The sequence below is a fragment of the Anastrepha ludens genome, chromosome 2 (assembly GCF_028408465.1).
Source record: "Anastrepha ludens isolate Willacy chromosome 2, idAnaLude1.1, whole genome shotgun sequence".
NCBI lineage: Eukaryota > Metazoa > Arthropoda > Insecta > Diptera > Tephritidae > Anastrepha > Anastrepha ludens.
Genome location: NC_071498.1, coordinates 70884651 through 71028829, shown reverse-complemented (window position 1 = coordinate 71028829; position 144179 = coordinate 70884651). Strand labels below are relative to the sequence as shown.

The window sequence follows — 144179 nt, the reverse complement described above, 5'->3', positions numbered from 1 at the left end:
GGAAACCCTATGTTCGCTTGGTGTACAGAATTGGAGAAGGCGCGCGCGGAGCAGAGGCGCCTGGAGAGAGCTACTGAGGTCGGCCGTAACTCGGTAACGGGTTGTTATGGCCACCTAAGTAAGTTGTCTTCCAATGCGTTAATTGAAGCAGGCTTGTCTGAATAGTCATGAGCTTTAACATAGCCCCACAAAATATAATCTAAAGGTGTTATATCGCACGATCTGGGTGGCCGATTGACAGGTCCCGAACGTGAAATAAAATGTTCACCGAACTCGCCTCTCAACAAGTCCATTGTTACACGTGCTGTGTGGCATGTGGCACCGTCTTGCTGAAACCACATGTCATGCAAGTCAAGCTCTTGCATTTTGAGCAAAAAAATGTTGGATATCATTTCACGGTAGCACTCACCATTCACAGTTGCGTTACGATTCGCAGCATCTTTGAAGAAGTACGATCCAATGATACCTCCAGCCCATAAACCGCACCAAACTGTGACCTTTTCTGGGTACTGGTAGCTCTTGCAATTCTTTTGACTGATCTTCACTCCAAAATCGACAATTGTGCTTATTTACGTACCCACTGGTCCAAAAATGAGCTTCGATAAAAAAGTGGATATTCGGCCAACCTTCCAAGAGCCCATTCACCAAAAATTCTGAGTTGCGGTAGTTCGTTTGGCTTCAATTCTTGCACCAGCTGTATTTTGAAAGGCTTCACACCTAAATCCTTTCGCAAAATGTTCCACGTTGTTGAGTAACAGAGGCCCAATTGCCTTTCTTAACAGAACACGCATTTTTATAATAAAATTGAATGATTTGCAAGCGTTGTTCGTTTGTAAGACGATTCATGGTTAAATTATAGACCAAACTGAAGATGTTTGACAGTGAAACAAAACACGAAACGTGCTTCAGCTCTTTAAACCAACTATTTAAAAAGATAATAGCCTAAAAAATCACCCTTTATTACTAGGTTCTAGCTACATTGCGATTTCTGGCCACTGAATGTTATCAACGACCCGTAGGTGAGCAATGGGAAATATCCGTCAGTCGGTCATCTGTTGGTCAAGTGACCCAATTGGTGCGACTGGCTGCAAACGAAACTTTCGAATGAGTTGCTCGGTACAAAAGTATTAATTAATGCTCACTTTCAAATAAATAGTTATTTTATTTTATCATACATTATTATTTTATTTTACTCAACTTGCGCAAATACAATTGAAGAAAAAACCATAAATTTATTTTAACAGCTTGGGCTAGTAAACATAGGATATTTATTATCTTTTGTTATCCGTCTTTGCGTTACTCACTCGTTTTGATATCTAATTTGCCAAGGATGCCACTTTCTGCCAGGGTGAATAAATAGAGGAGGACAAGTGTTTAGTATTAGTTTGTGAACAGCGCAATCGTTAGTACAATCGGTAAATATTCTTGACAAAAATAAATTTTAAAGCTAGTGAGTTAAACTGCAGATCAGAGATGCGCGAACAAGCTTAGAACAAAGTAGAGAATTGTGCAAAATCTGCTTAGTACAAGATTCTCTAAAATCTTTCGCATAACTCTTTAAAAATGCTAAAGAAGTAGAAGTTTTTGCGCTTACCGTTTTTATTTCAGTTTATTTTATTTAATTTTATTTTATTTCTCTTACATTTTTTATTTCCTTATTATTTTTTTTTTCACTTTATTTTATTTCATTTTTATAGCGCCTTATTTTCTTTGTATATTATTTTTTTATTTAATTTTTTGTTAACTTTTATTTATTAATTTATTTTATTTCAATGTTTGTAATTGCTTTACATATTTTTTGCCGATTAATGTTGGTTTATTAAAGATATCTACTCTGTTATTCACATAACTTTCCCATCCAAAACGTGTCTCTTCTCAAAGGCATTTACTTCCCCATACTTGTAATAAGCACAAAGGTCTGAGATTTCCTCACTAGCTTAAACAGATAAATACATTTTAATTTAATTTTAATCAATTTCAACTAATTGTTATATGTGTTTGTATAATGTGTTTACCTGACTTTTATTTTAAATGCCTATCAGCATTCATTTCTTCCGCAATGTTTTTCCTATAAACAAATTTATATTCATGCTTCAAGTCTGAACCTGCCGGAATTTTCTTTGCTGCCTTTACAATCAATTTTTATGCAAATTTTTCACAGTCAGGATTTGCTATCCCTTACAAATGTAACAACAATCATTACAATTAAATTGCAACTACATATTTACTGAGCATAACGAAAATCTATAACTGGAAATGTGATAAAATGCAAATAGTAAACATCGTAGTATAGTGGCCAATAACTGTAGTATTTAAGTTGTAAATTTATGCTTAGATTTTGCATCTTCATTTTAACATTGAATTATTACTAATTCAATTGCTTACTAAACTTACTTATGATTATGTGCATGTGTTAGTAAATACATTTTTGTGTTTTTTAGGAAATACTTTTTGGTGCAAAATCTCATAGTTGCGGACTTTTTTTCATTGTCTTATTAAAATACTTATGGTTTAAATAAATATTAAGGATAATTTTAGTTGACCATTGAAATATATTAACTAACAATTTTTGGTATGTACATAATTTTTTCTATGTTATCATTACAAATTGAAATTATATATCTCTATAAAGCAGTGGTAACATTAACTATTCTAAGAAATCTTTATACTAAATGCAAGTACATACATATATTTTCGAGCCTCCTTGACTCCACATCTGCAAATACTATGGATTATGTTAAAAAAGCCTGTTGAAAGAAAAATTTTAGATGGAGACCGTCAATTTCCACTGCTAAAACATTTTTTTCTTACCGAGAATTTCGTGACACCACTGCCTTAATACTCATATCAACTTCAATTTCATAAATTGCCAACTCACCTCAAAAGCTTTTCCATTCGAAGTTAACGATTTGATTTGCTTGAAGTCATGTTGAAAATGATTGTCCCGTACAAAGCCAAAACAGAAATTTTACAGATGTTAAGACACATTTAGTAGAAGGTAAAAAAGTAGCTTTAATTTTATTATACTCGTAAGTACAGAACTTCTTTAAGGGGGGAAGCTGGTCTAGAGCGCAAAAAATGGGCATATTTTATGAATTTATTTTGACTCAACAAAGGAATCAATCGAAAATCTGTGAAATAGGTTTAATAATATAGCTTTCATGGTACAAATACAAAATTTTTCGTCTGAATTAATTTCAAAATGGCCGCTGTCCAGCAGTTCTCCTAAGGCGCCTTTTTTTCTAGTGGGTCCATTGCCGAAGACGTAAACTCCTTAATTTTTGTCCTGGATCAAAAAATAAAATTTTTTTAGTTTCTATATAACAACAGAAAGAGACGTACGTAGGATTTTTTCGATATTTTGTTTTTTCGCGAAATGGTGCACGTTTGAACAAAAAGTTACAATTTTCACTATAAAGAACGACATAAAATTGTTGATTAAAAAAAAAACTATGTAATATAAATAAAAAATCCTACGTACGTCTCCGGAGAAAGGTATTTCGAATGTATTGTCAAAATTTCGTAAGAATCGGTAAAGATTTGTTCGAGTTATGTCTTCGGTCAGTTTAAAAAAAGTGATTTCGAGAAAAACGCGTTTAAAGTTGTAAGTAGCGTTCGGGGCATACCTGCAAGGCACTGCCGTCGAATGAAAAATTTGGGCATTTAGACATTTTTGCTGGCATCCCTCATTTGGTATATTATTTCTAAGACCCTAAAGCGCCTTTTAAGACAAAAAAAAATTTTTCGATTTTTTCAAAATTCTAGACCAGCTTCCCCCCTTAAGGGGTTACATGGGTTTCGTCGGGTAAAAAAAGCCTATTTTCAATATTTTGTTTCTATGTAAAAAATTTTTTATTTAATTCAAACTTTCTTCTGTCTTATAGATACATATTTAAAGAATAATTTCTGAAACTTACAAAAAAAAAAAAAATTGAAACTCCTCCATTGGGACGTCATTTCCGGTGACCCCTCGAAAAAAGGTGCGTCCGCGTTGTCAGCATAACTCCTGACAGGATCATTAAAAATGAAAAAACAAAAATAAGTGTTTTAGTTAAGACCATAAACTCGTGCTTGGACGAAGGAAAGAAAAACAAAATAAAAATTGGAATTTTGGCAGACATTTTTCCAAAAAAATTTAAATTTTGGTCAAATTTGCTTGATATTTTGTTTTTTTTTTAAATAGTTATAATTGAAAAAAAAAAACAAAATCCTTCGTTCAAGCACGAGTAAGTTGTATCTCGAACACCTGTGTAAAATTTCATCAAAATCGGTTGAGTAGTTTTCGAGAACACTTGACAACCGACTTTGAAAACACGGTTCCGAGAAAAACGCGTTTAAAGTTTTGAGTAACAATAAAAGTGGCTTGGAGCGCACACATTCCGAAGGCTGTATCTCCGAAACTATTATTCAAAATTTAGGATAATATTCTTGAGATGTTGTAGAAATGAATAAGCCAACAAAAAAATCGAGTTTTTGAACCCACGAAACCCATGTAACCCCTTAAGGATCCGCTCCTACTCAAATGAAGCCTTAGATATTCTCTTTCTTACTTTCTTCGTTTAAAAATTAGGTTAATTTGGGGTATATTCCAGAATATTATTAAAATCTCTGTTTCTAATAAATAATGATTAACACAGGAACCTCTTACAGATTAAGGATTTAATAGTGCTGTTCAATCGACGGCAGCAAACTTTCTTTGAGTGACCTTCGGTACACTAGCGTCAGCTACCAACACCTTAATGGAATAAGAGGCATCGAACGCTCCGTCAGTAGTGGAACGATAACTCAAACGTTCGAAGTGGAGTTTAGTATGGATTATCCTTGATACCAATGCAACCCGTAAGGTTCGATTTAGACTCGTCTAAAAAAATTACTCTTTTGAAATCAGTTATACAGTCCCTCACACCTTACTTGATACATATACGATTTGTTGTAAAGTGTTCTATATTTGACAACATTTTGAGTATGCAGATATTTTATGTATTTTGTTGTATTTCATTTCTCAACATAAAATACAAAAAAGTGTCCATATATACAGAGAATTCACGCCGCAGCTTAAATGATACAGGTAAAAGTACCGCTATTTCCGGAGCAGATCTTCAAACAAATGAAATTGTATTTTTAGTCTGCGAAGGTTTGTAGAGTGGGTTTGAAATAAAGCAATATTAAATTTTATGTACCCTTGTTTTTTTTAACCATTTGACCGCGTACTTCGCGAAAAAAGTGAGTTAGTTTTAGAGCATTTCAAAAAAAGGAATGTCGTTTCGTAAAATAGCTGGAATTGTACACTTAAGATCGTCAACAGTTGCAACACATTATTGAACGCTTTACGCATGAAAATCGTGTGATAAATACAACTTTCTCGGAGAAAGAGTGTCAGTGGATTTTTCTTCAATTGGTTAGTGCGTCAAACGCAACGAGCGCTCTAAAGTTAGCTGAAATGGCCAAAAAGGATTTAGGTAAGAATGGCATCCAGAAACTGTTCGAAGAGTACTGATAGAAGCAAATTTAAATGGCAGATGAGCCCGTAATAAACCTTTCGCAGAAGTAAAAGATTTGAGCTTGCGCGTGACCATCTAAATAAGACCGCAACATTTTGGAGGACCCTACTTTTTGCAGACGCGATAAAAATAAACTTATTTCGACCAGATGGTTTGGGCATGCATGTCTTCAAATAGAGCTGGGAATTTGACCTTTATCGAAAAAACAACGAGTAAATATGTTTACTTAAGACTTCTGCAAGGAAATTTTGTTCAAAGCGCTAGAGCATTACAAGTTGAAGATGACTTTCGCTTTTATTAAGATAACTACCATAAGCACAGTCCCAAATAATATAAGTACAAACATGGTTAATACGAGGGGTGCCTTTAATATTTCGGGATTAGAAAACAAAAACAAATTTTAATCATCGAAAATCACTTTATTGTTTTTTTAAATATTCTCCATGAAGATCTATACACTTTTGCATGCGTTTGAACCAATTGTGGAAGCACTTTTGCCACTCTGAATGAGGTACCTCCAAAACATGCATTCTGAATGCCGCAACCGCTTCTTCAGGTGTCGAAAAACGTTAACCTCTCAGTTTGTTGTTTACGTACGGGAATAAAAAGAAGTCATTCGGTGCCAAGTCAGGACTATACGGCGTATGACCCATTAATTCGATGTTTTGGGTGCTCAAAAATGCAGTTGTTTGAGCCGATGTGTGAGAGCTCGCATTGTCCTGGTGAAGAGTGATCCGTCTTTGGCGATTGGTTTTCCTAATTTCTTGGAAGACAACTGGCAAACAAATGGTTGTGTACCACTCAGAATTTACTGTTTTGCGTTGTTCTAGTGGTACGGTTGCAACATGTCCTGTTTTTCCGAAAAAACAGGCGACCACTTGGAAGTTCTTTGTGCGCGAACAACTTTTGTTGGATTTGGCTCACCTTGAAACACCCATACAGTCGACTGCTGTTTACTTTCGGGCTCATACGCGTAAATCCATGATTCATCACCTGTCACGATGTCATAGACGTGTTTCGAAGCCCCGCGATCGTATTTTTTGAGCATTTCCTTCGACCAATCGACACGAGCCTTTTTTTGAGCGATTGACAAATTTTGTGGGATCCAACGCGAACAAATTTTTTTGATAGTCAAATATTTATGCAATATTGAATGTATGCTGGTCCCACTAATGCCTAAGATTGTCTCAATCTCACGATAGGTCACATGACGATCTTGCAATATCAGTTCGCGCACAGCATCAATCGTTTTCGGAACAACAACTGATTTTGGACGACCTTCACGAAATTCGTCTTGGAGTGAACTACGACCACGATTGAATTCACCATACCATCGATAAACACTGGTCCTTGATGGAGCTTCATCGCCAAAAAATGAATTGAGTTCATCCATGCAATGTTGCTGAGTTAATCCACGTCGAAAGTTGTAAAAAATAATCGCACGAAAATGTTCACGATTTAATTCCATTTTTGGACCGAGATGAATCTTTTAAGTGACTGTAAACAACACAAATAGCGCTGGTATTTTAAAACGTTCTGAGTACGTAAAAGCCAAAAAATGTCAAACTTTGCGATACAGCTGTCAGTTGCCAGATTGCAACACCAGGGTTGCCAAATCCCGACATATAAAAGGCACCCCTCGTATATATATAAATGTTCCCACAGTGTTGGAACTCCCGCGCCATCGCCGGGACGTAATCCACAATAAATCTGATCTTAAAAAGGCGATACTTGAAGAGTGGAATCAAATAGGTCCCGAATGCACAAAACAGTTGGTTGACTTCATGTCTCGTAATTGACAACAAAGTACTAAATAGCTTAAAATTTTAAAAATTAGAAATAAATAGTTGCTCTTTTTTGACTGCATCATTTAAGCTGTGGCGTGATTTCTTTGTACTTTATGTTGAGAAATGAAATAAAACCAAATAAAAAAAATATCTTCATACTCTGTTTTTCCATTTTCGCCAAATGTTTACTTTTTTATAAAGTCCCTTACGGGTCGTATTTGTTTCGAATAAGATGTGAGTGACTGTATTTGCCTCTAGAAATTCGTTTGAATTCGACAAAAGATCGGGATGATTTAAGAACAGGTAATATACAATATTTCCCATGTCCCAGTTAACATAATTTTTGGGACCACCCAGTCGAACCTAACCTAATTTATCCTCGCTGCTTTATAAGCAAAGGCAAGAAATCCCCTTATGGTTCTTGTGATGCCTGCCACACTGCGGTGTAAAGGAGTGCAAATTTGGGTTTGGGAGAGAGACATCATCGCAGAGCATTGCCGTTTCTACTGGGGGCAGTGTCATTGTGGCATTTTTCTTACGTAGCGATACAGGTGTTTAACTGAGTGCAAAACTACAACCAGGCAATCAAAAAACTGTGGAGTGCTAAAAAATCCCAGAGCAAAAACAAAAAAAAAGAGGTGCAGCAGATAAATTTCACTTTAAGAAAAAGAAAATTTTCTTTGTAAGGTAGCATTTGCCATGGAGCCTAGTGCAAAAGAAGCCAATGTACTTTCAAACATTTTCAGCCACAAAAAAACGTATATGTGTTGGTTTGTGTGCCACGCGGCGTGTTTTAGTCCGGAGCCACATCTTTTTCAGCAAAACGTATACATTTTTCCAGCACCAACGTCGCCGATGACAATTTTTAGCTACAACTGCTGTTATCGTCAGCGGCATTATTGGTGTTGTTGTTGTTAATTTTTTCTTTATTGCCGTTGACTGGTTATTGCTTCGCTGTTGTTAATTTTTTCAACGACTTTTGGATACTTTTTTGGGGAAACTTTAGGCGCGTGGCGGCGACATTGTACACCCGCCCCGCATAATTCCCGCAGGGAAGCACCAACAACATGGGTATGCAGACGAGTGTCATTACGTATTTACATATGTACTTTGTATGTATGCATATACGGGCCATATGACGTGTTGAGTCGGAAAGGTTTGCAATATTGTTGTTGCTATGTTATCTGTGTGTCGCCAGTAGGCAGGGTAATGGCTGCTGCCATTAATACTTTTTTCATCTTTTTGTCATTTTTGAAGGTTTGTGGACAGGCGAGGGCATTTCGCATGACTCCGTAATGTTGTTATTGTTATCGAAGTTTTAATTTCGTTAACTGATGTTGTTGGTATTTATATTTATTTTTTCACTGTAGTAGCTATTCTCAGGTGTCGCTTGGTGCTAACCGTTATATCCGTTGTACGACCCGCTAGCATCATTAATATTTCATAGGTCACGCATATAATTTTACAAGTTAAAGGCGTACAAAATAGCTTGCAGGGCAGGTTGGAATGTACCTCCTACTGTTCTTTTGACTCTATTCGTCGGACGTATATCTACAAAACAATTCTTTTCGAGGTTTGCATACCCGTGATCTCCCTTACATATGTGTGGCCGAGAATGGCGAAGCTTCTACGCTGACCCTTTTGAATAATATTAAAAAATATTGTTGCCTACAGAAGCCACTGAATGCTTTGCTCAAAATAGTTTTAAAGGTAAAGTATGTCGACACACAATAAAGGGCAGTGTAAAACTGTTGGAAATCATTTCAGTAATCAGATCGAAACCAGCGGGGGCTTTGAATGTGATCTGTAACGTGCCACCGGTAGATATGTTGATACACCTGGAAGTATATGTTGATACAAGGAACTGCTTCTCGGAGCGTTCTGAAGTTACGCGAAATAGGGCTCTGTAAAGAGCCGCCTTACGGTACAGGGATACTCTGTACTCTCTAAACTGCTCTGTAATCAGATTATATTTGTAATACGAAGCTCTTCGTCGAGAACTTTACTTCACATAAAAGAAATGAAGAAATATACTTATACAGGTTGGGCCATATAGCGTTTGCTTTTTGAACCACCTATTTTTTTTGAGAATTGTCCCACAAATGACATGTCAAATGTGTTCATAATTTACTTAAAGGTTTGACATTTACGAAATGGGACGCTATACGCTTGAACAAAATTGAGAAATATTGAAAACCTATTTCCAAAGTGGTGAGCTTTCTTCTTCTTTTCTGATTTTCACATCGGTGGCTACGTCAATAAGCAAAATTGTCGGATTTGGAGCTCAGAAAATCCACACGTTACTATAGAGAAGCAAATGCATCCACAACGAGTCACTGTTTGGTGCGGTTTTTGGTCTGCCGGCATCATCGGGCCATTTTTTTTCGAAAAGCGAGGAACCGCGGTTACAGTAAATGGCGATCGTTAACGTGACATGCTCAATGAGTTGTTTCCAAAAATTGAAGAGGATGACATGCACGACATTTGGTTTCAACAGGACAGTGCAACTTGTCACACTGCCAAAGTGACACTCGAACTTTTGGCTATCATTTTTGAAAACCGAATAATCAGCCGAAATTCCGATATCAATTGGCCACCTCGGAGCTGTGATTTAAGCCCGTTGGACTATTTTTGTGGGGAGCCGTTAAGAACAAATGCTATGCGAACCATCCAGAGACGATTGATGCTTTAAAACACGAAATCGAAGTTGCCATTCATGAAATTGGAGCCCAAACAATCGAAAATGTGCTTAAAAATTGGGTTGATCGAATGGCCTACTGTAAAGCCAGTCGTGGTGGTCATCTGAACGATACTATTTTTCCTTCATAAATGACAATATTCAATCTTCAAAATAAAAAATAAAAATTTTTTAAATATTGATTAGTTTTTTTTTTTTTTATAGCCGATTCAAAAAGAAAATTTTACATGGCCCACCCTATATGTGAAATAGACGGGCGCTACGAGGTTGACTCCTAGGTAGGTATAGTGAATAACCGGACGAATACGGAGAATAAATGGGACACAGCAGAAGGATTGCGTTCGCCATACATTGAACATTCCCAGCGAAAGACGTTGACCACACGAGCGGAAGACAGATATTCATATACTATATCGCACCCTAAATACGAAAGGGTCACACTCAAAATTTTCCACACTCGAGCTTGACTTGTTTACAGTAACACAGAAAACAAACTATGTGACATATCACGCTGAAATTTGCCATGTAAGCTTATAACAGTCCTACCAAAAAACCAAAAATTTATTTTTGCCATATGTCATCCGCGGACCGTTTTATTGATAACGTCTCGTTCATATTTGAGCAGAAGGAACATTTTCAGTTGTGACCCTTTTGTATTTAGGGTGCGATATATTGTAAGAAGTGTGTGAATAAACATATTGAATTAAAATCTGTGTTTCACCACATATATACTCCAGGGAATGCTTCGATCCATCAACCCTCACAGATGGTTTTGAAATGAACGCTGGCATTGGTGCAGGAACTTACTAAGCTGATTATGCATATTGAAATATCAGAGCAGCTATTGGGTCGGGCAAGTGTTTTTCGGTCTGAACTGTTTGTTATCAACTAGTCTTGTAAAACAGTCATAGACGAAGTTGCCTAATAGACGTAATATTGCCTTCATTTCGATGTTGAGACTCCGAAATAGAAGTAAAGAAATTGTCGAAGAGCTAGTCTGGAACGGCTCCACACTGACTATAGCAGGACTGAAATTGTTTGTTATTTCGAAAAAAAAGTTCGTTTACGGAGATTGCACTTGATTAGTATTGTGTGTAACTAGAATTATGTACCTGAGAAAACATAATTTTTACACTCAGACAGCACTAATTATTTGGAGTACATAAGATTTGCTTAGATTTTCAAACATCTGGGGTTGGTTTTTATTTTCTAGTGGTAGTCATAAGCCAGCACCACATCAACTAACCGCCTACCATAGCCGTTGAAATATTGGGTAGTCGAAAAACTCTTTTCGTATTTCTAATCAAACTTCAACTCATTTTTTTATATTTATAAAAAACTTTATTAAACCAAATATGTACCATTTTGGTTGGCCACCTTTTGCCATTTGTCTTCTAGAGACATTATTCCATCAATGTAAAACTTTTGTGGTTTCTCGGCGAAAAATTGCAACAAGTAATTTTCACAGGCTTCTCTTGAAGCCAACTTTACTCCATTAAGGGAGTTCTGCATTTACAGAAACAAATGGAAGTCCGATGGTGCAAGGTCAGGGCTATATGGTGGATGCATCAAAACTTCCCAGCCAAGCTCTCCCAGTTTTTACCGAGTCATCAAAGATGTGTGTGGCCTAGCGTTGTCCTGATGGAAGACGACGCCCTTTTTGCTGATCAGTTCTGGCCGTTTTTTTTCCGATTGTTTGCTTCAATCTCATCAGTTGTTGACAGTAAAGTGTAGAATCAATCGTTCGAGCAGGCTGCATCAGCTCAACAGTGGATGATTCCTTTCCAATCCCACCAAACACACAGCATAACCTTTCGCGGCATCAATCCTGGCTTTACGACCATTTGTTGAGCTTCACCACCCTTGCACCATCATTTTTTTCGCACATTATTGTCTTTTTCGTCTCCTGTTACCATTCGATTCAGAAATGGTTCGATTTCATTTCGTTTCAGCAAAGAATCGCAGATGTTAATTCGGTCCATTACATTTTTCACAGACAATTCATGTGGTACCCAAACATCGAGCTTCTTTTTGTAACCAGCCTTTTTTAAATGGTTCAAAACCGTTTGATGATGAATGTTTAGTGCCTTGGCGATGTCATGGCAGCTTATGTGATGGTCCTGGTCAATCTTTTCCATAATTTCATCGACTTTTTCAACGATAGGTCGACCGGAGCGAGGTGCATCTTTCACATCGAAATTTCCAGAACGAAAGCGAGCGAACCCTTGTTGTGCTAAACGAACTGATACAGCATCGCCTCCGTAAACTTCACAAATTTCAATGGTGGCTTGCGTGGCATTCTTCCCTTTTTTATAAAAATATTTGAAAATATAGCGAATTTCTTCATTATTTTCACCCATTTTTGAACAGCTATAACTTTTTTTCAACTTCTCCGAATTTAATTTTGTTTTTGGTTAAATGAAGCCTAAAATGTCACCTTTCTAACACCATATGATATGACACAATGTGATTGGTAGCAGTGATAGTAGATAGACGGCTCCAATGACATCTATTGACAAAATACGAAAATACTTTTTCGACTACCCAATGTTAGAGTGAGATGGCTGATCTTGGGTTCTCGATAGATTCGAATTGCCACAAAAATGAGTAGCAATAGCAAAAACAATCAAATAAAAAAATTCAATAATATTGGGTTAGGACGGAAGAAATCTGACAAGAACAACGCAATGTGCGGTCCTTGAGAGAACTCTTTCTAAGTAACCTCACATACGAATAGTTACTTTTAGTAAATCATATTTTGCTTTTGTTGGAATAAGTGTAGTGCCTGAAAATAAAAACCATTGAATTTACTACCTTATCGATATGTGAAGTGTGTGATGCATACATTTTTGGCAGAAAATTAAATTTTAAGAACTGTAAAGCAATAAAGAGCGCTGCACAAATGCGGCTATGTAGAAAGTCTGTAGGTATGTACATATGTGCCCCTGCTCCGCTGATAATTCACCATATGCGAGCTGCTACTTTAGTACCGCGAAGCGTAACTTATTGCCCTTTTCCAGTGATCCATCATGCACCGTTTAACGCCATAAATTTTAAAATTGTTAATAAAGAAAAGGATGGATGCAAGTATGGGATTATATGCTGCATGCTTTCATATATACATACGCACATATTTACATATACATATTCATACAGGTGACTTGCGCGTGCAACATACACACATGCATACATAACTTAGTCGAAAAGCTCGAGGCTGTGGAGCAAATGCAAACGGCAGCCGTGCTGCTGCTGAAGCCAGTGACAGCCGACAGTCGGCAGCCGACGCACGCTCACTTTCCACTTCGAAAACTGCTATAGCAGCAATAGCAGCAGAACAACAGCATTAACAAGCACTGCTTGAAGGCTACAAAAAAGCACCTGTAAACCTGCTTTAAAACAACAGCAGCAACAACAGCAAGAAAGGGTTAAACAATATAAGCAAGCCTCGAACGCATAAGTAAAAGTAGTAGGTGGAGAAGAAGAAGGAGGAGGAGGACGAGCAGAAGAAAAAAAAAATTGCAATGAGGCGCTCGGGCAAACATGTGGGGCAAAGAGAAGACATAAACACAAGAAACAGATGTCCTGCTGCTCCAAATCGAAAGCGCAACATACATCATCCAGCAAATGATGGTAACACGCAGGCCCCCCTACTAAAAAAAAACACGAAAGAGACCTCAAAAATTCCAAACTGCATTCGAAGCTGAAACCAAAGGCATGGAGTCGCAAACGCAGCCCTACAAACCGTATACCAGCAGCAGTCTGAGGGCAAAGAGAGGAAATTCGCTAGTAGTGGCAGCCAAAAGCACTGACGGCAGACGGCAATATAGTTGATGAGGCTTCATTTGCGGGACGAAAACTTGAGGGAAACAAAGTATTCGAGCCGAGAATCACCGAAAAAGAAAAATAAATAATTCAAACAGGTATGGATGTAGCATTAAGCACCAAAACGCCCAAAAACGTGGCCGCCAAATAAAGGAGCAACACATTGGTTTGAACTGGTCAAAAGTGCTATGGAGTATGGAAACAGAACCGATTGCTATAAAGGCAAACAAAAAAGTTGGTCGGCTGCGTGATACCTTTTTTTGTTTGCTGACACCTCCTCTTTTTCTTCGTCCTTCTTCTATACTCAGTTGTGGTCCCTTGTCGCTCATTCGCGCGTACATGACCCCAATTTCTTTTATCAACAATTCGTGCAACAACCTGCCCCAAACCCTACAGCGCACATACTCATTCCGCTTAACGCATCTGGCTCCTCACTGTTCCAGCGCTCGCATGTGTGGCGGTATCTACAAGGCAGTGCACGTAGCTGAAGTTAGCTTAGCCGTACTCCAAAACACTCTTGACCAGTTCAAAGCAATGTGTTGCTGCTTTTTTGTAAGTGTATGTATGTGCATGTGTGGCGTTACATTTTTTTCGCGTCAAGTGAATATTTCTTGCAGAATTATTGAGTTAAATTAGCGCGTAATTATTTGCTGATGTAATGAAAAGATTAGTAACATTGTGATCGCGATTTTCCTTGGTATAGAAACCGCTGTGCTTATAGCTTGGGGTATGCTGTGTGTACCTAAAGTCACTGACATCGAGAAAGGAGTCTTTGAAGAAAATATAATAATCTAAATATCAGTTCATTTGACAATTAACTAGCCACAAACAATCAGAGCGACGTACCTACGACAATCGATTCTACGTAACCGCAACGACTTTGATTTATACCCGGTCAGGACTGTGACTTCAGCAGCATTCCCCGTATATGTATGGGGGATGTTTATGCTGCTACAACAACAACAATCAGCAAAGCGAATGACTTCTTTTTCAATTATGAAGAAGATACTTGAACTTCTATCAATTTGTAACTGGAACATTTCTACCTTCAGGGAGTTAGCTGTTCTCACTACCCGAGGTGCGGGTGAAAACGCCGTTCATTATTCGTTCGACTCAAAAATTAATTAATGGCCTTTTACAATACTGAGCAAATAACCAAAAAGTTTCGACTTTGTTTCTAAGCATCCCGAACAAGAATTCTGACATTGGCCCTGCTGATTCCATAATTATAGAGTCTGAATTACTCTGCTCACTTTTCTAGGGATTTTTCTTAGAACACCTGCTAAAAATTCCTTCAAATAATCGCAGTGGAAGCTCTTTCGAGGATTCTGCTCATATAAAAATATGAAGAGCAGTTCATCGGAGGAGGGGCTTCATCGCCATGGCTAAATAAGTTGTAACAAATCCACCAAACCAGAAATAGCGCAATTTTGTCAGTTTATTTAGACGCAGTGTGGTGGTTGTTTGCAGGGTTTTCTGTTTCCAAACTACAAAGGCCTGGGTAATAATCGAGTTGACCATGGAAAATAAAAAATTAAAATATTGGCGCGTACACTTCTGTTAGGTGTTTGGCCGACCATTTGTTGATAAAATATGCCATTAATTCTGACTTCAGACTCCACATCCGACCTAGTCTTCGTCAAGCCCACATTTTCCATGTGGCTCTACTTAGAGACTTATTATATTTTGCGTCATTTGAGCATTCAAGTATTGAACCATAACAGTAAACGAATCAAAGATTGGCTTACATCTCCGAATAGTGCAAGAACAGCTTTTGCGTATAACATATATGTGCAATATATGTATTGTCAGAAAAGTTTGTGACTTACAAAGAGTCGAACATAGTCATATAGTATAAAAAGGAGCTCATATACTTCAAGATACCTTAGCAGGAGGTATAGACTATCACGCTAGTGGTAACCGTCCTCACAAAATCGTTGAATATACACTCAATCCAGCTAAAAGTAAACCATTCCACTTGGACTCTTTAATCAAGAGATGTAGGTATATTGATCTAAAAGATTACTTTAGGTGACTTCTTCAGTATTACCGAAGGCTCTCTCGATGTTAAAGGAGGCAGTTGGCGTAATATTCCATTATGGGTAGAAAAAGGTATTTTCTAATAGGGATCACCCCTCGGGAAGTAGTGGTAAGCCTCTGAGAGTACTTCTGCCAAGGAAGACGGCAAAAAACGGTACCTACCACTTGTGGAACAACATCAAGACACACCCTACAAGTAGGAGGAGGATATACGCGCCAATTACATATGCATATATATATGATGGTGTGTCAATACACCCTTGAAAAATGAACTGAGCAATGTCTTATTTGAGCTGTATGAGCGTTACGGCGACATAGACATAGCGCAGTGAATAAAGATCCAGTGGCTTCGTTGGCTTCGTCATATCGTCCGAATGGATACATACGATCCGGCTCTGAAAGTATTCGATGTGTTACCAGTTGGTGGCAGCAGAGGAAGAGGACGGTATAGCCTGTGTGAGATATGACTCACTGGGCACTTCTAGCCTTAGGTTGGCTCTGTTTTGAAAACTTCTTCTTTACAAACAAAACGTATTGTCCGAATTGTCAATGCTTATTGATTCACCCTATATGTATATGTTGCATAAACGATCACTATATCTGAATAGTCGATATGTGAAATGCTCGTGGGAAAGGTTCTGTGAAAGATGCATGGTATTTTACACGTTAGCGACTGAGTAGACTTATAAGCAAATTTAAGAGTTGAATCTGTTTATCTGGGCAAGAGTAAGATTGAAATGTTTTCTTTCGTTTTTGATCTTAAAAAACTTGCTTATACCTGCACACCCCATAATTTCACTTATCATCATTCATACAAGTACTCGGTTTTCAAGTGCTCCTAAAAATCATTCATACCCAATTTCTCCTTTGAAGAGACTGCAGGTGTTTGACAAGGAATTTTCCCACGAAAACACTTCACTAACTGCGCATTTATTTCATATGTGGTTTGCAGAACAACTGTTCGGGGAGAAAATCCTTTTTCCCACAGACACAGCAAATCAGACATAAACATACATGCAAGAACACCCTCGCAACACATAACTGGATTACTGGCAACAAAAAACTATCGTAGAAAAGAGGAGACATACAAAGGAACAGGATGCCAATGTGTCGATTTCAAATCAGCTGAAGGATATAAATATTCAAGGATATTCGTTGTATCCTTGTGGGCGCACACATACGCAATACGAATCATAGTAAATCATAGAAGCGCAGAGTAGTAAAGTGTTTCTCTATATTGGAAAAACAACTGCACTGACGTGATTAAATCAGACTTCGTGCGACGCATTGAATTTGACGTTCCTCATGCAAAGTGCGAAGAGAAATTTTAGAAAGCTGGCAGCTGTATTGTTGCAAAATTTGGCAGGATAACGAGGCAAGACCTCGAAGTTCAGTATCAAAAAGAAATGAAGAAAATATCAATTAAAATGAAGAAGAACACAAATGTTATTTCTGCCATTCTAAAGAATTGTTGTTATTTTTACTTAGCGAATCTTTCTCTGGTCACAATTCCCACAGCCATTCGATTACCTGATTTCGCGCAACATATGTTGAGAAGCACTTGCAACGTTATCTTGCCGCAATAAAGGACAAAGGTACACTTTTTGATCCGTAGCTTTAGAGCCGGTTTGGTTTTTGGTTGTTTTATATGTTTCTCCGCTTTTCTTAGCTCAGCAATTAGAAAAGATCAACAGTTGTTTTATCACGTAAGGCTCTGATTGTATGTATATTTCAACAATCTTTATTTATTACGCGACGGAAATAAAAAACTATTTACTATATTTTTTTTCTCTCTCAACATTTAGCACCTTTGCTAAAGCACTTCACTTGACTTAGGGTTGCCCTTAATCGCTGTCGATCTTTGATCCCTAAAAACTGTGTTTGTTATTAGCGCGTCTTTTATATTCGTGTTTTTGTGTTTGCCAAATCTCTCCTCTTCTTTTTTTATAAAAGTACTTTTTTACTGATATTTGTTTCGAGGTTCAGTTGATTTGGTTTTAAATGCTGATGACATACATATACTTATATATTAGCACATACACATACAAATATAACTACATAAGTACTTATATATGTATGTAATATTAGGGTGCCTCACCAAAATAAGTAGGTGTTTTCACTGTAATTGTAAAACTTATTACATTCTTAGCCTTTCATCAAAATATTTCGCAGAAGTTTTAAGACTTATGAATACGTCTACATAATCAATAAGAAGTCTATACGAAATCCATAACAGAAAATTTAACAAAATCGGTATAGTTGCTCTCGAGTTTTATTTATAGAGTCAGTTTGGCAGCAATTATTTATAGGATGAGGTGGAATCATTCCAGCAGCTTCTCATCAGCTGTCCTGCTCTCACGGGGCTAAGTTTTAGAAATCTTGATCTCTCTTTTTGCTACATCTGCGGATATAGCAGATTTAGATATTACCCACCTGTGAAACCCTTTGGACCGTAAGCAAGAGAAGGTAGGTAGGTAAAATGGTTAAAATACCAGACTGGCACTCCCCAAGTAACACGCAAGCGCTGTTTTGATACCATTATGAGACCTCCAACGGGCAGATATCTACAGCCATCCAGAGCGTAAGAGAGAAGGTTGATGGGATTTAAGTTAAAGCTCTGTCCCAGGCTGTCGAAAAAAGTAGCATCCAGTGGCCTCAATCGTCTGGCTACCAACCTCGGCCATTTACAGAGAAACTCCTCAATAGTATTTTTCTCTGAAAGAGTACAGAAACGTGTCTGACTACATGATAAACCCAGCTTTTTTGGGTGAATGCCGATCGTCCAATGACCGGTAAGGACAGCTACAAATTTGGAAATTGTGTGGCGTGAAGTCCCCAGGACTATGTCCTAAGTCCACTGTACTGAACTCATAGGATTTTAGAAATAGCACTCGAAGAAATGAATCTCCACCGGGTCTGTGCTTTTCTGAGAAGTAAGTTGTGCAATTCCACCTTAACACCTAACAGTCAGGGGGATGCCGCTGACCGGGTGGGAGATCTCTCAGACCAATTCAGTCGGCCTCTTCTTGGCAAGCTCATCAGCAATTTCATTTCCCTCTATGTTCTTATGTCCTGGAACCCAAATCAGAGAAATGTTACCTGCACATCTATGAGATTTGAACCAAGAGAAAGTTTATCAAAAATTGTGGTGATATTGATGTTAAATCCAGAGATCACTAGAATCTTTCGGTATGTTTTATTATTTCAGTGACAATTGGTCGAACTCTAATAACGAATTGGGTCATTGTCCAGTAAAATATTTTTCAAAGTGATATAGCGAAAAAGCATGAGACGAGCCACGAGACGATGACCACCAACAATTCACAAACATCAGTTTAATATACCAATCTTGGCTGTTTCTTTGACAAGTGAGTTGTATAGGGTGGGCCATGTAAAATTTGTTTTTAAATCGACTATAAAAAAAATAATCAATATTTTTTCAGACTTTTTTTTTATTTTGAAGATTGAATATTGTCATTTATGAATGAAAAATAATATCGTTTAAATGAATGCCACGCCTGGCGATACAGTAGGCCATTCGATCAACCCAATTTTTAGGCAAATTTTCGATTGTTTGGGCTCCAATTTCATGAATGGCAACTTCGATCTCGTGTTTTAAAGCATCAATCGTCTCTGGATGGTTCGCATAGCATTTTTCCTTAACGGCTCCCGACAAAAAATAGTCCAACGGGTTTAAATCACAGCTCCGAGGTGGCCAATTGATATCGGAATTTCGGCTGATTACTCGGTTTTCAAAAACGGTAGCCAAAAGTTCGAGAGTAACATTGGCAGTGTGACAAGTTGCACCGTTCTGTTGAAACCAAATGTCGTGCATGTCATCCTCTTCCATTTTTGGAACCAAAAACTTGTTGAGCATGTCACGGTAACGCTCGCCATTTACTGTAACCGCGGAAGAAGAATACTCACCGCTTTGGAAATAGGTTTTCAATATTTCCCAAGTTTGTTCAAGTGAATAGCGTCCCATTTCGTAAATGTCAAACCTTTAAGTAAATTATGAACACATTTGACATGTCATTTGTGCTACCATTCTCAAAAAAATAGGTGGTTCAAAAAGGAAACGCTATATGACCCACCCTATACTTGGTCGAATTACAGTGGACAAGCTTCTAAGTGACTATGAGGGTGAATTGCTCCCAATTTTGTTTGGTCGAATTAAAGCACTTTCTAGTTTGTACCTAATGCAAGAAAATGTGGGCGTCGTTTGCAGGATGAGCGATTCCATCCGAACTTTGCGTGAACAAGACCAAGAAAGAGTAGGTGAGGTTACTGTTTGGAGTATGAACATTGGAGCTGTTATGTTCTAAACTTGACTTCGTTGTTCTGTATTTTTTGCACTCTCACGTATTTTTGACCTCAATACTTCTTGATTTCAATAAGTCTATAATTTTTATGAATTATAAAACTGGAGACGATAAAATCAGCATCAACAACATTATCACAGTTGGTCCAAATGTGCCTCCTTCCTAGAAGCAACTAAACAAACCTCACCTAAACGCAGGAATCTATAACTTCTGCCACAAGCCACAATTTATATCACTCATACGCATTTTGGAAATTTAATTCGCTACTTTTCAGCAGCATTCTTCTAATTCATTTACTTCTCTTATATTCATTCAATCCACTTCGGTAAATAAGCGAAAAGAAATATTTTCTAGAACTTTTTTTGTAACCATCTCGGATTCGTTGGCGATGAAAGGGAAGTGTACACCTTTAAAAGCGTGGGAATTTCTTCGAAATCTTCCCTTGACATCAATTCAATTTCGTGGAAGAAGTGTTTACGAATTCAGTTGGTCACAGCTTCCGTTTTGGAAGCAGTTCCGCCGCGGAAAAGCAGAGTATAACAGAGTTAAATAAAAAATAGGGCGAACTGCGCAGGCGTGCAGCAAACTGAGGAGCGATGCACCCACATAAGAAATATAGTTACGTTTATATATGTGTGTGTGTTCATGTATATTTGTAATATATGACTGTACGTACATTTTTATGTATGCATGTATTTACCAGTGCCGCAACTTCATCATGCATAGCCTCATAATCTTAATCAAAATCGTTATCCTTATCCGTCGCTTCCTTATCGAGTTTCAGGTTAAATAGGAAGCAGTAGCATACGAAAATCCTTTGCTGCTTTGCCTTTACTTACATACACATATAATACGTAGAAGTGCACAAATACACGAATACACTGGAGAAAATTGAGCTCTCTGCTAGCTGCAGCGCACATCCTTATTTGCACCTTGTGCTGCTTTGTTGTTGCCACACGGAACGGCGCTTCCGGTCGGCCGCATTGAGCCTACTCATATATACATGTTTGTATGCAGATATGTGTGTATATTTCGTTGTTTTTGCGCACGCACGAGTATTTTTGCGTTGTTGTTGCTCATTCTGTTTGCTTTGGTAACGCCATCAGCAGCAGGTAGTTTCCTTGGTCTCACTCTCTTTTGCAGCTAAATTTCCGTTGCATGTTTTTCTACAGAAAAACCTCAACATGTAAATAGATATGCATGCTTCTACATATACTTATATTACATATCTTTCAAATTCCGTTCTCAGCAATGAGAAAAAGGACGATGTGAACTGTAAATAAGGATATTCGAAAATTGTTTAAGAAAAAGGAAGCTGTGAAATGATGTTATCGGACGTTCAAGTTCTAAAAATGTCCAGCTAGGTTACGTTATGTTACACGGCTGTCCTAGCTTGGGGCCCACTTGGACAAATATTCAAAATTCGTCCATTGTGATGCCATAAAAGGGAAAGAAGGGAAGGAATAAGGAGCCTTGTGATTAGAGGATGATGACCATGCACTTACGGCGACGCCGACGGTGGCTGATTTACGTTCGTAATTAGCCGCAACAACCCGCTGATGAAATTCACCAGATGTGTGATTTAAAGCCGCTATATCCGCGGGCGTAGCGAAAAATGACGTCGAAATCTTTGGCAGACGAGACCAGGGTAGCTGAGGAGAAGGTGTTGAGATGATTCCACCTTTTCCTCAAGACAGCTTCTGCAGAACGGACTTGAGGTAATCCCAAGTCTCACCGCATGGACACCTAACGGACATTCCCCGGTAAGAATACCCACCAAATTCGAGAGCTGGGGCTTTGTTAGCCTAAGTAGTTCTCTCAAGCGATCTAACCAACCCTTCCGCCCAACTTCGAGCCATCCGTGAACATGCTTGCCATGCCTTGCTGCCAAACGTTACCCCCGCCCACTCATCCCTTAAGGCAATATGAGTGGGAAAAGGTCCGCACGGACCTGGCGTGGGTTTACAATGATCCAGCACCATAGGGATGAACTCAAAATTTTGAAGAATGCTAGAGTGTCCGTAGCTTAAGTCTATCTTATAGCCCGAACACCTTAGTCTGATTGCGGCGCGTTCAACAGTAGTTTTTCCTACAATGTCCACCGGTGCCACATTCAGCATAGCGTTAAGCGCTAGAGTAGGAGTGGTACGGCGCGCCCCCTTGATTCCAATGAGGGCAGCCCTTTGTACCCTCTCCAGCTTATTAATTGATGCCATCATTTCTACCGAGTTCCACCAGACAAGAACTCGGGACAGCAAGATTGGTTTTATAATCGTGTTATAAAGCGAAAAAGTGACAAGCAAGCGCCCCTGTAACCAAATAAGGCGACTGTTGCCTTCCTAATTCTCTCCTCAATGTTTGACTTCCATGTTAGACCTCTGTCAAGGATAAGTCCCAGTTACTTCACCCTGTCAGAGAGTACCAACGGAGCCCCGCCATTGATAGGAGAAACACTCTAGGTATTTTATTTCCTCGTAAATAAGACGAGCTCCGTCTTCAGAGAATTTATCGAAAGGCCACGATTCGCGGTCCAATTCTCAACTAGATTCAGATAACCCTACATCAATTCCATCAGAGTATCTAAAAACTTCCTTCTGACAATAAGTCATCCGCGTAGGCAATCACCCTACATCTCCTCCTCTCCAGCTCCTCCAGCAAGTCGTTAAGTACGGCAATCCAGAGTAGTGACGAGAGAACACCGCCTTGCGGGCTGCCTCTGTTCAATTGCTGGCGGAGAGAGGTGTCGCTCCATTCTGCCGCAATCGTTCTATCGCTAAGCATCTTGTGGATAAGCCTAATGAGTTCGATTTCGACTCCTAGTTTAACCAGAGACTTGGAGAAATGTCCTCATTGCTGAAATTAGGCAACATCAAAAGCATTCTTTTCTGATGAGTATACAGGATCTTGGTTTACCTGCACCACTGTAAACCAACAGGAAATAATTTTTCGCCCTAATTCCAGAGATACCGTCACTGTTCAGCCACGGCTCCTCGATCCGGACTACGTCAACTTCACCTTACTCATAAGTTAGCAGATGCCTTAGATTGCTAACGATTTATTTGAAGAATCTTCATCTTCGATAATCTTCTCCAACATCCTAAAGTTAGCGTTCTCACCATCCGAGGCCAGAAGCCCCTCCTCCTCCACCCTGTCGAACAGTTGCCCGATGGTGAAGACTGACCCCGCTAGAGAGGGAGCGTTGTCAGCACTACTCCCATCCAACATGACAGATTCCACATCCATCCCCACGGGAGCTTCCTCTGCCAGGAACTGCAGGAACATCCCCCCCGGGCATCGGTCTGGTAAAACTTCAGGGCTACCTTCTGACCCCTTTAGTTTCAGCGAGAGGCCCGAGGTACTCTGCACTTAGCAAAATCAGCGCTTGACGAAAAGGTCCCTCGTACTTCTCCATCTTGACTACCTTCCAGTTGTGCATGGGAAGTTTGGAGTTTCCATAATGGAGGATTTCATCCTTTTCCTCTGGGCAGAAGGCTCAGAGGGGAGCCAGATCCGGGCGCGGGGACGAAGAGGCAGGTCCTTTTTGTCCACAGCTTCCAGCTTGGCTCGCTTCCAGACCTCACCCACCAGAGCTACTGCCGTCCTGTACATTGTGGTCAACCGCTCATCGGCGCATACAATGCGCTTAAAGGTACCATGGTGCCATCCGGCACTCTCGCAGCACGGTGGAGGTCCAGGTGTTTCCCTTACTACCGGCGAACGGCACTATTTTCTGCTCATCCCTGGAAATGGCGCCATCTTCCCTGCCGCTGTCGATGCATCCCGCCCGCTTAGTGACTTCGCTAAAAGATTTCGGCGGAACCCCACCAGTCCTCGGTTTCTTCAATAACAGAACTTCCTCCTCTTCAGAGCGTTGCCGCTTCACTGCCGATTCCGGTGGCGGTGCTCTCGCACCCTCCCTTTCAGCGCAGGTTTTCTCTGCCCCGCTGAGTACTATCCTGGTCCACTCAAACGCCCGGAAATATTACTAAGGTACCTGTGAAGCAGCGGCGGCCGCCGTAGCCAAATGGGTTGATGCGTGATTACCATTCGGAAGTCACAGAGAGAACGTTGGTGCGAATCTCGGTGAAACTCCAAAATTAAGAAAAAACATTTTTCTGATAGCGGTCGCCCCTCGGCAGGCAATGGCAAACCTCCGAGTGTATTTCTGCCAAGAAAAAGCTCCAAAGCATCAAAAAAGATCCATTTCAAAAGAGTTTATTTAAATTTCTCTAATTACTTTTGCTATATGATGGTCGGTCGATAAGGACCCTTCTGGGGACAGAAACCCCAAGATAGCCAACCTACTATTTTAGCTAATCCAGATAAGAGCTCCGAATCACGAATATCATTTGGATGTTCGCGGTTTACGTGGTGGGGAAGAGGCGCAAAGATTTCTATTTTGTATGTAAGCGATATGAATGGCAAACAACATTCGTATGACCCCGAGTTCGATACTCCTTGTGAACATAAAACATTAAATGTAGTAGCGGTTATATAACACTACAGGTTACTCCATTTGCCAATTTGAAAGATCGCTGCGAATTGGAAGAGAAGTTAAGACAAAAACCTGACTGGGGATGTATGCTATAACTATTTGTATGTATCGATAAGTATACTTATAATGTGGATGCAAGTCGGTGCATTCTTTCCTGCATTGCCGGCTTTGCTTAACCCTCCAAAAATATGATTTATCAAGGCCTTAAAGTATTCTTCAGTCTGGGTAATAACCTGATTTTTTCCCGCCGAGATCTCCTGCCAACTAAAGCCCATTAGAATCATAAATAAAAGCTACACCATCCTCCAGCAGTAGATTTCAGAACAAGTTTGTACAATTTACGATTCAGCTCATACGTCTCAGTGTTAATTTGTATCGTACAAGACGGCGAATCCCCTAAGGGAAAATATGCCGACACGCGTCCGGTACGGTAAATCGGTTTGGGTGGCTATATGCCGGCACTCGTCCCCAAAGGGTTAAAACTCTCAACAGCGACATGGATGTTAAGTGAAGGGTACGCTGATTGTTTTCTTGAGAAATTTGATGCTTGGTCTTGTCCTCATAACGAGGTAAGGGTTCCAAATATTCAAAACTGTAAAATAACAGATGACTAACTCTTCACGATTTCTTTGTCACGTCTGGTGGACTGTCTGGCCTCTACTTATGAAAAACAGATCTAGAGCGTCATTTCAGTTTCTATAAACAACATGCAAGTTTGCTTCCATTTCTTGCCTGCTTTTCCGCCCAAAAATATGTAGCAAATCAAAGCACGGATCGATAATAGTTTTTTTAGATTTTATGGAGAAGTACAAACTACGAAACACGATTAAATTTACTGCCAAATGAGAAATGTCAGTTATGTCATCTGCCGTCCAGAACGTGGCCTATAGTTAAATATGGGCCCCATTGATAAGATCTCGTAAATTCTTTTTTATACTGCTACACTTTTTTTCTGCTGTCCTCCCAATGAGCATTATTGCTCCTTTAATTGCTCAGGTAATTCTTGGAATTTACATAACAAACAACTAAAAATATTTTGCCGCCAAAATGCAATTCTTCTTTTCAAATTTCTCATAATGTCTTATGCAAATTTTATCGAATCTCATTCATAAAATTCACTTCATTCAAAATATTTGCGCGCGCATATGAAAATATTTCCTTCTGCATTTAACCCTTTTTCGTTGTGCTAGCGCTCAGCATAAAGTATTGTCATCGAGCTCTTGTTACACACTTGCACGCATATAAGTACGTATCCTTTGCACAGAGGCACTTCCTTTTTCGCTGTCTTACTGCGGCTTAGTCTTTATTCCTTTGACCTTTTGTGTACCGTGAATTTAGAATGGATAGAATGCGGTGCTAAAACTATTTTTTTAGATGAGTGTATAATATATTGATTATACATAGCATGGGGAACTAAAGGGTGATTTTTTAAGAGCTATAGGAAAGTTTTTCAAAAAACACACGTAAAATTCAGAAAAATGCATGAAATTTTTTTTTAAATCGATAGTACAGTCCATGAAATTTAATGTTTGAAGATTATTTCATGCAAATGTTGACCGCGACTGCGCTTCAAATAGTCCATCCGCCTAGTCCAATTTTGGCATACACTTTCCAATATTTCGGCCGGTATCTCACATACAAATCCTTTAATGTTGTCTTCCAATGCGTTAATTGAAGAAGACTTGTCTGAATAGACATGAGCTTTAACACAGCCCCACAAAAAATTATCTAAAGGCGTTATATCGCACGATCTGGGTGGCCAATTGACAGGTTCCGAACGTGAAATAAAAAGTTCACCGAACTCGCCTCCCAACAAGTCCATTGTAACGCGTGCTGTGTGGCATGTGGCACCGTCTTGCTGAAACCAATGTCATGCAAGTTAAGTTTTTGCATTTTGGGCAAAAAAAAAGTTGGATATCATTTCATGATAGCACTCACCATTCACAGTTACGTTACGATTCGCAGCATCTTTGGAGAAGTACGGTCCATTGATACCTCCAGCCCATAAACCGCACCAAACTGTGAGCTTTTCTGGATACATTGGCAGCTCTTGCAATTCTTCTGGCTGATCTTCACTCCAAAATCGACAATTCTGCTTTTTCACGTACCCATTGATCCAAAAATGAGCTTCGTCGCTGAACACAATTTTTCGATAAAAAATGGATCTTAAACTTTCGTAACAGAACACGCATTTTTATAATAAAATTCAATGATTTGCAAGCGTTGTTCGTTTGTAAGACGATTCATGGTTAAATTATAGACCAAACTGAAGATGTTTGACAGTGAAACAAAACACGAAACGAGCGTCAGCTGCTTAAAGCAACTGATGCTTTCCATTTCAATTCAACCGGGCTATTCGGGTCATGTTCTTCGATTTCGATGTAACTTAAATATGTTGCTCTCTGGTCAAAATAATGAGACACGTATTTTTTTGTTCGCCCGAAAAGAATTTTTTTCAAGAGTTATCGGCAATTTTGTTTTTCGCCTCAAACTCGATTTTTTTTAATTATATAAGAAAAAATTTTTTTTAAATGCCCATAACTTAGTCAAAAATGAACCGATTTTAATAATTCTGGGTTCAAAATGATCGTAATTACTTGCACAAGCGACTTCATGTAGAAACAATTGCAAAAAAGTAGTTGAAAATTTTTTATTTAGCAAAAAAGAAAAAAAATTTAAATTTTTTCAAAATTCAATATTTCAAAAAGTGTATTTTTTTTTTTTTTATAACTTTTTCCAAATCAAAAAAACATCTCAAACTTTAATTGAGCTGCATGCCTAGTAGCTAAAATGAGTTGTTTTTGAGTAATGCATTTTTGAGTAAACACCCTGTTTCGCACTTTTTGTTTTTTGCAAAATAAAAAATTTTCAACTACTTTTTTGCAACTATTTCTAAATGAAGTCGCTCGTGTAAGTAATTACGATTATTTTGAACCCAGAATCATTCAAATCGGCTTATTTTTGACTAAGTTATGAGCAATTAAAAAAAATTTTCTTATATAGATTCTTTCCATTTCAATTCAAAAGGGCTATTCGGGACATGTTCTTCGATTTCGATGTAACTCAAATATGTTGCTCTCTGGTCAAAATAATGAGACACGTATTTTTTTGTTCGCCCGAAAAGAATTTTTTTCAAGAGTTATCGGCAATTTTGTTTTTCGCCTCAAACTCGATTTTTTTTAATTATATAAGAAAAAATTTTTTTTAAATGCCCATAACTTAGTCAAAAATTAACCGATTTTAATAATTCTGGGTTCAAAATGATCGTAATTACTTACACGAGCGACTTCATTTAGAAATAGTTGCAAAAAAGTAGTTGAAAATTTTTTATTTTGCAAAAAACAAAAAGTGCGAAACAGGGTGTTTACTCAAAAATTCATTACTCAAAAACAACTCATTTTAGCTACTAGGCATGCAGCTCAATTAAAGTTTGAGATGTTTTTTTGATTTGGAAAAAGTTATAAAAAAAAAAAAAATACACTTTTTGAAATATTGAATTTTGAAAAAATTTAAATTTTTTTTCTTTTTTGCTAAATAAAAAATTTTCAACTACTTTTTTGCAATTGTTTCTACATGAAGTCGCTTGTGTAAGTAATTACGATCATTTTGAACCCAGAATTATTAAAATCGGTTCATTTTTGACTAAGTTATGGGCATTTAAAAAAAATTTTTTCTTATATAATTAAAAAAAAATCGAGTTTGAGGCGAAAAACAAAATTGCCGATAACTCTTGAAAAAAATTTTTTTCGGGCGAACAAAAAAATACGTGTCTCATTATTTTGACCAGAGAGCAACATATTTAAGTTACATCGAAATCGAAGAACATGACCCGAATAGCCCGGTTGAATTGAAATGGAAAGCATCAACTGTTTAAAAAGTTAATAGCTAAAAAATCACCGGTTCGTTTGAGTAAAAAAACACCTAATCAGCTCATAAGCCGCTTGTGAGGCTAGTTTTGTCCATCAAGAAAGTATTGCAAATACTGAAAAGATGATAATCGTTTATTGCCACCAAACAAACCTAGTACCGCTGATCCTTAATTCGGGCTTAAGTCGACTTCGTTAAATTTTAGGAAAGAATCGCAGGTTGCTCCTATTATTTAGAAAGTGGACAGCTTCTGGCAGGAACTGCGCCTGCTTTAATTTGGAACTATGTCCCTTAGTTGTGAGAAAGCTGAATGCTACTAAGTACAAAATGCTTAAATATACTCCGTTTAATACTTGATGAATCCTAATGTGACTTGACTGTTAATAATAGTACCAAAGATTAAAAAAAAAGAGGTTGTCTGTAAAGTCGGTTTACTGACGATAGTTTAACATGACAACGTCATAAGAAAATACTGATGTAAGGGTTGCATTTTCAAAACAAAATTTTAATTTTATTTGTTTGATAGATATTTTGTATGGATATAGAGGAGGAGGTAAATGGAATTGCAATGGAATAGGTCAAGTTACATTTATACAAACGTGGAAAATGACGAAACATTTATCAAATTCATGAAAGATATCTTCAATTTCGATTGTGCATCAGACGTTAATAAGTCAACAACCATAAGAGGCATCATCATCGATTTGACTTTCTCCAGACACATTACATTTGAAACACTCCCTTTCATTTCCTATTTTTCCTATCATCGTTTATTCTCAACAGAGAATTGGTTCATTACCATGCACATAGGAAGAAGGCAGATGCAAATACAAGTATGTGAATTTATATACAAATGCGCATATATATACATATTGTATATATGCTCACTCAAGTAGGACAGAGCCAGATGTCGAACGTTGCCGAACGCGGGGACCGATTGTGCTCTTTGTCGTTCGTTCCGCGCTCTCGCTTGCAGTTCATTCAAGGTAACGACAAATGAGCAAGGTAACGACAAATGAGCAAGGTAACGACACATTTTTTCGTGCGTGCAGCCTGTTAAATCGAATTATAAGACGTTATCACGTCAAAATCATGAAAGTATAGTATGTATAATAGAACTTTACCTAATTTTGAATTTTTCTTCTATACGTTCTATTTTTTGGCTGGTCCCTAAAGATTCACAAAGGTTAAAAATTGTAAAAAATAATACAAACTTTGAAATTGTTTCAAACAACGGAGGTAGACCCTCACAAATGCGGCCTGCTGGGCGTGCGTTAATAAATAAAATCGAGCCAGTGAGACAATGCACTGGTCGAAGTACTGAAAAAATTCCAGACACTGTTCATAATTAGTCAAAGCGGTCGATTTCACACCACTCGCTAGATTAACGGAAAAACAGTCACTTCAGCAGTATTCCTCGGAAGTGAATGGAACAATTTTTTTTGCTGTTACAACAACAACGTTCCTCGGTGTTTACAGAAATTAGGAGTCCTCAGTCCACATTGTGTCGCAATTTGCTTAACCGTTTGAGTCCGGGGAAGCGCTGACGCATCGTATACCAAAAAAACGGCCCAGCCCGATAGCGCTTCTCTTGTTTTGTATCGAGAATGCGAAGACGCTGCTGTTGGTAGAATACTTTACTTAGTATAATTATTGAGAGCAGTTGTAGTAATATCAGTAGCAGTTTTTATTCATTTAACTCGGTTGTGGCTTTTAACAATATAAGAATTAAAAATATTGTACTTGTTACATAACAACTAGTATTAATTACAACCATTTTCATTGTTTTCCAAAAACAAAATATATTACTACGCATTTCATCCCGAACTTTTAGTATATGCATTAAACAATTTTCCGTACTCAAACGCTTAAAGATCTTCGTCGTCACACTTATAAGACCAAATCAACTCTAGAAGTGAAACGAAAATAAGACAACCCCCGAAAATAATCCCCATTTAAAATAATGTGTCAAAAAGAATTCGTTAAAAAATGCTGTTGATTTATTAAGTATAAGTAATAATATGTTTAGTTTACCTAGTACTAGTATTTCAGAGAAATTTTTGAAACAAAATTTTTCGAGAGACTAATTGTTTACCTCTACGGTTCGTTTCCATTAATTCTTGGAATTTATCTTAAAAATGCAAAATAAGGCAGCAGTCTACATCGAGCGACAGTGCAAGTATACAACGTACATTCATTTCAGTCTTGTAAGTCTGATTATTTCCTCATACGTAATTTTATTTAAAAATAAAGTACAATACATAATTTTTAACCTCAGGTAAATGAGTACAAAACACAAGAGCCATTCCGTCGAGTACAAAAAGGCAATCCTGGAAGACTCCAGGGGTGTAAATCTTGTAGCGTTCTGTAAAGAGAAGATACTGGATATCCGTATGGTTCGTAAATGGCGTGCAAACTATGATTGGGTGTTTCAGGAATTTATGTCATTGAAAGGGAAAAAGCCTGGTGCACCCAAGCAGCTATAAGAAAGTGATTTGATTTTATGCTGCCACCACTGTTGAGGGGTCTGAATAGAGGTTTACTAGTTTGGGATTCAGCCAGTACTCACCGCGCTAAAGACATGAAAAGCTTTCTTGCTGAGAGGAAGATTTATCAAATAATAATTCCGGCAGGAATGACTGGTTACCTCCAGACACTCGACATTGCAATAAACAAGCCATTCAAGGATCATTTACGGATGAAAATCAATGAATATATTGAAAACAGAATGGTGAGAAATCATCGAGGTAATTTTGTAAAACCAGGCTTAAACGAAGTTGTGAATTGCGTAAAAAATTCATGGAACAAAATAACTGATAATGAGTTTCCAATGCACTACGAACAGGCTACTTAGACAAGAAATATTCATTTAATGATAGCTATATCGCAAGACATGAGAGATTCCGACCAATGATTCAACAGGAAATGGTTTTGGAAGAAAATCAGAATATAATTCAGAATTTTATTTATGACGATGTTCCAGAAGAAGATGACTTGACTGTAATTGAATAAATTTAAATTTCTAAATACTAAATAAAAATATACATATATATATATACTTTCATTTTTGCCCTCCCCCGAAAATAAGCCCTAGCGCGTATTTGGACCAAAAACGAAAGTAAGACAGTGTGTTATTTTCGGAAAAAGACGGTATTTATGCCCATTTGGAAAAATCGGTATTTTATAAAAAAAAATCTATGTAATGCACACCGGGAGCGTTCGTTACAAAATTCTGGGTGACAAAATTCTGTAAATTGCAAAAAAATTAATTAAAATTCTGCTTATTAAAATTCTGCTTTTTTAAAATTCTGCCTTTTAAAATTCTGCTTTCTAAAATTCTGCTTTTTCAAAATTCATGCACACCCAATTTTAAAAATATTGGGCAACGAAGAATAAATGAGGAAATTGAGTCCTAGATTTTCTTTTTCTATCCCTTTTTGAGATACAATTCCAGTACTATTCCCTAAGAGGTTCTTGGAGATTATGTTGTTACTCGTACAAGAAGTTTAATAACGACAACATATTGGGTATTTCTTATGTGTGAATGTTTGACTGTATAAATGGGTGTATGGGTAAATATTTATTTACGCACACACCACAACTTCAAACATACCAATATTGGTAGCAACTTCTTTACTGGCCGTAACAGTTTGAGAGCCACAACCATTCGTGCCCTTCTACTGCACCCGTTGACGATTTCGTGTATATGAAATTCAAAGCTATTTGTAAATTTCTTGCCTGATCCTGCACATCAATAACTACAAAACTAGATCCAACTAGGAATAACTTCCTTTTACCACTAATAATAAAAGACTGTTAAAATTTTTGGATAGCATGCAAAATCAAGAACAACAAACACTTACCATGCAGCTGCTGCTATATTTCTCAGTAACAAAATCTACTACTAAAACTACTACCCATTTCTCAGCAACACTTTTTGAGCACGCCAATGAGCACAAATTATTACTTTCGCTCTCTTACACGCACTCTCTTGTTCTCTGACTTGAGCTCATGGTAGTGAAAGAGCTCATCAAAGCTATCAAACGCCACCGCGATAGCAACAACAGTATGCGAATGCATCGTAAAAAGCAAACAATGAAAAACATCTGTCGACGGAGCAGCTGCCGTTCACTGCATAAGCGGAAGCAGAGCAACACTTTGGCATGCCGGTATATGCTGCTCTACTCACACACACGGCAGCAAATGAGGGACGCCTCTGAGAGCAGAGAATGCAGTTGGTTGTTTTGCTCGCTGCGAAGGTGAAGTTTTGCGGGCGGTAGCAACTTGGCGACGTAGCGTAGCGGCAGTTTTGAATTGAAGTTTGCGTGATAAACATCATATAGTTTGCGCATCGCACGGAAACGCAGGTAAACCTGAATCAAACACAATAACAACATAGCGGCGACATTTTTACTACTTTGTTGCTACTGCTACTATAAGTTCTTAAAAGAAAAAAGTGTTTGAAGACGTGCAGGCGAGTGAAGAAAAATTTTACTCGATAAGGAGGAATATTTTCTGAAGAATTTGTATGCAAATGTGCAGTGATGCGCAAAATTTCGCGTTGTATAAAAAAGTTAAAATAGTTAAGAAAAAATAATTGAAAACGAATTAAAATGACGATGCAATAAAGGCTTGCATTTAATCTGGAGTCAAATTTAAAGTGAATAAGTGCAAATGCGTAAGACAGAAAAATGGGTGTAGAATGAAAACTTGGTGACAGAGGCCAATTTTATCATACTTATGCACCACGCAATCATTCCATGTGCTTTTGTGTCGTTGAAATTTGTTCGAGGTATATACGAACTAGCGTTTGCAGATAAAATTTCAAACGGCGCGAAATTTTCAAAGATTAAAACTCCAAACTTCACAATGCAATTTAATTAGTGTAAAGGCTTTAAAAAACGAGGAAAAGTTAAAGCTACTTGTGAAAAATCGCGCGGACATTTTGCTGATTTTGCATCTGATTTTTTCTGTTCAAAACGTAAGTAAACCGTTACTTTACGTTACGCGGTTAACGTTGACGACACGCACGAAATCAAGCTGCGCAGCGCTGAAATGTCAAAAGTTCACGTGGTGCTGCTATCGCCCACGCAAAGCTGACGGCGAGAGAAGTAACGTTACTTTTTGTAAAAAATTATGCAATTAATAAAGAAACTTCGCAATTAAATATGAACTAACGTTAATTGTGCAAAAACTAAGAAAAGAGGAAGCAAAAGCAAAAGACGCCTAATCGAAGGGAAAGAAGTGCATGCGTGTCAAATTAAATAAATCAATCAGAATGCAGGAAAATTTAAATCAGAAATATAATAATTGAAAATAACTGCGCCTACAGTAGTGCATGTAATATCTCACAGATCATCTCAAATAAAGATAAAACCAAATTGATAAAGAAACATTGCGCCATGCTAAGCTAACAGTTAATAAAGTGTTTACAAAAACAAAACCAAAAAAAAAAAAAACTCAACAAAATTTAGTTTTCTAAACACATTTTACATTGTAAGCCAATTATATAGTTTTATGAATAATTTATTGTGTGCAACAACAAAAATTCGAAAAAGTCTTTCTTAAGAACAAAAACAGAAGAAAAAAAAGTTATTAGTTGTGTGCTCCCAAACTGTTTCCTGCTGATTTTAAACAAAAACAGAAAATATCCAACGAATTTTATTTAGAAACTAAACAAAAGTGAAAAATCGTTTAATGCCATATAGAAAGGATTATTTATAAAAAAAAAACAAAACACACTAGACCGAATTTTTGCGGACAACGCTACAAGGCAGCTATAATTGGACATATTCGTCGGCGTAAAACACTACTTTGGACTAAATTCCCTATACGGATTAGCTACATACCTAAAACCATAAATCTTTCAAAATGAATTGGATAAACTTAACAGCAGCCACAATCCTAACGCTCTTAGTCATTGTCAATGAGGTAAGTTTGGATTTTTTAGTTTCAGAGCTGCTCAAAAAAGAAAAATGACACTGATATTTAGGGGTGGAGGAAAAGTAAATAAAATAATTTTTGGAATGGGAGAGATAAAGAAGTTATTAAACGAGAAGTTTTAAAGTATCACAATAGGGTTGTTGAGGGAGAGGTGAAGTAAGGATCGATTTGATAATGAAAGCCATAACAAGTCGCTTTCCATGAAATTAAACAGATACTTTTTTTTATTCTATCTAGATTTTAGTCGCAGGCGACATTTATTAAAAAAAAAAATGTTAAGTAATTTTTTTTCTTCTTTTTTTTAGATAATTAAAGTTTAATTAGATGTATTGTTTTTTAAACAGAACTGACAGGTTTTTAATTAAAATATTTTAATACTAGACATAGTAATATAGCTGTAACTGTTAGTAAAACTTTTTTTGTTTAGTTAGAAATTCTTTCAAAATAGATTTGTCCTAAATATAAAATCACAAGAGTTTTTGTTTGTTCTTTTAAAAAGAAATGGTAAACAAGTTTAGATTTAATTGTTTTAATATAAGAAATAAAAATTAGGCTGTTTGTCAAAGGTTTTAGTTACAAGTTTTTACCAATTTTCTTTGTAGCTAATATTACCACAAAAATAAAAACAAATTTCAACAGCAAAAACTGAAATCAATTTATCAATTTTCTCCATCGTAAAAATTACCAAAAAATATTTAAAGGAAAACTATTGGCTATACATTTTTAATACAAGAAAATCGATTTGTTTTTTTTTTTTTTTAATTGTGCAAATCTCTTTTTTATTTAAGATTTCATATAATGCTATGATTGTTTTATATTCAAGCTAAGGCAATAAATATGAAATATAAGTAAATTTTTGGCCGTTGAATTTTTGAAGTCCCTTTCTACTTTATCGAACTTTTACATTGTAAATATTTGAAATGGAAAATTGCTTAAAATATTTTAAGTTTTACGCCAATTTAGTACTAAATTATAATCGATAAATTTCTAAGTAAGTTTTTAATTTTGTAACTTAAATTTCACTATAAATTTTTTTCAACCAAAACTTGTTTTCTATTTAGTGTTTAATTAAACCTAAATTGTTTTCGTATGTGGTATTTGAAATATTCTCATTGCAAATTTTTAAAGTATGACCTTCGTCTAAAATATTGTTATACATTTTTTAAGAACAGTTTTCCAACTCAGGCGTGGGTGTTTTCATCAACCTCTAATCGGTTTTTCCAAAAATCCACCTTATTCGCAAGATTTCTGGAATTGTTTTAGACTTTTTGAAATTTTTTCCTTACTGTAGATTTATTAAATTATGTTTGCAGGTTTTCTGAGCATTTACTGTCGTTAAACTTTTAATATTCGTTTTCTTTCGAGGCACTTAAGCACATGTTCCAAAAATTTTGAAAATCCAAACAAATGTTTGCCTTTGTAATTGGATAGCTCTTACAAAAGTATAGAAGTGTGGAGAAAGAGGTTGAATTTTTGGCGCAGTAATAGAAGTAAGAGTTAGAAATTCCATACACTTCTTCAAAATTATTGAAAATATACTTTGTAATGAAATTAATGAGAAATACGCTGCAACCCCTAAAATAAGACAATCGCCCTCTGCATGGATGCTGGCTGTATTGTTATTTAAATTTGAAAATTTTTTACATATGGGAATGAAGGTCATCAATAAGTAAAGTAAGAGAGCTGAAAACTAACGTTTCCACGGCAGTCGGTTCTACGTTACCGAAACGACCCGGGTTTATATCCGGCCAAGAATTGCCACTCCAGTAGCATTCCCCGTATGTCAGTATGGGGAATGTTTATGCTGCTACAACAACAGATGAAAACTAAAAGATATACATTTTTATTAACCAAAAGTTTGGAATTGTGCAACATTTAATAAAGATTTCCAAAGAAACTTGGCTTGAAGCAGTATAATTTTTTGAGTTTAACTAAAAACTTTGAAATTATATTTAAAAAAAATTTTATTTCACAATTTCATTAATATAAAAAATGTTTGCTTTGAAAAATAGTTCCTTGACTTTGCGCCTGTCCTATTTATAGAAATTCTGCGATTGCCGTTGACATATTTTTCAAGGGCCTTTTTTCAACAAACCCAAGTGCGCGCTAAAAGTCACTCAACTTGCCATTTTTTTTTGTATACCATTTTTGTTTAAATATACAGTTTTAAAAACAACATCTGCTCGCAAACACAGTTGAGCCGACTGACTCACTTGCTGCCACTTTGACTTTGTCACGGCATGGCTCGACTGTTTGCCTGTCTGACTGCCTGCTTGTAGCTGTCAACTTGTCGGGGCTGTTGTAGTTGAGACCAACTAACCAACCAACCAGTGCAACACAAAACGGCGACGCGCAGCGTAGGTCAACGTTCCGCTAGCGCTTGCAACACCACCAGCAGGCAGGCAGGCGAAAGCAACAAATACAGCGAGTGGAGTGAGGAAAAAGGGAAAGCAAGCACTCAGCATCCTATAATACTTCCACCACCACCACCAGCAGTTACTTTTAGAAAAAACAAAATTTTTGTATTGTACTTGTACCTTCCCTCACCATCCTTCAGCATTTTCGTTGCATACTTTTTTTATATTCCTGCCTTTGCACGCATATTTTTACTTTGTAAAAAAATGCAAATTGCTTTGCAGCAAAAGCGTTGCTAAAATTACAAAATTGTTTCTTGCTGTGTGTGCTGACTGACAACTGTCGCTGCTGCTGCTCGGCAAAACATATGTTGGTCGTTGATTCGCTTCCCTCGGCGCGCCCTATGGTGTGTAGGATCATCAGCATGATAATCATCTGTTGTAGCCGTTGTTGATTTTTTCTTGTGGCTAATTTTGCTCTGCTTAACCAAATTAATTCCTTCGTCTTACTGCACTTTAATTTCTTTCCGTGCTTTTTTTGTATTTTGTTTTTATTGTAAATTATTAACTCTACTCTCCCTCCCAGCGGCCTTCTCTTTAATTGTGTTTTTGTTTGCTGTCCTTTGCTGGCTGCTGAAATGCATCTCCTGCGGTCTTTGCGAGCAGCTGAAAAAATTTATTTGCATAGACTTTTTCAAGCTGTTTTTTGCTGTTTTTTTTAGTGTTTTAATATTAAATTTTGGTTTTATTTTTCATTGGTTTTCGCTGCAAATTTTTAAATTCGCTTTTAAGTTACAAATTCTTTCTTCATTGTCGCTTCTCATCTCATTAGTTTTAGTTTTAGTTTAATTTTTCTCATTTTGTCTTGAAAAAAAAAAACTGGATTTTGAGCAGATGTTTTTCTCACTTTTTGTTATGCGATTTATTTTAGTTTGAATAATTCGCTGCTTTGTTTAACAGTTCCCTATTCACGGTTTCTTCCTATTCCATAATTACGTTGACAGTTGTCCAATCAGGCTGCCAAGCAACCATCACAAAGCAATTATATTTCGTCGCGTAGTACCAAAACAGTGGCATCCTCCGTTTTGCTTGTGACAATTCACTTAATGTAGTGTCTCACTAATTTTGTATAAAATCCAAATGTGACATTGAAATTGTAACTATTGTTTTCATCCTCATCAGCTAGAGGCGCTGGTTGACTCGCAGGAAAATGACATGGCATTACTGAGAAAATGAGTGGCTTTTGTGAAGATAATGACGCTTCTTCTAGTTCTTTTCTAATGGATATCGCTCCTATTGCAACTTTGTTAAAGCTTGTGAGGACAAACGAATTTTTTAACGCCGAATCAAATGGTGATCGTGTTTTTTTTGTTCTTTTTTTATTGTTTTAATTTCTGCTGCTTTAATTCCTAAATAAATAAAATATAAAATTATTTAAATTTTTTTGTTTAGTTTTTTTTAGAATAATTTTCATTTTTCTTTATATTGCTTTGTTTCAAATATATATATTTATATCTTTCATGTATTTGTACTTATATTGTTTTATTTTTCTATAAATTTTTCTTATTCAATATATATTTTTTAGTTTTTTTTTTTTTAATTTTTTTTTTTTAATTTTTTTTAGTTTTTTTTTTAATTTTTTTTTAGTTTTTTTTTAGTTTTTTTTTTAAATTTTTTTTTTTAATTTTCCCAACGTTTGTTCATCTCACTTTCCTAATTTTTATTTAAACTGCGCTTTTTTACCTTCTCTATCAGCACAAACTTGACAAATTATTTGCACAAACAATAATCTTAGCAAAAACGGGGGGAAAAATGCCGGATAATTAATTTCTCAGCGATTTCGCACTAATTGCCTAAGTGCCACAGCACCAAGCAATCAGTCCGCCAACTAATCACTCATACCATACATTACATACATTTACGGAAGTTGCTAAGTATCTGGCAGATACCACTCAGACAATGGGGCTGCCACTGAAATTCGTGAAACCGATAGAAGGGGACCTATAAACAAAATTACGTGTATAGAAAAAAACGTACCACTCACAGACCCTACGGCCTGAGGAAGCTACGCCAGGCTGCTATCAAAAGGCGTAACCTGTGCTTCCAAGGCACCTCAGCACCTAGACACTCAACTACATATTTACATATGAATGCACTTGAGTATGTCATATTTTTTAACATACAGTGAAACGGACCACATAGTACACTCGTATGCACAATTAATTCAAACGCCTCTTTCTTTAATATAATTTGTGGATATGTATGTATGTGTGTCTGGGTGTCAGGCTTTCGCCTATGCGTTGTTTGGTGAACGTCACTTGTCTTAATTAAGTTAACCCGCACTAAAGAGGAGAGGGGCATGAAGAGCGGGGTTGGCTTGAAGGGAATACACCGCGTCTAATGTGATAGCACTAACAGTTCATTTTTCTTTATTATTATTATTATTATTATTTCGACTGCTTTTGCTTTGTTAATTGTCTTGCCTTAATTTTTTCTGCTGTCTTTCCTTGCCACTACTCTTTGCACCAGTTTTCTTTGAAACTTAGCTGCTTATGCCAGGTGGGGGAGCCACTTGGCTGAACCCTTTGTTTTATGGCTGGTCGTTTGTTGTGGGTTTGCTTTACTTTTTCGCATAACTGTAAGTTATGTTTATGTTTTATAATTTATTAATAAAAAAATATATGTACATATGTACAAGTGTGTGCATATTAGCAATAAAAGTGAAGAAAAAGTCATCATATATAGGAATTGTGGTAACAGTAGTAGTGATATTTATAGTGGAAGAAGAATAAGCAAATCACCTAAGAAGCAATCCGGTTGACTGGAAAAGCACTGCGTAGGAACGGTTGGTGGTTGGTTTGCCAAATGGTTGGCTGACTACAAGAGTAAATGAATGAATGAGCGACTGACTGACTGCCTGAATGTAAGACGCTTGAGTGAGCGTGCGCGCGTCTCCTCACCTGGAGTTTTTATAACGAAAATAGCTATATACTCAACTACGCTTCAAACATACATACATATGTACAAATGTACATTCACACATATTTGCATAAATATGTTGCATGCCGCTAGTTACTAGAGCGGCTGTAATGCGATCAATTGCATTGCATTTGCAATTATAAAGGTGGGTTTGAATGTGTTTGGCCCACCTGTAACTCAGACCCAACTTTAGTTTTTTTCATATATTTTTCTTTTTTTTATTTGTTTTAAATTTTTCTCTTTTGTGTTCATGTTTTCTTTGCTATTATATATCTCTTAGTTTGCTTCATTCAACCTTTTTTTCTAAGGCATTCAAACAAGTCCAGCCAGCTGTCGACTGCCGTTGTTTTTATAATTTTATATAATGAAAAATAAATAAATAATGATAAAGAAAAATTATAAATACGAAATTAAAAGCAATAAAAAATAAAAATAATACTAAGAAATAATGAAATTAATAGAAAAAGAAAATTAAATTAATCCAATATAAACAAAAAATAATAAAAAGTACAAGAAATAAAATAAACTCAAAATAAATATTATATAATAAACAAAAATAAAAACAATAATGAAATATAAATAGAAAAAGTAACTAACAAAACATTTTAAATTATTAAAAATAAATACTAAAAAATATTTAAATAAATAATTAAAATTAAATATTTAAATATTACAATATTAAAAATAAATACTAAAAAATATCTAAATAAATAATAATTAAAAATAAATACTAAAAAATATCTAAATAAATAATAATTAAAAATAAATACTAAAAAATATCTAAATAAATAATAATTAAAAAAAAATCGTAATAATAAAAAAGTATGAAAACGTAAAACAATACTTAGAGAAGTAACGAAAGAATAATAAAATATGAAAACAAAATTTTCATAAAAAAGAACCAACAAAAAAATGCGAAAAGTAGAAAAATTAGTAAAAACAATAATGACCGAATAAAAAAAATGTGAAAAAATTTATACAATAGAAAACAAAAAATATAATAGGATAGTAAATTAAGTTGAAATTTTGTAATTTAAATAAAGTTGAACTAACAAAAAATATCGAAATAAAACATGAAAAATAGTAATGAAATGAAACTTAAAGTAAAGAAATATATCATAAAAAAAAATAATTAACTACTGAATAGAGCACGAAATCGGTTTAAGGATTCTCGCCTTTACTTTTCCATGCCAGTAAGCGTAACAAATTCAATAAAAGTGTTTCGATTTCATTAGTTGCCATTACCGAGTTCGTATTGCAAACCAAGGCATCGGGAAATTTTCGTAACAGATTTCCCTGAAAATATTTCCACAATATACTTTTAAGTAGTTTGAAATGATCTTTGCTTTTGCGTACGCCCGTCATACTGTCTGATATTAGCTTAGCCTAAAAACACCGTTGGTATTCAGCTTGAGCATCAACACAGCCCATGGCATCTGATATCGTCTATAAAAAGTGTGGAGCGACTTGTTGGGCTTGTACGTCAGTGGCACAAAGTAAATACTTAGCATCCCAAGCGCAAAGTTAGTTAGGTAGAGGATAACAAAGATCAAGAATGCAATGGCACAATTGCGTTCAGGATAGTACCCAAATAATTAAATAAATAAATAGGCTTTTCGACCATTCCCGTTATAAGTGAACAGACTGTAAAAAAGTAAGTATCTCAAAATAATATTTTCTATTTTTCTTGCTCATTTTTCCATTATATTTTTTCGATTTTTTTACTATTTTAAAAGCAATTTAATTAATTTTACTCAACCTGCCTATTAACATTACACCCTATATTTCGTAGTACCTTTTATAATTGATATTCTCTTTTCTTCATATTTTCCGTTTTTCCTTTGCTGCATTTTTCACGCATTTTATTGCGTAATAAAGTTCATGAGTTACGATCTATTTATTCTGGTAAATATGGCGTACTCTTTTTATAATTTTTTTAAATCGTTTGCAGTCGATTTTTTATTGTCTTCATTATAAAGTTAAAAATACCAAAGTAATGTTGAGAAATGCAAGAAATCAAAATTGGGTTGCCGTCACTTGCTCACTGACTTAAAATGCCATTCGCCGCCTAGCGGCAAGTAAGTTTAAGCCAAGCGTGGAATTAAGTCAAGTAGATGTTATTATTGAATGTTAAAACAAAGAATTATTAAGATGACAAAGTGAAATCCCATTGATGAAAATGCTTTGGAAACCTTTACTTCTGCTAAAATTTTATTCATTAAACTTGATGGTATTGTTTACCTTTTTTTGTAGCTCTTAAGAGCGCATAGACTTATTTTGCCTTTTCTTGTTTACTTAAAAATAAAGTATTGCAAAGCTCCGCTGAACTATTGCTGTTCCTTGATTCCCTCTACCATCACAATTTGCCTTAGATAATAATGCATTAACTGACAAGACGTATTTTTTTCTTTTTTTTGCTCATTTTTAATTTATGATTTTCTCACGTTTGAGTGACACATTCCTCACCTGAGTTGGCACCCAGTTGCCAGACAGCCAGTGCCAACCACCAGCAATGCATCGTGGCAACCAATCAGCCATTCATCCTGACACACTCTTCCTCTTCTTATTGTGCTTCTTCTTCTCCATCTTCGACACTACTGACTCATAATAGTAATGCGGTGCCACACTTGATTTAAAACGTGCGCTTTGTTGCTATTGCATTTGAGTTGAGCTTAAACTAACTGCTGCGCAACGCTTTTGTGAAATTGTTATTGGTGAGAGGAAATCGTGAAAAAGCAACAACAAAAAGTACATGAATGTATATATTTACAAAAAGCTGAAAATATCAAAAACCTATGCCGCCGTTTTTTCTAAAGCACAACTTTACGAGCTGTGCTTTTCACTCAAGTCAGCATCAAATTTATTGTTTTTTTTTTTTGTTTTAAGGTTTCGATTGTGGCGCATGCAACAGCAATGAATTACCAACTTAAACAAAAAACAAAAAAACCACTAAATGTCATTCCGGCAACTGAAGTGCATATTTTGTAAGAAGTGTTGAGCTAAAACTGATGGGAGTTCAAAAGTGGAAATGGTGGAAAAAATAAGGTTCTTGACATATTCAAATTGATTTCTGTTAAATCAATAATACACCTTTGTTTGTGTTGACAGTTGAAGTAAAAATATGTTTATGCATTGAGTTTTTTCTCGTCACTTTGTTTTTCCTGGCTTTTTTTTTAAATTTATTTGCCTTGAAGCGCTTTGCTTAGAGGCTTGTTTTGACTGCCTCATTATTGCTTGGATTCTTTGATTTGTTTGACTGCTGGTTTGTTTGTTAGCTGTTTGTTGTAGAGTTTTAATAAGTTTTTGTTGCTTTAGGAATTGTAGCGCGTTAAAAAAGAGCGTCGAATATTTGCTTATTTATTTTGTGAAGATGTGTTTTAAAATGTGAGCTGCTGCTGTCGACTTCAGGAGCGAGCGGTAATGGGTCTACGCAAGAATGTGGTTTCAAAGAATAAACATCATTTATTTAAAGTAAACTGAAACGAAATTATTTTCAAATATGAACAAAAATAAAATAAAAAAGAGTTTCTTTTTAAATATGAAATTGAGAAAATCAAAAAGTTAATTAAGTAAAATGAAAAAGAATTAGTAAAAAATACTTACTTATAAGCAAATAATAAATAGAAAATAAAATAATAAAATTATAGCAACAAAAAAGGGAAATAAAACTAAGCTTAAGAATACAAATTTAATATGAGGTGAAATGTTCTTCTAGAATAAAAGACATGGTAATAAATTTAAAAATTAAAAACAAAAAATTAAAAATGGTTCAAGAAAGTAAGTAAGTAAAAATATAAAATAACAGAAAATTAATACAAAAACAAATATATGTAACTAAAAGTTCTATAACTAAATACAAATATAACAGTAATAAGTATATAAATTAATATTAAAAATAAAAATTAAATTAATTTCTTTTGTATGTCAAGCGTAACGGACGTGTTTCGGACCGCTCTGCAAAAAAGTGTTTTCAAAAATTCAAATCTGGACACAATTGATGTTCGTATTGAGACAGTGACTCTATCTCAGTGGTAAAGTGGATATTTGAAGTTTTCTGCCTCTTTCTCTCCCCCGTAAAACATATTTTCCATAAGAAAGAGTTAAAATAAAAAAGTGCAAAAGCGAGTTCTAAATATTAACTGTATCATAACAATATACCCAATCCATGAATTACAAAAGGTGCGAACTGCAAATCCGTGGAGAGACGGGAATAAGGTCTGCGGGTGTATGTGGCAAAACGTATCATTCCCAATCGAAATGCTCGGGAATAGATCAATATACATTAGGGAAACTGATGAATTTCCCAAACTTCGTTACATTTGTGAGGAATGTGTGGTTTACATTAGCACCGTTGACCTCGCAATTAAGGAGGTTCAGAGTGTAGTCGAGAAGAACGGTTCACGATTGCTTGATTACAAGTTTGAATTCGAAAGTGCACTTAAAACTCATGAAAAAGAAATCAAAAGCTTACTGGAAGTTATCGAGAAAAAGTTCAGTGAAAGAATAAGTGGAATGCAAAAAGCGCAAGAAGTATGCGAGCGCAGCAAACGTGGAACAAAATTCGTGCGATCGGGACTGGGAACAAAAATCAACCTATGCTCGATTTATGTGATGTTGATGTAAATGTACTAAATGAGAATTTTGTGCGCTTGCCTGGCTCTGTTAATAATATATGTATATTATGACAATTACAATTCTAATCTTAACGTTGTGATGTCCACTTTTTGTTTTGAATGTGTCGATGATTGTGAGGTGGTACAGTCCATACTTAGTGTCAAGTCGAATGCGGTCGGAGTGGATGGAACTCATCCAAAATTTCTAAAATGCCTTAAAATATGTTACCTACGCTCTGAATATCATCTTAACCACGTCAATCTTTTCCAACTCTTCGAAGAGAGCCAAAATCAGAGCGAGAGAGCGAGAAAGCGATTGGAGACTACCGCCCGATTGCAATATCTAAAGTTCTTGAGCGTATTATGCATCGCCAAATAAACACGTTTCTGAATAACAACGCCTGGGTGAACACATTGCAGTCGGTGTTTAGATGTAGTAGGAGCTGCATGACAGCACTCCTCAAAGTGTCTGATGAAATAAGGCTCAACATTGACAAAAAACATGTGACTTTTCTAACTCTACTTGACCATTCCAAGGCATTTGACTCCGTAGACCATAAACTCTTAATCTTGAAGCTTAAAAACTTATTTAGCTTTTCATCGTCGACTTTGACTCTTATAGAAACGTATATTTGTGACCGTCTACAAGCAGTATGTGGTGATAATACGAGTACCATATCAAACTTTCTACCTGTAACCAGAAGTGTGTCTTAAGGCTCTATCCTTGGCCCTCTTTTATTTGTCTTGTACATTAACGATTTGTTCAGTGTGATTAAATATAGTGATGCCCATGTATATACTGATGACGTTCAATTATATGTTAGTTGTACCATTAGCTGTATTGATATTTGCATAAGTAATATGAATTCTGACTTGGGCCTCACAAGCAAGTGGGCTTCTGACAACGGATTAATTCTTAATCCTGATATGTCCCAATGTATCGTAATATACAAAAAATATACCAAGCTCGATGGCTATACAGAAATCAAACTAAATGACGCTGTGATTAAATAGGTGGACAATGTTAAAAATTTAGGGGTTACATTTAATAGAATTTTGACTTGGAGCAACCACATCTTTACTGTCATAGGCAAAGTTTATGGTATGCTCCGAAAGTTATGGACAACTCAACATTTTACACCAGTAAACATTCGATTGCTACTGGCTAAAACGTACGAGTATTTGTTACCAACGTTACTGTATGGTTGTGAGTTATATACTCCTTGTGATAGTGTGTGTAGTAAGCTTAATGTTTTGTATAACAACATTGCAAGATACGTGTACTGTAAAAAACGTTATGCCCATATTTCTGTTCTTGCTAAAAAAATTGCTTCCGTATCCTTTTACGACTTGCTTAGGTTTAAATGTTTAGTTTTACTCCAGAAGATCATAAACACTCAGGAACCCAGATACCTCAAAGATCGACTTATGTTTTCAAAGTCCTGCCGTTCGTTAAACTTAGTCCCGATGAAGTACAGTTGTTTGGTGACTATACGTCAATACTTTGTGTTCTCTATCCGTCTTTGGAATGCTTTACCTTACAAAATTAAACGTATAAAAGAAAGCTCATGTTTCAAAAATAGTTTCGCTACCTTGCCGAAAATTGCTGAATATAATCAAATGGTTCCACATTATTTAAATCTCTTCCAATTAATACTACTACCAACTCCTGCTACTATTATTTTTACCTTACTTTCCTTTTTTAATACTTTTCTCTAACTTATACTTCTTTACTACTATCTGTACTTTTAATTTTAATTTTACTGTTCCTTGATACTTTTATGTAAACTATTCTTAAGGCCAATCATTGTAAAAATAACCTATGGTTGTATGTTTGGCCTTAATAATAATTAATAAATAATAATAAAATAATAATAAATTAAAAATAAAAATCATAAAAAATCCATATTAAAGAAATTAATACAATATAAAGAAAAGAAAAATCGTAAAAGCAAATAAAAACTTTGCCAACAACAACAAAGTAGGTATTGAAATAATCAAAGAAAATAATACAACTGATAAGGAGTAAAGTATAAAAACTGGTGGAAAAGATTGGGAAAAGTTTAAAAATAGGAAAAGTAAATAAAATTAATAGAAAAACAAAATTTAACAAAGGAAAAAAAGAAACTGAGAGAATTAATAGCTACATATATAAATGCAGCGAAAAATACGGCGACCAAAAATATTGATAAAAATCAATTGAGACTTAAAAATAGATGAGGAAGGTTATATAAAAATACGCCGAATGAAATTCAAATAATTTATAGCATTTGTTTTTTTGTTTTGTTAGAATTTATTCATTTGAATTCTACTAATCACTAAACATTTAACTAAAAAGGAGAAAATTAATCGCTTTGGTAAATTTGTAACTGAAGATGTCACACAACAACCAGTGCTCCAACCGACATTGAATATCAGCAGTTGTTTTTCGTCAATATTAAACTTATCCGAATGATACTCGCCATATATCGCTGGCGGTGGGTCGCCCTGGCAACTCAATAGCAACCTTTCGTCTGTTGCTTTAAGGTTCTCTATAAATGTACAATAATGTTGGCTCTCACATTCGTACAAGCTGCTGTTGTTTTGGTTGTTTTAGCAATTGCATTTCCTTTTTCTTGTTTTTGTTTTCCAGTACATTTATGATGCCCAATTTCGTCTTTTTTTATTGGTATTGATGATTATTTGACTGCTGCATAGACAAAGTTTTGCTGAACACGTTCTTGTGGTTGTTGTTGATAATCGCGATGATCACCATTATCATCTCTCTTCCCTCAATATCAACGATGTTCAGACAGTTGACTAGCGATGATCAACATCAACCGACTTGCTCAGCTAAACTTAGCGTCGAAGTTAACTTCTTAGTGGTGCTTGTCGTATTGTTAATATAGCATTTTTAATTTAATATTCTCAAGCAACAATAATGGAAATAGCATAGAAACATAAGATGAAGAAGAAGAATAAGCAAAAGCAAAAACACGCAGCAGTACTGCGTTGATGGCTGGTGGTTGGCTGGTTTGCAATATGAGTGCATAGCAAAAGATCAATCGACCCATGCAATTCACAATTTCACATGCAGTAACAGCATGTTTGTTGTTGTTCCTTCCATACAATATTCATCTGCTTCGTTTTTTCTTGAATGCTTTGCAAGTATCGTTGTCTGCCATCTAACCAAGTAGTTATGAATTGTGCGCTCAAATCCAGTTTGCCATAAACGCTACAATTACTTCGCTGCTCATTCGCTCATTGGCGCTCTCGAGCGCTCGCCTGCTACTCTTGGTTTGCATGTTGCACATGTCGCACTTGCAACAATATTACGTAGCAGTAATAGCAGCTGCAATATTTTCACAATTCTACAGTCCACTGATCTTCGATCGCTGACACCACATCACAACACTACCACCAACAACGAGTACGATCGATTGATCTTTCGTCCGGCAAGCAGTTCACACAGCAGCACAGCTGTTCAATGCTTTAACTCTCTCAGCTAACTGCTTTCATAGCTTTGGGCGTTAAGAAAAGCGCCGTTGCAAGCTGACATTCGCTAAAAACTGGTTTTGCAAGCTGCCTCATCATTACCTCATTGCCTTCACAAATATTTCTCTCAGCTGCTCTTCGTGCTCGCACACTCTCACCAGCACTGTGATCACTGCTGATCCAGCGTCAAGCTCATATTTTTGCGTTTCTCTGGCGTATTTTCGTTTGTCGTTTGTTTCTTTAACTCTTGGGCTTTTTTTATGCATTACCACCACACCACACCACCTCAATCTCCGGTTTCAGCTTCGTCACCAACTCGCCTCGATTCTTCGTCGTTTACTTCACCAACAAACTTGTTATTCTTCCATGCTGGCTCTTCGCTGCTTTGGCTTTTGCTTTTTTGCTCATTTTTCGCTATATATCACCATCGTCATAAGCTCGGGCTGTTGGCAGCGACGGCGATGGCGTCTCCGTCGACCGCCGCATCGCTTTTAAACCATCAATGTTGACCGGCAAATCGTATGCCGTGGGAAACAATTCGGTTTTACTTGAAAAAATGTTTTCTGCCTGCACTTTGCTTTGTTGTCTTTTGTTGTTTTTTGATTTTTTTCATCTCACTTTTTCAATTTTATTTTTGCCTTTGTTTGCTTTTGTTGTTCGCTTCGGTTTTATGCACGTTTGTTTGTGTGTAGTTAGGTTAGCTGCTAGACGTTGGAATGATTGGTCGTTTGGCTGGTGTTGGTCGGTCGGCCGTTCGGGCGTTCAGTTGGTTGGCTCGTTGACTGCTTAGCTTGGCTAGGTGGTGCGGTGTTTTTCGCTTCGAGCACCGCTCGCCTCACTGCTCGGTTTATCCTCAACTTGCGCCTGCCTGCCATCGCCCCCACTTCTCTTGCGTCGCTATTTGGCTTTGCCTTCCTCTTGATCTTTGCTTGCTTGCTGGCTGGTTGCTGTTAGCTGCTGTGTTGTATGGTGCTTCTCTTGGCCGTCTCCACATACTTGGCATGATCGGCAACGCACCCGCTTGGGCTTGAATATGATTGTCGTTTGGGTTGCTAGTTGCATGCTTTGGCCGTCGGGCGTTATTTTTTCTGCTGCCGCCACTTTTTTGTTGTCTTGTATTTCGACTTTAGTCAGGCTTACCTACATATTTCTACTGCTGCTTTTCTGCTTTTAGTGCTGATCAGTTGTGTTTTTTTTTTACATTATCTTTTCAGTTTGTATATTTTATTTTACTTTTTTTTAGGCGTCTTCTTAAATAGTGCTTGTGCTGTAGTTTAGATCGTGTGTACCCATCATGTGCCTACTTGTGAAATTGCTTGGTATTGGATTTTTTAGGTTTTGTTGTTATTTTGCTTAGTGTTTACGTTTAGGTGTAGATTTTGAGGCCTGTCTTCGGTCTGGCTAAGTCTAAGTCTCGCCTTTGGCTATTGCATGGCCGAAGCTGGGATTTGGCTGCCTGTTGTATTCTTCAGCGCCAAATCGTTCTCTTTAGTGGCAGTTTTTAGTTGATCGTCATCGTTGTCTTCGTCATAGAAAAAGCATGATTCATGTTTTTTCTCTTTTGTGATTATTTGTGCTTTTGTTTTTTTTTGTTTTTAGTTCGGCTTTTTCCGGCCTCTGCCAATAAAAAGTGCCAATAATTTTAAAATGTTTTTATATTTTTCGTATATTTTTACGGTTTTGGTGTGACGTTTTAAGCGTCAATTTCCTTTTTCTTGCTGTTTGGAGACTTGAGTTTAAGTTTTTTTCCCTTCTAATAATGTTTTATTTAAAGTTTGGCTTGGTTTTGGTCATTAGCCCGACTCGTTTGTTGTGTACTGGGCGTGTGTGTGCATCAATTTTTTCAGATTTCTCCCAGTGATAGCTTTAAAAATAGACTTGGTAGTGTACAAATACAAACGTTTTTTATTTTTATTTCTATTAGTTTTTTCTTCAATTTCGTTCCAGTTTAAGCCGAAATTATTGCCCGCCAGTCTGAATTCTGTTTTCATGCTTCTTCTTTTATTGACCGCCTCTTGTCGGGTGTAGATATTGATGCGTCTAACTTGTTTATTACACTATGTGCCGCTTCTTCGTCGTTTGCGCCCAACTTGTGCTTAGCATTGACTTGGTCGTCTTCATTATTTTCTTTTGCTTGTGTGCGCGTGTGAGTTTTTTTCTAACCCCAAGCGCCAACTTAAACCGCTTTATTTCTTAATAGGCGTTTAAAGTGCGTACGCTATTTAACCGTTTTTTTCTTCGCTTGCTGCGCTTCGAATCATAACTGCCGCAAATTCAAAGTTGCACGCTCCTTAACTGCGCACATCGAAATTAAATTAATTTTTTGTTAACTAGTCTGCTCTTGGTGTTTCAAAGCCGATCCTAAGTATGCGCGCTTTAGTAGCTTATAAAGAGGGCTTTTCGTAAATTACCATCCATAAACTTTGTTGTTTCGAAACTTTCATTGATTAACATGCGCTCTTCTTTAATTGCAGCCAAAAAATTCATCTTTTTATTTTTATACTCTACAAATAATTAGACTTTTGCTTTCAGTATTCTCATATGTTTAGCTTTACGTTAAGTTTTTTCTCTCTTCTTTTCGCCCATTCACCTCACTGCCTATCTCAATCTTTCAACTCTCATGATTTCCTCCAGCATTTGCTGCGTTGTTGGCCGGATTCGCCATTTTCTCCCAGGCAAATTATCAACGCTAGTGGTATCAGTTTAAGCGAGTAATTAAGTAATTAAACAGCAACACTTACAATATGAATGATGCGCTACTGGATAGCACCAGTAGCAACAATAACAACAAAAAATCTAGTGGACATTATTTAGCTATTAGCTGGTTAGCTGGTTAGCTGGCGAAGCAGGAAAGCATAAAATAGCCGAGCTTGCTTCCTTGACTTCCTACAGTGGCATACAAAAGTATGCGCGTAGCCATTTTTGCTCCCTTTTCGTTTGTTTCCGTCCATATATGGAATACGTATTCCTTGTTCTGCTTTATATTTGTATGTTTCTAGTTATTTATTTTTCATTTTTCATTTTTGTCTTTTTCCTTTTTCTATTTTTTTCTTTTGATTTTCCCATTTTGTTATGACGTCGCCTTGTTAACAATTAAATTGTCATTTTAACGAGCTTAAACTTGTTGTAAATGTTAATTGCCGGACAGTTATAAATCAGAGCATTGCAGTGTAGGCATGTATGTATGTATGTAAGTGCCTGTGTGCGTCTATTTTTGGGCAGCCAGCAGCAGCCGGTAGCCCGTCGAGCACTCCAGCTGTATGTTGGGGCGTTCAGCTTGAGGAAGCCTCTGTGCCTATTTGCGAGTGTGTTGCTGTTGTGCTGGACACTTGTTCGCTCCATTTTTTTTTTTTTTGCATTGTTGTATATGTTGTTGTTACTGTTACTGTAGAGACTGCCTCCATTTTTGGTTGTGCATTTAATGAAGCGTTGATTGCTTGTCGGTTAGTTTTTATGGGTGAAAAATTAAAAAATATATTTTTCAGTTTTACTTAATTTCTTCATTATTTCGCTCTTTATATAATTTTTTTTAACATCTCAAATTTTTTCGTTCACTTTTTGTTCAACTTTTTGGCATTCTTTGGACTTAGTAAATACGTTTAAAATTTTTGTGTTAATTTTCTCACTTACTTGTTCGATTAACATGCAGATGCTTATTTGGAAATACGATTTAAACAAAAAGGTTTTTCGAAATTTTTCGTATTCATCTTTTTCTGTTTTAATCTCTTAGTAATGTCTTATTTGATTTTCTATTACATTTTTGTATAACATTTTTGTATAACATTTTATTTATTAATTTGTTTTTTTTTAATGTTTTTTTGTTCCTAATTGTAATTTACAAAAATATTTTGTTCACTAATTTTCTTTTAACTAATTAATTTTTTAGTTCATAATTTTATAAATAAAAAGTTTAACTAAACTCCTGATCGAGTGAGGACTTTGTGTACTTAATTGTATACATTTTTATTCTAATTAATTTTGTTTAAGTTAAACTTTCTCTACTTATTTTTTCATAAATTCATTTATTAATTTAAAGTTATTTTTTTTTTTATTAATAAAGTTTTTTTAATTTTTTATAAAAGTTATTCCACATGTATTTGCCTTTTTTAGCGTTGGATTTCTTATTTCTATTCTTTAAGTTATCTTTTTAATTTACATGTTTTTAATTTTTTTTTAAATTTGTTTTAAGTCTGTTTTTCTTCCAAAAATGCCAAAAAAATGTACCCCATATTTGGTTTGTCGCCAGCGTACCTCCTCTTTGGTGTTATGTCTTTGTATTGAATCTCGGCAACTAGTGTGCGTATGTATTAGCATTAAGATTTGAAGCTTTCTTTGTCATTAGTTAATTTCTATCCATCATTTGCCCGCTATAGGAGGAATGCCATAATTTGTCACCGGTATTTTCATTCTTTCACTGAGTTTGTATTTTTTATATTCCAAAGCATCCGCTTAACCTGATTTACAAATTCGACTAATTATTGCTCGTTAATCTACATACTAAAATCAATTTGCTTTTATTCAATCTTGTTAAAGATCACAAATCGATCGAACTTGCTTTAAAATTTTGTTACCCTAATTTGCATGCAACTCTCCGATTTCTTCTGATCTTTTATTTTTTGTTGTAAACTCAGTATAGTTTTCATCTTTAAAGATTTTTGTTTATATTTTTACCCTTTCGTTTAATCATTTTTTAATTAACGCCAAAACAAAACAAAGTGGAGGCGCTTGTTTGTTGGTTGCTTGACTTTCCTCACTTCTTCCAATTTCGCTAATAAATGCTGACAGTTTTATCACCCAGCAGCTAAAGTTAATCTAAAAATCTGCCTCTTTAAAGCCACAAATCAAATTATGCTAATTAGACGCTTTGTTATCTTTATGACAAATTTGCATATGATTTTTTTGTTTTTTGTTTTTTTTTTCGCGTAGAAAAACGATCGGCTTGTGGTGAAGCAAATCTACACATATGTATGTATCAGTCAAATGGTTTTTGTTTGTATGTTTTACATATGTCTCAGAATAAGAAATGGGTGAAATTTCTGTCTGATTTTCCTCAGTACTCATTTTCTAAATTTTAAAAATATGAAAAAATTAAACAAAAAATTTAAAAAATGCGCATAGAAAAAATTAAGAAAATATAAAATTATAAATGTTAACAATGTTAAAAAAGTAAAATTTACAAATAAACGAAAACCAAACTCTGTAATGATAAATACGTGAAAAAAAGTAAATGAACAATGAAAAAATAAAAGAATTAAAACTTAATAACAAAGGAATTACGATAAAAAGAAAACAAGAACTGAAACGTTTCTTGAATTATTAACAGAAAGCAAGTAGAATCACAAATGGAACGACACTCTATGTTACCGGAACGGCTTGGGGTTTTCCGACCAAGGGCTGCCGCCCCAGTAAATTTGCCCTGTCTAGTGAACCGTTTATCACAAATGGAACGAAATTATAAAATAATCAATGGTTACAGAATCAGAGTTTGTCCTCCACATCCTGCTGCTTCAATTCACTTTTGCTAAGGCTCGAGTGTAGAGCTGTAGTGCATTTGAATGCGCATTTTGGTCCTCTTGTTGTCAATTTGCACACAACCATACATATGAAATTCAGCAACTTAATCACCAACACCAGCAACATTGGCAGCCAAAAGTGTGCAACAATAACAACCAAGCTCTCATAAGTGAGTGATTTACAGTTCTGGCAGTGAGCAGGCGGCCGAGGCGTTTGGTCGCAGCAATATGCGAGTGTCGCACAGCCGCCCGCCACTATTCGACTGCGAAGTCGCAGACAATTGGCAAATTTCTTTATTTGTATCACCTTCGCTTTTATTTCTTCCCGCTGGGTTTTTCAACCTCTTAGGCCTGCAAAGAATTCTTCAACTTGAGCTTTTCGTATTAGACTAAGAGCTGGCGGCCGCGGAGGTGCTATGATAACACCTCCGGCTAGAATTTTGAGAAGTGGTTGGGAGAACCATGAAACAGTGCCATTTGCAAGGATTTTGCTCAAAACCCCTGCAAAAAAGACGTCAGACGACTTAAAGTTGCAAAAAAAAGTTGCTAAAAAAATTTTCGTACCTCCGGCTGAAAATTTGTAGGCTTACTGTTTGAAGGTCACAAATGCTGTATATAAATCGTCAGACGTCTAGATCGCTGCAAAAGTATTGTCAGACGACCCCAAATTTGTAAATTTTTTTCGAATTTTTTTTTTTTTTACCTCCGTCTGACGTTCTCACATATTATAGTAGACACTATTTTAAGTGTATATTTAAATCGTCAGACGGAAATACCGCTGCTAAGTCATCCTACAATATCCGTGAAGTTCCGGTCTGCCTGAATTTTTTTTTTTTTTTTTCGGAATTTATTTTTGTTACCTCCGTCTGACATTTTTACATACTATTGCAAAAAGCATTTCAAGCACATTTAAATTGTCAGACGAAAATACCGTTGCAAAATACTTATCTCAAGCTAGTATATACTTGATATAAAATGCGGGGAAAAAACAGGCGAAAATCGCATTTGAAATTACGATGAAATCGTGTCAAATATATAAATACGTAGCCATAAATGTGTGTGTGTGCGTGTGTGTATATGTGTCACGAACATACGCAAATGTGTCTTAGGGCCTAGCCGCTATGCCCGCTTTGTATATTGAGACGGGGAGAGGAATAGGGAACAGGCTGGGGACTAAATATACTGCGTAGAATGTATAGATATATAGCCATAAATGCGTGTGTGTGCGTGTGTATGTGTTACGAGCATGCGCAAATGTGGCTTAGGGCCTTTCGCAGAGGAGCAGTATATTTTATCACAACAGTAATTAATATACGATCTACTGGTATAACATTTGATCGAATACCTTTATTTGTATGAGCTGTAGTATTAACAGCATTATTGTTACTTTTATCTTTACCAGTACTAGCTGGTGCAATTACTATATTATTAACTGACCGAAACTTAAGTACATCTTTTTTTGACACTGCTGGAGGAGGAGACCCAATTTTATATCAACATTTATTTTGATTTTTTGGTCACCCAGAAGTTTATATTCTAATGTTCTGTATTTCAAAATAGTTTGCGAAATATAAAAATGCAATTTCGTTTGTTGAAACTTGTGCAGGGAATAGCGATACTATTAACTACATATATCATTTAAGCTGCGACGTGAATTCTCTGCATTAAATAGATTGGGCACTGTTCTATGTTTTATGTTGTGAAATTCTATATCAAGTAAATACTAGCTTGAGATAAGTATTTTGCAACGGTATTTTCGTCTGACAATTTAAATGTGTACTTGAAATGCTTTTTGCAATAGTATGTAAAAATGTCAGACGGAGGTAACAAAAATAAATTCCGAAAAAAAAAAAAAAATTCTGGCAGACCGGAACTTCACGGATATTGTAGGATGACTTAGCAGCGGTATTTCCGTCTGACGATTTAAATATACACTTAAAATAGTGTCTACTATAATATGTGAGAACGTCAGACGGAGGTAAAAAAAAAAAATTTTCGAAAAAAATTTACAAATTTGGGGTCGTCTGACACTACTTTTGCAGCGATCTAGACGTCTGACGATTTATATACAGCATTTGTGACCTTCAAACAGTAAGCCTACAAATTTTCAGCCGGAGGTACGAAAATTTTTTTAGCAACTTTTTTTTTGCAACTTTAAGTCGTCTGACGTCTTTTTTGCAGGGGTTTTGAGCAAAATCCTTGCAAATGGCACTGTTTCATGGTTCTCCCAACCACTTCTCAAAATTCTAGCCGGAGGTGTTATCGTAGTACCTCCGCGGCCGCCAGCTCTCCGTCTATATTGTATTCGTTTCTCAGCAATTGTCGTAACTGCCGCTGCCGTCCGCTTGGCTGCGATTTTGTAGTATTTTGCTTAAATACCATGTTGAAAGATTTATTGTCATGTTAAATCGGTAGCTGGCATTTTTTTCTACCACAAAAAGAATGAGCAGCAGAGGAGGTGAAGTGAGAGATAGAGAGAGAAATGCAGGAATGCAACATCGTTTAAGTGGAATTGTTGGAAGGCTGGCAGAAGTAGCAAAGAATAAAAAATTTAATAAAAAGAATTGCGTGTAAAGTTAAATGAATTGCTTTATAATTCGATTAGTTGGCGGCACATAGAAACGATTTAAAGAAAAAAGCATTTCAAGACTAGTACAAACGTTTGGTGGGTTACCATGCAGGTATGTGTGTACCCGTGTGTATGTATGTATCTATCTATGTACGTTCTCGCAATGTAAACTATTTCGAGAGTACTTTTTCAGAGTGGATTAAAGATAGTGTGTAAAAGGCTAACTTTCAGTTGGTATATAACTGGTAGAAATTTTTATTATATTTTATATTGAAAGTTTTTATTTTTCTTACAAATTTCTATTAGTAATTTTTAAACATTTTTACTTCTTCTTCGTCAGGTCCACAGTTCCGGTTTATTTGAATTACGCTTACGTTATTTCAACAATGATTACGGACGCGATAGCGAAGGCAATTGTTGTAGTGGCTTCTCCGATCCGCAAACGGGCAAATGTATCGGTACATGTAAGACACGGTTTCGCGTTTGTCTCAAACATTATCAGGCGAAAATCGATACGACATCACAGTGTACGTATGGTGATGTTGTGACGCCGATACTGGGTGAAAATTCGGTAAATCTAACGAACACGCAAAAATTCAAAAGCAAAGGTTTCACGAATCCCATACAATTTGCCTTCAATTTTGCATGGCCGGTAAGTAAAAGCATCATTTTATATAAATCAAATAAAGTCATAACCTGAACCTAACAATATTAATTGTTAAAGTCTAATAGATTTTATGAAGTATGCACAAAAGAGCCTTTCAAAAAATGTTGAGCTTCACTTACGTGTTTGAGCATTATTGAGTGTTAAATTTTTTTCAAAGTTTGAAAAAAAGTGCTTGAGAAGTGTGTCTTCGAATTATTTCGAAACGTTTTTACAGTTTTAAGTATATTTAGACACTGAGTAACTCAAATATTTCCAAAATATGTACAAAAGTACGTGAGAAGCACGTTTTCGAAATAGATTTCAAAATATGCAATATTGAGCGGATTTCGTGCCATGCAAGTTAACATAATTTAGCTGATATTTGAGTAAAGTAGCTGATATGCGGTGCAACTAGCTTCATTCCTTATTATTTACTGATTATTTTCGAAAAAATTTATTTGCAACTCCATAAAGCTTTTAAGGGCTAATTTAAAAATTTCAACAACTTTATTTGTACCTACTGTACAAACAAATTATTTTCGAGAAATTTTGAAACTCATTTCGCTTCTGACAGTGCATTGTTTGAAATATCTCCAGCCAAGTTTTGTTAGCTAATATTGGTCCGTTAATCAAACGTCTCAACTTTCGTACCAAGTAATTCACTTATGTATGTACATTTCGTAATCACATCAAAGCATGGTAAACATCTGCTTTCGCGCTCTTTTTTATTTTCTGTGACTTAGCAGCTCTTTTTTGGGCTCTCTCCGAAATATACAAAAAAATTCGCAAAAAATTTATAAATAAATTTCGTCCACAAACGCCAGCAAAGAGTTTAAAGTTACCACCACCCGCCACCACCAAAAACAACATAACAATCAGCATTAGAAGTTTGTTAAAAACTGTCACTTCTGCTAATTTTGTGTGCGGTGCTTTATCGCCCATTTCGTAAAGCATGTACATGCCACAAAACGGAATAGTAAAAAAATAAAAATAAAACACACACTTACACGCAAATTAAAGCCTCACAACATTTTCGAGTTATTTTTAAATAAAATCCATATGTATAGATACATTTACAACAACAAAACCATTTTCGTCTTCGCCTTTGGCTCGCTGTCGAAGCGGGAAGTGCTTTTCTTTGAGTTGCATTTTTATTATTTATTTCTACTGTTCTGTGTGGCGCATCATATGTTGCATGCAACATATGTATATGTGCTAAGCCAAGCTAGCCGGCCTCGCTAATGTTACCGCCATCATCGAATCGCTTGCCAAGTGGCACATTTTCGCTCTGCGTCGATAGTTTTTTGTTTTCTTTTTGATTTGCTTTTGCTGCTGATTCATAAAATATGGTTTATAAATAACAAAAATATTTTTGCCTTTTTGTAAATGGGAAATTTACTCCGGAGAATCTGGTTGAAAAACATTTAAGAGAGTGTTATTTTAATTTATTTTTAAAACAGTCTCCGAATTCCTTACTTCTGAACTAAAAAATAAAAACGAAACACCCTTTATCACTCTCTTCTGTAATATCATTAGTTTTTTTAATTTGTCTCTGTTTATAATTTGTTCACCAACAAAGCGTGCCTGTCCTTGTAGCAAAATATACGTTACAAAAACTACAGCAAAAAGTCATATACATATACGAATGGATATTAAAAATGCAGAATAAATACAGAAGAAATTACTTTCAGAACGCACACACATGTGCATATTTATAACTTAGTTGGGGTGCAATCCATACACACACATCCATGCATATGCGCATACGAGTATATCCAAGCGCTCGCTAGACGAGGGGTGGCTGGCAAACTTGGACGCTTTGGTTGCGGCACCTCACTCAACAATCCACACCACCACTACACACTTCGCACACCACCACTTTACGCAAAGTAAATATTTCGATTGCCGCTTTTTACGCTTAACAGCTGTTAGCTATTAAAATGCGCTAAAACCGAGTCACCGCTTCGGCCGCTACGCATAGTCACTCCGCGCAGTCTCTGGCGTCGCCGTCGTCAACAACAATGAACTGCTGCGCGTGCGCTTTATGTTAACGGACAAACTATACTTCATGTCTGTGACTTTGTAAGTGTATTATCCTCTTTCACTGGTGTGTGTGCAATCACTTTAGGCATTGTATCAACCACCATCACCACCACTATCATAAACACCCATTATCCAAACCTATGCGCTCTTTTCCATCATCTCTACCACCGGCACTAGCGGCAGAGTCAGTGGCGTAGCGGCTGTCACACACCATTAGGCGTTGTGGCCTTCGCTATCGTGAACTCCCTAGGCGCCCGCGTCGTAATTATCCGCCCCGGACATGCGCTCGCGCTCTTTCTCTCTCGCTATCAATCGATTTTGTTGACCCCCTATATGGCTTGATAATGTAAATTTGCTGCTTGTTATTTCTGCTGCGATCAGCACTTTTCGTTCTGCTTTTCCAACTGGAATTTGTGCCATTCAAACGAACACTATTTATGCGCATATGTATTGTTCTTGCTTCGCGTCGTGCCACTGCTAGTTTTGCTGGCGCGTGTTGTGGCACATATGTATATGTATTTGCCCATTCAACCCCTACAATTTGGTGATTTTATTTAGTCAACGAGACGCTTTTTTATTCGAAACTTGTTTCCCTCTTTGCAAGCGTGCATATTTGTTGCAACATATCAGTATCCATGAGAAATTTGTGTATGGATAAGTTTTCTGAGTATGAATGTAAATGCGAAGTAGCACACGTTATATAAATTAAAATTAAAAAAATAGAAAAAACTATCAGAAATTGTACAATTTTTAATAAATTTAAGACATTTGTTTGGCGTGGATTTTGTACTCATATCCATAAATATTCAGAAATTTTGTTATTGAACCTTTGAAATTTTGAATTTCATATATTTAATGTAAGCCACTTTTGGGATGTAGTCGACTACTAGGCTACTAGTGACAAACTGTGCGATTTCATTATACGAGTATAGTTAAATAATTAATTTTTTTCTTATTATTATTAGAAAATGTAAAAATTTTAATTTTATTTAATGTAAACACAACTAGTTATCAAATAGTGACAAAGTGTGCGATTGCATTATGCTGCTAGATCACCAATTTAATTGTTTTTCTTGTGTGTTATTACTAAGAAAAATTAAATTTCATTCAATGTAAATGCTTTTTGGTCTTTGATCAACTAGTTGCCAACTAGTGACACACTGTGCGATTGCATTATATTCTTAAATAATCAATTTGGTTATTAGAAAAATGTGAAATTAAAATTTTTTTGATGTACTTGCTTAGATCTCTAATGAACTAAGCGCAAACTAGCCATATTACAGCAGATCAATCTGCATTTGTCGAAAATGTTATGAAACCATATGCAATTTAAAGTTTTTTTATTTAACCCCATTTTGGTTTTTATGTGACAACTTTCAATCTAGTAAATTAGTGGGTACTGCAAATTAGTCTACATTTACTGAAATGGTCCTGGTTGTGTTGTAGAAACTTGTCTCATTAGTTCTTATTTTTTTTTTTTTGCAACATCGCCGCTCATACCTCAAATGCTCATCCCATTCACTATTACATACATAAATATTCATTACGTCTCACTATAATTGAATGAAAGACTTACACATGGCCAATCGCTATATGGAGTCATGCCATTCCCCTCATATACTACCAGTCAAACTAAAAGTTTGCTGTCACATGGATAGTTTATTGTATTTTTCTACAGTATTCATTCATACCCATATACATACACACATGCATACATACATACACTTGTATTTTTCTGCTCCTCTTTAGAGTAGCATGCGTTACAACGCATGTTGCTCATTATTTAAGCGATCGCTCCCTAATTTTAGTTGTCACCTATAGAAGATCGCATTTGTTCATTACAAACATACTCCAACTTCACTTGCGCAACAACAAGAGTAACAACGGCGAAAGTAGTGCACCCCTATTTTGCTAAGCGGAAATTTTATAATGCGCTGTGGCTCGGTGGTGGTATCTTTAGCGTTGGTTCAACTAACTTATCTTCGTATTCAGTAGCGTTGAGCGCACGTGTTCTTCGAAAGTATACAGGGTTGGCCATATTAAACTGACCCATGTGATTATTAAAAAAATATGGAAAAAGAAACATTTTTTTGTGTTTCATTGTGAAAAACATTTAATTTAGTTCAAGGAGATTCGTTTACATCACTTTTTGAATATGATATCGCGCAAGTGGTCGCCCTTAGCTCGTATAGCGTAATGTGCCCGTTTTTCGGCGTTTTCCATAGTTTTGGCCAGCGTCTCGGCCGATATGGCGGCTATTTCCCGTCGGATATTGGCCTTAAGTGCGCCTAGTGTCTTTGGCTTGTTGACGTAAACCTTAGATTTCAAATATCCCCAAAGAAAAAAGTCCGGTGGCGTCAAATCCGGTGATCGTGGCGGCCAGTCAAAATCGCCGCTTTTTGATATCAAACGGCCAGGGAACAAAGTCTTCAATAAGGTGACGGTGGCTCGTGCTGTGTGTGGTGGTGCGCCATCTTGCTGAAACCAGAAGTGCTCCATACCATTTTCACGAACAATCGGCATCACAAAATCGGTTATCATGGCCCGATAACGCTCTTGATTGACGGTCAATGGTTGGTGTTGACCATTTTCAAAGAAGAACGGCCCAATGACCATATCAGCGCAAATGCCACACCAGACTGTAACTTTTTGGTCGTGGAGAGGTACCTCTTCAATAATTTGAGGGTTTTCAGTGGCGTAGAAACGGCAATTTTGCTTATTTACGGTTCCGTTCAAGGAGAAATGGGCCTCATCACTCATAATGATTTCACTTTATTTTTTTTTTCTCCACGCACGTTGCGTTTTTACAATTTTTACCCTGTATTTGTGCATATGCATGCAAAGGAATAGATACAAAAATATATTTCTTAATAAATCTTAATATTCAAAAATGTGTTTTCTTTTTATTATTTTTTATTGGTTTCTTGGTCGAAAAAAGAATTCTGGTTCATGCTTCAGCGCCGCTAAATTTAAATAAAAAATTGTTCACTCTTTTGATTGCATTTGCTCTGCACAATTCTTTCCCATTATTTCATATTATTATTTTTTTTTTTTTTTGTTTTATGGGAATTTAAAGCATGCTTGCCTTCATATATCTAAATAAATAAAAGTACTTTACCTACTTTTCGTAAGAAATAGATAAATGAGGTAACAACCACACGCGCGTCTTTTACTAATTTTCAGAGCCTCAAGTTTGTGAATGTTATTAGACTCGGAAAATGCTGTCTGTGTGTTACCCTTGCCTTTGCGAAGCACTCAAGCTTTGCAATAATTCAGCAATTTTTAACGTATTTTTATTATATATATTTTTTTTTCCTTACCTGACTTTGGGTTTCCTCAACGGCACATTTTTTCGTGCAAGTATTCAAAGTGTTCTACTGCTGCTTCTTCTTTTTCCAAGCTACGTATCCAAAATGTTGCTTGTGATGTGGTAATGAAAAATATTTTTCCTGCCACTTGCTTGCCAACCCCGCACACAACTAGGTAGACCAACCATACTTTATTGCTACATCATCGCTGAGCTACATTTGTATATATGTATGTGTAAATTTATGTATGTAAAGTAAGCGCATTAGCGGTACAGCTCAGTGAACTTTGTCAACATCACACACACGTACGTATGTGCGAGTGCATTTATTGCTTGCCTTCCCAGTCTAGAACTCAGTTGCAACTTCTTGCGTAAGGGTGATTTACTAACTTCCTCCTTCTTTGCTGACTACACTTTTCTCCCCTTGCTCTTGCCGCACCATCATTTCCTACTTCACATGACAGCGTATTTGTGGCATGTTGATCGCTTGCTATGCCATGTGTAATTACAGCAACGCGCATGTGCAACGTCACTAGTCATCATCATCATAGCCATCGCCATCGCTGTGACCGTCACCGTTGTTGTTCTCTGCTGCTTTTACGCCTCGTCTTCCTCAAATAGTACACTTACTACTCATCATTTACAATTCCGCTTGGTGCGCTTGGCCGATCAGGATGATGGTGCAGTAGGCAGGCAGGCTGGTGTCATTACCATCAGCCCATCAGCGATTGTCAGCGTTCAGCGTCATTGTCGTCAACATTGCAAACGTCATCTTTATCATTTGCACAACAACAATAAGCAAAAACGGCGGTCGGCGGTCCCGGCAACAAAGTAGGCATGCACGCTTGCAGTTTATTAATTTAGTAGCGGTTAGGGATAAGCCCAGGCCCAAGCTCAAGCTGTGCAGAGCGTCTGTCTTATGGTGCCAGGTACTCGTCTTTCGACCGCCAGACCGCTATTGCTGTGGCAAATTAATGTGGCACGTGAAATTCCGCGGCGGCCGGTTTTCTTTTTTCCGCTTCTTATCTGAGAACCTTCCTTTTTGTGTTATCTATAATTGAATTGAGTTTTTTCGCCGCTTTTATTGCTTTTATCTTTGTCTATGCTGCTTCTTTGACTTTGCAGCTTGTCTGAGTGGACTTACCTAAATGTGCTGTATTGATGCTTGCTACAAAAATTTATTTTAACTGAGCAATGGCACAAATATGCGATAATAGACTGAAAACTAAGTTTATTGCAAAAATATATATAAATAAAAATAAAAAATAACAAATCAAACAATAAAAAATAAAGTAAATATAAAAAGTAATACATAAAAACGAAAAATATAAAAAAATAGAAAAAAAAAATATATAACTAAATAAACATTTTCTTTTAATTAAGAAAATGTGTATTAAAAATAAAAAATCAATATAAAATATATAAACCACAAACATACAAAAACACAAAAATATGCAAAAAACTGGCCTAATAAAATTAATTAAAAATACCAATATAATATTGGCGCCGAACGCCGCTATTAGAAAACAATTTTCATTTTGTTGTTTCATTCATGGAGATTCGAACCTACGTACTCCAAATGGTAGTCACGCACCAAGCCATTCCGCTACGGCGGCCGCATAAAATAAACGCAAAAACAAATATTAGAAGTGAGTGAAGAAAATTAAATAAAAATGCACAAATATGTATTAAAATAAAATTTATTCTATGTAAAAAAATTATAAAAATATGAAATATAAAGAAAAATGCAAACACTTTTTTTATAACCAAATAAAAAGAAAATTTAGAAATTAAACAATTAAATATAAATAAATATTAATATAAAAAAAACAATGAATTAAATAAAAAAATTAATTAAATTTAAAAATTATACAGATTATATAAAGTAAAATAAAATAAGATTATCAAAACAATTAAATTTATTTACAAACCAAACATAAAATCGATAGAAAATAAAATACAATAAAATGTTATAATAAAAAGTAAAAAATTATGGGAAAAATTAAAAAGCTATGAAAAAATTAAAAAAAACTAAAAAAATAAAAAATAATGGAGACAAATAAGAAAAATTTAATTACGTATTATAATACTGAGGAAGTGGAAGAGGAAATAAAACATAAAAATTATAACAATGAGAAAGTAATAATAAAAATAAAATAAAAAAAAATTAAAATAAAATTAAATTAAAATTAAATTAAAATAAAATTAAATTAGATTAAAATAAAATTAAATTAAATTAAAAACTCAAATTCTTTGCGCTCAGTTCGCCGTGTATTATCTTCGCAATTTCCCTGCTTTTTTCCCCAAGTTTCTGGGTCATTGCGGCTGGCGCTAGCGCGTGCCGATATTTGTCTGCGTCAAATAAAAATTAATGAAAAGTATTTTCTTAGCACTGAGCAACAACAATTTCGCTTAATACAACTCCAGCTAAACTCAGCAGCATGTGTAAATAAATGTACCTAACAAAATCGGATACAATTTAAAATATCAACCATGCGCCCCTTTACACAACACTTACCTCATACGAGTATGTATATATAGATATCGTACAAGTATGTGCATTTGTGGCGTCTATGTCACCGGGGCCTATTGTCAAGCTGGCATCTACCAAAGGTGAAGACCCAAGTAGCAATTGTTCCCCCCTGCTTACCCTCCTTCCTTCCCTAATGCAACCTACTTGGTATTTTGCTTGATCAACACAGTCTGCAATTGTACAGCAGCCTCAGCTGAGTAGTATACACTCTACCACTAACACTACCCAGTAGTACGCCTACTTTTCATGTGATGCCAGACGCCTAAAAATAGATGTCGTTTCGAGCACAGCGCATGTCGCGATTGTCGGATAGTTTATAGCTGCGCTAAATGTATGTAGTGGTTTGTGCGCTGCATTTTGGGGAGTGAAAACTTTGGGGTCCGCGCTGACAAAGGGTGTTGCTTCTGAAATTGAACTTTAATCTCAGACGCGCATCATGCAACAAATATGCATACCTCTATTTACTTGTATACTCACTCAATGTCTTGTGGCGGCTGTTTACATTTCTATATATCTGTATATGTCTTTTGTCTGCTGTCCCATGTTGCACGCGATCTAGCGTTGCATTGTTGTATGCAGACGACGTGCACCACGCGCTAACAATGCTTACGTATTTTTAGCGCATTTGATCGTTGACGACTGTGTGTGAAGACATGGCTGCGGCGACTAGTGCTGCTGCTGTTGCTGCAGCTTCTTCATTTCATTAAAAGTGCAAAGTGATCGCCTATCGCAGGCGGCGGCGGGCCAACCCCTGGAAAAAGAGTTTGAGTAAAGAGAAAAATAAAATTCAAACAATTCATGGGCGGCGACAAATGAAAATGGCAACAAAATGGCATGCTGACGATTTATTAATCCAATTTCTTTTTGAGCTGGCTATGGTGCGATCACCGTTGATCGCTCAGAAGTGATCGCCGCCGCTATTGTTGACTAAAACCGCTTCTCCTGCCACTTGCTCTCGTAGAAAATCATTCTGCTTACATACATCTTTCATATATATATAACTACACACATATATATAATTATATACAAATACATATATAACAATACGTATAGTATAGGAATATGTATATAATTATATATATGTATGTGTGAATGTTTGCATGCACCTAACTGATTGCGCCACTGCCTTACCGATAGCTTGTGTGCGTTCACTTTGACTGCCACATATATCTATTTCTCGCGACGACGACGACGCTTTTGACGCGACATAATCTGCCACACCACAGTACTTTGGCCACTGTGGTGGTTGGTGTCACCTACACCTCGCTAGCTACATAACAGCACCTTTTATGGACTTTTGAGGAGCGATGGAGCGCGCGCTCGCTTTCTTTTCGCAGCCTCATTTGTGCAGTGTTGCAACTTGCTGCTGCTGCTTGCAATTGATTGCCGCTCAGCGCTCTGTGTGTCGTCTGATTTGCTTCCTGCCGTGCCCATATTTCTTGTGATTCGCCTACTGTTTTTTACTGTGATTTTTTTCTTCACTGCCAATAATATTTTTGTCAATGCAAAATTTATTATTCGCACATTTTCAATATGTTCCAAATTTTTATTGCATTTTAGTACGCCGTCTTTTCTACCTTCTTCCTTTGCACTTTTTCTTATGCATCAATTTTGCACTTGTGTGGCGTTTTGTTTTTTCATTAAAATTTTGGTTTGCTGCTGTTTTTGATTTGTGACTTGCAATAATTCCCTCTTCAGCGCGCCCAGTTGGTGGTGGCCGTCGCCTGGCGTTTTATAGGATGCGTGCACGTGGTGGTGATGGCAGTAGTGATGGTGGTGGTGCATCCATTCACTAGTTAGCGGCGCAGGCGCATTCAAGTTGTTTGATCTTTGGTATTTCAATCCCTGTTTGCGCTTGAATGCTTACTGCCTCATATGCTGAAATTTTTTAATACATTTTTCCTTCTTTCAATTTTAATTCACACAGCATTTCAACCCTTCGCTCTGAATTCTCAAACGATCGCCATGCAATAAAATGTCTTAAATGCAGATCAGTGCAACATTTCCGACAGCCCACGTTCAATAAAAAGAAATAAAATGAATAAACAGATTAATATTAAAAATTACAAAATATTATTTAGTTACACAAAACCTGTTTGGTAAATTGTAAAGCCGCTTTAATTTTTCTATCCGAGCGTGTTTGGTGAAAAGTGCGCAACTCTCGGAGCACCAAAATCGTCATTAATAAAAAAACTAAATAATCGAATTTTACTTTTAGCTATTTACGGTTTATCAATGTAGGAAGCGCTAGACACCCACCTAAAATGTTTTTTAATAAATATTGTCCGCTTTTGCTTAACCTGTTCAAAGCTTTCAAAATCGAAAGCAAACTTGTTAGCTGCAATAATCAAATGCCGAATGGCCAAGGCGGCAGCACATCCTCCTCTGCATTTTTTCCTCTTGCATTGCTGGTGGCTTCATCTTCGTTTATCTGTCGTGAGATAACAAAATAAAGCTATAAAACAATATAACTTCTATTCCAAGTAGTCGCTGCATTAGTTTTTTTTCTGTTAAACTTTTTCTATTTTTTATTTAAATTTACCTGTTGCTTGTTGTGTATGAATTGAGGGCGCTTTGGCAAGTAGCCGCCTGCACGCATGCGCTTCACTAACACACAATTACTATCATACTACTACCTCTACCTCTACCATTATTATGGTTGTAGCTGCTCATGGCCCGCGCATATTTGCATTTCAAATGTATGCAACAGTTGCGGTGTTTCGACGCTCCCCCTCGTCTTTTTCGATGGTTGCTGCACCGTTACTTATGCATTTTGCCACTTGATTGCCTTATTTATTTTACACTTGTACATATATATGTGTATATGTAGGTGTAATATGCAAGCAGCCACTAACTAGGTAAGCCACGCCAGCCACGCTTAGCAACTTTGAGCTCAGCCAGCCGCAAAGTGGCCACACTCGGTCAGCTACACACATCAGCCAGCTCAGCAACATTTTTTCTATTTAATTCATATATATCTACATATATGTACATACTTCTATAATTTTTTCTAAAATTTGTAACTCACACTATGGAGGTGGCGTTTTTTCATGACTCTTTGTAACGCTTTTTCACTTTCAGCCTCTTTCAGGCTTTGTGGTGTGGCCTCTGCGTGTGCTGGCCAAGTTTTTTTCGGCCACAAACATTATCGTGCGATTATCACAATTTATTAATTTGTCACTAATTTGCATTTGTATATTTTTTCAACAGCCTTAGTGTGTTTTTGTGACCACTGCTTATTTATTTTTTACCTCATAACCAACATCAGTTGCTGTACGCTTCTAGGTATTTCCGTTGCACTTTCTGCTTGAACATTTCTTATTTTCCTACTCGGCCATCCTCACTATTTCAAATGATCTTCGTTTGGTGAATCTTCAATTTCTTTAACCATTTTGTTGTTGAAAAATTTCTCTTTGCTGCTATTTACTTTTTCTTTGTGTTGAACGGAAATTTGTTGTTGATAAGTAGGTTTGAAGAGGCTCAACGTAAAGCGCTTGTGCACGATCGACTATGATCACCACTTGTTTTATCGTTAAAAGCGATCAACATGAACTATTACATCCGCTTGACTTGGATGTTTTTGATATTTTTAAGTTATTCACCTAGAAGCGATCAGCAATTTACTTTCGATATTTCATGTCTTTCGTAAGCTCATATTTCTGATAATTCAATAAATCACAAACCTATTTGCTTTTACTTATTCAGTATTTCGAGTAACGTACAGGCCTGCGACGCCTCGAATGCTCAACAGTCTTTTGTTGTCTACTCAAATTGCTTTTGTGCATATTTTTTAGTTACTGATTTTAAATTATTATAAAAAAGTTGCTGACTAACTTTAGTAAAAAATTATTTTCAGTAAAAGCTGAAACGCGCTTAAATTTTACAAAAACGGTAAAATTATTAATAATAAAGGAAAGAAATTAGTTAAAAATCGAGCTATAGTGATTTGAGTGTTGTGTCCCTACTCTTTTAAGGAGTTTCAAGAATGTTTTTAGTATTTCTCGCTCGTATGAATTTCGTCTGATTTTTCTCGTGATCTTCACGATTAAGTGTTGTTTTTAATTGATTTTGTTTTTGTTTTTTTTTTTTCGTTTAGTAAAATTTATATTAAGATATTAAATTCTTAATTAAAAATATGTAAGAATTATAAAATCTAACAAGTGTTTTCCAAATAAAAATTAAACGATTCTTTCATGCACAGTTTTTCATTACTAAATCATATTTCATTAAAAATTAAATATTTGTAGACATTTTTTTATCAAAAAATAATTTTTTTAAAGATATTTTGTTCATATTAAAAAATAAATTGTTTTATAAACTCTATTTGTTCATTACTAATGAAGGTTTTCTTATTAAAAGTAACAAATTTAAGTACTAAGCCAGCACTCACTTCCGGGATTAGTGGACACTACTAACCTTAACTGAGGCTGTATTGGTTAAAGCCTCCTTGAAATTAGTAAAAAATACTAGGAGTTTAAGTTGTTTATTCACTTATCTTTCATTTAAATAAAAAAAAAAAAAAAAAAAAAAAATAATTGGCGCGTACACTTCTGTTAGGTGCTTGGCCGAGCTCCTTCTCCTATTTGTGGTGTGCGTCTTGATGTTGTTCCACAAATGGAGGGACCTACAGTTTTAAGCCGACTCCGAACGGAGTGATTTAAATGCTATAATTATAATTTGTACGATATTCTTCTATTAAATTATTAATTTCTATTTCTATTTTTTCACTTACAGGGCACGTTCACCTTGATCGTCGAGGCTTTGCATGATACGAACAACAGCGCCAATACGCGCTCAAATAGTAAGTTTTGACTAAAAAAAATGTATTACCAAATACGAAATTATTGAATTATTTGAATAGTAATCTCAATCGCATTTTGATTCTAGAAATAAGTTTCGTGAAATTGTCAAAGATCGCTTCGTCGGTCCTACCCGATTCGGTCCAACGGCAGTCAGTTCTACGTTATCGGAACAATCCGGATTTATATCCAGCCAAAGACTGTCGCTCCAGCAGCTTTCCCCCGTTAAAGTATGGGGATATTTATCCTGCTGCAGCAACAACAACAAACCCGATTTTTATAAATCGTTAAAAGAAATCTCCTGTAGAGATCTTATTATCCACTGTACTATATCTCTTTCTACTGTACCTATTTCATTGCATAAGCTTCTCAAGCGATCTTGTCGATCATACCCACTTTCAATATTTCATTATAGAAGTTCGTCAAGTGGTCTTTACAATCACTGCTTCAAGTAAGCGTTCTCGCAATTCTCGCAAAAACTTGCCCTTGCTAGGCTTATATATTTTTGCTACCCTCTTAAAAATGTCATTCGAATTGCTGCACTTCCTTGAAGATTCAAATTAAGTTTATTTCAAATTGGCACTACCTCCTCGAACGCGCTGATGAGCGAGCGCTTGCGTTCGTCGCATGATCAGTACCCTTCTTCATATTCATGTAACCCTATAATTGCTTCCTTAATGCCAAAACCAAAAAAATATTAATTTTGTATGCATGTGTTATATTAATATCCTGTTTATGTCATCCGTTTTTTTTTTTTCTGTGTGCGCTTCTTGTGGCGATGAGCAAAAGCCAAGAGTTATTATGATCGCATTTACTTTGGCAGCAGGATCATCACATTTGTGCCTGTTTGCTGTCACTTCTTCGCGAGCTTCCCCCTTGCGCCTCGCCATATATGCGTCATTTGATATCCTTTTGGGCAGCAGTAGAAAGTAGGCTTGTTGGTGGTGTTTCTAAAACCTAAGCGCCTGACACTTGCGCATCATCTTTTACCCCTTACCAGCTCCTGCCATCCTGACTGCCTGCCACCAGGCAAGTTTCCTGCAGCCCATTTTTCGCTGCTGCTGTTGTTTGCAACCCCTTTTTTTCTTGTCTTGCGACTAGCAGTTTTAACCACAGTCTATGTTGTTGTTGCGCTTATTGTTTTTGTGCAGATTTCCGGCATATTGAGTGGTTTTAAATGTCAGCTTCTGTCCACATTTTTTATATATAGATATGTATATTTTTGTAGAATAGATACGAGTATGTGGCCAACTGCAGCGTCGTCGTGTTTGCTGAAAACAATGTCAGTTGCTGCTGCTGCCAGGCTTATCCCCTACTCGATGCTCCCGCACGCTGTTTTGGTTTTACTATATGGCAGCACACTTAGTGAGGCGTTTTGTGTGCATTTTTTTTTTTTTCCTTTTTTCCAAACCTTGAAAATGAATTGCACTTTATTTTATGCTTTATAGAAGATTTTTTGTGTTTTTTATGTCTTTTGTCTCTCTTTCTGCGTTTGTGGCTGCCACAGAACGGAAGTGTGCCTCTTCTTACCCGTACATCCGTTTCTCACTCTTCGACGGTATGTTGGTTTGTCGTTTGTGTTTGTGTCTGTTGCACTTTTTGTTTTGCTACTTTAAAGTCTCATAGTTTTTTCAGGACTAATTCGCCATTTAGTTGGATTTAATTTAATTTTAGCTGCAATTAATTTACCAACATCCAATTCTCCTGCTGCTGCTGTTGCTGTTGGTGTGTCTTCATCCGCTACTTCGCCTTGCTCTGATCCACCGCCTGCAAATTCAGCAATTACTTTGACGTGTAGCAGCACTCTGCAGTTGAATTGTTGTTTGCTGCTACCACTCGTTAAATGTTGCAAATATTTTAATTCAGCGACTATTATTTCTGTTTGTTGGTTTGCTTGCGGGGCAGCCATTAAAAAGCGCCGCCGAATCACGACTTTTGTGCGCGCTGACTGGATAACTGGCTGGATGCCTGATGCCCGTTGTCTGTCTGTGCCTGCCTGCCTGGCTGACTATCGTCGTCTCATTGCCTGATGTTGTTCGTTTCATTGTCTGTTTTTGCAACACCACGCAACATTTCAATGTTGCACGCGCAGCACTGCTGCTCCTGTGTTGTTGCTGTTGTTCTTTGTCTACTGCTGGCTAGCAGTGTGTGGCGTGTGGAATAGCAGAAATAACTCGCGCACTATCAAGTTTTAAACTTTTTTCCGTTCGATGGCGTTTTATGCATTGCCTGGCTGGCTGCTTAGCAACAATCGCATCATTCTGCCAGCCTGTCTAGTTGCATATTTGAAACTCCTTGTTGAGATTTTTGTACACTTTACATACTCGATTGGCCTTTCCTTGCCAACTTTGGAGCCATTTCACAAAAATCAACGATCGTGTTTGCCATCGTGTAATCCATCTTATATGCCTGTTTTTGTTTTTATAACCACGAATGTTGGATTTTATTGCCAGCCACTAACGAAATGTGAGTGCAGTCCCTGCTGTTGAATGCCGCATGCCGACTGCTGATCACTGCTGCTGCTGATATGGTTGTTGGGCTCCGTGCATTCCTGTTTTAGCCATTGCTTTTTCTTTATATTACTTTTTGTATCCCTTTTCATGCACTCTTCTTCCCACCCACCGCCGTCTTGCTATGCTGCTGTAAAGTTGTACTCTTTTATATCTCCTGTTGCATGCCAATAATGTCGCATCTGTTTGGCTGTTTGCTTTTTTGATGCTTCTCCTACTGCTACTTCGATTTCATGTCGCTATCATCCCATTCACTGGATAGCTTTTTGCCCCTTTTTTTGTTTTTGGCTTGATGCTGCACTGTTGCCATTTAAATTCCTTTTGATTATTCAAAGCGATAAAATTATTTTATCCTTCGCAAAAAATATCTCAGAAATGAACAAAGAAAAAACACAAATGACAACAGAAACCGGCATGTTGCACATCAATCGCACTTGAAAGCATTTAGCACGCAGTGCTGTTTGTTGTCAACCTGCCACGACCACACAGCTGGCGTGCAGTGGGCGAATTGGGGGCATTGTAAGCCTGGACGGTGAAGTTTTCGAAAAGTATTACCGTTGTTCATTTTTGAATGATACATTCGAAGAATTCTAAGTTTGTGAGAGTTGTGTGTATCGCTGCTCTCGCCTGTAAGTATGCTTTTTTCTGCAGTAAGCTGTGATAGCTACTCATTATTTCATTCTCGAGTTTCAAGAATCGACATTTTTGGCCTATGTTTGAAATTCTCAACGGGTTTATAAAATAAAATGGTTGATTTGGTGTGTGCTTGCAAGCAAAGAATGAAGTACGGAGAGATTACACAGACTGTAGTGGAATCCATCGAGAGTTTTTTGCTGTAACGTAGTTTTAGATTATCTTGCACTTAACTTCTGTGAACAAAAATGAAAAAGTTGTGTTTGGTTAATGTAAACGTTAGAAGAATATGAAAGAAAGTAACAGAAAAATAAAAAAATTATGAGTAAAAAAATGTACCCTTACCCCTAAACTCAACAACTGATTCTAGCAGTGCTGTCATATGCGCAATCTCTTCTAAGACACTGCCTGATAGTACGTATAAGCCTCAAGCTACACATGCGCTGGTAGCGGTGATAAGCTGTGTGATTACAATGGGGCTTACACAGCCTTCTAGGCTGCTGTAATGAACGCACCCGCGCTTACAACCTAAAGAAAAATTAACTTGTAAATGGGAACGTAATATTTCACACCCCCTGTCTCTGCCATCTCCACCTTCCACCCCCTCCCGCACTCTCCTTGAGCTAATCACCATCTCTATGCATTTCCTTCTTATGCCTTTGGTTTGATTCATTTCAACACAATTTTCAAAAAAAATTTCTTTACTCCAACAATCAATACGAGAAATTCAATGCTTCCACATACGAAATCCATCGCCATTGAATAGCTTACTTTTTTATAACAATTATTTTTGAATTGCATTTTCTTGCATTGCTTGAATTCCGCCTTTTATCCAAATAGAAACTTATTTTTTATTTTCCTGCTTCAATGTCACTCTTTAATAGCGATTTTAAGTACCTTGTGAACTTCTTTTGACCTGCAGCATTCTTGCTTCTCATCGCCCGTTCTTCATTCCTTACATTTCCATTCCTGTATGCCCCTATATATGTACGTGCATATGTAGGTATACCAATCAACACCTGCTTTACCTGCCGTTCGATTTTTATGTGCCCTTTTGTAATGCTTTAATTTATGTAGTTGTTGTTCAATGCTTCTTGTAATGTGAGTGTTGTTGGTGGACTTCAATATACCTACGATGATTTTCCCAGGCCGCTACAAATGGAGATTTATGTTTCCTCATTTTCTATATCTACAGAAAGTTTTAGAATACAAAAACCAAACAAAAAAGACGAAGAATACTTTCTTTTGATTAACAATTTATTCCACCATTTCGGCCAACCATTTATTGATCGCCTTTGGCATCTGAGAAAATTTCCTAGTTGTGCCCTTTTCCTTTTATTTGATGTTAAATTCTTTAAAAATCATTAAAAATTGCCATTCAATGCTTGAAACACCTAATATTGGTTGCACTCACTATGGTCTAAAAATAAAGAATACCCTGCCATGTCTCTGGAATTTTAATTATGCTCTTTCATGCACATCAAAGAGGAAAAAAACACTGCCCTTTCATTTCAGTTCTTCAATCTGTTTTTTTTTTTTTTGTTTTTTTCCACCTTTTTCATATCCATAGAAAATCAAAAATTACTCCAACAAAATCCTAATGATTCAGCCACATTGCCACACGATCTTTCATTTTCCATTTCAATGCAGTCGCATCTTAAAATACTAAAATCCTTAGGTCTGCCAGCATGCCTGCCTGCCAATAACGCGCAACGCCTCTTTTCTTCTACTGCCGCTATGTGTTACATGCTGCATGCACTGGCATTTCACTTTTTGTCTCTAGCTGCTCATACACACATATGCACATACTTGGACATTTGTGCGTGCATGTCCTGCTGTGCGCATCCTGTTCCGATTTCTACTTCTCCTTTCAAGTGTTGTACACACCGGCTTGCATTGCGGCACCTTCGCCGCCAACACCAAGCCCGCTGCTGCTTAAGCTGTTTGTTGCAAGCTGTATAATTTTACTTTGTATAAGCTGCGCTGTATGTTGCATGTCGTTTGTAGATTTTTATCGCGATTTGTAATATTATTGCATTCTTCTAAAGCGCCTCCGCCTCCTTTGCCTACTCCACCAGCTTTTTAACTCGTTCGGCTTTAACGCGCTTTAATTTTATTCATGTGGCTCGTTGACTCTTGTCAAGGATTAATTTCATTATTTCACTAGTTATGTTTGTGCGGTGTTGCGTGTTTTTGCCATTTTTTCTGCTTTTTTCGCTTTATCGCTTTTATTTTTCAACCGTCTTCACTTTACGCCTGTCCAACGCTATCTGTCCAGCTGTCGTGCGCCGGCTAACCAGTCGTTGGACGCAACAAGTTTTTAATTTAACATAAATTAAACAAAAAATTGTTTGTTAAGGATCCAAATGCCCACAAACGTACTGGTTGGTTTTGATTACGCGTACGCCACGCAAACACTTGAGCAAGTGAAACTTCTTGTTCAGTAGACAACAGAGCAGCGAGTTGTGGATCATTCTTAGTTCGATAATTCCCATTTGGCCAACCATTCTTTCTCTTTACACTTGTTTAAATCTGCGTTGTTTACACTCAAGATCTGCTAGTTTACTAAATCTTTGCACTATGTAAGCCCAAGAGTATTCATGCCACACATTAGCCTTTCTTAAACATTATTCACCTTATAGTTACTCTTCTGCTTCTTTGCAGCCCTTTTCAGCCTACACACTGCTGAGTTTTCGCCTTAAAAATTATAAATTTCCAACTTTCTTCACTACTTTCTACTACTTATTCTTTTCAGACCTTCCCTCATTGCCTAGTTCTCCTTTTACGCTCTAAACTTTCAATTTCGTGCTTTCCCAACCACTTATCCTCATTTCCTAGATCTACTTATCCTTATAGACTACCACGCTCCTGTTTCCTGGTCTGCCTTTTCCAACATTTCCACTGCATTTTTCATAATTTTATTTCTTCCTCTTTGCATTATCATTTGTTTCTTGCTCTTTAATTTACTGTTCACTGCCGCTTCTTAACATTTAACCTCTGCTTGATGCTCTTCTACACCTACCAATTAATCTCTGCCAATGCCAAACCAAAGTTGTTAGCCGTTTTGCTGCAAGTGCTTGTTGCAAGTTGTTAAATGCTTATCTTTTAATTTTAACTCAATGGAGCTGAGTTTCTGAATGTTGGTTTGACTTTCTGGTTGGCTGTGTTTCCATTATAAATATAAGTATACATGTATATATATTATTTTTTGTCTTTGTTTTTAGTTTTTTGGTACATTTTTTCGAGCTATTGTTCGACAGTTATCATCGCCGTGAGTTATCTCAGTGGCACTTGCGCTCTTAAGTGGTTGCCTATTCTTGGGGCTGTTGATCATGCTGGTGAGGGGGTTTGTTGTTTCTTCTTTATTTATTCTGTTGTTGGTTATGGTTTTTGTGTTACTTTTCATTTGTTACTTCTCTTTTCTTTCTCTTGCTGCTTATTTCCCTTTTGCTGGCTGCTTCTTATTCGTTTCCTTAGTTTGATAAGCTGGCATTTACAATGCGTACTTTTTGCGAATATGAAATATAATAGCAGTGCGACAGGTTTCTAAACCATATTGTTCTCGGAGTCTTTAAATTTAAACGTCAGTTTGTCATTTGTGGCTTAACATTTTTTTGTTTTTTGTGTTTGTTTTGAGATCTCAAACTAATTAACCCAAAAATTCCTGCAACAAATTTTTGGTCATTCGCGGTGAAGTACACCTTTTCATTGTCAGCTGCAGGAAATGTCGGCAAGGCAGTTGCATTTGCTTGTAACTTTACTTGCCATACGACTGTCACACAACTCTACTCGCCTAGCGTGACAGGCAGTCAGCCTATCTAGTTGCTGAGCCACTTGACCAGCTGTTGTTAGGCAAATCATCCAGTTCCAGTCAGCTAATTGTACTCGCCATCTAACTGGCGGCGCTTGGCGGTTGGCGGTCTGCCTCCAGTCGATCAGCCATTGCATACAACCCACTGGCGTTTCTCCGGGGCAGTCAGTTTGGCAACACAGCTTACTGTGACAGTTCAGCCAATTCTAACTAGCAACACTAAATATCCGAAAAATGTCAATTTGTGTTAAGAATTAGTTGTGAGTTTTGCTTATTTTTTGTGGCAACATGTTGCGAATGTCAACCGGTTGTTGGTCAGCAAAGTTGAAAAAAAAGAAGCAAAAATAACAAACGAGATAGAATAGGCCAACAAATTCCTATGCGCATGGATTTTTTGTGCGAATTCGCCAAATACGATGCAGGAACGCTCACAAATTAACTTAATTAATTAACAAGTAAATATAGTTAGCGAAAAAAATTTTGAAACAGAAAAATTAGACGTAAAAAATTACATCGAAAAATATTTTGCACAAAATAAATGGAACTCGCGTGCATGGCACCTGTTCTATAGCAATTTTGTTGGCAACAAAGCTACTTTGGGTAAAATAAAGTAGAAACAAAATAAAAATTGAAAAAGTTATTACAAGCAAAAAAACGTTAGGCGCATGTACTGGGTCGTCAAGTCGCCAACGTGTGCAGCAGCTGGCTAAGCCTGACTTTTTTTTTTTTTTTGCATCTTAGCACACATGTTCAACACACGCACACACACTTATTGCGATTTCTGTGTGTCACACTGTCTTTGGGCCGCAAATGTGGCATGTGGCACTCCAGTACTACGTACGCACATACTTACCATGCTGGCATTCCAATGGATTTTCGGAATTTTTGTGTGGCACCTTCGCTCGCTGCTCCACGAAACTAATATATGCGCGTGTACGAACACACTTACATACTATACATGCATACATACAAAGTGTTCTGTATATGTGTTGGCTATGGCAGTCACCTAAAAGCTTTGCGCATTTGCGTTTGCCATTTACTATTGCCGCTAATGTCGTTGCGGCTGCTTACATTTTCATCACTGCCTCTGCTGCTGCCGTAGTTATTGTTATTGTTGTAATAAGTGCTTGCGACGGCACAAACCAAGTCAGCAGCCCGCTCGTTGGCTTTTTTCGCCTCCCCTCACTCATTGCGTCTGCTTATTAGGTTTTTTACTTTGCTGCAACACATGAAGTGACGATAACTGCAAGCCAGCCGACTCCGCAGTAAGCCAGTCAGTCGGGTAGTTTCGCATTGGGTCCGCGCACAGCACAGCACAGCAAGTGGCCGCGCATGCGAACAGTGGGACTTGTAGTATGACAGGTTATTAGACGCACATTTTTTATATTAATTTGAGTACGACTTATTGTTGTTGTTCTCTCGCAAAAATGCAGCAACGCAACTTACACATAGCTATAATATTGTAATAATGAAAAAAAGTCAAATAATTTATAATAAAATTTCCAAACCTTCCAAGTTGTCAGCATATGAAGAAACGCGGTTGAAAACAGCAAAAACAAAAAATGATAATTTACTCTGCCTCCTGTGAGAAGTCGTTAATTTTTGTGCGTTTGCTAATTTTATTTCCTACATTTTCGCATTACAAATTCGCTATGTCACCTTCGAAAAAACATTTCATGTGATAAGCACGAAAACTGATTGTTGTTTGCTGTCGCATTTCAAATTTCCGTTACTAATTTTTTTCTTTCTATTAAATTTGTAACTAACGCATGAAAAATGTGACAGCTCGCATGCTATTCCGCATGCTGAGAAATTGATCACTCGCTGCGTGCCGCGCCTGGTTGGTTGTCATTTTGGGCTGATAAGAGTGAAATTTTCATTTGTAGGTTGAAAATGGAAATTGGTTGTGGTATGTATGTATGTATGCATCGTTTGTTGCTGCAGGTGAATTCAATAAAGGCGATTGGGGCAAAGTTTTCTCCAGTTTAAAGTGGAAGGGAAGGTTTAGCGAAATGCAGTGTTTTCGAGAATAAAGAACCAAAAGAAAAATAAACACGATGTAAAAAAACATTAAATAAAGAAATTATTTATAAAAGTAAGCAAAGTATTAGAAAAAAGTTAAATGAAAAATGAAATAAAATTTAAGTAAAATAGTAAACAAGTTATGATGGTAGTTTTTACGCTTATTGTCGGCATAAACAAAACAAGAAAGTAGCAAAAAAAGTAATAAAACAGTAGGTAAAAAATTAAAAATAAATAATAAAATTAAATACAACTAAAAATAAATAGTAAAACGAAATAAAGATATAAAAAAAAATTACATAAAAATAAGGGAAACTAAAATTATTATTATAATTTATAAAATTAATAAAAATAAAAATATATATCAAAAACATGAAGAAAATGAAAGAAAAATTTACAATATTAAGTAATGCTTAAAGATAAACAATAAAAACAAAAAACATTCAATGAAAAATAAATTTAAAAAACAATAAATTAATTTAAAAAAACGAGTAAATTGAATAAAAAAAACCTAAATAAAAAAATAATAAATAATAATAAAATAAAAAATATTAATGAAATAAAAAATATTAATAAAATAAAAAATAATAATAAAATAAAGAATAATAATAAAATAGAAAATAATAAATAATATATTACATTAAAAAAAGAACAAATTATTAAAGATTACTAAAAAAGAGGAAAAAAAGTTTCAGATTATGAAAATAACAAAATATAAAATAAAAACAAGATAATAAAATTATTTAGTTTTCACTTTAGTCCTTCAATTGATTGCGTCGAAGATACTCGTTATAGAAAAACATCGATCAAACGTCATAAGGTTAAAAAATGTTGCATTCGTGTTATCATACAAGGAATTGACAGTGATTTCTTGTCCGAAATATACACACATGAAATTCGTTAATCGCAACGTTGCCATTTATTTGTTTACAAAGCTTATATTCATCTAAAATGACAAATTCTGGAGGGGGCATGCATGTCAAATTATCTCAAAATAAAGTTTCGTTTTTTATTAAAACCACCTAAGCATTATGCATTATTGCAAAAATATTTCATTGAATCGCATTTATTAATTCTCTACACAAGCTCTCTTCACTTTTCATCTACAAGGTGCGCAACTAAGTTCCCGCTGTTTGTCAATAGCTGCCGCCAGCAGTGTGTGCTAGTCGATTCTAACATAACTTAAACGTCATAAACCAAGCTTAGACATATGGTAAACAAACTGCTTCGACACAGCAGACTAGCAGTTCCATTCATATGAAGACATAAAAAACTGGCTTGATCCGTGGATAGCCTCAAGAGATGAACAGTTTTACCGCGACGGTATACGAGATCTACCAGAAAGATGGGGAAAAGTAGTAGCCTGGGATGGGCAATACTTTTAATGATTCACTTGTAACCATTTTTTCAGAATAAAGTTGTATTTTCATCAGAACTTAGTTGCGCACCTAATATAATTCGTAACAAAACCAAATACATGCATCAAAACACTTGCTTAGCTAAACACCATCTATTGAAGACACCAATTTCGCTTTTTCTCCATTCCACGGTAGATCTCGTTTAAGTGCAGCGAAAATTAAATGCGGCGGCTACAGAAACCTCACCGCGCCATCGCCGGCCACTTTTGCTTTTTTCACGCGCTCATACGTCGTCAACTATAGTACTTGCAAATGCCACCAGCGGAAAGTAAGAACAGCACCGGTAACAAATAAAAACTGAACAAAACTACCTAAGTTCCATCTACTACACTGCTGCGCCGGCAGTTAGACTACAAATGCTGGTCGGGTTCGTTGCATAAGTCTCTCGTTCTTGTTGCGCATGAAAATGTTAACCTCCAAAATCCTCTGAAATTGCTGTTTATTATTATTGTTGATTGCTGCGGCGTGGTGATTATATTGCTGTTTGCTGTTGTTAGCTTGGACGCTTGCTTTTTTCCATCCCACCCTTCGCTCAACCCGAACTGGGTATTAAGTGCCTGCTGAAAACTTCTTATTGAAAGTTATTTTCTTTCTTTCCGTTTTTGCAGCTTTTACTTTATATTTTCTTAGTTTGTTGATAGTTTGGTAGCATTCTTGCATTTTCTTCGTTTTTCGTGCATTCAACTTCGTTCTCTTTCAGTTGCCCGGTGCAATACCAGCAAAATTCAGTGGTCACGTGTGTGTGGTCACGGTTTCGCCATGTCACTGCCACTTGCATATTACAATATGTACGAGTATATGTATATGTAGGTATACATATTCGTAAACTACCCATGTTGTTGTTTGTCATGCGGGAGAATTATGCTGCATTCAACTTTAACCGCTGCCGTAGCGGTTACTGCCTTTGCTGCTGTAATTTGATGTTGTCCGCTAATTTATTGTAGTTTTTTTGTGTTGCTATTTTTGCATTGTTACTCTTCTTATGCTTTGTTTTTGTATTTGTTGCCACACCACCTCAATTCACCAGTCATGCACCTGCAATTTACTTTATAGACCTTAGTCGCATGCATTTGTATATGTGCATACACGCATGCATACATGTATTCATACATTTGACGCAGTTTATGTGCCCACAATACAAATAATCCGCCGCTCCACACCAAATGTAGCTGGCAGCCTCACTCGGCAAGGCAAACCGGTCTTTAGCAGCCACTTTACTCAGTTGTTGATCTTGTCAATTGTATATAGGTATAACTTATTCTTTCTATAAATGTTTGTAGAAAATAAAGCCATTGCCACATAAACATAGGGCTAAATATTTAGAACTGGGCTTACTTTCTTTACTGACATGTCAATCTATGTTTTAGTAAGAACCAGCTTTGACTCAAATCGATTATATTCTAATGCCATCTGATAAATGCATGATTAGATCAGGTCAGTCCATAATTTCGTGCGTTTTTTAAAGGTGGTTTTAAAATTAATAAAAACGATGTTTAAAGATTTATTAATCAATAATATATTTTTCTTCATTATTTACAATGTCTTCCTAACGTTCAAACGTCTTCCCTGCTCAAAAAAATGTTTGTCCTTGGAGCCAAAATACGCTTCGTTATCGCTTTTTATAGCTTCTTTTGAGGAGTAGTTCTTGTTACTCATATGGGATTGAAGTCCACGGAAAAGGTGATAATCACAAAGGGCAATATCCGGAGAGTATGATGGATGCGGCATTAGCTCCCATCCGTGCTCGTTCAGCTTGTCTAATGCTTGCTTTGCGGTATGAGGTCTTGCGTAATCGTGCTGAAACAAAACTTTGCGTCTATTCACTAAAAACGGTCGATTTTTTTGAGTGGCTCATTCAAGTTTGATAGCTGATGGGAATAATAATCAGCAGTTATCGCCTGGTTTAGTTTCAGAAGTTCATAATAAACAATACCGGCCACATCCCACCAAATAGACAAGAGAATCTTCTTGGGGCGAAGGCCATCTCTAGGGGTCGGTTCTGATATTTCATCTTTATATAACCATTGGCGTTTGCGAACAGGATTATTGTAAAGGACCCATTTTTCATCACCAGTAACGATAAGGTTCAAAGAACTTTCATTTTCAAGCCGTTGCAGCAGCTGAGAACACACATTCACTCTCTGCTGAAGGTTGGTGACGGAAAGTCTATGTGGTACCCATTTTCCCAGCTTTGAAGCCTCTCCCAACTGAACCAGGTGCCTGTGAACTATTCCATGCGATGAATTTAACCTCTGAGCTATCATATCGACTGTCAAATTTGGCTCAGCTACAAATTTCTACAAATTTTCGTCGATTCAGACAAACTTAGGCTTAATAAATAAATAAATAATTGGCGCGTACACTTCTGTTAGGTGTTTGGCCGAGCTCCTCCTCCTATTTGTGGTGTGCGTCTTGATGTTGTTCCACAAATGGAGGGATTACAAAATTGTCTTTCAGAAAACCTATCTTATGTCGATATAAAAAAATTTTTTGTTCCAGAAAAAAGTTAATAAACTTTGATAATTTAGTAAAAAACGTCAAAAATGCCTTTTTTTAACTTTCAACAGCTGTTTTGCGAAAACTACGACTTCCATTGACGCGAATTATATATTGCCATGTAGGTTATATGTGTGCCTTTCGAAATTTATGCACTTCAAAGAAATGGCGCGTACGGTTTTCGAGATTGCAGGTAATAACTGCACTATTACCCAAAAAACAGGTTTTTTGGGAATATCTCGGAAACCGTTCTTTGAAAAAAAAAAAAATAACAAAATTCAGTTTTGCTTTCAGCGACCTCAAATCAGTCTAAAAAACTCTTTTTGGTCGAGGACCATTTTTGAAAGTGAAAATTCGTAAACTAGTGTTATTGATATTATGGCAACATGTTGCAGGTTGTTGTAAAGGTTTGTAGTAATTTTGTCGAAGGCAATTATTATATTTTAGCAAGTTATCTCTTATGTTACGCGCTTATCACGGTTCCCATAGCTAAATGTATATGTACATATTTAATAATATAATTTTCATATAAAAGATCGCCCAGTCAGCAACATGTAGTGCTGCTATAATTTTTATTTATAATTATTCTACTTGGAATGTTGAATATCTAATTTCTTTTTGACATTTGCTTGTCTGCCTGCCACGAACAATGAAAACTAATATGAAAGAAAGGGGAAAACAAAAAATCACTGCTCTGTTTTCCTTAGAAATCGCGCTAATTATGCATTTGAGAGAAACTAAAGATTAACAAATTTGTAACTCCTAACTAACAAACAGCTTGTAGAACCTAAGACACATTAAGACAAAATCTGTAATTTGAAGCGGTCAATACTGTACTTTTCTTCCATATCTCTATTGCGTGCTGCTTTTACATGGTTACTGAGGCACGATGAGGCGCTTAGGAGTGTATCCCAAAATACTCTGAACAAACCAAATGTATTTAATACAATTAAGTGCGCGTCTACCTGTGCTGCTTCTGCAACTTGCCACTGATAATCTGCACAAAAAATACAGCTTACAACATCCTCCATCTCAGTCCAGTAAGGCATTGTATTGCGCGATGGTATTTCTTCACGGCTCGGCCTCCCGTTTCCACTAATTCACAATAATTAATCTTCATTTAATAACCTAACCAGCAGACGAGCAAGCACACACATACACATGCATGCTTATATTTATGCAGTGATAACTGCTGCTGCATCACAGCGGCTTTCTCATCAATCTCGAACAAAACACAATAAAAAAAAACCAAGTACAAGGTAAGAAATATTCATAAGTCTCCGCTGCTGCCTGAGAATTTCTTCTGGCTGTGTTTTTTTATCCTTAAATAATTTTTACGACTTGATCTTTTCGATAACTTCTCATGTTCTTGCTTGTTTTTCTCGGCTGCTTGCTTGCAGCCAAAATCTCTACATTATCTTCATTGTTTCCTTATGCATCGGCGTTTGCAGTTGTTTCTCCCTTCTGCAGCTCTTGTCTTTCCTGGAGGGGCCTCATAGCGTGCTGTTATTTTGCTTTGCTTCCCTGCTGCAGTACTAATCACCTACAGGTCTGTCTGGTTGGATTTTTAGCACAACTTTATTACAAAACAGCAGCACTTGCTTTTATATTTCTTAAAACTGCCGCCTATTATGCATTTTACGTACTGAAATATTAATTTAACGCATTTAAGAGGGCCATAAAGCCATAAATATGTATGTGTATAATACCATGGAAAATACCATGCAAAATAGAAAATTAGAACTTAAAGATACCCGCAATCAAATTTATCCAAAGTTGCCATTTTTGTAAAATATTTGTTTATTTTTTCTATTTTCAACAATATTTTTGTTATTATATTATTATATCTCTGGCAGCTGGTGCTCCGTTTTTTTGTAAAATAATAATTTATTGTTATTTTCCATATATTAAATAAAAAAATAAATAAAAATAAAATATTATTATATATATTAAACCATTAATTTTGATTGTAGTTTGACATTTTTCATCACAATGCGCCATTTATATAATATTTTCCTAATTTTTTATTTCAATATTTCTTACTTATTTGTTCACTTATTTTAAAGCATAAACATTTATGTATTTTTTCACAGATTTATTAATTCAACGTATGTCGCTGCAACAAGTGCTCGAAGTATCGACTGAGTGGAAAACGAACAAGAGCGAAGCTCAATACACTTGGTTGGAATATGATTTTCGTGTCACCTGCGATGCTCATTATTATGGTCGCGGCTGTGCGAATCTGTGTAGGCCACGTGATGATTCATTTGGGCATTATACCTGCTCGGAGAGCGGTGAAATTATCTGCTTGAGTGGCTGGCAGGGAGATTATTGTGATAAAGGTAGGTTGAACAAAAATTAATATATGTATTTTCAAAACTAAGAAGAAAAAAACAATTTATATATAATACATATGCATATGCATATGTATAAAAAGTGCATTTGATGACGTGTTAAATATTTCAGTCTCTTCTATTTGCTTTAAAAATTGTAAAATTAAGGCTGCAGTAATTAAGCAAAACACAAAAAAAATCAATACGAATAAATGTAAAAAAAGCAATATTATTAAAAAAAAAAAAAAAAATATTTATACCTAAATGTATTTTTTTCTTACTTCTTTTGCTCCTAAGAACATAGTCACTTGAGTTAAAAAAAAAAACAAATTCCAACGAATTTTCAAACAATTATTTTTGCATTAAAAAATTTCATTTTATTTTAATTATCAAAGCAACGTACTTTGCCCAATTTTTTTTGTAATTAAAATTGTTCCACAAAAAAAATTTAGACTATTTTTCCGAAATATACTTCAAAAAAATTTGAAAAAAAATTGGAAAATATAGTTTTGCAATTGTCGTTGTCTCCAGTAAATCTTTCAGCACTAACAACATGTACGAAAAATTCTCAATATAATAAAAACAATATATTGTGTGTTCGTCCAGTATTGCGCCTTTTTTTATGTTGTGTTTTTGCATTTCACACAAAAATTGAAATTTGCAGCCTTTAGTGTGCTTTTCGCTGCTTCGCTTACGTTTTCCCTCACAACTTCTGTTTCTGCGCCTTCTACACACTTAAAAAGTGCACTTTATTCATTCATTCGCTGCCGCACGCATGCGATCATTCATTCATTCGACAAATCGCTCATTTCCTTTCTTGATTAAAACACTTGTCTGCCCACTTACTTACTCGTATTCAAGAAGTTGCTGCCACTGCTACTGCTACCAGCACGGCTTATCGCCTCACTGCTTCTCACTACCCCTCAAACTGCCTGCTTTCTCCACCACCATCAGCCTCATATGTATCATTCATAACTACAGAAAACAACAACCTGCCTCGCCAGCTTCAGTTTTCATTATTTTTATTTCCTTTTAATACTCATTATATTTTGGCAAATTGTATTCAACTCGAAATCAGACTCTACGAAAGTACCTAATTTTAAGGCCATTTACTCGATTAAATCGGGCATAGGAATGGCAAAAAAATATGCTGCTGAAAACCGGTGCATCCAGCGGCAGCTGTATTTTTTGGCAGTGTCAATGCTTCCGATTTGCTATTGTTGTTCGTTTGTCTTGCCAGCAACGCATATTTTGTGATAAAAAAAACGCACATACGAACACGCACTTACCCACTTGCCTGTTGAAGGACAGCAACCTGGCGGCAGCGTTCAACGAAAAAAGGAAGCATACCACAATTGCAGGCGAAAAAATGGTATATTTACCACAAAATTCAAGGTGTAATCAACATCCGCTAGTAAAGAGCGCACAAACAACGAAAAAATTCCACACAACGAAAAAGGAAGACGAGCAGCGGCGAACAAACGAGTATCAGCGTAGTAAAAAAAAGCAACACAGCAGCTGAAGGGTCTTTAAATTTTGAATGGCACCGCACATGCAGAAGCACAAGCACACACACTTATTCCACCTTCCAAAAGGCACTAACACACAGATACGTATTTTTGTGCAGCCGCACAGCCTGAAGACCGCTTGGACCCACTTGCTGGGCTTGCGTGCTTGCTGGCAGCCGCCTTTGAGTGCACAGAATCGTCCCTTGGAGCACACGCAAAGTACCTCGTATGCAGTTGTAGTGGTAGTAGTAGTAAGCCAACAGTACGACAGGTATTGACAACCACACACCTTTTGTGTCTGGCTTATATAAGCACTAGCAGCAGGACGTAGTTAGCTAGCGGAGTTAGCGGCGTAGCGAGCGGAAATGTGAAGCTGCCGCTCTGCCGCCGTATTGGCAGAAAAGGGACTCCAAAATAATCGAATTGCCGTCTGACTACCAGGGTCTGGTAGCAGCACAATTTCTGTGCCGCTACTTAGTGCTCCATATGCGCCAACAAACAAAACGAACAACAACAATAAAACACAGAGACCGATGATTCTTTACTTTCTTTGCTTGCCTGTCTTTCCTCGCACCTCATTGTACACCGTTACTATCCTTTCATTCGTTTTGTGCCCAAACTGTGGCGTGGGAAGATTTTTCTTTAGGTTTAGGCTCTGGCTTTGCCTACAATATTTCGTATTCTCGCGCTTACGTATCGCCTACTCCTCTACTATCACCGCAGTTGAGTTCCGTGGCATGGCATGGCGTGTTTTGTATCTTGTCTTGATCGCTAGCAATCTTTGTGGTTCTTTTTGCTGTTGTTGCTAGAACCTAACAACCAGCCCCTCCCCAAAAATGTTGGGAAGAAAAAATGTTTTATGTTTCACAACAACTGGTTGTCTTGCTGGCTTAACTGAAGCTACAACACATTTTGTGAGGCAACAAGAGTTTTTCGATGCTCGAATTATGTTCGATGTTGCACTCAAATATTTGTTGTAGTCAAATTAGATTGAAATGTAATTCTGCATTAAATTATCGGTTAAAAAAATTATTTCAGCTTATTTGACTACTTTTTATTTCTTGAACTCTTCATTATTTTATTCATTATTGTCTGGAATTCCCAACCCTTTTTTGAAATAAAATATTGGAAGCTGGCGCGTGTTTATTGCACAGCAGCAAAAGGCAGTCCATCTCGCTCTTCGCACTTAAAAGCATGAGTTTCCATAGAGTACACTAGCCCCTTCTTCCAAACAAGTTAATCGCTGCACGCTCTTTCATTGCTTTAAGCTCGCTTTCTTCACTACAATTCTCGTCAGATTTATAAACCGGATTGTTGACTTAATGCTTTTGACATGATAGGCATACAGCAGCCTAATAATTATGCTGACTGACTTTAATCAGTCTTTCAGGCAACTAATGGACTAGCCGTTGCCCGGCTGTTAATACCCAACCGAGCTGTTAAGATAAGTGATTTTAAAGTTTTGAAAATTAACGCGAATGAAGTGACCACTAATTCTTAAAGGTTACAGCTCTATATGCCCTTTTCCAACGAAACTTAGACAATTAAACAAGAGTTTCAAAGCTGTATTTGTTTTCCTTGATTTTTCAACTGTCTTACAAAATGAGTTGCAATGATATTTTCACACATTTCTCTTGAAAACTTCTAAGATTCTTCAGCTCCTCGGTTTTTTTTCGTTTCTTTTTTTTACAGAAATGTTAGACTTCACTCTATCACTCGCTTGTTAACGCCCCTCCGTTCGTATAATGCTTAACCCTCGTTATCTAGGTCGCTAGTACTTTCGCCCGCCTTCCTTACTAGCCTGTGAATAAATGAATCACCAAATAATCTTATTACTAAAGCGTTCATTGAAAATCAACAGTTTTGGACCCCTTCTTTTATTCCGCACCTCTTCATTTTTCATGCACTATTTCTCAGCTTACCTATTCTTTTTATGACCTACCATACACGGCCCTTTTCCCCTCGTCCTGTCTTTTGCCAGTACCTTGCTTGAATGATCGTTCCGTCTTGCGATCGCCGCCTTTCGAAAACAATAGCCCGCCAGTGTAGCCTCAAACGCAGACGATGACAAATGAAATTTTCTACACTCAATAGTTTTGTAATTTACATAAAAGAAAATTAATGTACATGCACTTTTTTGTTTGTTTTTTGTATACCAATATGCCATGATCAAGCAATGCTCGCGTATTTTCCATTCACTTCCTTGTAGCTGGAACTGTCGGCCTACAAAAAAAAAGAAATACTTAATAATTAGTGTCAACAGCAGCAACACACTTAGCTTCTAGTCATCGCACCAACAAATATTTATATTGCATGCGCTTCACAGTCCCAATCCAATCAATTGTGGCGGCTGAGACAATAATTACACTTTAGCTTAACTGTTTGCTTAGGCGTGTGCGTGCATGTGTGTGTTCAGATGGGTGTGCATCCTAGCAGCAAGCAATTCAAATCGATTTTTTCTCACTTATTTTTATTCTTTCTCAAAATTACGCCGCTCAAATTTTTTGTTAAATCATCCCATTTGATTTGACAAGCAAGTGATTTTCAATAATGAAAAAAAGTAAGTTAAAAATAAACATTCAAATGATTCGTTTCGCCACACATTTTTTTCAAAGTGGTTTTCATACGAAAATGACATAAACTTTAAGCGCAACGTGCGATCAATCAGCTTAGTCGATCGCTGATCTGTATAGAAGTTTTTGTTTTTCTAAGCAATTCTAAATTTTTTGATATGTTAATGACTACTCGAAAAAGTACTTAAGGTGCATGAGTTCTACAAAAAAAAAAAAAAAAAAAAAAATATTTATATAAAATAAAGCACCTTCGCGTGCTTTGGTTCTCACTTTGGAGTAATGTTGGCTATCCTTTATTTTTGGTAGCCCATCACTTACGATTATTTACTTTTGTACACTGAATTAGGTTGTGGAAGTGCGCATGTGCGTTAATTTTTTTTGTTTTCTTCAAAATTTTGAGTAATGTTTCTACTTTGCACCGTAATTGTTTGTTTTAAAATTTCAGTTAATGGCCTTGTTCTACATTTTATTTACTTAAAAAAAAATAATATTCGTGCTGAAAATATATTGTGATTTGGTTTATGTCACTTAGCAATGGCTTGGCAAGCTTTGAAAAGCATTTCATTTCATTTATTTAAGTCAATGATTACAATATCTTTACAGACTAATACATATATTTACGCCAAACTCTTTCTTACATGTGGGAACAAAAGTGAGATATTATGAATTCTGGAATAGGAAAGATATCGTGGCATTTTATGGCGTACTCCTGTTCTTAGACAGAAATGTAATTTTTTACTCAAATTGCTTTTCGAACTTTCCCGCACACTTTTGATGCTTGAAACTTTCATTGATTTAGTTTAACACGTTCACGCCGGCGCGTACCACCGGTGGCCCGCACAAGTCTGCTTCATGGGGCGGCGTGTACCAGCGGTGGCCCGCACAAAATTGCATCATCTGGCAGCGCGTACCACCAATGGTACTTTATTAGACGGTACCTATGAGATGAGATGCCATAAACGACTACCTTTACGAACAAATTTCGTTTTATGACCTGCAATCGCTCCCGTCCGATAGAGCGAAAAGATGTAAACATTGCCGTCTGTGGGCGAAGACCATGAATAACAGCGCCGGCGTGAACGTGTTAAGACTTAAGGGGGTGGTAGGGTTTAGCACTAAAAAAACACACTTTTTTTTTTGAATTTTTTACAGAAATATGGCTTAAGATACTTTAATAAAATCAGTTGCATGTTATTGTACATCTTTTCAATAAGTTTTTAAAAAATATTAATAATAAAATATTGACAAATAAGCCCATGACAGAGTTTTTTTGGAGATATGTTTTTCGAGAGGTGCTCTGCGGTGCCAATCGGCATTCGTCGTAGAATCATCTGAAACTAAAAAAGTCGAATTTTTCAGTTAAAGTATGACGTAATGCTCCCCCCCACATTAATAAATTTTTTTTTTTCATTTTTGTAGTTTTGGTGGCAAAAAAACGTAAAACGAGCATTTTTGGCGAAAAATTTCGCCATATTTGTAAGTGAAAAACAACCTTAAAAAAAAACAGTGTGGGGGGGGAGGTATTTTTGATTTAGAAAACGTGTGCCAAATTTGAAAAGAATCGGTTGAATAGTTTCGGAGTTGTGATTGGCACCGACTTTTAAGAAGTCGTTTCGGGAAAAACGCGTTTGAAAAAATGACTCTGAGAAATTATCGATGCTTCGCATTCGAGGTAGAGTGCCTACAAAGGCTATAACTTTGAGAGTTCTGCTCCGATCCACTTAAAATTTTGACACAACATTCTTGAAATGATTTACTATAAGATGAGTGAAGAAAAAAAATTTCGATTTTGTGACCCTGCCCCCCCTTAAGGCGTCGTATTAAAAGCTCCCTCGTAGCTCCCATGTTATTTCAAAGCTCTATTTATATACATATAATATATTGTCGGATGTAGATTCGCATTGTTTCTATGCTGCTTTTCGAATATTTTCGCGCGTCTTTAATATTTAATCTTTCATCAATACAAAATACAATAGTTTATTGTTTGTGCTTGTATGCCGCTTTCATCCCATTTCAAATGTCTCTCTATGTAAAGGGGTTTTCAATTGGCGCGGGTCGATTTTGGGGCCCTGTGGCAGCCATTTTGTTTTGGTGACATCTGTCAAATCTTTTGTTTATTATTCAGTTGTTTATGCCAAATCATCATGGCAAGTTACACGATTGAACAGCACGTTCAAATGACAAAACTTTATTATCAAAATCAGTGTTCATTAACGCAAACGTTGCGCGCATTGCGCCCATTTTTCGGTAGACGTGGTGGCCCTTCCAATTTCTTATGGCCCATATTGAACCATATGGACCTAGACGACATGTGGTTCCAGCAGGACGGCGCTACGTGCCAAACAGCAAACGCCATTTTATTCCATTTCAACATCTACCCGCCCTTATTGAAAAACCCTTTATAATAAATAATTATTTATTTTTACTTATATGCTGCTCTTCGAAAATTCCCGTGCAGCTTTGACACTTAAAGCTTTTATCAATTTAAGAAAATATCTTTCTACTTGTGTGACATTTCAAAGTATTTTGCTGTAATCACTTTTTTATTTTTGTCTTTCTGGAGCTTTTTAAAAATTTCCTACACGCAGCTTTCCTGCTTTTTTATCTGTAATGTACCTTTTGAATAGTTCCTACTTGGGCGCTTAAAGCTTTAATCAATGCAAGGCGCCCTGTATGCTTTCATACAGCTTCCAGAGCATGCGAAAGCTCTCTTTTCTAAAGGTACTACGTCTTGAATATAGCCATTCTGAGTTTATGTGCTTTTTCAACCCTTTTCTACACTTCGTATTTGCGTATCTGTACCATAGTTTCCCACACACTTTCAACTTATCGAATGGTAGGTTTAACGAAGTGATCGCTATGCCAGCACAGCAGCTGACAGCCTATTACCATTTTAGGCTATAAATATGGTACTACAAATACCTGCGTTTATATGTATGTACGAGTAAGCCTCTATTTCGTGCTTAGTGCATAGTGCACGCGTTCACACAGTGAAAGTGCTTACGTTGGGAAAAATCGTAGCAAAGCAATTTTGTAATACTCTCAGATATTGCATTTGCCACATCAACAATGATGCATACGCCACAATCACTTACATGGCTACATATGTACGCATGTGTGTTAATAAAAATCCTTGCGGGCGTGTGAACTTGCGCGCAGATCACTTACTTGCACATGAACTCACTGGCATACATACACACACGTATATGGCAAAATCAACTGGATTTCCCTACCTCTTTCCTACTCTTTTTCTTGCTTTGCTTTCATCACTGCAGTATGCCTGGTGGCATGCATGCGATTCTTCAGTGAGCTTCATAGCCATACATAAACTCACTTTCAGAGGCAGAAATCATTTACCACTAAACGGTTGGTCTCGTCCTTGCTCTGCAACCAACACAGGCGGCTACCAAATCAGTTTCCTGCTTGACTATGCTTGCCTTATAGAGCAAACAAGCAGTCTCTTCAGTACTCTGTACTATGTGAGTAAATTGCCATTTTTTTTCTACTTAAGGCTGCAGAATGCCAATTGCTCTATAATATTATTCATTATTGCCCTTAAGCGTTTGCCTCGAGCCCCACCAAGACAAAAGATGCTATGGAAAGTGAGCGAGCGGGTGTCTACAAGTTGAAATGGTGAGGAAAATTAAAAAGTGAACGCGCACTTCATTGGAAAATGGACTCCAGCCGAGGAAAGAATCTATCAAAGGCTAAGCGAATTGGGTGTAAAAACAAGCATTGGAACTTTGTTTGGTTCTTTGAGTTCAGAAGGTTCTTGGACAACAGCCGCAATATAGCAAAAAGTGGGGAAAAAACATATGCGCACGTTTTTGTGATTTTCTACCTATTTTACTGTTTCGCATCACCCGAAGCAAGGAAAATGTAGTACGTATTGTAGAAGGCAGTAAACTTCAGAGTGCATTAAAAGTATATGTTAGTGTGGTGGAAGCTAATCGAAGCGAATTCGTCTGCCTATCCGGCTGCGCATTGGCATCGAGCTGAATCAATGCGGTTGTGCTTTTAATATTATTATTATTTTTTTTTCATTTTCTTTGCTTTTTTTTTGAGGCAGCGAAAATTCCACAAACACAAATATCACATGCACTCACTTGCAGGCTCAAAAGTTTTAACCAGATTGCGCGATCAAGAAATCGCTTTCTTTTTGTTGGTGTTGGTTTTTGGTTTTTTGCTGCTCGCATCGAGTCCTATTAGTTTACTGTGCGGTTTTGAATGAATTGTGGGTTGTCTGCTACAACCACCACCCCACCACTCTCCTTATTTGCCTTACCTTTCCTTCAATTGTTGGAATTTTTAAAGCCAATCGACGCGTAGGTAATTCACGATTTACGGCAGACGAGTCCTTTAGTGTTTGAGAGCTGAGCTAAAAGACAACGTCGGCGGTGCAAGAGTTAGAGGACCTTGTTGCAGTTTGAGCCCAGCGTTTCTTGCAGCATCTTTTCGCGTAACTTCAGCTACTTTTATACTGGTAACTCCCATATTTGTTGTAGCGCGTCATCGGCCGTACATCGCACTCCTTCCGTTCTTGCATCGTCGTCACCGCCGACTGCCTCAAGTTGTTCACGCGGCTTGCAAAAACATGTTTGCCACATATTTCTGCTGTTTTGCGCTGCTGTTGCTATTGCTGACTCTTGCAACATAGGCCGCGCAATAACACACACACACACACACACACAAACATGCATATGCATTGCTTTTTAACTGGCTGCCTCGTTCGCCGATCGGCTGACTTGCTGACTAACTGATTGTTTGACTGTCTCAGAGGCTTGGGAATCGTTTTTTATTGTGACCATGAGATTATTTCATTTTCTGTGTTTCCTTTTTGCCACCAATGATCAGCATTGGTATCGGTGTTGTTAGGGTTTTTAGTTAGCTAGCAACCTTCTTCTTTTTGTTTTTAGCTTTAAAGAGGAAGTTAATGTGCCCTGAAAGCCATGCCTGCGTTTAGAAATTCCCTTAACGCAGCTGAGAGAGGTGCGAGAATATGATGGCGGGATGAAGTCGTTTTTGTTTTTGCTGCCTTTTCTTAACTAAAATTATTAGTAAAAGTACATAGTTGTAAGATTTGGTAATACTTGAATTAACTGGAAAGTTAAAATTCAGTTAAATATGCCAAAAAAAATGAAATAGGGCTAAAATTAAAAAACATATCTGCGAGATGCAGATTTGTGGGCCTTCACTTAATTAGAAACTTTTCATTTTTTTATATTACGTCTGCAAAATGTGGAATACGCAACTACTTCTAAGATGTAAAAATCTGTCTGCCATTATTTTAGAAAAAAAAAAAACATTTGCACAAATTTTTGGACAAAGTAAACGTTCAGTTATTCAGTTATTCAGTGAAAAGCGTTAAATTAGACGTGCAGCAAAAATATCCATGAGCTACAAAAGTATCCGCGATGGAAAACAACCAACGAATGCATTAAAACAACGGGCAACTTAATCACTTTTATAAAAAATTAATTTACCTATAAATGTATTTCCTAGATAGAAAAGTGTCTTTTTACAGTTTTACAGTTAATAAAAGCAATAAATCGCTACAAAGGCACGTATTAACTTATAAAACATGCTAAAATAAATGAAAAACATTAAATTAATTAAGAAAACGTAAAATTATCTGTAAGATATAAAAATGTCTTCGCCACAGGAAATCAAATAAAACACTCGTAAACCATCGTCTAATGTGAGAAAAGCAAGCAAACGTGCAAATTGTACTGCTACACACATCCATAGTACATACGACATATACACTTAAATATGTATGTACTTACCTATTTGTAAGCTGCGGAGAAAAAACCCATCTTAAAACAGAAATAAAAATCAAACACCTGCAGATGCACATCCGCGAGTCAGCCAGCACAGGCAGACAAGTTGTATTGATAAAGTATCTGCCAATTTCGAATGCATCGAATGATGCTTGCTGCGTTGCATACAATTAAAACTAAAAAGTTGTTAAACCGGCATTCAGCTAAGGAAGTTATTTGAGAGTATATGGTTTTGGTAAAGTGCGCAATGCTTTTCGCTGTTTGTCGTTTTATTAGCTGCATCTCACACCCGCGTATCGCTGCTCATGGACAACAAATGCTATGATGGCAATAAAAACAACAATAATTGCAACATCCACCAAACAACAACAACAACGACTATGACGACCTACACCTTCGCATTTTGTTGGATGCCTTCACTGACTTTGCTTTGGCATTCAACTTTCTATTTTCCATAGTTGTGCCAACACCAACGCCACAGCCGCTGCTGCAACATTTGTCATAATATTTTTATGTGCGTATTTCCAGCTGGTTGTTTTTGTTAAGTTTGTGGAGTTGAATTGGTCATTATAAAAGAAAAAACTGCATTTTATTTGAAAAATCGTCGCTTTGATGTTACTCGTGATGTTGCTGTTGTTGTAGCTGCTGTTAGTTGACTGATATAAAATTTGTCTGCTTTTTCAACGGAAAAGGCATAAAACTGCAGACAGCAACTGAAGTGGAATTTTGTGGTGCTGGCTGGGGCGCGAAAAGTATGAAAAAAAATGAATATAATGGAATAGGTTTATAGAAAAAAAATTGTATATCGTATTAATTATTCAAGCGCCTATTTGGCTGGGGCAAAAGTTTTACGAGCGCAGTTTTGCATATGTAGTATTTTTGCTGAATATTTAAAAAAAAAACCACGTTCTTAAATTTTACTGCTACGAATGAAGTGCTAGAAACATTTTATGCGAGACAAATGTGGGAAATTTGCAATGAAAATCATTAGTAAATATTTTTGTGGATAATTTTGTTGTTATAGTACCACGAAGGGCTGAAAAACTGACGGAAAAGATAGTGCAGCAGAGCTGAGTAAAAGCTAACAAAACGAAACAAAAAACTTCTGAAAAATATGGATCTGCACAATTTCTGAAAAGAAAAAGTTTTGAAAATGAAATTTCTTATCATATTTGTATGTATAGCTTTTGAAATATGTGTTCATTGCGTCTGAGATACTTTTGTATCTTCTGAAATACTGTTGCATCTTGTGACATCCTTTGGTATTTTTTGAGATACTTTTGGCAATTCTATAACTTAAAGCAATTCTTATTAAAAATATCTTAAAACAAAGAAATCCAATTTATAACGAAAAATAAATTATGATATTAATTATTTTGAAGCATTTGATATTTTTCAAAAGTATTAAAGGATTACTAAAGAGTTCCTCATCATCACATTGATTAAAATCACTATTCACTTCAACACTATCTCTTCTCCTTAATTGGCGCGATAACCGCTTACGCGATTTTGACCGAGTTTAACAAAGTGCGCCAGTCGTTTCTTTCTCGTGCTAACCGGCACCAGTTGGGCACACCAAGTGAAGCCAAGTCCTTCTCCACCTGATCTTTCCAACGCAGAGGAGGCCTTCCTCTTCCTCTACTACCACCAGCTGGCACCGCATCGAATACTTTCAAAGCCGGAGCGTTTGTATCCACTCGAACGACATGACCCAGCCAGCGTAGCCGCTGGATCTTTATTCGCTGCACTATGTCTATGTCATCGTAAAGCTCATACAGCTCATAGTTCCATCGCCTGCGATACTCGCCGTCGCCAATGTGCAAAGGTCCAAAAATCTTCCGCAGAATCTTTCTCTCAAACACTCCAAGTGTCGCTTCATCGGATGTTGTCATCGTCCAAGCTTCTGCGCCATACTTTGGCCTTGTAGAGTGTTAGTTTTGTTCGTCGAGAGAGAACTTTACTGCTCAATACCCTACTTGGTCCAACGAGCACTTGTAGAGTGATTCTGCGTTGGATTTCTAGGCTGACATTGTTATCGGTGCCAATGCTGGTTCCTAAATAAACGAAGTCTTTACAACCACGAAATCATAACTGTCAACAGTGATGTGCGTGCCGATGCGCGTGGGAGCCGAATGTTTATTTGATGACAGGAGGTACTTGGTTTGTCCTCGTTCGCAACCAGACCCATTCGCCTTGCCTTTTTATCCAGTTTGGAAAAGGCATAACTAACAGCGCGGTTGTTAAGGCGGATAATGTCAATATCATCGCCATACGCCAACAATTGCACGCTCTTAGCAATTAAGTTCTTCGGCTCGCACGATCCTCTCCAACATCAGGTTAAAGAAGTCATACGATAGCAAATCACTCGGTTTGAAACCTCGTTTGGTATCAAACGGCTAGGAGAGGTCCTTCCCAATTCTGACGGCGCTGCTGATATTGAGCAACGCCATCTTGCATAGCCGTATTAGTTTTGCGAGAATACCAAATTCAGACATCGCGGCATATAGATAACTCCTTTTCGTACTGTCGAATGCAGCTTTGAAGTCGACGAAAAGATGGTGTGTGTCGATTCTTCTTTCATAGATCTTTTCCAAGATTTGGCGTATTGTGAACATTTGGTCGATGGTGGACTTTCCAGGTGTAAAGCCACACTGATAAGGTCCGATCAGTTGATTGATGGTGGGCTTCAGCCTTTCACCTTTAAAACTATCACTTTGATAAAAGTCCCGGTCGGGAATGCGCAGGATATGGCAAGCTTCCGAGTGTATTTCTGCCAATAAAACCCACTTGCCGTTCGGAGTCGACTTAAAACTGCAGACTCCTCCATTTGTGGAAAAACATCAATGCGCACGCCACAAATAAGAGGAGGAGCTACACCAAACCCATAACAGAAGTGTACGCGCCAATTGCATATAGTAACTGAATTCTATTCATATAATTTCCCGTTCTTTAAGTCACAGTTATAACTTATTTTTTATATACATATATATCTACACATACTCATATGCATGTATTTGAAATCATTTGAAGTAACTAATTTTTCATATTTCCTTGCTGAGATACATATGCTCGTCTGAGATATTTTGTATGTGTATTTTTTTCATGTTTTTTAAACTTTCAAATATTAAGAGACTTTACTACCTCTTGATACTTTAAAATTTTTAAGTTAATTTTCTTTCCCGATCTGAACTATTTTTGTGGTCCATTTTTTATATAAACTTTGATCTAAAATTTTCTTGTTTGGCGGAAAAATATAACGCCCTTTGAAGTATCTTTCCCATAAGAGTTGTGTACAAGAATATTTGGATAAGCAAAGCTCTAAGGAACGAAATAATATTAGAATGGTGACAGACAAGGCTATAAATCCGGGCGTTCCGCTAACGTAGAATCGATTGTCGTGGGAACGTCCTAGAATTCGCTTCAGTGCCATGCATCACGAATAATATTCGATCGAATTCGAATCAATGTTTTTTATGGAAATATGTAGAAATATCTTACTTTTTGCGAATTTGACAATAATCGGCGCCTAATGGCCGATCCTATCCAAAACAATACTGGAACCAGCTGTTTATCGAATATAAAATAATGTGCTCCGAAAAAGGTGTCAAACTTTTGTAACTTATTCGGAATTAAGAACACCACTATCAAAACGACTCGAAATGCAGAAGAGGCCAAAAATTTTCAACTTGAAGTATTTTTGAAATTTGTGATTGTTTTTTATTAAAGTTTTTATTTTTAACATACTTTTGTTCTTTGAACTAAACTAAGTTTGGCATGTTTCTTTTATCTTCATCTTTAAAAATTTTTAAGATACCATTCCTTTGGATCTAAATTTTTGGGAATTCTTATCTTTTTTGTTAATATAAGGAACTCTTTAGTTTTATTACTTTCTTATAACTTATCTATACACTTTTGTGTCTTTAAATTATTTTAAAATCTTTAAAGAAAGTTTAGCTTTTCTGACTACTATTTTTTCTACCAATTGAAAATTTAACCTATACATATCCATATTTGGTTATAACTTTCTCATGCATTTCATCTCATCTACCTCTCATTGCAGCTGAATGCACCAAAGGATGCGACCACGGCCATTGCGACAAGCCTAATCAATGCATGTAAGTATCTATGTACATACAAATGTAAATATTACGTAAATAAACTATTTGCTATTAATTATTTAATAACCACACGAACCCATTTAAATAATACACGCCTGCACACGCTTTGCAATTCTGCGCACTCGCTCGCTACACCATTCGCCACCACCCATTTAATAGCAGCAACGATTCAACAAATTTTCACGCTAAGCAACACATCGCCATTTGTTGTTTTTGTTTTTACGTTTGTTAAATCTTCTTTTGTTGTATGTATTTGTATTTCAAAAGCGTTTGTGTGAATTCATTCATGAGCAAATGCTAACTGACTGCTGACGACTGACTACTCTGACTCTGGGTGTCGTCTCCACCGTCTCATGAGAGGCTACGGCGGTAGCGGCGTCGCTCCACTCACACTATACAACTTACAGCTCATGGTCGTTCGTCACCACTCCAGTCACTCGCTCAGCCAACTGACGGTCTATCTACATACTTAGTCAGTCTGCATTTGCTCGCAGCTAATTAGAATTGGTTTCGCACGTTCGCTAGATTTGTGTGCGCATCGTATTTTTGTTATGCTACTGTGTCCAGTGCGCTGCAATTGGATTTTTATTTTCTTTTTTCCCGGCAATTTTTGTTGCTTTCTTAAGAGTCGAGTGATACTTTTTTATTTTCGTTTTTTTTTTTTATTGCTACTATGTTTTTTCAGCGCTAGCTCATCTTCTCCGCGGCGAAGGTGTCACCGCGCGCCATACAATTTTATTTGTAGTTTTTTTTGTTGGTATGCACCAAATTTTTGCATTTTAGTTTCAAATTAACTTTCATGCCACACCATCAGTTTTTGTTATTATGCGCTATAAAGTACCACCGGCAAGTACCTTTTCATTTCGTTTTAGCCAGTCAAACACTCCCAAGCCGCCGGCATGTAGTTTTTTGGCAGACAGTCAGCAGTTGAAGCACCACTGCGCGACTGACTGGCACACCTTTTGTAGCTATTAAATCGGTTTTATTTTGCATTCCATATGCGCCGAACTCGTATTTTGCTTATTTATATTCTACACCTATTTATTTTCTGCTCTTATACATAAATACATAGATATATTGTTCTTGCTGTTGGTGTATTGCCACAGCGCCCTTTGTTGTGTTGCTTAGCTGTGGTGGCGTATTTCATTTCATTTGCAATCCATTAAGAAGGGCGTAAACCATTTGCTGCAGCCCATAACTCAAATGGCGCTTTATTTGTTTTAAATGTTTTTAAACGTTTCTCCCCCCTTCACTCTTACCTTTTAAACACACGGACTAATAAGGCGCAGCGTCGCCGCCGCCGCCGCTCTATCACACACTCGTTTATCTATTAGGTGATGCGACTGCCCTAGCTTTAACTTGCATGCCTGTATCATCAACTGGCTGGCTGCCCGCCCTGAAGCAGTAAGCAATGAATGTCTCAGTGCCCACTAACGCCGCGAAATCACTGTTAGTTTGTCTGCTTTCGTTCTGCTACCAGCTCATAGTCCTCTCTGTGTTGAATTTCTAAATTTTTTTGGTGTTTTTGCCCTGCACCTGCAATACGATGATGCACCGCTGCAGTAAGTTTTCCACACATTTCTTTTGTTGCAAATACTGGCTTCTAATGTTAATACCTATTTGTTTTTGTTAAAGTTTTGATTTTTCCATTCTTTATTTTTTTGGATGTCTTTAATTTCATTTGAGGTTTTGCATTACGATTCAAAAGCAAATGCTCGTGCAGCACACACATACCTATGTACACATTTATTTGTACTATTGAATCACTCACACTCACGTACAAAAATACGTCAACTCCAGCCATTCAAGTCAACGAAAAATAATAAGCTAAACATTGAATCACAAATTTTTCCCACAATTTTATGCCTGCAGCGTGAGGCAAAGGCAACATACATCAACAGCAACTATGAGCTACGGCTGCACCGTTTGTTGTCTGCTTTCCAGCAACATTAAAAATCTGCCTGTTTTTCGTTTGTGTGGCTACGTTTGCCTGTCACCAATATACATTTTTAAATTTCTTTTTTTTTTTGTTTCAGCCCAGGTGAAAGAATACACTTTGCTGTGCTAGCAGAATTTTTCCAAACATTTTATTTCTTTATACTTCTACTCATATATAAGTTTGTTTAACAGTCTACACTCATATTTATGGGTTTCTCATATAAATCAAGTTTAGCTCAGCTGAGTGAAATTTCGTGTGACAGTAGCCGATTTTTTGTTTTGGTTTTTTTTGTTTTTTTGCGGCAGTAATTTTTCCGTCACGCATGCATATATAGTGACATATTCTTTGCTATTGTTTTTATAGGCTGTGATACTCATACGAAAAATGATTTTAAATGCCAGCAAAGTCAGCTGTTTTGCGGCTGTTTGTCAGTTTTTTTTTCTTGTGGTAAATGTGTTAAAATAAATTAGTTTCTGAGTGTTTGGTAATGCGTAAAAAACAAATAAAAAAGTGTTTGTAATATTATATATATGTATATATATAATTGGCGCGTACACCCTTTTTGGGTGTTTGGCCAAGCTCCGCCTCCTATTTGTGGCGTGTGTCTTGAAGTTGTTCCACAAATGAAGTGACTTACAGTTTTAAGCCGACTCCGAACGGCAGATATTTTTATGAGGAGCTTTTTCATGGCAGAAATACACTCGGAGGTTTGCCATTGCCTGCCGAGGGGCGACCGCTATTAGAAAAATGTTTTCTTAATTTTGGTGTTTCACCGAGATTCGAACCTACGCTCTCTCTGTGAATTCGGAATGGTAGTCACGCACCAAACCATTCGGCTACGGCGGCCGAATATACTGTAGGAAGAGAATATAGGAAAAGTAAAAAAATAAATCTTTGAAAAGGTAATTTTTGACACTTCTACAAAATTGTTAAGTGAACGTTCCCAAGTGCGCCAAAAATTTAATTCTTGCTTTTGAAGAGTTCAGCATACGCAACATATTGAAGGGACTAAATTAGTATTAGAAAAAAATTATATTTTCTTCCTAAAATTTTCGTTGGCCATTAACCTTGCGCGGAATTGCAGAAGTTTAGCTTCGTAAGCGCGAGGTCGACCCAAAACCACCTGGCGAAGATCGACTTGCGTGAGTTAGCTACAGTTAACGTCGCGCGTGATAACGCAAGTACAACAGCAACAAATCGTATCAGATGGTGAATTCTTGTTGAGGCCCTATGCTCCCTAGGGGAGTGATTAAGGAATAAAAAACAAGAAACTTCATTTGTCTGTTTATCTTTCAAGTGTCTGGTAGTTGCGCTAATAGAAACAACTTTCTTCACCTCCTTCAAGTAACTTAACCTCTTCAGGGACGAATTTTTTAAAGTGAAAAAACGTTAATTTTATTTTTCATTTTATTACGAGTTATTCAGCTTACATTTGTAACAGTTCAGTAAGATAAGAAACAAAATAGAAAATAGTAATTAAAAACAAAAAATGTCCACATATGTGGCCATTTAACGTAGAGTTCATCTATATTATCCAAGATTTCGTCGGTAAATATATTTTTGAACTATTCGTATGGAGTTTCATCGATAATTTTAATTTCAAAGGGACTCACAAAAGGTGGTGGCGTACTAGAAAATTCATTATCCTTCTCAGTGTACCAAATCGGAGACCGTAGGTGTTGTCTAATATCTAATAGGTTTTCCTCGTCGCTAGTCTCACTTTCTAAAATACGTCTAAGTTTTCTGGAGTTGCGAAAATAAATGCTTCCATCGGAGTCGGTGTAGTCTTCCTCATTCATAAAAGGTCTTTCTGGGTTCTTGGGCTCAATCGTCAAATCTTCTTCTAACTTTTCTACATCTGGGCTAACATTATTTTGTCTTTCTGCAGTGATTTACTCCTTATTGTATCCTCTTTTTACCTTCATTGTAACCTGGGTATAAAATTGAATCCATCAGAACAAGAATTTATTGTTTATAATAGACTTTCACAAACATAACCACGATTCTGAGAGAAATGTTATTCGAAACGATTTTCACAAGAACTACCACTACCTCAGCCGATAACTGTACACAAATGTGTACGTTTATAATTGGCTATAAAAGCTATAAAATGCGACTTATAATTCAAAATACGATATTTAAACTTATACATTCATTGAAAGGGATTATATTTTACTTACCTGATATTTTATTTGGGAAGTAATAATGATTGTTTTTGAATAAATGGGAACACTTTCCGCACAAGAAGTTATCGTTGCAGTGCATAAAAACACCATGAATAAAGCAGAATATTCCGTTATACGTAGCGATTTGTTTTTCTTTAGTTGAGGGATTCTATATTGAAATATTCTCTAATAAAATTTTACTTCATTTCTCTTGAAATAACTAAAAAAAAAAATAAAAAAACCTAAACGTACACATATGCACCGATGTTCCTGAAGAGGTTAAGCCGCAGCGTTGCACTTGAAACATGTTACTTGGCGTTTGAGTGTCTGAAAAGCACCTTAGCAGCATATTTCTGCGCCAGCAACATGTTGCTTGCTTGTTAAGTGCCTTACATATTCTAACATTTGCTCCCGTTTAGGTTTTTCATGTTTAAAAAATAAATAAAAATGTTTGTGACAAGAGAAAATCGACTTCAAATACCTGCAGTCATACTCTGCTTGCAGTAACAATTTAGTATTTTTTATATATAATATTTTTTTATAATTATTAAAATTTTTTATCACAAATATAATATGCCAAACCACAAACTTATTTATCTAAAAAAATTATTTTGGTTTAAATACTTCTCATCAGCAATATATAGTAATATTCGTACTAGCAACATGTTGCACGAAATGTATGTATATTGCCACGAAAATCAAAAATAGGTATATCCATACATCTATTTCTGTTTAATGGTTTATAAAATTGATGTTTACTTACAAAATGTCTTCAGCAACATATCATCGTAACAGCAATATGTTGCACTGCTCCAATTTTTCGAATTCATTCTTCAACATTAACACTAACTACAGCCTTTAAACTCTCGCCACCTCTTAAAAAATCGCCACTTTGACACAACATGTTCCTTCACTAGCTCATATTTTTCAGTAAGACTCAGTACTCTGCGCAAAGTAGCAGCTGACTTTTTTCAATAGCTGCTGTTAGCAACTCAACACTTCCACATCCACAAAGCAACAATAGCAAAGACAATACCACAAATAAATAATGCTTATGAAATGGAGGCGAAGGCAAAAGTCAGTGGATGAAGAAGCTGAAACCGAATTGCGTGTTTAATAATAAAAATAAAAATAAAAAAAAAAAACAACTAAACTGCAATACCAACGGCGCACCTTGCTTCGTGCGCAACAATTTCATTCTACTTAATAGTGGCAGAGATACATCTACACATTAATTCGTCGCAAAAATTAAAAGTAGCAATGAACGGCAGCAACATTTCAAGTTCTCTGCAGTGCTGATGACGACAGGTGAATTGTGCTATGAGATATATTGACAATATTAATAACATTAAAACAACAACAACAAATAATACACCTAGCAGACGAAATATAAACTGGTGGGTATCAACTGTGTGTGTGTGCAACAGTGGCGTGTGTAAGTAAAGTGGCAGAAGTTACCACAAATACAGCTGCAATATTGTGTATGTGTGTGTTGGTCAATTCCACTACATACATACATATGTATGCACGCATCTCTGTACACACATACATTACACTGCCGCTGTTGACTTTTGTGTTGCTACTGGTTTCAAAGGGTCCCATAACGCATACACCTGCGTGTGTGTGCATCTTTCAACGGTAATTGTGGCGCAGTTGACAGACAGCAGCACAGCAGCACAGCAACACATTGATGTGTACAACAAAAGCAACCGCAACATTACTGAAGCAGTAAGCATAAGCCAAGAAAATGACGATAATGCCGGTGGATGTTGCTGGCGACTAGTAGCCGGCTGTTACTAGCAACAGCCTAGTGGATATATACAGACATGCTTATACACATATATTCTTATTTATGCAGGCGTATAATATGGCTGTTGTTTTTGTTTCTTCAGTTTTTATTAATTTCTTGATATGATTGTTGTTGTTTATAATGATGATGTGCTGTTGGCAGATAAGCACAAGTAAACAACAGACATAAAAACTGGCTTGAAAGGCAGCTGGAAATATTATGTGCACATATGAGTTTGTGTGTGTGTGTGTGTGTGTATGTGCTGCTAACAGGTAGTGGCTTACTATTTGAGTGAAGTTAGCAGTGCTTGCAACTGCCACGCTAGTTTTTTTCTTAAGTTTTTTAGTTGCCACGTTTTAGCGCAGTGTTGCTTTATGAGCAACAGCTCTCGTCCATTTGAAGCGGCTGCTATGCCATTCAACATTTATTGCTGTCGCTTTAACGCCCATACATGTACATATAGCACACACTCAAAAATAATTGTTATAATTAATTTAATTAAAAAAATCATCTTGGTGCAGCACTTACCAAGTACTTTGCTGCAACCTAATACAACACAATAACAAAGTCGAAGTTGGGAAAAATTTAAATATTGGCGGTGCTGAAGCGCGAAATGCTGCTTCAATTGGATTGCCAACTACTGTTGGATGAGCGACCGACCGGCCGGTAGCGGTGCAAGTGGGCGAGCGCTTGCTTAGAAGTTATCAGTCCAAGCAACAACCACAAGAAAAATGTATTTGCTACAAAGTTGGCAAATGTTGCGCTCACCTTGGTTAAGCAAAAGCAATAAAATTTAAATCAGTTTTCTTTGGAAGTGCTTAGACACACATGCATACACACAAATTTAAAAATAAAAATAAAAATAAAAACAATAAGCGCACTGCAAGTACAACAAACAAGAGCAGCTTTAAGCTGTCTGCATTTGCTTACACCTCGCTGTTGTTTTCATTTACTTTGTTGCGTTTTTTTTATTGTTGCTGAAACGTTTAAGAATCCGCGCATACACGTTCTCCTGTTTTTTGTTTTATTATTATTGTTATGCCATTTGCTTGTGGATTTGTTGGTGTTGCTGCTTCTGTAGCGTTGATGTGCTGTTGTAATGTGTGGGAATGTTTTAATAATTCCGCACGCATTCACGTGAGGCGCGCTGCTTCATACGAACCGCACTACATACATACATACATATGTACATAAGTACGTTTGGACATGAGTCCGCTGCTAGTAAGCAATGACCATGCCTTAAAACACCAGCAACAACAATAACAAGTAAAATAGCGAAGCAATAAAATGAAATAAGAAACATTACACGCATATCAGTACATTTACCAACCGGCGATTTCATGCCAACCAACAACTTACAAACAATAAATATCTAAAAGAACAACAAAAGCAAAAGTTACTCAAATAAGTAGCTCAAAGGAAAGGTGCTCAGAAATGTACTCAAACAAATATTTGTATGTGTGTGAGCGCACATACTTTTCTTGTTTTTATTGTTATAGTTGCTGTTCCACTTGTAGGTTGCTTGCAATGCACAGTGCGTGCCGGCTTGTGGCAAGCTAACGCACTTCTTAGCACAACAGCCTACGCCTAATGCTACATATACTCACACACATACATACAGTAGCGGGCACAATAAATCGAACCACCAAATTTTGAGTGTTAGCTGTTTTACTGTTTTTTGCTTTTTTTTTTTAAACGATGCTAACAATTTTCTTCCGCACAAAAAATTTGTCGAACGTGCAGCAGGCAAAAAGTTTTTTGTTTTAATCAACGGTTTTGTAGACACTTGCAAATTTCACTTTATTACAATATACTAAAATTACTACTTACCGAAAATTCTGATTAAAAAGTGTGAAGTTTGCGAAATTTTCATATTTTTTGCACAAAGTTTGAAAAACGATTTATATGATTTTTGTTGCATAAGAAGTTAAACTTTTATAAAAAATTAGTAAACACCAAATAAAGAAAAGTAAAATAGCCACCACTGGTCAAAATGTCGCAAACCTACTTTATTTGCCATGAGTGTAACTAAAAAATGTTATATCACATTGTAAATTAGTAGGTACGGTTTATTAAAATTCTGTTCACGAAAAGATTCTCGAAGTCTACAGCGAACTGTTCTCGAACTAAATACATTGTATCCCAATTTCTGGGAAGACCTACTTTGTATCGCAGGTTCGAGTATATTTTGCAAATTGTTACTATTGCCTTCCAGTTCTAAGCCCTATCTATCCAAATGCTACACTGACAATTCCACCCCGGGGATTAAAAATTGTGTATTTTATCGGAGTAAAAATTTTGCTCTGGTCACTTTCAGTGATTTTGTTTTTTATAATTCGGAGTTTTTGAATTTTTCCTGTTCCTTTTTTTTACACTAAAGAAGTAGTCTTCCTCGGAATATTATTTCTGCTGACTTTTATATCCCACCTGCCCATATTTCTTTGTCCGCAACTGTATGTACACAATACTTCACACTCATCATTGCACCTTTGCACAAATGATGTTGGCCATGTTTGTGCGTTGTGATTTTTTGCATATCAACTGATTTATGGCCGCAATTCCACAGCGTGGCGCGTTCCCCTTGACTATTAACTACGCCTTTAACCGCTCAACAACTCCCATTCTCACTGGCATTTTACGGCAATTCGTTGAATTCAAATGAATTATTGGTAATTGATTTTTAGGTGAAGGCCCTTTTCTCAGCCTATGAAAATTCTATTCGCCCTCTTCGTCTATTCGCTGCTATCCCACCACTCACTTTTGCTTCTGTTTGTTTTTAGTTCCACAAAAGGTTGATTATTTTATTTTTCGTCCTATCCTTTCCCCTTTGCGCTCTTCATTTTTCATTTAAGGTTGGGCATATCACCGTCGATTTGCATGTCGTTATATTCTTCTTATTCTTGCTAATAACCTCGCATAATTTACGATTTAGGTTACTTGCTGCCTTGCATACGGCATATCAATTACAATTTTCCTTCATTTATTTGTATTATTTAAATGGAATTTATGAAATTTGTATGCTCTGCATTCAAGCGCTTCACTAGTTATTCAATGTATGCTTTTATATTTTTGCTAATAGTCAAGGTAATATTATTTTAAATTTAGTACTTTATTGTTTACCGTTTAGTGTTTGCACAGCGGAATAGAAAAAAAGTAAAAAAAAGCAGCAAATGTCTTTTCGCCAACAGTTTACTAAGATTTTTTTTTAACATTTTCTGAAAAAGCAAAAATTGGGATGTGATGTGATCGCCACTGATCCTCGGCACACCGCAAAGTTGCTTGGACTATAGTACCTTTTCCACATTTTTACCGAACGTTACTTTTTGTACAACATCATGGGTTTCGTGCTTAATGTTTTCGGGAGTGCCAGTAGATCATTACACGATCGTTTCTCTCAGCTTGTCAGTAGTAATTTTAAGGTCACCAACCACCTGCATTCCAAATTGCCAATACATGCTCCAGATCTATGTTATCCAATAAAAAGAAGGCTTTGCTGGAGTTAACTATATACGATGAAATTTTAGATAGTATCTGATGGCAAATCAGACCTGACAGCTTTTTTATTTTAAGATTTTCAAATTTGTCCTTTCTGTGTCCAAAATTAATACAATTCTCTAGATCTCTGCACGATCACTGATCGTCTGCATATTCCTATTTTATTTTTGTTATATCTATTATAAGTTTTCCAATAAAAAAAAAACTTTCTTTCAGATCATAACACGATCCACAAAATCTTCAGCTTATCATTATACAAAAGCTTTGGTTTAAGCTATTTGAGTTTAAAAATCAACAAAAATGTATATGTAATTGCCAATAGTTTCGCTCTACATCTACATGATCACTCATTGCCGGCGCATTTCATTTTTATTATCTGTAGGTCGTTGCAAAAAACTTTCATGGTAAACATATTTTCTTTTTAGTGCATAGAAAATATTAAAAACAAGAATTTTACAATATATCGTTTTTATAGCGTTTTCGTTTCACTTTTGCAACTTCTTTTAGTGTTAATAATTTTCTTTTGCAAGTACCATAAAAAACCTTTTCTTTTATCATAAAATGCCGAAATAAATTCTTTGGCTCGCGTGATCCTTAGCCTTGCATTATAAATAATTTAAATTCTTTATTCGTATTTTTCAACTTCTTACACCGATCTTGGTTAATTATTTCATTTATGAGCAATTCCGTTTTTAGTTTACAGCTTTTGGTTGAAGCTCATGAGCGCCATGATCAGCACGATCGTCACGACACCAATCACAAATTGCTTTGGAGTAAAGTTCATAGTTATTTACTTTCTTTTCAAATGAGGCTGCATAGCAAATGTTATTATCAATAAATTTTACGAAAGATTGCCTTGATCGTTATGCTTTTCAATGGAGTTTTTGCACCTTTTTGCCTTTTTTATTTTAAATTTTTTTTCTTTTTGGTTTTTTTACTTTTGAATAATACCTCTATTGTATTTTTGTCATATTTGCATACGCGGTGTAGTGCTGGAACAACAGACTGACTGACTTGTCAGGCTCTCCACTAACTAGGCTTTTGTCGTTGTAATCATGCGTCCACCATTTCAGCCAGTTGTTATGGCAATTTGCGCTTGTCCGCTTGTTCTGGCCACGGTTTGCAGACACTCAGCCAACCCATAAACAACTGACAACCGGGTGGACTCACTGATACTCCAGTGCGTGGCAGCCAAACTGACCACTTGTTGCTTGCTGACAACACATCTTCTACAGCTGCAATATCCTGCATGCTGGTGTGCGTCATTTGAATGTTACACCGACACTACTACCATCAGTACCTTCAGCGATGCGATTTTTTTTTAACTCTGATTTTGTCTACGTTTGCTGATTATCTGTGGAACAGGTGATTCGTCTTGTGTCTTCTGCCTGAAAGTCTGCCTCTACTGCAATCTCAAGCAGCTCAACTTTGTTTTTTTGTTTTTCTTTTTTTTTGTAACTGTTTTTGTTTTGATTTCTCATTACTCACTAGTTGCTAGCGGCCTTGTTGGTTGTCCCATTGCCTTTGCTTGACTTGCTTATGAGTTAAAGAAAAGCCCTTAAGTTGATTTATTTGCATTTTCATTGATTTACTCAGCCACGGCAGAGTCAGTCAAGTGAGAAAATAAGCAGGCTCGTGCAGAGTGCTGATTGTGGCTGGCATGGCAGGTTGTTTCTTTCAGCTAGGTCTGTTCTTCAACGGTGCGTATATTAATATATGAATCGTTTTCAAAAATTTGCATACTCATTGGCAGTTGCGCCGCGAAACACAAATAAATATGACGCTTAAATTGTCTGCTAAGAAACGTAGCAAGTAACAGCCAGCTAGGTTTTTGTTTGTAAACTTGGCGCTCTTCTTTATCTGATCTGAGGGATCTGGGAACGCAGTGAAATCTTTCTGCTCTTTGGACTTTCAAGTATAAATACACATAGACATCTAAATTATAGGCAGTGAGTGCTACTGAAATTTGTACCGCTGTGTTTTTGCAATGTTTTCAAAGTTCCTTTTTATTTTGTTATGTTTTGTTAATTTTTTGAATATGCAGTTACGTTCGATCAGTCCAATTTTTGATCACCCGAATTTGAATTTTGCAATAACCCGATTGTTAACCCGTGCCCATTTTCTCCATAGAAATAAAGATTATATTTATGAATGCGTGCTATGGCGAGAGTGCTCAGCAGAAACTTTACAACTTCTACACTCTTGCACACTAAAAAGATTTAATGATGTACAAAACTACTACTTTTAAATCTGATACAATTGTGCTAATTTTTCTTGACTATAATCCATCTATATTGTTTTTCTTGGAATATGAACTCCATTTTTTTTTATAAATTAACAAGCAAAAAATATTAGCACGTATCAGAAATAGGTGAGGAGCTACTGCGGCACTTCTGTGGCCACCTTCGGTCTCAAAAAAAAAATAACCGGAAACCAATACACTTTGAAAACATTGTAAAAAAATAGCTGCTCGATTTTCAATGACTCTCACTGTATCTTTATGCAGTATATTTGCTCTACAGCTAGCGGCCATTTTTTGATTTACTCTATTTCCTACGTTTTCCACCTCTCAAACACTCCTCTAACTCCTTCATTTATGTTACATTTTGAATTTTTTTCTTGGCAATTTTAAAATTAAAATTGATTTTAATGAAGTAGCTTGTTATGCTGGCTTTTGACGTGCTTTTGTTAGCTGACTATCATAACTGGAGTGTAGCAAGCAACTGTGACGACAATAACAACAACATAATCATACTTTTTTTTTTGTCTTTGTTCGAATCACATTAATAAGCACTCCAACCGCTTGTAAACAGCATTTTTTGTAGTAGACAATTCACCGTCGCTGCGCATGCGTGCCAGTTTGTCGTTGAAAGTACTGCAAATATCATCTACATACATGCTCGTGTGTGTTTAAGTAAAATTTGTTGAGCCACATTACTAACAAATATATTTGCAATGCTTTCTAAATTGTTGTCATTGAAGATTTTTGACATTCATTTTTTATTTTTACTGGAGCAACTTCTTGTATACGCCTCACGCTTAGTTGCACATAATAGATCATACTTGCTGCCTAAGAAAAAAAGGAGTATATTTTTTTGCCGAGTTTCGCAATATTTTCGCAACTGGGTCAAGCGTTGCTTTTTGGTGAATTTACGAAAAAAAATTTGCGTGTGAAAAATTTAATCATTTGAATGGCATGGAGAAAGCGTAGCTCCTCGGTATACATATTCTTTAGTCTTTTATTTTTTTGTTTCCTTTTTTTGAATTATTTTTTTTTTGTGAGTTTTGTTAAAAAATTTTACCGAGTTCAAAACCCCCCATCGATGAAGGCAGATAATAAAATGCTAAAAATATCATATCACCCCCACTTCCTACTTAAATCGCAAAACGTATTATATTGGTGTACACTTTTTCACTCTTCGAAAGCGCCAACGCGATTCACTTGCCATCATTAGTTGATGGTAGCAGCAACAAAAGTAAATGACAAGTGAGCGCACGTCTGTCAGTCGCAAATCAAACTACGACTTCAACATCAACTGAAATCATCTTTAGAAATACGAGCATAGTCAAAAACGAAAAAAGCATGCCTATCCACGCATATGTGCTTGGTGTGAGTGTCACCAACATTGCCACGAGCAATAGCTAAGCAATTGATTTTAAATATATACTCGCATTACTCGTATGTGCACGATCAGCAAAGAAGATCCGCGCGATCAGAAGCAACCTACCAACCCTAGTTGGCAACTGACTGACCAACCGACCAATGGCCACGGCTAACTCGTTGTTGTCACTAGTGTTGCTGAGTGACAGGCGCAAAGGCAAGCTAACGCATAGACTGCTTGATTGACTGCCACTGGTCGAGCAGCAGCCAGGAGTGAAAGAGGCAAGATCCAAAAAATCGGGAACTGACTCTGCTCACTTATCTTCGCAGTTAACTGCAGCGGGTGGAAGCTATACGAAAAAAAAACGAAAAACGAAACGCACACAGTAAATAACTCCACTTGCAGTTGGTCATTTGGCGAAAGGTGACGCGGACGTAGTGCACAGTGCGCAGCTAGCCGGTGATCATGGTGATCTTTTACTTGGTCTCAAGTTGGTGTGCCCGTCAAAGCAATGTTGAATGTAAGCGCATTGTGTATGCGTAGCTAGTCGAGGTGCTTTTAAGCGTAACTGGACCTAGGTTTGTGCGCCGGTGTGTGAACAAGAGCGCTGATCTCTCATTGTGTGCACTTTTTATTCGCACTGCATCTTCACCACGCGTTCCACTTACATACATGCATATGTACTTCGACTTCTTACTTGCCTTTGGTACTTTCTGTGCGCGTATTTCTGTTTGTCAGTCTCAATCTATCTATATGTCTGTATGTCTGTTTGTCGCTCTTTGTCCAGCCATCCGTCGTCCGTCCATTTGTTGTGTGTGTTTATGGTGTGTGACCATTTTTGCAAATTATTTCTCACGGCCAATAAGCACATGCATGGCAAATGCACAAACACAAATGTACGCGCGCAATGACACACACTCACAGACAATCACTTACTTTACTGATTAAACACAACTCAAAGGAATATCAAGTAAGCTCCAACAATGTCTGATCTTTTCTTGTTGCCTCTACCACTGGCTGCCACAATGCGTCAAGTTATTTTAGTGGAAAAAGGAAGAAGCGATCGCGTTCGAAATTTTATTTTAAGTCGCGGTAGTAGTGAGCACGAGAATAAGGGATATGATGCACACAGCCGAAATGAGTAAGAAAAAAGTTATTTAATTTAATAATGACAATAATAATGCAGAACTAACACGAAAACACAAGCTGCCAACTCAGCAGCGGCAAGTGATCCCGTCTTGGTAAAAAAATTAAATGGGGGGGGCGGGGAAAGACCAAAAAATGCTTGACTCGCATTAAAAGCATTGGCTGACCACGTGGTCCACGCAATGACCAGCAGCAATTATAGTAAAAAATTTTGTTTATATTTATATAATTCCTTTTATTTATCTTCTACTCTGACTCCTTTCAAATCATTCTCTTAAAAGCTGTGATCGCTTGCAGTCCAGTCAGGCGTCCAATGTATGGCTCATTTTCCCAACTTTTTATGTTTCTTTCACTTCTCTTGCTCTTTGCCGCATTTCGCCTGATTGTTGCATGAATGATAATTAAATGCAACAACATGTTTACTGCATACGTGCGAGAATTTTTAAAATACGCCAGCAACGCCAACTCGTTCAAAATATCGTTGATTTCGTGTTTTGTGTTGCCTTCCCTCTCTGCTGTGTTGAGTTGGATATTTATCAATTCGTTGTAAAGCTTACTTGCAAATTGGAACACTTTAAGCGCACTCTTCTTACAGCGACCGTCGTCTACTGCGTCGTGTGATGTGGCCACTAAAACGATCCCTCCTCTCCTTCTGGGGGAGACACCCTTCCCGGAACTGCTTTCTATATTACTACGGGAGGGCCCAGAACGGCATCCATAAAGGACCAATTCTATTCACCCACGTCTGGGTCCACCATATTTGTAGCCAGATTTCATGCTATGGGCTCGTCTTCTTGTGTCTCTATCTGTGCGGCTTCACTTTGTCTCATTGTGTCGAGGTCGATCTTTTTTTCCGTAGTACGTTCTCAATGTATTTCTTTACCGCGTTCCAGCTGTCCTCGCGTTCGATCATTTTGCTAATTATGTTGCTCGGTGCGATGTCGCCAATCTGCTCCCTCAGAGCATTTCGTTCCGCGAGCCATCTATTACAACTAAAGAATGTGTGTGCAGCGTCATCGCTCAGCGCTTTGCAGTATATGCACATGGAATCGGTTCCCTTGCCCATGCGGTATAGGTGTATCTCCGGAAGTATCCGTGGCCCGAGAGGAACTGAGTTAAGAAGTAGCTCACTTCCCCGAAGTTCCGTTGGACCCATTTGTCAATTGATGGAATAAGTTTCGCCGTCCATCTTCCACTCGGTTCAGTGTCCCATCGGCTTTGCCACCGCAGCATGGTTTGGCATCTCCGATCTGAGAAGCTAGTGATGACGTGGGCTTCATCGTCCCAAACAATCAAATACTCTCCGTCTTGCGCCTTTAGTAATTTTGATGTGCTCTTTCTTCGTATATGCTAAAACCATTGATAAAGGCTGGGCGCTACTTGGTTTCCGTGTGTAGCGAAAGTTCTTGTTGTAACCGTATGTTGCCTAAAAAGTCTACATTTAGTATTATTTAACACGAATACAAACCATTTTTATATATTCGTTGCGTTAATCTACTCTCTCAATCGAATAGATTATGTAAACGTTTTTCTAATTTAATTTATTTCTAAATATTCGTTAAGCATCCACACCTCACTTTCTTAGCTTGTTTGTGAACGTTTTCCAAATAGCAATATCGCACTTTGCTTCTCACTTAGGTATTTAGCTTAGTTACATGCCAAATGTAGTTTAGTTATTAACCTCTCTCTCTACCTTTTTTCTCTCTTTACAGTTGCCAAACCGGTTATAAGGGACCTCTGTGCAACGAATGTGAACCGTATCCCGGCTGTGTGCACGGCACATGCAACAAACCCTGGAAATGCATCTGTAAGGAAGGCTGGGGCGGTTTGCTTTGCAATCAGGACCTGAACTACTGCACCAACCATCGTCCCTGTCAAAATGGCGGTACCTGTTTTAATACCGGCCCTGATCTATACACCTGCAAGTGTCCACCGAATTTCCTTGGCTCTGAGTGCCAGACTGAGATCTCTTCATGCAAGGAGGCTAATCCCTGTCAGAATGGCGGCTCTTGTCGTGATGATGCTTCCAAGCGTGGCTACAAGTGTGATTGTTTGAAAGATTGGGGAGGACCGTTGTGCGCAGAAAGAATGATCACTTGCCTGGATAAACCGTGTCGTCACGGCAGCTGCCGCAACACTACGAAAGGATTTCAATGCGACTGTCCGAGCGGCTACAGCGGGCGCATCTGTGAACTGCATGTGGACAACTGTAATCCGAACCCCTGCCAAAATGGTGGTAGCTGTTTCATGACTCCGTCTGGAAATCACCAATGTCAGTGTCGTAGTGGTTTTACAGGTAGCATGTGTGAGCAGAACATAGATGATTGTCAGGGCAATCCGTGTCAGAACGGCGGCACCTGCATCGACATGGTCAATCAGTTTCGTTGCCAATGCGTGCCTGGATACTTGGGTTCTTTGTGCGCAGATAAAGTAGATTTGTGCTTAACGAAGCCTTGTGCGAATGGCGGCGTCTGCACGAACCTCAACAATGACTACAGATGCACATGTCGCGCTGGCTTCGCAGGCAAAGATTGTTCTATTGACATTGACGAGTGCATGTCGGCACCTTGTCGCAATGGTGGCACCTGCGTAAATCGCGTCAATAGTTTCCACTGCGTTTGTGCCAACAACTTCCGCGGTAAACAATGTGAGGATGAGTCTTACGCATCGGCTACGTATAATGCACGCCAATACGAAGCGACGCCACAAGCACGCAGTGACGGTTTGACAAGTGGGCAAGTCTTTCTGATTGCTATACTTTCGGTCGCTATGCCTGTGGTGGCGGTGATTGCAGCCTGTGTTGTGGTTTGCATGAAGCGCAAGCGTAAGCGTGCCCAGGAGAAGGACGATGCGGAGGCTCGCAAACAGAACGAACAAAACGCAGTGGCGACGCTGCATCACAACGTAAACAGCGGCGCTGGTATGGGCGTTATGAGCGGCGTGGTAGGCGGTGTAGGCTTGGGTATAAAGCGCACCTCTTCCTCTGGGCTGGCCTTCGACAATTCAAATCCAAACATTATTAAGAACACCTGGGACAAATCAGTGAATAACATTTCCGCTTCACCGAGTACAGATGACTGCTTGAATTCATCGCTTTATGGCACAGCGTTAGCCAATTATGCAGCAGATAATAACGCCAATTCGGAATTTTGTGGTGTCGGCCAAATAGCGCCTCTGCAACGTGCCAAATCACAGAAACAACTCAACACTGACCCCACTCTAATGCACCGCGCCTCGCAACTGTTGCACAGTGCCGCCAGTGCTGTAGCCGGTGCAAGTGCTGCTGCTGCGGCTGCAAATGCTGCTGGCGCCGGCATGAGTGGAGTGATCGGCGGTAATGGCGCTGTTGGTGGTGGTGGTGTTGCTGGTGTTGGTGGTGCAACCAAAGACTATGGTGTCCATAGCAGCAATGGCGGCGGCGGCGGCATAGCCGAAGGAAAACGCATCTCAGTGCTAGGTGAGAGCGCCTATTGCAGTCAGCGATGGCAATCGTTGGCGGCGGCGGGTGTGAGTGGTGGTTGTGCGTCACAAATGATGGCTGCATCAGCAGCGGCAGCGGCCGCGGCGGCGGGGAGCAGTGCGGCGGCATCTACAGCGCATCAACAACAACAACAGGCGCGTGCGGTGATGTGTGGCACGCCACATATGTGAGCGCGTGTTGTAAGTGAGCAGTTTTTGGCTGTGGCGTCAAGCGAGGTGAGCGGACACGGGGAACGCGTGCGTATGGTGTTAGCGCGTTGGTGGGGGCACGCGTAACGAGCTGTTGCTACATTTGCTACGATATTTCTTACAAAAAAAATCTTATTTTCTATATTAATATAATTTTTTTTTTCATGTAAATGCAAGAATTTTTACAAGTGAAAATGTGCTGCACCACCTTTTCAATTAACTTACATACACGCATATTTACATACTTAAATTTTTCTGTAATTTTTCGCTATTGAAAAGGACTGACGTTGATAAGAAATTCATTGTAAAAAAGCCGTATACGTATAAATTAAAATTAATTATATTTAAATAAATTAGATGTGCGCAATTGCGAGAAGCGAAGAGCGAACGAACGCGAATGGTGGTGAGAAGGCAAACACTGACATTTTTTTAGAAATTTAAAAAATTTACAAAAAAAAAACCAAATTTGCTGTATGTTGTGTGCTTCGTAGAATTTACAAGAAAGAAACTTAGCGTTATCAAATTTTTAATTATAACAATTTACTAAATTTAAATATTTAATAAGCGAAAAGCCTAGAAATGACGCATTCCGCTAGTAGCAAACGACGAGTAATTTTTGCATGACGCAGCCACACATTTGCCGATCAGACATTTTTGGATCTTTCTCTCTCATATAAATTATGTGCGAATTTTTCAAAATCTAGTTTTTTTATTCAATTTTTTTTTAGTGGAGTGCGCTGATTGCTGCAGCTGTGACGAATATTGAATTAAAAAATACTTCTTATTAAAACTAAGGTGTAAATGACAAAGCCACTCTGCTAAACTATAAACAAAAAAGACAAAATGAAGTGTCTGTTAAATTGGCATTTTAACTTGTTGCATGCAACTAAAAACAAAAACAAAAAAAACCGAAATTTTCATGTTTCAAAAATTAGTTTGTATATAATAACTTTTGCTAGTAAAATTGCCATTTATTCGACACATTACAGATTACTTGCAAATGCTTAGATTTTAGAATTTTTTTTCACAAAAATTCCACTGTTCAAGAAATTGAACCTTTTTGTGCTACGCCCGCACATAATTTTATTTAGGTACACATTTTTTTCCGAAAAGCAGTTTGTGGCGTGGCGCGCAGCAACAAAAACAAAAAACGAAATTAAGTGACTTGTAAATATTGATTTTAATTTTTTTGATTAAATTTACGCTCTTTTGACTTTCTATTAGTTTATTTAAACAACAAAATTCTAAATTATGAATTGTTCGTGCGGTGTGTTTGTGTTTTGTGCGGTGCATAAAATTTTTTGTAATTTTTAAGCGACGTGTTTAGGAACAAAGATTCATAAAAAAGCAACTAAAACTATATTTTTGGTGAATATCTTGTTGAGTTCAAAATAGGCTTCAAACTTTTTTCGAATTTTTTTTATAAATATATGCACAACTTTTGAACTCAAAAATATTTTTCGTATTAGATAAATATTTTTAAGTTCAAAAATATACTTTGAAAATGTCTGATTGTTGTTGCAATGCTTTCTTAAACTTATTTTTCAATATAATTTTTTAGGCCAAAAATTTGTATGCTGCCGTAGATATAAATTTTATTCTATCAAATAATTTTGTAACAAATAGTTTTTGTGTTTCTAGCCGAACAAAATTCTGGCACCCCGCACACTTAACCGCCCTTTGCGCTCCTCTAGTTAATTAGTTAACATTTATTTATAAATTTATATTTCTCACGCAAATTTAGCATACATTTTATATACTCTTACGTAAGTAGTACACAAGCAAAACAAACAAATCATAAAGTGAAGACAAAACTTTTATATTAAAAAAGCATTCGATAGTGATGTCCCTTATTCCTAAACTAAATTAAACTTAATTTCTACGCTATTTTTATTTTATGCATAATATACTTAGTTCAAATATTACTTGAAAAGCAAGCAAACACAAAATTATTCTAAATTTAAAAGTCGATTAATTTTTTTCTTAATTTTACAAGTAAAAAAAAAACAAAAAAATATGTAAACACTTAAAAAATTTGAAACTTTGGCATATCGTTGTTTAAGAGTTCAAAATGAATACACAAAGTTTGTGGCTCACTTGAGTTGTTCAATAATGTTTTTAATAAAAAGCTAATAAAACTTTTTTGGAAACACCAACCTATACATTTTTTTCAGTGTCACAAATCAAGTCAGCACAATTTTAGTGGTATGCACACACATGCATCCATACAATTTGCTTAGTTGTAATTATTAAAAAACTACTTTTTTACAAATGACAACGCACAACAGAACTGGAAAGTACACATACACATACCTATACACACAAACTATGGAGTAACACAATGTAATGAATTTATTAATTTCTAAGCGCTACTTGTATGAAAAACTATTCATATACATTTGAATTCTGCACAGAAATATTTTAAGCAAATGAAATTAAAAAAAGTTTTACCGACCACAAAGCAAATATTTTAAATTACAACTAAATTGTTGAAAATGTGTGAACTAAAATTTATTGTGAAAAAAACTGAAAATGAATGAAAAATTAAGCAATTCAATAATATTTATTGTGAATAAGAAATGTAAAAAAGTTGTATACTACGAGTTAAATGAAAAACAAAAATTAAAAAAATAAATACAATAAAAAAATGTAGATCTTAGACGCGCCTAAGTTGAAATATTTATTAAAAGCACGAAACATAAAATGATATGTCAATGAAACAAAAACAACAATGTGTTATTATTTTTACTATTATTCATTTTTAGCACAGCACAGTTGTATAAAAGAAGTTGCTAATTTCTCGTGATGATCTCAAATTTTGCGCGCGGCCGCAATTTTTCGCGATTGCAAAGCACGGAAGGGAAGTACTGTTCTATATATTGTATATATATATTTGTACTTGTTTGTTACTTTACGGCGGCAGAAAAAGTTCGACCATTTTTAATAACGAAAATAAACGCCCTGAAAATACCTGAAAATATTTAGGGTGGAAGTTCACAAAAACAAAAAAATCTGAAATGGCTCGAAAATCGCATTGAGTACAGCGATTTTTAGAGTTCACTCCTATAAAGCGCAAAAATAACGGCTCGCACTAACTCTCGGCGCTTACTAGCAATCCCCGTGAAATTTTTGCAAAATCTAACGACTTGTAACGTCAGCAAGCAAATTTCAAAATTTCCCATGCATGCACGTATGGCTGAGTAAACGTATGTATATGTGTATATGTGCACACATCCATGTGCATGTATACAAAACTTCTACCCTTTTCTGATTTCATTTGTGTCAAATAGCGATAATGTACGTGGGTGCATGTCTCCACTTATGAAATCTGTGTATAAATAAATAAAATATTGAAAACGAAAACAAAGTACATGTATATGTATCTGTTGTATAAGGTGTAGAACAGTGTAAAAAGCGCAGGTGAGGTGAAATAATAAAGGCAAAATGGTTCCTCGTTAGTTTTTAACCAATTTGTGAAAAGTAATTAGTTGTATGCAAATGACAAAAACAAAAATAAACAAAAAATATTAAATTTAAGTCCCACGCATAGACTAAACAAATGAATAAATAAAAACAAAATATACATGTGAATGTACATAAATGATTTAAATGTGGCTGCACGTAAGAAATTTATATATTAAAAATGCCAATTATAGCGGAAAAAATCACTTTTCCACACAGGAAGACTCACACAGGTAATTTTTTTTTTTTTTTTTTGTTTGTTTTTACTTAGAAAATTAAAAAAAAAGTTTTAGGAAAAATATGCAACTAAAACACTGTAAACGTTACAACGTTTTAAAACTAACTTTTCCAATTTTTTTATACTTTTTTTTGTTTTTTTTTTTATTTTAAAATATTTGCGGCACGCCAATACATTTTATTGTAGCTCTTAAATTTTTTAATAAACAAACTCAATCCGTTCTGATTTTTTGTTTTATTGTTATTTGCAATTTTTTATTATTGTTGATTTTTGTTTTTATTTACGAACTTTTTTTTATTTTTTGTTATATTTTTTTTTTTTTTTTTTTTTGAACCTTTTTCTAACTTTTTTCTCTTAATATTAGGGTTTTTCTTCTTTCTATGCTCTTAGTTTGCCGTAATTTACTATTTATCTGCTTATTTTATAGTTTTTCGATATATTTTGCTAATCTCTAATTAATTTTTATATTATTTTTTATTTTTTTATTATTTTTTAGTTATTTTTTTTATTTCTTCTGGTTTTTGGTTTATTTTTGGTTTAATTTTTCATCCTTTTCGAGATGTTTTGTTGACCTTTACATACAAATTTTTATTTATTTTTATTATGTAGTCTTGATTCTTTTTTTTTATTTTTTTTTTTCCTCTATCGATATATTTTATTGGCTTCAAGCTTCAATTATATTATTTCATTATTTTTTCTGTTTATATTACAAAGATTTTTTTTAATTTTCTAATAGGTCTATTTATAAGTTCGTGCGGTTTTACAACAGATGGCGTAACTTGATTATTATTCCATCGATCCACATTTCCAAACATTCATTGGAGAGCTACTGTCGTAAGGCACAAACGTCAGTATAAGTTTTTTATTTGAAGCGTAAACAACAATATTTTTACCACACTTGAAAATGTCGAATTTCGTGCCAAATAATGTGTTTTTGCGGGGAATTCTTCTTCATTATTTTAATATGAAGAAAAAAGCAGCCGAAAGTCATCGTATCTTGGTGGAAGTTTATGGTGAGCATGCTCTATCTGAGCGAACGTGCCAGAAGTGGTTTGCACGCTTTAAAAGTGGTGATTTTGGCTTGGAAGACGAAGAACGCGAGGGTGCGCCGCCAAAGTTCATGGATACCGAATTGGAGGAATTGCTCGATCAAGATCCGGCTCAAACGCAAGAAGAGGTTGCAAAAACTTTGGGAGTTGATCAATCAACCATTTCCAAACGTTTAAAAGCCATGGGAATGATCCGAAAGGTAGGCCATTGGGTGCCGTATGAATTGAAGCCAAGAGACGTTGAACGCCGTTTTATGGCATGCGAACAACTGCTTCAACGGCACAAAAGAAAGGGTTTTTTGCATCGAATTGTGACTGGCGATGAAAAGTGGGTCCATTACGACAATCCAAAACGTCGGGCAACGTATGGATACCCTGGCCATGCTTCAACATCGACGTCGGCGCAGAATATTCATGGCCTGAAGGTTATGCTGTGTATCTGGTGGGACCAGCTGGGTGTTGTGTATTATGAGCTACTGAAACCGAATGAAACGATTACGGGGGATGTCTACCGACGACAATTGATGCGTTTGAGCCGAGCACTGCGAGAAAAACGGCCGCAATACGCCGATAGACACGACAAAGTTATTTTGCAACATGACAATGCTCGGCCACATGTTGCACAAGTGGTCAAAACATACTTAGAAACGCTCAAATGGGATGTCCTACCCCACCCGCCGTATAGTCCAGACCTTGCGCCATCCGATTACTATCTCTTCCGATCGATGCAACATGGCCTGGCTGACCAGCACTTCCGTAATTACGATGAAGTCAAAAAATGCATCGATTCGTGGATTGCGGCAAAACCGACCGAATTTTTCACAAAGGGAATCCGTGAATTGCCAGAAAGATGGGAAAAAGTAGTAGTAAGCGATGGACAATATTTTGAATATTAAATTTGTAACCATTTTACGTCAATAAAGTTTCAAATTTCGAAAAAAAACCGCACGAACTTATTCATAGTCCTATTATATATTTTTTTTTTCATTGCAATGTAAAATTTTCCATTTTTTATAATTTGATTGTTATTTTTTAGTTTTAGTTTTTCGCATTTTTTAGTTTTCCCGTATTTGACATTTCTCCTTATTCATTTTGGTATGTTTTTTACTTATACATATATTTTTTTGTTGCTTTTTGAGTTTTTACTGTTTTTTTTTTGGGTTCTTATGATTTTTGGTTTGCTTTTTTCTTTTTTTTTAAATACTTTTTATTTGAACTAAATTTTTTTTTTTTGAGTTTGTGTTAAAAAATTTATGTAACGCAGTTAGTTTTAGTCAAAAGTTTTACATTTTTTTAATAAATTTACCTCATACATATATGTAGAGCTCATATTTTTAACATCTATTTGCGGAGCTAAAGAAAATTTTTTTATTTCACTACATACGTACATGCGTATATATGCATTTGTAATTTGTGTTGTGTGAGTCGGAAGAAAAGCAAAACCAGAATTGTGCGCTCCAATTATAAAAAAAATCCATCTTCACCACCCCTTCCGCCTATTCCGGAGTCGAGCATTTGAAACTTCTGAAAATCTGTATTGGAACAAAAATTTAATTGTGAGAGATAAAAGCAGAAAATACATACACATTTGCATATACATATGTAAATAGTAGTGTAAGCTATTGAATTGAAAAAAAAAAACAACTACATATAATTAAACACTGACATTTACTTATGTAGGTATGTACATATAATGAATGATGTAAGCAATTATAAATATATATTTATACCATATTAGTGTGTAATTTGTGTGCTTAGCTATAGGTACATCTGTAGTTATTGTACTTACAATTTAGTCTAAAAATTTTATATATAAAAATTGAAATTATTTGGCAGTTAGCTAACGAATGAATTTCAAAACAAAAAATAAAAAAATCGAATATAAAAATAAAAATATGGAAAATAAATCACATAAAAAAATATGAAAAACAGTATAATAAAATTTTTATGAATGAATTATTAAGAAAAATAAAAACAGTTTTTTATTTAATTTGGGATAATGGGATGTTGGTATTTGAGCAGATCTTTCTGCTGACTTTCCGTGTTATGCTTTTGTTATATGTATATGCATATTAGGCCGGGTCGATTTGTGGGGAGGCAAAAAAATCGCCCATTGCTCTGTGAAAATCGTATTCTAGGGATCAAAATAAGAAACTTTGCCGAAGGAACCATACCTCTAAAACGAATTCTGATGTCCCCCAATTTGGGTCGAACGAAAAATCCCACTTTGACCCATTTAGAGTGCTCCAATCGAGTCCAAATGTCTGACCGACCCCCACTAACTTTGGACGGCCCATCCACCCATGCCAGTGGCACACCCCCTGGAACTCCCCTGGGGGGTTCCCCATACAATCATTTCAAAATATCACCATTTTTGGCCTTTACATGAGAAAAGAAATTAAAAAGTTCGTCCCAAATTGGGGGACATCAGAATTCGTTTTAGAGGTATGGTTCCTTCGGCAAAGTTTCTTATTTTGATCCCTAGAATACGATTTTCACAGAGCAATGGGCGATTTTTTTTCCTCCCCACAAAAGACACTAAAAGGTCGACCCAAATTGGGGGACATCAGAATTCGTTTTAGAGGTATGGTTCCTTCGGCAAAGTTTCTTATTTTGATCCCTAGAATACGATTTTCACAAAGCATTGAGCGATTTTTTAATCGACCCGCCCTAATGCATATACAGTAGGTTCTGTTTTTATGCGGCTTTTTTTATGCGGTTTTTTTTAAATTAAAAAATGCATGTCGATCTATCGGGAATTGTACAGATTAGATGAGAAATGCTAACCCTACAAGTATGGAACCGCCTGTATAACCATCTAGATCTGACGTGTACATTTCCTCAAGTGACGAAAGTGATTTTACGCCAAATCCTAAACGAATGCGCAACATGTGGATATTGTCTGATTCTATTTCTGACGTAAATTAATTTTTCGATTCTGACGTTTCTTAAATAAAGATATAATTTTCAAAAATACACTATTTTGTTTGTGCGATTTTATTTAATTATTTCAGATTCATGCAGTCTATGGAACGTATCTATAGTTATAATATGGGACTAGCACCCTTTTTTTATGCGATTTTATTACATTAATTCAGATTTATGCGGTTCTTAGCACTTTTGAAACGTATCTATAGTTTTACTATAGAACTGGTAGCTTTTTTTATGCTGTGTTTTTTTATGCTGTTTCTTGCGGAACGTATCTACCGCATAAAAACAGAATCTACTGTATTAAATTTGCGTAAATAGATATGTAATAAGAATTTATTGCGGGCAAAAATTCCAAAGGTTTGTATAGAACCACTTGAAAAAATTAAAGCTTATAACCATTGGCTAGACTCCAGGTCTTTGGACCGAGCAGATTGTGGAGTAGTTAATAAGAATTCCGAAATATGTCAGTCCAGGTTCGATTTTGGCGTTAAGATAATGGGTATATTCAGAAACGCATTATAAATGCGCAGTAATTGCAGCGCTGGCAGCACTGCCAATGTGACAAGTGTTGCAATTGATAGATTGGCAGTATTAAAATTTTTCCTGCAAATAATGCGCGACGTTTGATACAAAAATGGCGTTTTCGAACGCGATGCATTTGCAGTACTGCCATATTTGCATTTCTGAGCGCATTGCCAACACTGCAAAAGTACGTTGCGCATTATAATGCGTTATTGAATATACCCAATATATGAGTTTGGGGAAATCGAAACCCATTATTTTCTCGGTAGGTATCTGTAGTGATCGATATCTCGTAAAGTATCTATCAAACAATTTAAAGTTTATGCTCGTTGACAAGGTGACATTTCACACTAAAAAATATGTTGTTGTTTCTTGTTAGTTCCATTCAGTTTGAGTTACAGGGTGTTAGCAATGGAAATTAACAAAGAAAAAAATCAGTACATTTCACAGTTTTTCTTTGATAAAGGCGAAAATGCAAGCCAGGCCGCTCAAATTGGGAATGATGTTTATGGTGCCGATACTGTAACAGCCAATTACGTGCATGTTTTCGTCGATTCCGTCCAGGTATTTTTGATATTAAAGATGCACCCCGCCGTCATGCACTAGGTAGACCCGCCGTCACAGAAATATCGAAGTTTACCGGCGTGTTAGTAGTCGTAGCCCAGGAGCTAAATATCGACCATAAAACAGTTTCAAACCATTTGCGCAAAAATGTTAAGCAAAATAGTGGATTCCTTTTTCCCCAGACTAAAATAAAGTAAGCAGAATGATCCTTCCCTCAACAGTCGGTTCTGCGTTACCGGAACGGCACGGATCTATATCCGGAGTGTCCTTCCAGCAGCTTCCACAAACATTTATGCTGTCACAACGACAATAGCAACAACAAAAATCCTATGATAGTAAGTATCTTTTCAGGAAAGTAAATTTCTCTAAACCTTGATATGCATCCAGCCCACTCCTGGGCCAAATGATTAGTCGCTTTAGTATAGGGCATAAGATCTATTTTAATAAAAAAAAAATGAGAAGCATTCTAGCGTCGCAAAGGCCTTACTCGTCCACATAATGGAATACAGTATCTTTGCCTTTCAGACACACACCGGGCAAATTCAAGTCTCTAAATTCAGTTTAATGGAAATTCTCGTTTAGCAGCATACAAATCTATGATTAAGGCAAAAATCTGGCTTAAAATACGTTTGCTGATGCTAGCAAAGACTTTCTTATTCAAAGCCGTAAAATGACCTTTTACATTGCCGGCATTACTCGAAGCTGTACAAATAATCTTAACGTTTTTGTGATAATTAATACGTTTTGTGTCAACCAGCTGTTTCACAGTAAGATCAAAACTCTAATATGCTTCTTCAATCTTGAAGCCGAGTTAAATAGATAAGTTATTCCTGCACAATTGGAAGAGTCCAGCGGAGTTTTACTCGCTTTGCTGGCAAACCCTTAATTTCCCTGACGCGTTATTGCTTTTAGGGATCTTCTCGATTCAAGTATCCATTCAATCGCTGATGGTGGCTTATAATATTATTGTTGGTCCGGCTATTGATTGCTGAGCTGAATATTTAGTAGTCTTGATTTAAAGTTTACTTTAATGAGATCTCGTTTTGGATCTTTGCTTGAATTTATGAACTATACTTAATCATGCATACAAATTTTATGAATCTAGTCTGTAAAGTTTAATTTTAACATAAAAAAATGAGTGAAATAGTAGTAGTAATATGTTCACCAAGGTTGCTCTTGTGCAGCCGTCAAACTTGTGTTTTTATTACCCTCGATATCGAACAGCCAGAAAAGAATTCAAGCTGTAACTGCTGGCACACAGATCACTACAATAGTTTTGACCAGGAAATTATCTACTCGCCTCAACGAGCTTGGACAAGTTTGCACATATTCAGATCTGTTATGGTAGAGTTTACAGCGAAAATTTCACGGCCAAATTATTTCAAGGAACTCCAAATTACCTTGGCCTCCAGGCAAGTCGCTTCCCACTTCATTTCTGCAGGCTGTGATGAAAAATTTAGAATCCCGCACATACGTCACTATTCGTTGAGGTCCCTTAAATTCTACCAATTTTAGAAAGTATTAAAGAAATGGAATAAAACTGTGTTGTTTTTAATTGACATGAGTTTCACATAGCGGAACTCATCAGCAATCCTATACACAAGTATAAAATTCAGGAGCAAATACTCGAAAATATGCTATTAATAGTGCAGCAAATGTTGCATAGTTTCCGAAACGCAGACTCAAATGAAAATTCTGAGAAATACCGTTGAGTTTTTCTAACTGCTTGCAAATATGTACCGCAATAAATGTTATCAAACATTGCATCCAAGTTAAAAATTTTAATTCTTGAGACATGAATCGATATAAAAAGAATTAAAATAAGAACATTTTAAGTAAAAAAAATCGTCTTCTTCTTAATTGGCGGGATAACCGCTTACGCGATTTTGGCCGATTTAACAAAGCGCGCCAGTCGTTTCTTTGTCGTGTTAACCGGCGCCAGTTGGACACACCAAGTGAAGCCAAGTCCTTCTCCACCTGATCTTTCCAACGCAGAGTAGGCCTTCCTCTTCCTCTGCTACCACCAGCTGGCACCGCATCGAATACTTTCAAAGCCGGAGCGTTTGTATCCACTCGAACGACATGACCCAGCCAGCGTAGCCGCTGGATCTTTATTCGCTGCGCTATGTCTATGTCGTCGTAAAGCTCATACAGCTCATCGTTCCATCGTCTGCGATATTCGCCATTGCCAACGTGCAAAGGTCCAAAAATCTTACGCAGAATCTTTCTCTCGAACACTCCAAGCGTCGCTTCATCGGATGTTGTCATCGTCCACGCTTCTGCGCCATACGTTAGGACGGGCATGATGAGAGTCTTGTAGAGTGTTAGTTTTGTTCGTCGAGAGAGGACTTTACTGCTCAGTTGCCTACTTAGTCCAAAGTAGCACTTGTTGGCAAGAGAGATTCTACGTTGAATTTCAAGGCTGACATTGTTATCGGTGTTAATGCTGGTTCCTAAATAGACGAAGTCTTTTACAACCTCGAAATTATAACTGTCCACAGTGACGTGGGTACCGATACGCGAGTGCGCCGACTGTTTGTTTGAAGACAGGAGGTACTTCGTTTTGTCCTCGTTCACCACCAGACCCATTCGCTTTGCCTCTTTATCCAATTTGGAGAAATCAGAACTAACAGTGCGGTTGTTAAGGCCAGTGACGGCAATATCATCGGCATACGCCAACAATTGTACGCTCTTATAAAATATTGTGCTTGAGCGATTAAGTTCTACGGCTCGTACGATGCTCTTCAACATCAGAATAAAGAAGTCACACGACAGCAAGTCAACCTGTCTGAAACCTCGTTTGGTATCAAACAGCTCGGAGAGGTCCTTCCCAATTCTGACAGCGCTGCTGGTATTGAGCAACGTCATCTTGCAAAGCCGTATTAGTTTTGTGGGGATACCAAATTCAGACATCGTGGCATACAGATAACTCCTTTTCGTACTGTCGAAAGCAGCCTTGAAATCGGCGAAAAGCTGGTGTGTGTCGATTCTCCTTTCATGGGTATTTTCCAAGATTTGGCGTATTGTGAATATTTGATCGATGGTAGACTTTCCACGTCCTGTCAGTCACATGTCAGTCACCAGTTCACCGTCTTTGTTCTTACAGGAAAACCTTCTGTAAGCCGGCGAACTTTCTGGTAGAATTTTCGGGCGTTGCTCCTGTTGGCCAGCATCTCAAGCTCCTCGCACTCACGTATTTCGGCCTCTCGTTTCTCCTTTTGGATAATACGTCTCTCTTCCTTTTTTAGCTCTCGGTAGCGGTCCCACATGGCTCGCGTTGCGCCTGATCGCAGCGTGGTTCTATTGCCACCTATCTCTCCGCGGTAATTGGCACAGATTGCAGGATCGCCCTTCTTATGGATTGGGCAGAGCACACTTAAATTCCAATCGCCAGGCATGCTTTCATCCGACCATATTTTGCATAGGAGCTGATGCATGCACCTTACCAGCTCCTCGCCGCCATTTTTGAATAGCTGAGCCGACAGTCCGTCGGCGCCCGCGGCTTCATTGTTCTTTAGCCGCGTTATCGCTATTCACACCTCGCCTTGTCGGGTAGCGGAACGACAATTGCGTCGCCGACGATTCGAGTATCGAATCCGACATACTCAATATATGCCCAGTACGCGAAGGTACCTCCCAACCGTTCACATTCCGCCTTAAACTCACTCAGCTAATACCACTCTCGCCTTGGACCCAACCCGATGAGCCAGACGATGGCGATCAGTTACTGGCAGCCCTAGTGAACTGCTACAACAACAACAAGAACTAACATACTATTAAATGAAACAAATAAAAGTTTGCAACCAAACGTTTTTACAATTATTTCATCTCAACATTTTCCTCTGTGATCTTAATCAAGTAAATCAAAAGGATCCCTTGTCCGGGCAGAGTAGGTTTTATGGTCATTTACAGCTACCATCGAAAGAAGATTTTTTAACATTTGCTTTTCTTCGACAAGAATTAAATATTGGCAAACCAAGTTTTTTGACGGCTCTGAAAAGAAATTTGACATAACAAGAAAAGGGAAATATTTTACCTAATCAACTGATAGGGAGTGATTTAAAAGATTTACCCGTCTGTATATGTAAAATTCGCACAGTGAAGAACATTTTAGAAAAAATTGCTCGAAACAAGCGGTGAATCCAAATCATATTACAGTTCTTTTTATTTTCATGTGCTAACGGCGTTATTTGTTCCATTGAGATAAGGATTTAATTAGTTTCCATTCAAAAGAATTGATTTTAGAGAATTTTCTACAATGTACCTGTTTTGATCCTTAAATACTCGCTATATGGGCTGCGGCACATGTTTCTAAGTCAAGGCTCGTACCAATTCGCATTCATTAAAAGTGGTGGCACTAGACCAACAACAGTATTTTGTACGTTTGATTGTCAAAGAAAAGTATTGGCAAAGTAGAAAACTAAGAATGAATTCGCCTTGTTTCATTCTGGGCTGACAGCCACATAGATATGCGAAAGAAAAATCAAATCAGCTGGTTTACCAATACCACCTTTAATAGATTCGTCTTGGCTAGTACCAAGGCGAATTTATTACAGGTGACAGCAAACACATATAAGTAAAACCCTACATGTATTTGTTGTTGCGTTTGGTGCAAGCATCATGTCAAAATCAGCAAGCAAATGTAAACATACGAATGTAAACATACCAATACATACAAACAAAGCATATCATTTTGACGTAAGCCATACCTACGGCGAAAAATTCAGCTGGGTGAATGCTGTCACCTTATTAAATCCACCTTGGCTAGTACTAACTTAATAGTCGGGAATTTTCGCCAGCAACATGCATTTGACTTGCCGTGAAATGTTGCTAGCAACATAAATTGTCAGATAAGACATTTACTTTGCCGTAAAATACATATAAAATTTCACGCATTAATTGCAGTAAAATTCCAAGAATGCCGATAGAAATTGTCAAACACAACAAATTATAAACACACGCAGTTTCTTTCCACTGTGTCATCGGCAAAAAACGCAAATAAACTGCATTTGGAGGCTTTCTATTAATTTGTGATTTCACAATTTAGCACGAGGCACTTCGTTTTCATTAGTTTTTTGGTTGAAATGCCACAAATCACAATATTAGAAAGTCATTCACTGAATTTTCACAAACATGTAATTTCTCGTCCTTTTGTTTGTTTTCTTTATTTGTTTTGGACTAATATGGTGCCTGACGTGACACACTCAAAAATAAAGTAAAGGTGGGAAGACGCCCCCTTTTGTATGCGATTCGGCTTGCGGTAGTGCAATTTGTATGGATTTTGACAGCCATTTCACTTGAAACACGAACTTAGTGCAAACATCAAATGAAAATGTTGCAGAACAATGTTGCAGACTTTTTTCGTGAGTCCTTATTAAATATTTACTTTCTATATTTTTTTGGTCTTTGCCCATTGTAATGGGTAAAAATTGGCCGCAGTTTCATCTCCACCACCACCTTGTTCCATATCTTTCTTAACACTTACCAACCTTCACTCAGTTCGTTCCTTTTGAAATATTGTCTTTCACATAATTTCTTATCTTCGCGCTTAATGAAGAATCAGAGATTTTTAGTGTTCGACACAAAAACAAAAACTATTAAAACAAACGTCTATTGTCCGTGCTGTAGTTGTTGTAATTAGTATTTAGTTTTTACTTTTGTTTTTGCAGTCTCCCATACTCCAACAGTCGTTTCACCTGGAACAAATACATTTGGATACTTAATAGCCAAATGCAACACACCAGCCATTCAATCAGATATAGGCTGTAAGCTGTAGGCAGTAGGCTGCAGGCTGTTGCTTGGAATACCGGTTGACTGGTGTTACATTAGCTGATGCTATTTGACACTACCTGCGAAAGATCCCACATTTTCATTGTTTTTGTTATTCTTGTTGTTCTTGCTGTCGCTTTGCTTATATTTTGTCATAAAAATGTGTGATTTATTGGCGAAAATTGACGTTTTACTGTCTGGGCCAAGCCAATTGGCTGACGCGTTGGCCAACGGCGGTCAGAAGCCACCGCAATGGCATTCGCAACGACTCCAACAGCGACATATCTACAAGTATTAAAGAAATTGTTTATGCTGTTGCTAATTTTACAATTGCAGCTAAGTGTTGTTGTTGTTTTTTCTGTTTTATTTTAGCTTCGAAAGCTACACAGCCATTTATGTTTGCGAGTTGATGTTTGTGGATAATTGCAACAAATTAGAGAAATTTTATGTTCGAATTTCGATAGGCGAAGGCAGACGCTAATTGCAATATTTGCTGCTGCTACTGCCGCTATCTACCATCTATGTACATACATGTTGATGTATGTACTTGCTATGGAGCTGTTAATTGCAGGCTGCTGGCTGCTGTTACCAATTGCCTTTGGTTGGTTATCCGGCTGTTGTCTGCGACTACGTAATCATAACATTTACTTTTGCTGTTGTTGTTGATCTGTCTCCTTGCCTGTTAGTCAGCTCGATCTCAACGACGATTCTCATTCTCTCAGTTGCGGCATTGATTTATGTTTATTGCGTTTCGACAGGGAGAGGCATAGACAATAGGAAAAGTGCATACTCGTACATATACAGAGATTGTCGTGTAGGTAAAATCACTACACTACTGGAGAATTTGGTTGGCGAACTCAGTGCAATGAAAGAGACCGCAATTGAGAAGAAATAGAGAAGATTTGATCAGACTTTGCCAAAAAGAGGGGGCTAATCTAAGTACTCGCAATACTTCCGAATTTATGTTCAAATAGCATAAAATGCATTGTTATGATGTTGCTGTTGTTGTAGCAGCATGTATGGGGAATACGTATACGCGGAGTGCTGCTGGAGTGGCAGTCGTTTGCCGGATATAAATCCGAGTCCTACTGGTAACGTAGAACCGACTGTCGAGGGTTCGATTTTATTCTGACTGTCAGCTTCGCTTTTAAGCGATGTGTAGTTGACAATTCAAAATTTAATAAAGTGAGTTTGACTTCCTTCCAGAACAGTATATAAATAATCAAAGTCAGGTGCATAAAGGTCCGATCTGTCGCAAAATTGTGGATATATTCGGTAGTAGGAAACAAAAAAAAGAGCTCTGAATTTTAAATAATCAAACTCTCTCGGTACATAGTTAGTATAAAAACATTAGCGCACATTTCTCCCAGCAGCTTAATTGAAAATTTCACTGCTGGAGGAAAGGCGTTGAAGAATATCACTCGAATAGCGCTCACAACAATTGACACTGCTTGGGCATGGCAAATTTTACGTAAAAATTTGGTCAGTAAGCCTTAAAAACTTAACTACATGTGAGAGTTCATTAATTTCATTCAAGAAACACTGCAGAAATTTGTTAAAAAATATAACTTTCTCAAAATAACCTCATTCCCTTTCCACAAATAAAATTGCCGCACTTCGGTATCAAAAAATTCGCGGATTCCCAGATAGTCTTTTACGTTCCTCTGATGGTGTTGACGGGACCTGCAGGCCAAAATGCACTAAACCGTCAATGGCTTGCGATATCGAGATATCTAACAAGGTTTTAGAGCTTATTGTTGATGGTATGGGTATTAAGGATATCTAATTCTAACGAAATAATAAATTTCTTGTTAAAATATTAGGAATAATTTCCAGCAATTTGGCTGTCAAAATCACCCATTTGCATTGTATTCTTCAAAGCCGCCTCAAAGATACTGCCCGTGTGTGAATGTATGTGAATAATTATTAATTATAATAATATAATTATTACTTAATTTATTTAAATTAAACACAACAACTTTTTTAACCTAAACTTTATTTCTAAGATGAGTACTTTAAAATATGAGAAAAAGTAGTAAAAATTAAAGAGTTAAGGATATGAGGAAAGTATATCGTCTCAATTTTAATGCATTTCAAAATTTTGGTTGCGAAAATTGAAATTCAAAAGTTTTTTCTAATAGCGGTCGCCCCTCGGCAGGCAATGGCAAGCCTCAGAGTATATTTCTGCCATGAAAAACCTCCTCATAAAAATATATGCCGTTCGGAGTCGGCTTCAAACTGTAGGTCCCTTCATTTGTGGAACAACATCAAGACGCACACCACAAATAGGAGGAGGAGCTCGGCCAAACACCCAAAAACGGGTGTACGCGCCAATTATACATATATATAATGGCTTCATTACCAAGTACAGGTGAGCTTTCTCAAGGCATAAAGCGATTTAGATTTTGAACGAGTGTGTTTCTCCAGAGCTTCTTTGACATTGGAACCAAAAATTGCTGATTGGATTGAGACCAAGAGACTCAGCCGGCTAGCACGTGACATCAGCGCGGTATATTTGAAACAAATGGTATGATTTGAGTCATTGGGTCTTGCTGATTGATGGGATTTAGGTTGGCGCACTGCCCCAGGCTGTCGAAGAAAGGGACATCCAGTGATCTCAATCGTCTAACTGACAAGGCCGGACATTTGCAGAGAAAGTGCTTCTCTGAAAGATGCCCACAGCTTCTGCAATGGGGGTTAAATGGTAACCTTAGCTTTTCCGCTTGTATTCCGATCGACCAGTAACCGGCAAACACTGCTACGAGTTTGGAAATTGAATGGCGAGGAGTCCAAAGGACTTCCTGAATCCTTCGTATATTGTACTGGGGCCAAAAGGTTTTCGAAACAGCATATGAAGAAATTGAGCTCCATCTTTTCTGCTCTTTCCTGAGAAATAATTTGTGCAGTTCTCCTTTAACAGCTGGGGGATGCCGATGACCGGGTAGGAGGTCTCTGAGACCAATTCAGTCCCCTTCCTGGCAAGCTCATCAGTAATTTCATTTCCCTCTATGTTCCTATGTCCTGGAACCCAGATTAGAGAAATGTTACCTGCACGCCCAAGAAATTCGATCTGAGAAAACCCCTGCTCCATTTTGGAACCGTCAGTGAAGACAGAGGTTCAAGCTTGAGTGCAAATTTCCCCTCGATCCAATTTGCCTGCTTGGAAAGATTGCTCTAGCACGACCCTAAAACTCTAGTTTGAGGATACCTCTATCTGTTCGAAGTTCGGAGAAATACGGTGTTAACTGCATGAAAATGCTACCCTTGAGGGATTGCCTCCAGAGGCCAATTTCCTTTAACCGGATTGCACTTTGAGCTGCGATGGAAATGACGGAAAGTCGATGGGAAGTAAGTGCAAAAGGACTGGGGTAAGTTTTACATGCTCCGGTGATACCAATGCATGCAGTCCTTTGCACCATCTGCAGTTTAGTGTTATTATAGCGCTTCCGAAGAGCTTCTCACCAAACTAGCCATTCATATGTTAAAATTGGCAAAACCGCGGCGTTGTACATCCACAGCACGACCTGTGGCTTGAGTCCCCATTTTTTCCCGAACAGGAGTAGAGGGCTATACTGGCCTTCTTTACCCGATTTTCAATGTGTAGCTTCCAATGGAGTTGGGAGTCAAGTATCACTCCAAGATACCTAACTCCGATAAGAGCAGGAGAACGTGGTTGTTTAATTTGGGAAGTCGAAAGGGTGGAGGTTTATATTTTCTGGTAAGCTCCAGCTCCGTTTTGTCAGAGTTGACTCTGAGGCCGCAAGTGGTAGCCCAGCGACTGAGTACGGCCAGTGACTTTTCCAAAGTCTCAGCCATAACTGAGGGAAATGGTCCCGAAACCATCAGGACCAAGTCATCGGTGTATGCTACTACCTTAACCCCGCCCTTATTTAGCATTATCAGAACTTCGGGAATAGCAACTAGCCACAGTAGGGGCGAAAGGACACCATCCTGCAGCGTCCCCCTGTGAACGAATCTAGTGACTTTAGCCCCTCTTGCGACCGCATTAACTGGCCTGCAGCCAAGCAGGGACGAGATCTAGAGACAAATAGGTTGTTCCACCTCTAGTCTATCTAACGCAGTGACAATTGACTCCGCCCTGATGTTATTAAAAGCATCTTCTATATCTATGAAGGCCGCCAAAGTGAATTGTTTGCCTTCCAGAGATTTATCCACAGTCCCTACGAGCTCGTGTAAGGCTGATTCCGTGGATTTCCCTTTCAGGCAAGCATGTTGTGCGAGAGATAATTTGGATTCGATGTGCTCTCGGATATGGTAATCAATCAATCTTTCAAACACCTTTACGATAAATTACCCAAGGTTTTTGGATCAGGCAGATATCTATGTCTTCCTCCCTGAGGATGACACAGAGGTTATCGGTGACTAAACTTTCGTGGCGAAGGTTAATCTGAGCTACCTTTATGATTAGTTTGTTAAAGGATGATCACTTAAGCCTGTTTTATGGCCTTCCCAAGCTCCGAGGATCTCATGGAGCTCTTAGCTTTGAATACCGCGGCCGTCGCAGACTGATTAGCTACTTCCCCTATTCCGTCCAGGTCACCATCCGGAGCACCAGACGCGGGGAAGATCTGAAGTTTGGCCGTCCTGAGGCCAAAACGAAGTGTGTGCTTCTTTTCCTCGATTACCTTCAGGGACTCTTCAGAAATAAGCAGGAGTGCGGTTGAGCTGTTTTTCTGCTGCTCCTCCAACTAGATCATAGACCAGTTGTCCATAGGAACCTCAGGATTTTGAAGCTTGAGGCCGTGGAGGATCTTCGGACCCTCCAGGTTCACCTTCGGTAGCCAAATGCGGGCTCTGGGTCTTCTAGGGATCTTCGAAGCAACGCACTTCTCCAGAAAAGCCCTGGAGAACTCATCGGCACACTTGACCACCCTACAGCCGTGACAGATAGTCCCCGAGTCGAAAAGATGTACCTGTCCTTGGTTTGCCATGAGGTATTCGACGATAATTTCTGACAGCCGTAACTACGAGGGTAACTTGGAAGTGATCTCTGGCCGCCTTGCCATAAGCAACGCTCTCAGTCGTAACCACCGCACTTGTTGTAGGGCCCTCAACGCCCTGAGTTGAGAAATTTTTTATTTTCTTGGCAACTCGCCGGATCGCATCTTGTGATCGGTTACGCTTAGTCGTTTGTTGGTTCTGAGGATTTGTATGTGATTAGAGTTCGGTAGTTCTCCTTGCGGCTATGGTTTCGTACTCCGAAACTACGATCATCTAGTCTACCGGCCAATTCATTCCTAGCTATCTTAGCCAGAATGAATTTGGCTCTCAGGAAGCGCGCTTTGAGCAGCGACCCAGAGGATTTTTTCTTTTCATCTTTTGGCATCCCTACCAGAGGACACCGGAGAAGAGGATTGCGTTTGTTGAGTTATTGGCTGTAGACGGCTGAGTTTCAGCAGTGGAGTGCTGTGGTCCGACCACAGTGTCCTGGCTAGAGGCCAGCAGCTCGCCTTCCGAGAATTTGCCCAGCACTACCAAGTTTTTGTACATGAACCATTAGTTTTCACTTCGGATAGTATTTCTTTTTAATATTTTCTGCTACAGCTTTACGAAAAGCTTTAAAGAAGGCAAACGGAAGGTGGAGTATTAATCTGTTTGGATAATCAAACAGTAACTAAGGCCTGCTCAATATGGGTATATTTGAAGATTTTGCGTAAGGTCATATACAGGCTGGGCGAGATTGGTAGGTACAATACCTATTTGTAGATATTTTGGTACCTGAACACACAGGTGACAAGGGCAAAGAAAAAGCGAACGATTGCCAGAGCTGGTTCAAAGGGGAAATGCATTGTTCCATAGCCGTTTGTGAGAGGCAACTCAGTCATGTACAAGGCTGTAATCAACCTACTTTTGTCACGAAAACCCAATGGCTACTGTTATAATTTAATACCTGCCGGCAGACTAAATTGTTCCTTGAAGCCCCAACCTGCAGCAGGACTAAATGATAGTGATTTGGGGATTATTGTTGTACGTGTCAAAGACTCGGCTCTATGTGAAATGTACCTAGAAGATGAGAAGATTGCGATCCATACTTATGAGAAGGTGCTTCAGCTGGACGATCCTCATTAATGCCGATCCCATACAGACCAAATTAATGAACCCTCTTCGTTCTAAAATGACCCGTCTGGTGGGGCTTCACAGATTTTGAAAATATTAGGAGGACAGGCTGGTTAGCGATGGGAGTGACGAATCAACTATATAAAAATAAATCGTCAATCAATGTTTCAGCTGATCCAGTCAATAAATCAATGCTTCAGCTGAGAATATAGTTAGAATCTAGTTGGGCTTGGACTTTAAGAAGAGAGTGTTAGATAAGTTGTTATGCAAAGAGGTGGTTTATGTATCATTTTTTTTCAAGAGCTTTTGAACCTAAAATGATAATAAAAAAGAGAAATATTATTAGAATTTTTTTTTTATTATAATCTGGCAGATAACTTCATGGTATTTATTTTTTGAATATGACATCCGACATATGTCGGGTACGAGGTACATGGTTCATTCGATCAATCAAATATTTGACTATTTTTTCCAATAAATCTGGCCATATGGCGTCATCAATTGGTAAGCGCGGATTAATTTTTGGGAAAAAAATTCAGTCATCAGGGCTCGATAGCGCTCGCTATTCACCGTAGTGGCAGCCCTTTCTCATTTCGAAGAAAATAACAACAAATTTATTTATTTTTCCACAGTTTGGAAGCGCTGTTCTAGAGTTACTGAGCAGTCAAGCTTTACTGAACAGAAATATCAACACAGTTTACCATTCACCGCTGTCAAACTGTAGTTATCGATAAACACCTATAAGCTGCTGCATTAATTTTGCTCTTTGCGCTCTTCATCTGCTTTGATTATGAATTGGTTTTCGGTAAGAAGGTCCACAGTTTACGAGCGATTTCTTTATAAGAGCAGCCCGTCTAACATAATCGCCTTATCTAACATAGGGCGGAGATTTTTAGAAGGTGATAATTGTTTATCGATGAATAAGGTTGATACTTCGTATACTCGTATATTGCTGAGCCTCGTTTCAGAGCCTGTTGAGTATACGTATCGAAGTCTGTACAATTCACCATCACCGGTGACTATTGTTGCTATGATCCCACTTAGTTTAGATCGATGAACCGTATTTCCATATTTCTGTATGAAAAGTAGTATTTGTAGCAATACTGACACCGGTTGCAAGCAAGAAGTTTCCATCACTATGTAATTCAGCCTTTCCCTGCTGACCTTCTGCCAGTGCAAATTTCTACAATTATTTTGACTCGTAATTTTCCATTAAGCAATTCAGTAAATCGTCGGTAAATATGATTATACATACATACATATATACACATTTACGTCCAGATATATATGTATGTGTGCCTATGTGTTACTAATGAGTATTTATGTTGGCGGCGAATCGATTCAATTCAATTGGTCACAAAAAAGAATCGTCTGAGAATTTTCAACATTTTACACAGTTTGCATTTTCTCACATGGCGCGCACGCGCGCTCTTCACTTCACCTTACCTGCGTGCCCGTATTGCTTTTATGTCTTCAACATTTCACTAATTCAATTAAGTAATTAATTGGCAATTTTATTGGTTTTTGAGCAGCGTAAAGTAGGTGAGCCATCACTTAGCTCATTTAAAGATTCACTTAATTTGATTTGACTAAATATTCCTGAATGTATTTCGCCGTATGCGTGTGTATAGTAAGTAACATGTGCGCAATTGTGTGAAATTCAACTTGTTTCATAAAAATAAATGAATAAGCTGCATACCGCCTCTTTTCCAATAAATCAAAGTCGATTATCCGGCTTCAGAGAATTCAGATGCCCAGTTGCAATGTCAATTAGTCTAAATGAGCGCGAAACTTGTTATTATTAATGCTGCAAATACATTTACTTTGAAAAGAGTAGGTTTAATTGATTAGAATATTTAAAAGCTTGCCACTTTATCATGCAACGTTTCACGCGTATATACATATATTGGGTATGTCGGGCCCGATTCTGTATAGTTTAACCTGCTATAATATCCAGAACGTAAATAAGCCAAAGTTAAATTCTTCATCTGTAGTGGGCTGGTGGGACTCCGATCACGGCATTCGGGGTTCGGAAGGTGGGAGAGTTTCCCGATGAATGTCGTTTAATGTCCGTCTATATACTGTCCGGTCCAGGACTTACAGTTGTGTTTGGTCCTGGATCTCGTCATTTTAATTGTAGGGATGTTTCCTGACTTGCCTGGGATGTGACTCAACCTCTTGCAGGTGCCTAAAGGTGTAATTTCTGCGATAGCACTCCAGTAGGAATTGCTTGCTGCGTTCCTAAGCAGGGAGCATGGAGGCCTTGTTGTGAAAACGTTGCATGGGAGACATCAGGTGGTATCCCGTGGTTGTCCTGATCACAGGCCTGAAGCTTTATGCACTACAAATCACCAGTGGCAGGCAACCAGAGAGCACGCAAGACCGGACAATTGCTTTAATGTCAACTGCAACATTTCTTTGTCTTTGCCACAAGTGCTGTCAGCTAGCGATTTGAGGACTTTGTTGCAGTTTTGAATCTTAGTTACATTTGCTGTTGTATGCGGCGAGAGCAAACTGTCGGTCATCACCATGGCAGTTCGTCGCACCGTGGAACAGGTCGAACTTGGTTACAATTTGTTCGATCTTAAGCAACTAACGGGATTACAGAGAGTCCCAGAAATGTTGATGCGGCGCCGATCAGCTGAATTGGGTATTGTCCATCGGTTTATCTCATGGTTTGATTCGGGCCTACATACGTATAGGGATATACTGACGCAAGGAGGACGTATTTGGACGTTGCAAATATTGGACTGAGATCCGGATTTGGCAAAAAAAAATCACCTTCGTAAACTATAGGCCTCTTTTTGGTTCAGGGGTTATGCAAGGAGCGAAATTTCGATTCACAATTTAAAAGAATTCGATGTTAACCGACTTTGTGAGGACAGAGTTCGACAACTTCGATATATCTGAGTAGTAGTTCCAACAAGACGTTGCTGCATGCCTTACACGCGATGCAACGCTCGAAATTGAGAAAAATATTTGAGATGCTATTGCCAACTACGCACAAATTGAATAGGGCCATCGAAATTCACATTAAAAATAGTATCAGAAAAATGTTGATGGATAATGTGAAAAGTATAACAGAATACAATAAGACAATATTTAAAAAGTTTGTCTACTCGTTTGAACGTGCTAACTTCCCGAACTGAACCGAATTTGGCCGAACTTATATATATAATTCGCGCGTACATCCTTTAGTTAAATGTTTGGCCGAACTCATCCTCAAATTTATGGTGTGCATTAACTCAACAAATGGAGGGCCCTACAGTTTCATGCCGCCTCCGAACGGTATATGGTTTTTTATTAGATGTTTTTTCATGTCAGATATACATTCGGAAGTTCGACATTGTCTGCCGAGGAGAGACAGTGGGTTTCGAGCCCAGGATTAACGGAACGGTAGTCACGCACAAACAATTCGGTTACGGCGGCTGACTTTTACTGATAGATAAAGTATTTTCTCAGTTTGATATAAAATATAAACTACTTTTAGCCTGAAAATATTAATTTCGAGGTGACACCTAAGTAATTCTAAAAATATTAACCTCAATTCAGAGCGTATAAAAGCAGAACATAACATATAAAAAATGGCCGGTTCGGGTCCAGATATTCTGAAACTCTTAGTTTTAGAAAAATTTGGTTCAAATTCAAAATAAATGTTACATATGTCTTCTTCTTCATGAGAAAAAATAGGTCTGCTGGAAACCCTTGGACCAAATAAAGTACTCATGATCATGCGTTACAGTCCAGCAGGACTTACGGAATCCTTTCAAAACGGTGTCTAAACTCTAACGGAAAAACAACTCATAATACTCGATCGAGTATTTCGCACAGTGCCGACAGTAAAACAGTGTGACAGAAATTCAAAGTATTTTTAATTGAATTGCTTAGCATTAATAATTAGCGTATTTTAAGATAATGAAATGAATAAATGAATATACAGTTAGTAGCAGAAGTAAGTATACACCGGATACATTTTCAATTTTCCCCCTTTAAGTCAGGATGGCATTGATTTCACCAAGTTTTCAGTTACAGCTGGTGGTATTTTATTCCATTCCTCTTGAAGGACGTTTTTCAGTTGTTCCTTATTTCTAATCGGAGTTTTACGTATTTGCCACTTTAAATGTTCCTATAAATGTTCGATTGGGTTGGTATGTGGGGACAGTGGTTGTGTTTTCAGCTGTTTTCGCACATTATATAACAGCCACTCTCGTACAATGTTGGATGTGTGCTTGGGGTGATTATCCTGCTGGAAGATAAACGTTCCTCCAAGGCCCAATTTCGTAGCGCTTTCTTTTAAAAAAGTTTTCAAAATATTAAAGTAACTATATCGGTCCATAATATTTTCGATAAATACCAAGTTTTCAACCCCGTTCGCAGCCATACATGCCCAAACCATCACAGAGCCCCATCTATGCTTCACAGTGCCGGTCATATTGTTTGGATCCAATTCCCCGTTAACTTTTCTCCAAACGTCCATCAGATCCACTGATATTGAACTTACACCCATCAGAAAATATGACTTGGTTCCAAAACGTTTGGTCATATTTGTCATGATCTTTTGCAAATGAAATCCGTTTACTCCGATTGACACTACTCACGAAGGGCTTTTTCCTAGCACTGCGCCCATGATAACCAGCACTATGCAAAACCCGGCGAATAGTTTGGGTGCTAAATTGCTTTCCAGTCTCATTTTCAACTTCAGATTTCAATTTGGGGGCACTTATTTTGGCGTTTGTCCTGATTTTCCGTACGACTAAGCTTTTTCTCTGGGACTTAAGAGCGGCGGACGCCCACAATGCTCTAGTGGGGCTTCCCGCACTTTTATATTTATTCACAATCTTTTGAACTGTAGCAAAACTCTTATCTATCAAACGACCGATTTCTCGCAATGATTTATGTTCCTTGTGATATATTATAATCAGTTTTTTTACATCATCAGAAAGCTCTTTTCCTTTTGGTGCCATTACTAAAAATGTCGCAAAAATTAATACGGGGAAGTACCCCTAAATTTTTATACTCACTTTAATTGTTTCCTTTTAATAGCTTTAACTTTTTTAATCAATACGTAAAAGTAAATGTTGTGCTAACTGAACAATCGTTTGCTGTATACTAACTTTTGTGACATAAATTTCGCTGGCATCAAAGACAAAGCAAAGCGTTGATAACGGTACCTAAAATTTACAGCTAAATTAAGGCGCATATGAAAGCTTATCCCAGTACATAATAAGGATTACATATTAAGGAAAGCGTTAGCGTCAAACAATTCCATAAATCAGGCTCCTGTATACTTATTTATGTTACTAACTGTATGTATTATATATATACTATATGTATTTGGAATGTATTTGGTTTTAATGAGGAAATATTGCGTTCAGAGGAGTACTCAGTAAGAGGTGACTGCCTGTCAAAGGAACTCTGCTACTACAAAACAAACTTTTTGGAGCAAATTCACGTTACTTAGCTGAAATGCTACACAATCGAATCTAAGACATTTGAGTCTCTAGCCAATAACTCACCTACAAACTCCCACGGTTCTCTCAGTCAATAACGCCTATTTTATATTACCTATAGAAGCGAGTTCTTTGAAGAGGCTCTCAATCTCAGATGTTAACCTATTTTTTTGCCAGATCATAAGAAAATATTTGCACACACTTTGTTACGACTTTGAAACGGGCATTAGATTACTATTCAGTAAATGAGAATATGACTGCTATTTCGAGTGGCTTATTGCTATAAAAATTACTTGTTTTTATTGTACTTATAAGTGTGTGTATGTTATTATATATGTAGATAAATATGTATGTATGATACAATGCACATCATCATCAAGAACTTACTTATAAAACTCTATCAGCGGTCTGATTACATTAACAAGTGTCTAATGCACTGCAAACTTTGTTGTTACTTTACTGTCTTAATTGGATCTAAGACGCAAACACATATGCATACATATGCACATACATAAGTATATGCATAGAAGCACATTGCATTAGATGGAAATAAAATTGTTGTACAGAAGATCCGGCGCAAACGACGTCTGGCGCTGACTGTCGACAGATCGAGAGAATGTGCGAATATGCAATTTTACAAACATATCTACGTACATATACATACATACACATGCATGCATGCATATAGTATACATACCCACATATCTGCACATCTACTGTGTGCTTTGAGCTCTCATATGCATATTCTTTATGATGATTGTGAGAAATTTATAGCGGAATGCGCTGCTGAATTGTTTATACGAGTAAGTAGCAAGTAACTGCGAAGAAATACATAAAAGAACACAAAAAAAGGTGTTGCATAAAAAATACAAATTAAAAACCAAAAGCAAAAAAACTACATAAGCAAATTTACACCGCCGCGCCATTTAAGGCATAGTGGTGTGAAAAAGCCAACAAAAGTACGCGTGCACAGCATTAATTGCAGTCATACTCACCACGTATGTATATATGCATGTGTATGTGTAAGTATGTATAGTACGTAAGTTTTCAAATATCTTTGTTATTACTTTCCCGCGGGTCTATTATACGACTGTGCATCTGTACATACATGCATGCAGACATCGATACATACACACATGCAAAAATTCAAACACACATGCATATGTGGAACGTCTCATCAGTGGCATTTTTACAACTTATCATCTCGACAAACATTTCGACTTTGTATATTGCAGCAAAATTGCAACAACAATCAATTTAATGCAATGCACTCGTACATAAATGTTGCACATCAGCCACAACTTTCTTTCTGCTCTTTTTTCTTCCTGTTAAGGTAACACGCGCACATACATATATACACGTTGGTTAATCTTCAAAATGTTTATTGCCGTTTATTTTGCTTTAATGGCATTTGACCAATATTCACAGTTGTTTATTATGCAGCCGTTAATTTGCTGTATGAATGTCGTTTTGAATGAGTTATCACTGTTGTTGTTATTGCAGTTATTATTCGCTTTTTTGTTTTTGTGATTGTTTGACTTTGTTGTCACAGCTGTTACAATTTTGTCAACATAACTGTAGCCTAACTAATCATCGCATCGCACTATACGACGGCACTACGCTTCAAAAAAGTGCTTTCACTATTTTGTGCTTGGGGAAGCCAGTTCTGCGTTACAGCGATCAGAAAATCGAGGTAATTATTATTATCACTAATCATTATTCATATTTTATATACTCTATTTTGCATTTCCAATCTCCACTGGTAAGCCTACTTATTGGCCCTCAGATGAAAAAAAGAAGCCTG

The 144179-nt window shown here is 37.0% G+C and overlaps 1 protein-coding gene across 1 annotated transcript; it reads left to right on the top strand.

The window, feature by feature from the left end:
- Positions 1–32852: 32852 nt before the first annotated feature.
- Positions 32853–118971, top strand: LOC128871803 (neurogenic locus protein delta). Its single transcript, XM_054113886.1, has 6 exons — positions 32853–34463; positions 56318–56629; positions 69241–69307; positions 84289–84537; positions 98450–98504; positions 114356–118971. The coding sequence occupies exons 1-6, from the start codon at positions 34404–34406 to the stop codon at positions 116292–116294; spliced, it is 2682 nt and encodes an 893-aa protein (XP_053969861.1). The 5' UTR covers positions 32853–34403; the 3' UTR covers positions 116295–118971.
- Positions 118972–144179: the final 25208 nt, after the last annotated feature.

Excerpts from the sequence above, each read along its gene's own strand:
- LOC128871803 (XM_054113886.1), top strand. The coding sequence starts at position 34,404 with ATGAATTGGATAAACTTAACAGCAGCCACAATCCTAACGCTCTTAGTC. Across the intron at positions 34,464-56,317 it reads TCTTAGTCATTGTCAATGAG|GTCCACAGTTCCGGTTTATT; the intron begins GTAAGTTTGGAT and ends CTTCTTCGTCAG. Across the intron at positions 56,630-69,240 it reads CCTTCAATTTTGCATGGCCG|GGCACGTTCACCTTGATCGT; the intron begins GTAAGTAAAAGC and ends TTTCACTTACAG.